Raw genomic sequence first — 144179 nt, forward strand, 5'->3', positions numbered from 1 at the left:
TCTCTGTCAAGTGAGGAATTTAGCGACGGTCCCTAAATCAGCCGACGTGTCAATCATCCCCTCTGGAGGACCGCCCTCTTACCAGTTCGCCTCCGGCGCCAGCGGGGAGGAGGAGCCCCGACGTCAATCATCTTCACTCCGCCCACCGCCTGATCCTTATTTGGAGAGGGGGCGTGTTCCAAACTGGCCGTGTTACGTCACGCAGTAATCACTCACTGTCCCCGCCCTCCTCAGCTCCTTATTAGGCGACGAAGTGGGCGTACCTTTCCGTTATTTGTTGAGTGACGCTTTCAATCACCGGGGGCCGCCCCCATTCCATATAAGGTAGCCTGAGGGGCGTGGTCTCGGCTGAAAGATGTGCGTGCGCGGTGATGCTGGGCCTGGCACTGACTTGCGGCCTATTAGGGCTGGCAATAGGGCTGTTGCTGTTTGTTGCGCTGGGCTGCCCGGGCGCTGCCTTACGCCGCTGGCTGGGCTTTAGAAGCGGGCTGATGGCTCGCACCGAGAAACCGCTCTTCAGGATCGCGTGAGTGTAACGTCGGGCCGACCGGCCGGCGGGGGGCGGTTGGTGATGGCGGGCGTCCTGAGGAGGAGGGCAGCGGGCGGATGGTGCGCGCAGGCGCGAGCCTGGGTCAGCGAGCTGTCAATCAAGCGGGATCTGTCAATCAAGCGGGAGCTGTCAGTCAAACTCCTAGGGACCGCGCCAGCCAGGGCTGCAAACACAACGATTTGCAATCAGTGCAAATATTCCACCCATTCCCGAGATTATGGAAGGTGCTATGGAAATAGCACCTTTTATTTTCCTTTGGGGAGAACTTTGAAGTTACTACTTTCGTGCAGGGAGCATTCTAGACATAACATTTTGCAGCTCAAGTCCAGAGATGTTATTTTGTTTTATTAGTGTCACAAATAGGCTTACGTTAACACTGCAGTCAAGTTATTGTGAAAATCCTGTAGTCGCCACACTCCAGCACCTGTTCGGATACACCGAGGGAGAATTTAGCACAGCAAATGGACCCTCACCAGCACATCTTTCAGACTGTGGGAGGAAACCAGAGCACCCAGAGGAAACCCATGCAGACATGGGGAGAATGTGCAAGCTCAATGTAGTCATCCAAGGCTGAAATTGAACCTAGGTTCAGGCACTAACCACTGTGCCACCATACCTCGGTCAATGAATACCTGGTTTCAGCCTTCTTCCAGGACAATTATCCTTCTCCAGTCTTATCTCCGTAACTGAAATTCCTTATTCCTGGAAGCATTCTTGTGCAGGTTTCCTGCACTTACTCCAGTGTCTTCACATCCTCCTTAAAGTGCAGCATGCAGAACTGGACGCAGTACTCGAGCTGAGGCTGAATAAATGTCTTACACAAGTTCAATGCAACCTCCTTCCTCGTGTATTCTTGTGAAAGAAAGGGAACGCTTGTCTCCCTAGCCTTGAGTTTAAATTTATACATGACTGTGGCCCTCCCTCCTTATCTGTTTCAGATTTATAACCCTTCTCTCTCCTGAACTTGCCATTCTTCTGACTCTGACATCTTGTTCATTCCCTGTTCTTGCGTTTCTTCCCTTCTGCGGGTTCTCTGCCTGAAGGTCCGACCCAAAGCACCACAGCTGTTACTACAGATAGAGCAAGGAGGCAGGTCCCAAACCCAGCAAAGCTGGAACAAACATTGAACCCCATGCTTTTGACACCAGTCTGATTCATGCTGCCAGTCTGGCCAACTGCAGTGGTGTGCAAGTTATGGTAGTAATTGTTACTGTAATAGTAAACTGAAGCAACACTAGATTTCAGTTAACTCGCAATAAATGTCACAATTAGAACTTAGAACCCTGCAGTGCAGAAAGAGGCCCTTCAGCCCATCGAGTCTGCACTGAACACAATCCCACCCAGGCCCTACCCCCATTCTCCTAGTTAGAGTTTTACAGCACGGGAAGAGACCCTTTGGCCCATCATGTTCTCACTGGGCCCCAAGCACCGATCTATTTCAGTTAATTTTAATGTTAATTTTCTGGCCCCACCTAGCTCGGACTTTCTTCACTGTGGCTGTGTCAAAGCCCTGAAACCGCTCCTCTCTCCTCCCTAACAGCACTGTGGGTGTATCTACACCTCAGACACTGCAGCAGTTCAACAAGACAGCTCACCGTCACCTTCTCGAGGGCAACTGAGGATGGGCAATAAGTGCTGACCTAGCCAGCGGTGCACACGCCCGGTGAATGAATTGATTTTTTTTTTAAAAAAAGAACCTTTTCAGCTTAGAAGTTAGCACTGATCAGAAGAATCCTCAAAGTTGTCAGATTGACTAATACCCAAAAGCTGAACAGCCCACAACATCCTTCAGATATAACAGCAGGAAGGTGGGATTAGAAAGGGCATCTTGCTGTCCTCGGGCTGACAAGGACAAGACGGGCGCATGGCCTCCTCCTGTGCTGTAACTTTTCCGCAGTTCTAACTCTGCTTTGGGACAGTTCCAGAGGCCGCTGTACTGACGTTCGAGCAGTCGTGCGATGAGCCCCGATTGTTTTCTGTCAGCTGGGTGGATTTGGCAGAAACCTGTGCTGGCCAACAATTCAGAGTATTGTCTGTGTGTCCACGCAGTGCAGTGACACAGACAGAATGGTGCGTGTTCACTGTTCTTGCACACAGTCAGAGCCAGCTGTGGTGGTGGGAAGCAAAACTGAGAGGAGAAGAGAGGAGATTGAGGTTTCAATTGGGACTGGAGGAGCTGAAGTAGGAGATAATTTGATTTGATTTATTATTGTCACAAGTATTAATATCCAGTGAAAAGTATTATAACTTGCATGCTGTACGGGCGAAGCATACTGTTCATAGAGAAGGAAAGGAGAGTGCGCAGAATGTAGTGTTACAGTCACAGCTAGGGCATAGAAAAGGATCAACTTAAAGCGAGGTAGTGATGGCAGCAGAGACAAAGCTGTTCTCAAGTCGGCTAGTACGTGACCTCAGATCTTTGTATTTTTTTCCCGACAGAAGAAAGTGAAAGAATGAATGTCCTGGGTGTGTGGGGTCCTTGATTAGGCTGGCTGTTTTTCCAAGACAGCGAGAAGTGTAAACAGAGTCAGTGGATGGGAGGCTGGTTTGTGTGATGGACTGGGCTTTGTTCATGACCCTTTGTGGTTTATTGCAGACTTGGGCAGGGCAGGAGCAATACCAGAAAGAATACTTTCTATGGTACATCTGTAAAAGTTGGTGAGAGTCGTAGCAGGCATACCAACTTTCCTTAATCTCTACTTTCTCAGAAGACTTTCTTAACTTTGGTGTTAGCATGGGGGGACCAGGAGAGGTTGTTGGTGATCTGGACACCTAAAAACTTGATGCATTTTGTCTCCATTGATGTAGGCAGGGGCATGTCTTTCACTATACCTCCTGAAGTCGATGACTATCTCCTTCATTTTGTTGACATTGTGGAGAGATTATTGTTGCCGCAGCAGTTCACCAGATTCTCTTTCATTTCTGTACTCTGTCTGAGATCTGACCTCCTACGGTGCTGTCATCAGCAAATTTGAAAATCGAGTTGGTTGGTGAGGTTTAACTGAGGAAGAGTAAGGACTGGTTGTTTTATAACTGAAACTTGGGAGTGATGGAGAAAAGTACAGAAGAGCACTGTTGAATAATTAAAATGAGATGGGCAGATTTTGGGATAGAGTAGAGGTTTGAGATGAGTGTGTGATCATTTTCATTGCAAGATTTGTCCTGTTCCATTATATTCAATGTCTCTTGCATGCACTGTCTCACTCCACTTAGAGAGAGGGAGCTCACCGGGAGCGCTCTTGTTAATGAGTTAGAAAGCTATGGGTTCGGGTTCGGGTTCCACTTGAGCACCAAAATCAAAACTAACATCCTGTGCTGAACAGAGGGAATGCCGCACTGTCAGAGGTGCTGGCTTTTGGATGAAAGTTTGGCATTGATTTGATTTTGATTTAATTTATTATTGTCAAATGTATTAGTATACAGTGAAAAGTATTGTTTCTTGTGCACGATACAGACAAAGCATACCGTTCATAGAGAAGGGAAGGAGAGAGTGCAGAATGTAATGTTACAGTCATAGCTAGGGTGTAGAGGAAAAATCATCTTAATGCAAGGTAAGTCCATTCAAAAGTCTGACGGCAGCAAGGAAGAAGCTGTTTTTGAGTCGGTTGGTATGTGACTCAGACTTTTGTATCTTTTTCCCGGTGGAAGAGAGAATATCTGGGGTGCATGGGGTCCTTCATTATGCTGACTACTTTGCCAAGGCAGCGGGAAGTGTAGACAAAGTCAGTGGATGGGAGGCTGGCTTGCGTGATGAATTGGGCTACATTCATGACCTTTTGTAGTTCCTTGCTATTGTGAACAGCAGTTTGCTGTCTCAGAATTGTGGAAAATAATCAAGGCAGAAACCTCATTCAGTAGGAATGTGAATTAGAGCCTGGCTGTTTTAAACTTGTGCGTTAGGTTGGATCCTTCGGCTAGACGCAGTGCACACTAACACCCTCTGGCCATAACGACAGACTTTTACTTTAAAGGAAGACAGATGTTGGAAACTGAAATTAAAAACTGGAAATACTCAGCTGTTTAGCCAGGTTAGGATTTCAACTCTGCGTCTGGTTTGGTGCTGGTGTGTTGAGCTGTAATCTAGTGCAGTGAATTTTGGTGTGTGTTGCATGCTGACCCTGATCTGGAACACTTGGTTCTTTTTGTTATCCGGTCACAGAATGTTCAGAAGGCTGGCATTTGTTGCCCTGCCGCATTGCCCTTGAGAATGTGCTGAAGAGATGCATTCTTAGATGTTGCAGAATGGTTTGCAGGAGTGGGCACGCAGCCAACACTGCTGTGGGCCTGGAGTAACATAGACCGGACTGGATAAGGGCAACAGATTTCCTTCCCTTGAAAGGACACGGTTAGAACCAGATGGGGTTTTTAAGTCACGCTGCAGCAGTCTCAAGACTGTCGGCCATTTGCAGACTTTAATTATTTAAATTTCCCAGGTGTCATGGTGGATTTAAACTCTCTGGGTCTCAGCGTTACTGGTCCAAAAACATTGCCGCAATGTTCCTGTCCCTGCGTGCTGGCAAATAGCTATTTGTAGGATGGTTACAGCAAGAAGTAGGCCATTTGGTCCATTGTATTTGTGGTAGTTTTCTGAAGCAATTCACCCAGTGCCGCCGCCGCCACCACCTCCTACCCTGCCTTTTTCCCGCAGCCCTGCAAACTGGTTCTCATCAGATGATGATCCACTTCCCTTTTGAAAGTCCCAGTTGACCTTCCCTCCACCACACTCGGGCAGTGTATTCCAACCCCTTGCTGTGTGAAAATAATTCACCTTGTGTCACCATTGCTTCTTTGGCCAGTTGCTTAAGTCTCTGTGTCCTCTGATTCAGGATCCTACGACTGATGAGAAGGCTTTCCTTCACTGGATGTGGGCATCCCTGGCTAGGTCAATGTTTATTGCCCATTCCCAATTGCCTTGAAAAGAGAGCGGTGAGCAGCCTTCTTGAACCGCTGCAGTCCATGTGGTGTAGATGCACCCAAAATGCATTGTGCATTTTGGTGATAGTGACCACAATTCGGTTACGTTCACCTTAGTGATGGAAAGGGATAGGCATGAACCTCGGGTCAGTAGTTTTAGCTGGGGGAAGGGTAATTATGAGGCTATTAGGAGAGAATTAGGAAGCATAGGTTGGACTAGGAGATTACAGGGACTGGGGACGTCCGAAATGTGGAGTTTTTTCAAGGAGCAGCTACTGCGAGTCCGTGATAGGTATGTCCCTGTCAGGCAAGGAGGATTTGGTAGGGCTAGGGAACCGTGGTGCACTAAAAAAAGTTGATTCGTTGGTTAAAAAGAAAAAGGAGGCTTATGTTCGGATGAGGCTTGAGGGCTCAGGTAGTGCATTAGAAAGCTTTAGATTGGCTAGGAAGGAGTTGAAGAGTGAGTTAAGAAGGGCTAAAAGAGGACATGAGAAGACTTTGGCTGATAGGATTAAGGAGAATCCTAAGGCGTTCTATAGGTATGTCAAGAACAGAAGGTTGGTTAGGGCAAGATTAGGGCCAGTTACAGACAGTAGAGGGAAGTTGTGTGTGGAACCGGAAGAGATTGGAGAGGCATTGAACCAATATTTCTCTTCGGTGTTCACGCAGGGGGACATGAATATAGCTGAGGAGGACACTGGGTTGCAGGGGTGTAAAATAGACAGTATTGCAGTTGATAAGGGGGATGTGCTGGATATTCTAGAGGGTTTGAAAATAGATAAGTCCCCTGGTCCGGATGGGATTTACCCTAGGATTCTCTGGGAGGCAAGAGAGGTGATTGCAGAGCCTCTGGCTCTGATCTTCAGGTCGTTGTTGGTCTCTGGTATAGTAGCGGAAGATTGGAGGATGGTGAATGTTGTCCCATTGTTTAAGAAGGGGAACAGAGACTTCCCCGGGAATTATAGACCGGTGAGTCTGTCTTCTGTTGTGGGCAAGGTTTTAGAAAAAATTATTAGGGATAGGATTTATAGTTATTTGGAGAGTAATGAATTGATTGGAGATAGTCAGCATGGTTTTGTAGCGGGTGGGTCGTGCCTTACTAACCTTATTGAGTTTTTTGAGAAAGTGACCAAAGAGGTGGATGGGGGTAAGGCAGTTGACGTGGTATATATGGATTTTAGTAAGGCGTTTGATAAGGTTCACCATGGTAGGCTTCTGCAGAAAATGCAGATGTATGGGATTGAGGGTAGTCTAGGAAATTGGATCAGGAATTGGCTAGCAGATAGGAGACAGAGGGTGGTGGTTGATGGTAAATATTCGTCATGGAGTTCAGTTACGAGTGGTGTGCCTCAGGGATCTGTTTTGGGGCCACTGCTGTTTGTAATTTTTATTAATGATCTGGATGAGGGTATAGTTGGGTGGATTAGTAAATTTGCTGATGACACCAAAGTCGAAGGTGTGGTAGATTGTGAGGAAGGGTGTCATAGTTTGCAGGGAGACTTAGACAGGTTGCAGAGCTGGGCCGAGAGGTGGCGGATGGAGTTTAATGCGGAGAAGTGTGAGGTAATTCACTTTGGTAGGAATAACAGATGTGTTGAGCATAGGGCTAACGGGAGAACTTTGAATAGTGTGGATGAACAGAGGGATCTAGGTGTATGTGTACATAGATCCCTGAAAGTTGGGAATCAAGTAGATAAGGTTGTTAAGAAGGCATACGGTGTCTTGGCGTTTATTGGTAGGGGGATTGAATTTAGGAGTCGCAGCGTCATGTTGCAACTGTACACAACGCTGGTGCGGCCGCACTTAGAGTACTGTGTGCAGTTCTGGTCCCCACATTACAGGAAGGATGTAGAGGCTTTGGAGAGGGTGCAGAGGAGGTTTACCAGGATGTTGCCTGGTATGGAGGGGAGGTCCTATGAGGAGAGGCTGAGGGATTTGGGGTTGTTTTCGCTAGAAAGAAGGTGGCTAAGAGGGGATCTTATTGAAACATATAAGATGACTAGAGGTTTAGATAGGGTGGATAGTGATAGCCTTTTTCCTCTGATGGAGAAATCTAGCACGAGGGGGCATGGCTTTAAATTAAGGGGGGTTAGTTATAGGACGGATGTCAGGGGTAGGTTCTTTACCCAGAGGGTGGTGAGGGATTGGAATGCCCTGCCTGCTGCAGTTGTAAATGTGCCTAGTTTGGGGGTGTTTAAGAGATCCGTGGATAGGTTTATGGACGAAAAGGGATTGGTTTAGGTTAGAGGGTCATTGTTTTTTAACTGGTCGGCGCAACATCGTGGGCCGAAGGGCCTGTTCTGCGCTGTAATGTTCTATGTTCTATGTTCATTGTTTTAGGGAGAATCTTCAGGATTTTAATCCAGCATTGTTGAAGGAACGGGGATAGATTTCCAAGTCAGGTTGGTGAGTGACTTGGAGGAAAACTTTCAGGTGGTGGTGTTCCTATGTGTCTGCTGTCCTTGTCCTTCTAAATGGTAGCAGTCATGTGTTTGGAAGGTGCTGCCTGAAGAACCTTGGTGAGTTGCTGCAAGTGCATCTTGTAGATGGTACACACTGCTGATTCTGTAGGTCAGTGGTGGTGGGGGTAAATGCTTAAGGTGATGAAAGGGATGATAATCAATCATGGGCTTCTTTGTCCTGAATGGTGTCAAATTTCTTGTGTTGTTGGAGTTGCAGGCAAGTGGAGAGTATTCCATCTAACTCCTGAGTTGTTGATGGACAGGCTTTGGGGAGTCAGGTGAGTTACTGTGCCCAGAATTCTGACCTACTCTCGTAGCCCCAGTATTTATATGGTTGGTCTGGTTCTGGTCAGTGGTAACCCCAAGATGTTGATTATGGTAATACCATTTAATAGCAAGGAATGGTGGTTAGATTGCCTCTTGTTGGAGGTGGTACTTAAGTGGCAAATAACATTCATTCCACACATCAGCCCAAGCTTGAATGTTATCCAGGTCTTTTTGCATTTGAACACAGGCTGCTTCAGTATCTGAGAAGTTGTGAATGGTGCTGAACACTGACACTGAACATCAGTGAACATCTCCATCTTATGATAGAGCAAAGGTCCTTGATGAAGCAGCTGAAGATAGTGGGACCTGTCTTCTCTATCCAACCGCCTTGTGATTTAGTTCACTTCTACCAAACTTTCTCTCAATCTTGTCAACTCCAAAGAGAATAGTCCCAACCTCTCCAGTCTTTCTCAATGACTGAAGTTAGAGTCATAGAGTTTTACAGCACAAAGAGGGCCTTCGGTCAGCAATTAGGAAAGCAAATGCAATGTTAGCGTTCATGTCAAGTGCGGTAGAATACAAGAGCAGGGATGTACTTTTGAGGCTGTATAAGGCTCTGATCAGACCCCATTTGAAGTATTATGAGCAGTTTTAGACGCCATATGAAAGGAGGGACGTGCTGGCTTTGGAAAGGATCCAGAGGAGGCTCACAAGAATGATCTTTGGAATGAAGAGCTTGTCGTATGAGGAATGGCTGAGGACTCTGGATCTGTACTCGGAGTTTAGAAGGATGAGGCGGGGGTGGATCCTATCCATCTGTACTGCTGTCCAAGATTTATGGATATATGCACATCAAAATTCCCTTGATCCTCTGTACTTCTAGAGTCCGTCCGTTCGTTGTATATTCCTTTGCCTTGTTAGTCCTCTCAAAATGCATTATCTCCCACTTTTCAGGATCAAATTCTATTTGCTGCTGTCCGTGGAACCATTCTTGTGAATCTTTTCTGTACCCTCTCTAAAACCCTCACATTCACCCTAAAGTGTGGTGCCCAGAAGTGACACACTACTGCAGTTGAGGCCAATCCAGTGTTTTATACAAGTTTAACATAACTTTCTTGTTTTCGCACTGTGTGCCACTGTGAACGAACCCTAGGTGTTGGACATTTTGTTACGCACTTTCTCAACTTGCCCCTGCCTCCTTAAATCATTCATGACATATATAACCACATTCCTGTGCTCCTGCGTTGCATTGTCTCTGTTCAGTCTTCATACTAAAATAGATCACCTCATGTTTGGTTGGGTTAAATTGCATCAGCCACGTGTCTGACCATTCCACCACCCTGTCTTTTTGGAGTTCTACACGGTCCTCTTGATTCTTAACATTTCCCAAGTTTTATATCATCCACAAGTTTTGAAATTATACCCTTTACGCCAAAATCTGGATTGTTTATATCAGGAAGAGAATTGATCTCTGAGAAACTTTACTGCAAACCCTTTCTCTGGTCTAAAACGATCCATGCAATTGAGCAGTAATGACTTGTGTACATAATTAGTGCAAAGATAATCCATTAATGTGACTCAAGTGTGACACGTTGTCTTTTTTCCCCACCCCACTTGCTAATATCCAGTGCTCTCTTTTCAGGTACACCCTATATACAAGGACCAGACTAGGGTACATCTTTCATAAGAAGCAATTGAAGAAAACTCGAGATTATTATCCCAGCGGCCATTCCGTTGTCTATTCCAAGATTATTAACGGTAAGTTCTCTGATCAGTCAAAGGAAGAGGTTGGTTCCACCCCACCCTTCATTCCAACGACCCCCTCCTCCCCACCTCTACCCTCCTCCAAAGCTTTCTTTTAAAACCTTGCCGGTTGGGTTCAGGGAAGTTTACGCACTGGAGGTTGGGGGAATCAATGGATCTAGTTTTATTACCATTGAACCAATTTCCCATCTGGGACAGAAGACCATGGATTCAGGTGCCATCCAAAGATCTGAGTGCATAATTGGTATGGGCAAGAGCTCCTAGAATAAATCTGTTGTTGTTGATTGGAATCAGCACGTGCAAACCACATCTCTTCCTTTTGCTTAAAGCCCACAATATTTAGGACTTTGCAGTCACTATCCTCCGCTTACTCCATGACGGTATGCAAGCCGTGATTCTCACCAACAGAACCATCACGGAGTTGAGAGGAGTGCAAACTGGTCAAGCAGGGGTGCGTCATTACACCACTGCTCTTCAACATCCTCCTCGCTGCAGCACTACATCCCGTCACCTTAAAGTTCCCCTTCGGAGCTACAGGACTAGTGGGAAGTTGTTCAATCTCCCAGCACTTCCGGGCCAGAAGCAAGCCCACTCGAACCTCTGTCATCAAGCTGCAGATGATGTCTGGGCGTTTTGGTTGCTGCACTTGCGCAAGGATATTTTGGCCTTGGAGGGAGTGCAGAGGAGGTTCACTAGGCTGATACCGGAGATGAGGAGGTTGGACTATGAAGAGAGACTAAATAGACTGGGTCTGTACTCGTTGGAGTTTAGAAGGATGAGAGGGGATCTTATAGAGATATATAAGATAATGAAAGGGATGGATAGGGTAGAGGTAGAGAGATTCTTCCCGCTTAGGAAGGATAGCAGGAGTACAGGGCACAGCCTCAAGGTAAGGGGGGGGGGGGGGCAGTTTAGATCGGAGTTGAGGAGGAACTTCTTCACTCAAAGGGTGGTGAATCTCTGGAATTCTCTGCCCGTTGAAGTGGTGGAGGCTGCCTCATTAAATATATTTAAGTCACGGGTAGATAGGTTTTTGACAGACAAGGGAATTAAGGGTTATGGGGAGAAAGCGGGAAAGTGGAACTGATCCACTTCAGATCAGCCATGATCTTATTGAATGGCGGAGCAGACTCGAAGGGCTGGATGGCCTACTCCTGCTCCTATTTCTTATGTTTGCACACTCAGAGGTGGAGTCATAAATCATCGTCAACACATTTGCTGATACACATGAGAGAATAGTCCTCAGATTAAGCATCTAGAAAACATCCAAAAAAAACAAAGGTACCCGACCAGCACTCTCCTGACACTACAGTGTATGCTTGCCCAAGAACACACAAACTGAAGGAGCGTTACCAAAGGCACCAATCACCTCAAATGTCACCGGGCCAAGTGGAAAGAGCTGGCAGAACCCAGAGCGTCCTACCCACCCGCCTCATCAAGCACTGCCCGCCGTTTTGTGGCACAGTCTCTGGCTTCAGGATTGGATTATTCAGTACCTTAGAACCACCAAACTAACCAACCCCACCCTCCCAGAGCAGAAGCAAATCATCCTCAACCTTGAGGGACTACCAAAGGAGAGAAGATACCCCAGTGTAATACAGTGACAGACCTGTGCCCACCAGCACTGTACCCCAGTGTAATACAGTGACAGACCCGTCCCCACCAGCACTGTACCCCAGTGACAGACCTGTCTGCACCAATATTCATTCCCAGTGTTGGAGTTGATGAAACAGATAAAGTTTTTAGTTTACTTATTAGTGTCACAAGTAGGCTTACGTTAACACTGCAATGAAGTTGCTATGAAAACCCCCCAGTCGCCACACTCCGGTACACTGAGGGAGAATTTAGCACAGCCAGTGCATCTAACCAGCACATCTTCTGGACAGTGGGAGGAAACGTGAGCCCTGGAGGAAACCCATGCAGACATGGGGAGAACGTGCAGACTCCACACAGTCAGTGACCCGAAGCCGGGAATCGAACCTGAGTCCCTGGTACTGTGAGGCAGCAGTGTTAACGTGCTGTCCCAAACACCACTTGGCCATCTCTGGCAATGTCTGCAGCTCCAGGATTGGACTATTCAGCCATCGCAGGAGGGTCTGGGGGGGATGCTAGTGACTGGTGAGGGTTGTTGTAGTGTGTGTCATTTGGGAAGTGTCCACAAAAGCTTCACGATTTCTGTCCATGTGGTGATCTGTCTACTTTGCCTTTAGGTGTGAAAATTCTTCCAGTCCCCATACTGACAGACAATTACGGCTACTTGATTATTGACTTGGACACAAATGTAGCTGTCGCTGTTGATCCTTCTGATCCAGTGATTGTCCAGGTAAGCTGCTTGTCTTTCCTGGATAAATGTCCGTTTTCTCCTGCCTGCCTTCCTTCGTGCCACCTGCTCTCCATGGCACAGCACACAGGGTCCTAACCTGCCAGCGGTCTCAAGTCCATGGTGCCCTGCTGCAAGGTGTGTGTCATAGGGATTATGTGAGCTTTTGCTGGACAAGTGGCTGGCTGACGGCTCCCTGTACATGCAATAGTTAGAACGTGGCTGTGGACATTGGGTTGCATTAAGTCAGACAATGCAGGTCAATGCAGTGAAATGGTTCCCCAGTATCTGCTGACCAAATCTCCTGTACACAGTGTTTTGGGGAGGTTTGCTGAAACTTGTCTTTATTCTGTATCTGACCCTGTGGTGCACTTGTCCTGGGAGTGTTTGAAAGGGACAGTGTAGAGGGAGCTTTACTCTGTATTTAACCCCGTGCTGTACCTGTCCTGGGAGTGTTTGATGGGGACAGTGTAGAGGGAGCTTTACTCTGTATTTAACCCTGTGCTGTACCTGTCCTGGGAGCGTTTGATGGGGACAGTGTAGAGGGAGCTTTACTCTGTATTTAACCCTGTGCTGTACCTGTCCTGTGAATTTTGATGGTGACAGTGTAGAGGGAGCTTGATTCTGTATCTAACCCCGTGCTGTCCCTGTCCTGGGAGTGTTTGATGGGGACAGTGTAGAGTGCACAGGAAATACTTACTTAACTTGCTGTTACTGGCTGGGGAAAATGGAGAGATTGCTTACACACATTTCATTGAGTCTACAAATATGCCCTCAAAAAAATCTTGTTTTACTTTGATTCTTCAGACATGTCTTGAACAGGAAGGTGCGACTCTGGAAGCTATCCTCACGACACATAAGCACTGGTGAGTTCTGAGTTTCTCTTTAGTTTTTATTGATGTGGAGATGCCAGTGTTGGACTGGGGTAGGCACAGTAGGAAGTCTCCCCACACCAGGTTAAAGTCCAGTAGGTTTATTTGGAATCACGAGTTTTCGAAGCACTGCCCCTTCCTCAGGTGAGGGATTGGTTTTTATTGTCAGTGTATTTTCTCTGATTGAAGCAACTGAGCTGCAGTTTGGTTATTCTTTGTCCGCAAACCTGGGCAGGTTGTGCTGGTGGGATATTGGACTGTTGAGGCATCACAACGGAGTTCGATCTGTCACCCACACAGATTTATTTTCTAGTGAAGGGTTGCTGTATGGATATCAGTTACATTCCCACCTAGCCCCCTCACTGCTGGTGCTGATCCTGATTTGATTTGATTTGATTTATTATCACATGTATTAGTGTACAGTGAAAAGTATTGTTTCTTGCGTGCTATACAGACAAAGCATACCATTCATAGAGGAAGAAATGAGAGGGAGCAGAATGTAGTGTTACAGTCATAGCTACAGTGTAGAGAAAGATCAACTTACTGCGAGGTAGGTCCATTGAAAAGTCTGATGGCAGCAGGGAAGAAGCTGTTCTCGAGTCAGTTGGTACGTGACCTCAGACTTCTGTATCCTTTTTTCCCTGAAGGAACAAGGAGGAAGAGAGAATGTCCAGGGTGTGTAGGGCCCTTAATTATGCTGGCTGGTCTGATCCGGTTGCAGTCTGGTGATCCAGGATAAACACAGGATCATATGACTGGTTGGGTTTGCATGACAGTGTGTATTGCCTGTTCTTTTTGGAGTAGTGAGACACTCTTACCGATAAACCTTGGAATATGATGGTGTTCTTGATAACTAGCGCATTGGAGCAGTGGGTAGTGATTCCTGCTGGGGTCACAGACTGAGCAATAGGGGTGCGAGCTCCGAGACAGCAATGGAGTGGAGACTGTGATGAGACAGTCTTGGCATGCATTCAGTGGCCCTGTGATACGCGTGCACAGGTTTTTATTTCATCTCTGTGAATTGACTGTTTCCAAAAACATCATTGCCTGGGAGAAAATCGTTTTAAAAAAACCTTGCTGTCCAGCTCTTCCAGCCCACTCGCCATGCAGGTACAGCTCTCAACACAGCACCCCTCTGGTTCAATTTGCTGTGATGGCTCCCAAAGCCCTGCTACCCCCACTGTGCCCAGCCCCCAACGACCCTACAGAGCCCAATGTTTTTAGGTTATTTCTTCCCTTCTTCTCTTCCCTTCTCTGCCACTCTACTTGTCATTCTGTATTGTTGTACAGTCCCTCGATAGGTCACAGTTGATCTACAATCTAACTCCGTACAAAGAACAGTACAGCACAGGAAAAAGGCCCTTTGGCCCTCCAAGCCTGTGCCGCGCATTGGTCCAACTAGACCATTCGTTTGTATCCCGCCATTCCCAGGCTGCTTATGTGTCTATCCAGGTAATTCTTAAACAATGCCAGTGTGTCTGCCTCCATCTACTTGGCAGCACATTCCAGGCCCCCACCACCGTCTGTAAAAAAAAAGTCCCCCGATATCGGAGTTATACCTCACCCCTCTCACCTTGAGCCTGCGACCCCTCGTGATCGTAAACCCATCATTGTCCCAGTTCCCTGAAAGGCTTTGGATAACCAACGTCATACTGAGTTTTAACTTTAATATTTGATCTAGCTCACTCCCTCTCTCTTTTTTTGCTTTTGTAGGGATCACAGTGGCGGGAATAAGGTATTGAAGAAAATCCACAAATCGTGTAGGGTTTATGGTACTTCCAGAGATAATATTCCTGGACTCACAAAGTAAGTGGAGGGTGTGTGTTCCGGGTGTGTGTGTGTGTGCATGTGGATGCATGTGTGTGCATCTCACTGAGACATATAAGATGATGAATGGGATGGATAGGATAGAGGTGGAGAGACTCTTCCCGCTCAAAGAACAGCAGGACTAGGAGGCACAGCCTCAAGATAAAGGGCGGGGGGGCGGTTTAGAACGGAGTTGAGGAGGAACTTCTTCACTCAAAGGGTGGTGAATCTCTGGAATTCTCTGCCCGTTGAAGTGGTGGAGGCTGCCTCGCTAAATATTTTTAAGACGCGGGTTGATGGGTTTTTGATAAGCGAGGGGATTAAGGGTTATGGGGAGAGGGCGGGAATGTGGAACTGAGCCACGACAGATCAGCCATGATCTTATTGAATGGTGGGGTAGGCTCGAAGGGCTAGATGGCCTACTCCTGCTCCTATTTCTTATGTTCTTATGGAGGGGGAGGGGGATGTGTGTGGGGTTATTGGGAGATCTGTGATCAGGAACACAAGTACAAAAGGAAGCTTATTTTCTGTACAGAGGCAAAGTATGCTGAAAATCTGGGGTGGCACAGTGGTTAGCACTGTTGCCTCACAGCAACAGGGGTGCAGGTTCAATTCCTGCTTTGGGTCACTGTGCGGAGTTTGCACGTTCTCCCTGTGTCTGCGTGGGTTTTCTCCAGTTTCCTCCCGCAGCCGGAAAGATGGGCTGGTTAGGTGCATTGGCCCTGCTAAATTCTCCCTCAATGTACCCAAACAGGCACTGGAGTGTGGCAACTAGGGGATTTTCACAGTAACTTCATTGGAGTGTTAATATGGGCCGCCTTGTGACAATAATAAATTGTTAAAAACTTTAAATCTAAAATAAAAAAAAAGCTGGAAAAGCTTACCATGCAGCATCTGTGGAGAGAGAAACAATTATGTTTGTGGCCTTTGTCCTTTTCTTCAACAGGTCATCTTGACCTGAAACATTGACTCTGCTTCTGTCCTCAGATTCTGCCTCAGAGTGATCATGTTCAACTTCTGTGCTGATATCAAAATCCTGCGCGTCCTGCTCATTTGCCAAGATCAGCTATTTTGTCCTACACATCTTTGGGCACAGCCTAAAGAATAACTTGCAGGATTACAAGGAAAGGGCAGGATTGTGGGATCATTAAAGGAATCCAGGGTTATAGGGATAAGGCAGGAAAGTGAAGTTGAGGATTATCACATCAGATCTCATTGAATGGCGGAGCTGGATTGATGGGCCGAATGGCCTATTTATGCTCCTACGTCTTGTGGTCTATTTAGCTGAGCTGCTTTTGCAGGAGACTGGTACAGACCCCACAGGCTGAATGGTCTTCCTCTGTTCTTTAACCAATTGCCAACCCATCTCCAACTGATCTAAAACTGTCAAGTCACTGTTGCACATTATGTCCATCTTGCCAAGCTTTTGCTGATCTTTCCTTTTCCTCCCCAAACATTGAAATGAAAGTCCTTTTCGACAGATTGCTCTGTGACTTCAAACTTCCTTCAGCCATTGGACTGTGATTCTTGGTGAAGCTTCCTCTCCTCTATCAGTCTCAATCTGACTTTTCCCCACTGTGGAATGCCTTCTGATGTTTGTTATGATCAGTGTGGTGATTGTCCCTTTTAAGGGCAGCACAGCGGAAGAGAGTCACCTGGCTTGAGGGATCAGTTGGGACTGAAGAGTGGGATAATCACCTCGGGCGGCGGAGGGAGGGGTGGAGTTGTCACTTGGGCAGAAGACATGTAGGGGCTGGGGGGGCTGCCAGTCTCTAAAGTTTTGCCTGATTAATAAATACTCTGTGTTCCTGATGAAATCTGCACATGGGCATCATTACATTGGCGACGAGGATGAAATTGATTACGAGGACACTGCCTGTGAGGAGTGAGATGTTGGGATGTGACCAGACCCTGAGGGGCAGTCAGAGCAAACCCAAATTGGTCACAAGTGTAGAGAAATATAGAACGAAATAATGAAGAGAAAATAACCCTCAGACGCAAGAGCTGGGATTTTTGTCTTTCAAGAGAAGTGGAATTCAGTTTTAAGAAGAGGTCAGAGAGTTGCTACGAGGTTCTTTTTCTTAAACAGAAAGCAAAGAGTGAAAAATGAACAAAACTCCCCAAGGAATTGTAGCTTAGTCTCTAGAGTGTGGGGAAGTGAAGAGTCTTGAGTTTGCTCTACTCCCTCCAAGCAGAGCCTACTGGGAGGGGGTGAGGGTGCTGGGTTACCTCAGCAGTCCAGTCCCAGAACACCTGGTGTGCAGATCTTTGAGTCATTAAGTTGAGTGGCCCCACCTAAGGAGATTCTTTGTCACCAACACAGTTTTGAAACTCCCTTTTGATGAGAAGTTAGAAAAGAAAACCTGAATTTCTGCAGTGCCACTTACTGCCTCCAAACATCTCAAAAACGCTTCACAGGCAGTGGTGTACTTTTGAAGTATAGTCACAGTTATAATGTAGGGAACCCTAACCTGCATTCTGTAAGCTCCCACAAACCATAATGAAATAAATGACTAAACAACCCTTTGTAAATGTTAGCTGAGGGATAAATGTTATCCCAGGACATGAGGGAAACTCACCTTACTCTTGTTGTTGTGCCCACCCTAGAGGGTGAAGAGTGCCTTGGTTTAATGATTTGTACCAGCCTGTGACACTACAGCACTCCCTCAGTAATGGCCCTGGCCCTATGTCAGTCTAAATTCCGAGTGTTCACATCCCGAGTGTGGATCTTCAATCCATGATCTTTCGATTCACTGAGCCCTGGTTGATTCCCCTACCTCCAATCTAGCTGTTACCTTTTGGGCTCTGACAGGATTTTGTGTGTTTCTGATATTTGCCCGTTCAGATAACGTACCCAATATCCTAACTGTGATTGGTGTTCTGGCTCAGGTGTTTCAGTTCCTCAATAAAGTTGGTCTTTTGTCCAGGCTGACTGCCCTGGGGCTGGAGTGGGATACATGAAGCGCTCTGTGACGCGAGGAGACTTGAACCTCTCCCGCCTACCCCAAAGGGCGGTACGGTGGCTGGCACTGCTGCCTTACAGCGCCAGGGACCCAGATTCGATTCCCGGCGTGGGTCACTGTGCGGACTCTGCATATTCTCCCCTGTCTGCGTGGGTTTCTTCCAGTTGTTCCTCCCATGATCCAAAAGACTTACTGGTTAGGTGCATTGGCCATGCTAAATTCTCCCTCGGTGTACCCGAACAGGTGCCGGAGTGTGGCGACCAAAGGATTCTCACAGTAACTTCATTACAGTGTTAAAGAGAGTTTACTTGTGACACTAAGTAAACTTTAAGATGTGCGGGTTAAGTTGATTGGCCATGCTAAATTGACCCTATTGCCAGGGGAATTAGCAGGGTAAATGTGTGGGATTATGGGAATAGGGCCTGGGTGGGATTGTGGATGGTGGGCCGAATGGCCTCTATAGAGATTTAATGTTTCTACTCCCAAGCCTGTGCATTCTTAACCTGGTGTTTGGGAGGGAGTTGTAATATGTCCAAAAATGTGTTTTATCATCAACTCTTATTTTGTTTGTTGCCAAAGTTTCAATCTGTGTATTGTCCTCCCAGCATTGTTGTAAATTGGGTGTTTGATTCTTCTGTGATTCATCATTTTAAAAACTGACTCCCACATGCCTTATTGAACCTGCCTATCTGGTTTCCCCACAAATAATTTATTGAGTTAATCCTATTACTGAGAAATCAAGGCAAACACTGCGCTCAGGAAGAAGACAACCAAACTTACTTCAGAGGTTAGGAGATGTCAAACTTAGGCTTTGTTATGAGACTGGGGAAAGTTGGAGGTTTTGGTGTGCGGGGAGGGGTAGATGTCGTTTTGGATGCCATAAAACCCATCTGATTCACCAGTGCCCGTTAGGGATGGAAATCTGCCGCTCTCACCCTGTCTGGCCTACATGTGACTCCCAGAGTGATAGCAACTGCCCTCTGAAAAGGCTGAGCAAGCCATTTAGTTGCAGTCAGGAAGGGTAGTTCTCCACTACCTTGATTGAATTGAGGGCAGTTGGGGATGAGTAATGAATGTTGTACTCGCCGTGAATAGATATTAAGCTCTCCAGAATCCCCACCCTGATTGTGCCAGCCAGACATGTCAAATGCACCTTCCCACAGCCCTTGTTCCCGTCTTTGCTGTAGGTGTGAACACACCCAGGCAACTTCCCTTGGGCTGTGCAGAGTCAAAAGTTAATTCCTGGACACTCGCTCCCAGGGTTGGAGGGAGAAATCCAGCAAAAGCTGGCGGGTGGTTCAATATTGCATTTGCTGTAGTTTCCCTCTTGAATTGGTGATCCACACACTCAGTTCTGGGCATTCCCTTGTGGCTGTGACCTATTTCAGATCTGTATCAATTATCAAAGCATTCGGTGAAGAATTTGGTCAGCCACCAGCCTCACCCCCCCCCCCCCTCCTCCTCCTCCTCCTCCTCCTCTGCCAGCAGAAGGGAAGGAGATGGTCTGGTGGTATTATCGTGAGACTATTAATCCAGAAACTCAACTCATGTTCTGGGGACCTGGATTCGAATCCTGCCATGGCAGCTGGTGGTACTTGAATCGAATTAAAAATATCTGGAATTAAGAATCTCACGATGACCATGAAACCATTGTCGATTGTCAGGAAGCCCCATTTGGTTCACTGATGTCCTCCTTCCAGCAGGTGAAAGATACAAAAGTCTGAGGTCTCGTACCAACCGACTCAAGAACAGCCTCTTCCCTGCTGCTGTCAGGCTTTTGAATGGACCTACCTTGCAATAAGTTGATCTTTCTCTGCAGCCTAACTTTGACTGTAGCACTACATTCTGCAATCTCTCCTTTCCTTCTCTGTGAGCGGTATGCTTTCTCTGTATAGCGCACAAGAAACAATATGTTTCATTGTATGTTATTACATGTGACAATAATAAATCAAATCAAAATAGGGAAGGAAATCTGCCATCCTTACCCGGTCTGGCCTACGTGTGACTCCAGAGCCACAGCAATGTGGTTTACTCTCAACTGCCTTCTGAACAAGGGCAACTAGGGATGGGCAATAAATAACTGGCCAGCCAGCGATGCTCAGGTCCTACAAATGAATTAAAAAGAAAAGTATTGTGACCATTTCTACGCACCACACTTGAGGAGGGGCTTGAAGAGGGCACAGGCAAAATGTAATGGATGGAACCAGTGACGTGAGATGACAGTTACCTGGGAGTCAAGAGAAGCTGGATCATTTTTGTTACAGTGTGGGGATGCTGGAGTTGGACTGGGGTAAATGCAGTAAGAAGTCTCACAACACCAGACTCACCTGACGAAGGGGCAGAGGCCTGAAAGCTAGCGGTGTTTACTACCAAATAAACCAGTTAGACTTTAACCTGGTCTTGTGAGACTTCTTACTGTCATTTTTGTTACGGCAGAGCAGGTTAAGGGAAGATTTAATCGAGGCGTTCAAAATCATGAGGGAGGAACGCAGATTCAGATTATTGGTGAAAGAGCCAGAGGGGAGATGCAGAACCATTTCTTTGAGTCAGACTGTTGTGAACTGAGATGCGGTGCCCGACAGGACAGTGGCAGCAGACAGTAAATACCCCTTTGATTGCAATGCAGGGGTGCAAATTGCAGGACAGTGTAGGGAAGTGGGATTACATAAGAAATAGGAGCAGGAGTAGGCCATCTAGCCCTTCGAGCCTGCCCCGCCATTCAATAAGATCATGGCTGATCTGTTGTGGCTCAGTTCCACTTTCCGGCCCTCTCCTCATAACCCTTAATCCCCTCTCTTATCAAGAACCCATCAACCCGCTTCTTAAAAATATTTAGCGAGGCAGCCTCCACCACTTCAACGGGCAGAGAATTCCAGAGATTCACCACCCTTTGAGTGAAGAAGTTCCTCCTCAACTCCGTTCTAAACCGCCTCCCCTTTATCTTGAGGCTGTGCCCCCTAGTCCTACTGTCTTTTTTGAGTGGGAAGAGTCTCTCCACCTCTATCCTATCCATCCCATTCATCATCTTATACGTCTCAATGAGATCTCCCCTCATTCTTCTAAACTCTAACGAGTACAAGCCTAGTTTATTCAGCCTCTCCTCATAGCTCAATCCCCTCAACTCCGGTATCAGCCTAGTAAACCTCCTCTGCACTCCCTCCAGGGCCAAAATATCCTTGCGCAGGTGCGGCGCCCAAAACTGCACACAGTACTCCAGCTGCGGCCTCACCAATGCCCTATACAGCTGCAGCAAGACCTCCCTACTTTTATATTCAATCCCCCTCGCTATGAAGGCCAGCATCCCATTCGCCTTCCTGACCACCTGCTGCACCTGCAAGCTGGGTTTTTGCGACTCATGCACAAGGACCAGCATTTGACAGCATTCTCAAAGAGCCAGCATGATGGGCCCAATGGCCTCCACCATTTCCCTCTTCTCCTTTGATTCTTGACAGCTCTCTGGGATGAGGCTGCAACATCCTCCAGCTTGTGAGCCACTGGCAAAACGTAGACCACCCCCATTGTTCTGCAGGTGGGACTGCGTCTTCCTCTGACCGTAGACTCTGATTCAGAGGTCTTCTCGTTCTGTGAAACTGGAATCAGTTCATAGGATCAGGAAGAGGCCACTCAGCCCCCTCCTGCCTTCTGTGCTGTCCCCTTTAGTTCAAGACTGATCTGTATCCTGACTCCATTTACCTACCTTTGCTTAATATCTTTGATATTCGTGCTAAAATAAAATCAATGATCTCAACCTTGAAAATTTCAACTAATCACCTGCATCTGCAGTCTTTTCATAGAATCCCTACAGTGCAAGAGGAGGCCATTCAGTCCATTGAGTCTGCACTCGCCACAATCCATCCAGGCTCCATTCCCATAGCCCCACACGTTTACCTTGCTAATCCGCCTGACGCTAGAATCAATTTAGCATGGTCAATCCACCTAACCTGCACATCTTTGGACTGTGGGAGGAAACCCACACAGACACAAGGAGAACAGTGACCCAAGGCTGGAATTGAACTTAAGTCCCTGGTGCTGTGAGGTAGCAGTGCTAATCACTGTGCCACCATGCCACTGTGTTGATCTTCCAGCTGAACTTCACCTTGTACCTAAATCCTCATTGTTCCAGATTTCCACTACTTTTCAGGTCAGGAATACTTCTGAACCACCCAGTAATAATATTCAAATCTCACTGTCCTCTCATTCCCCTTTCGTTTCGCTTCTGTCTCACCTCTTCCTCCCTCATATCTCCTCTCTCTCCTTTCCCCCTCTCTCCCCCTCTCCGCGATCCCTCCTTTCTTCCCAGTCTCTGTAAAAAGGTCTATAAAATAATGAGGGGCACAGATCAGCTAGATAGTCAATATGTTTTCCCAAAGGTAGGGGAGTCTAAAACTAGAGGGCACATGTTTAAGGTGAGAGGGGAGAGATACAGAAGGATCCAGAGGGGCAATTTTTTTCACACAGGGTGGTGAGTGTCTGGAACAAGTTGCCAGAGATGATAGTAGAGGTGGGTACAGTTTTGTCTTTTAAAAAGCATTTAGATAGTTACATGGGTAAAATGGGTATAGAGGGATATGGGCCAAATGTGGGCAATTGGGATTGGGTATAGAGCAGTTTTAAACAAAGAGCAGCATGGACAAGTTGGGCCAAAAGGCCTGTTGCCATGCTGTAAACCTCTGACTCTGAAGCTCTTATCCTTCCTTTCTCCGATCCCTCCTTTCTTCCCCCTTTCTCTGATTTCTCCTTTCTCCCCCCAGCTCTTCTTTTTCCCTCCTCTTCCAATCCCTCTTTATTTTCTCTCTCTCCCTCTTTCTCCCTTTCTCTTTGTGTGTCTCTCTTCGATCCCCCTTTCCCCAATCCCTCACATTGTACATCAGTTTTGGCTAAAACAGGGCATTTTTGAGATCTGTGAGGAATTATTGGGATGGAAACAAACATTTCCTGTGCCCCTACATTAAATGCCTTGTAAATTTCAGGGTCCCATAAAACTATCATTCACACTGCAACTGTGATGTTGTTGGCTCAGGGAGCCCTTTGTGACCCCACTGTGTGTGAGCGATTTCTGAGGACGACAACCAACAGCCAAGCAGAAATGTCCACATTGTTCATAACCAGACTTACCTGTGCCAACAGCTTTCCTTCTCTCCATCTAGAATATACCAATAGTTTTGAATCTGGAAATGTAAATCTCTGCGATTCCTTTCAAGTTAATTTTTAGTCTAAAATATTTGCTGAGTGCAGGGAATAAGGTGGAACAATCTCCTAAACACTCCCAGGACAAGTACAGCGTGGGGTTAGGTACAGAATAGCCCATAAGAGAAGTTGGTCATAAGTATAGGGACAGCAGGAGAGCAGTCCAGGTCCAAGTGAAACAAGACCTGGACAATATCCAGGCTTGGGCTGACAAGTGGCAAGTAACTTTTAAATGTCAGACAGTGAGTATCTCCAACAAGAGAGAATGTAACCATCGCCCTTGACCTTCAATGGATTTACCATCACTGAATCTCTCATGATATACTGGAGTTACCATTAATCAGAAACTGAACTGGCCTACTCTGATAAATACCGCGGCAAGTGACTCCCCTCCTGACTCCCCAGTGTCTGTCCACCATCTACAAAGTGCAAGTCAGAAGTGTGATGGAATATTCTCCACTTGCCTAGACAAGGCAGCTCCAACACCATCCAGGACAAAGCAGCCCACTTGACTGGCACTACATTCACAAACATTACCCTCTCGGTAAGAAGTCTGTACACCAGGTTGAAGTCCAACAGGTTTATTTGGAATCACAAGCTTTCGGAGTGCTGCTCCTTCCTCAGGTGAGTGCTTACCTAACTCACCCGATGAAGGAGCAGCGCTCCGAAAACTCGTGATTTCGAATGAACCTGTTGGACTTTAACCTGGTGTTGTGAGACTTCTTACTGTGCCCGCCCCAGTCCAACACCAGCATCTCCACATCATGGCTATTAACCCTCTCCACAACCGATGTACAGTGGCAGCCATGTATACCATCTACAAGATGCACTGCAGTAACTCAAAGGCTCCTTCAGCCGCATCTTCCAAACCCGTGACTGCTCCCGCCTAGAGAGATTTGGGGCAGGAGATTTCTGGGAACACCACCGCCTGGAGGTTCCCCTTCAAGCCGCACACCATCCTGACTTAGAAATGTCTTGCTGTGCCTTCACTGTCGCTGAAACTCCCTCCCGAATAGCACTATGGGTGTCTCTACACTGTGGACTGCAGCTGTTCAAGAAGACAGCTCACCCCCACCTTTTCGACGGCCATTCCGAATGAGCAAATCATTTGATTGGACCAACAAAGCCCACATTCTGTAAATTACTTTTTTGAAAAATTAACTCTTTGAACTTGTGTGCCCACAGAATGAAACCATGCTGACCGAGAATCATAGAATCCTTAGTACAGAAGGAGGCCCATTGAGTCTGTGCCAACTACAATCGCACCCAGGCTTTATTCCCATAACCCCACATATTTACCCTGCTGTTTCCCCCTAACACTAGGGGCAGTTTCGCTTGGCCAGTCAAACTAACCCACAGATCTTTGGACTGGGGGAGGAAATCCACCCAGACACTGAGAGAATGTGCAAACTTCACATAGTGACCCAAGGCCAGAATTGAACCCAGGTCCCTGGCGCTGTGAGGCAGCAGTGCTAACCACTGTGCCGTCCTGCATTGCTGAAGAGAAAATCAATCAGTCGTGGTTTTGAAGCTTTCAGCCTCAGCAGCTGTTTGAGGTGGGGGGAGAAAGTTCCCAATTTCCTCTGCCCTTTGTGTGCAGCCCTGACATCATTCCTGAATGGCCTGGCTGTGAATTTAAGATTATACGCCTCTGGTTTTTCACTGTCTCCCCCCCCCCGGCTACTCGAGGCAATAGGAACATGAGACCAGTTTAAAGGGTGTGGGTGATGGTGTTGCACTGCAGTTTGGGATTAACCCCTGATGCTTTTCCTCCTGATGTTCAGCCCCATTGTGGATAAAGAGATAATCAAAGTGGGAAACCTGCGGTTTCAGGCCTTCTTGACCCCAGGCCACACCGTGGGTCATGTGATCTATGTCCTGGCGGGGAACCCTCCTGACAGTCCCGCCTGCCTCTTCTCCGGAGACCTGATCTTCCTCTCCGGCTGCGGTGAGTACAAGTTCCATGAGATGCGTTCGAGCACGCAGTGTCAGCACGGGAGTTCTTTTTGTTTAAAAATAAAATTGAATTAATTACATGAAAGGGGATTTTCCAGCTCCCCAGTGGCGTGCTTTCCAGGAGGTCCACCATTAGCCACCGGTGGAATCTTCCAGTCCCGCTGATGTCTATGGCATTTTGCGTGGCTTGCCCCACTCAGCTGCTGGGGAACACATCACAGGGGGCCTTCTTCAGCAGGACTGGTTGGCCCTGCCATTGGAAAAGGCTGAAGAAGCACGCCAATAGAATTTCACAGCACAAAAACAGTTTATCTCACCAGGTTCATACCAGTGTTTATGCTTCATCCAACCCTCTTCCTCTCTCTTCCTTTTTCCCTTGTGTGTTTATCCAATGTTCCCTCAAATCTATCTTTACTATTCACTCCCTGTGATCGTGAGTTCCACAATCTCTGGCTAAAGAAATTTCTCATGAATTCCCTATTGAATTAATTAGTGATTATCTTCTGTTTATGGCCTTTAGTTTTGGACAATTCCACAAGTGGAAACATTCTTATGTAACATACACTGAAAAGTATTGTTTTTTTGTGCGCTATACAGACAAAGCACACTGTTCATAGAGAAGGAGAGGAGAAAGTGCAGAATGTAGTGATACAGTCATAGCTAGGGTGTAGAAAAAGATCAGCTCAATGCAAGGTAAGTCCGTTCAAAAGTCTGATGGCAGCAGGGAAGAAGCTGTTCTTGAGTCAGTTGGTACGTGACCTCAGACTTTTGTATCTTTGTCCTGATGGAAGAAGGTGGAAGAGAGAATGTCCGGGGTGTGTGGGATCCTTATTTATACTGGCTGCTTTGCCAAGGCAGCAGGAAGTGTAGACAGAGTCAATGGATGGAAGGCTGTTAGCGTGATGGATTGGGCTACGTTCACGACCTCTTTTAGCTCCTTGTCCACTGTGTAAAACCACTTCAAGATCTATCACGTTATCCCTAGCCCTGTCAGGTTATAAAATCATGCTGCTAGTTTCATCCTTTGTAACTCTTTCAGTAATCAGAGGCACTACCTGATATAGCGTTGCTGCAGGGAGCCCCAGATTTCATCTGCGGACTTTGCCGAGTTGGCTGATGCTTTGACAGACTGCTAGTTAGAAGGTTAGGTGAGGTGGGAGCTCTGGGGAGGTGGTGAGGGAGTATGATTTGGGGACTTGACCAGAATTCCTGCTGCAAATTATTGTAATGAAAGCACAAATGCAGCAGCTCCTGGGAAGGTTGAGGACAGGCTGCCATTGTTGCCAAGCTAACAGCAAAGTGACGCAAATCACCCATTGTTGTCAGCTTGCAACTGGAGGGGTGTGTTCTCCTCGCCGAAAGACTGGTGGGGTTGAGGAGGGGGCTAGTGTAATGGTGACTGACTGGTAATGTCACTGGACTAGTCATCAAGAAGCCTAGGCTAATTATCTAGGGTCCTGGGTTCAAATCCCACCATAGGCATATGGGTAATATTGGAATAGTTTAGGTTAGAGGGTCACTAGATTGGTTCCACTGGTCAGCGCAACATCGAGGGCCGAAGGGCCTGTACTGCGCTGTAATGTTCTGCAGCAGCTGGTGGAATTTAAGTTCATTTTCTAAATTTGGAATACAAATGAATGTGACTATAGCAACTATTGTTGATGTTGTAAAAACCCATCTGGTTCATTAATTCCTTTAGGGGAGGAAATCTGCCATCCTCACCCAGTCTGGCCTACATGTGACTCCAGAGCCACAGCAATGAGACTAACTTCTAACTGCCCTCAATGTCCAGTTCAATGGCAATATGAGATGGTGCAACAAATGCTGGCTTTGTCAGCAACACTCGCATCCTGAGAATAAATAATGGGGGGAAAAAAAGTGTGTGCTGGACAATTTACAGATTAGTAGCAGTCAGCACCATTAGGCGCATTGTTTTGGCAGCCAAACTCGGGCTACCAAGCACCAACAATACTAACAGAAAAAGATTCAGTACTCCACACAGCCTGTCCCACACAATCAGGACATCCTTGTGCACTCTCCACCCCACCTAATACCAAGTGATCTCCTGGATGTTCCATTCCATGTGGACACGGAAATGAAGGATAGAACTGGATCCAGAGATTGTGGAACTCCCTATCACAGGGAGTGATTGAGAGGAATAGTGTAGATAAAGATGGAGCCAGTCGTTAGATATTTTTATAAGCTTTTATTTACGACGACACACAATATAAGCATGCACTCCAAACCCAATGGTCAGCATTTCAGACCTATATATTAGAGCACAAGTGAAGCCCCAGTTAATACTCACTACCTGAATCCCATTTCCAATTCCATTAATAAGCAAATACTGGAAGAGGCAAAAACCTAGATGAAAATCCAGAGGAGTGGAGAGATGGAAATCTGGAAAATTCTTCTTTAATCCCACTGGGCAATACAAAATAATCCAGCATTGTGTAAATTAAATATGTGCCCTCCCTGACTAATTGGAACCAACTACTATCTCAAACATGATCTATTCTGGTTGTTTGTAATCGTGTAAACCTTCATCAAATCACTCTTAAGTGCATGCTTCTCTAAAGTGTATCTTGATAATCATAGTTTATGCTGGGAAATAATTCAGTGCTACACATCAGCACTGCTCCCATGGCCTCCGTATGACCCACGATGTGAAGAGACTGACAGCCGGATACTGTTGCTCAACAGGGGCTAAGCAAGGTCATATATATACGTGTGCCGTCTTCATCTCTGCTGCTGTCTTCTTGTGAAGCCCACTTGCTGTTATTTGCTTTCTGTAAATATAGGTCGGATTTTTGAGGGGAGCTCCTCGTTGATGTTGTCCTCGTTAGACACTGTGGCCTCACTCAGTGACGAGACGCTGCTGTGGCCAGGTAATTAGTATTAGAAGCACTGGATGCAATGGGACTGCTCTGGGTTCGCTGGTTTTAATTGAGGACTGTGTTAACGGTAAGGGTAAGGTCAGCCTGCAGTGACCACAGCTTGGATTTATGTAGTGCCTATAATGCAGCAAGGTTTCAGAGGAGTGTTGTCAGCCAAAACTAAACACTTGGGGAACATTGCCTAACCAAAACAACAGATGTATACTTAGTAGAGCTTTTGGTTTTTAAGTGTCTGAGCTGTGCACTTAATTGTCAGTTTCATTTAGCATAAGTGTTTGTTTTTCTATCCTTGTAACACTGCACAGTGACACTTTGGTTAGCATTGCTGCCTCACAGCATCAGGGACCCGAGTTTGATTCCTGGCTTGGGTGGCTATCTGTGCAGAGTCTGTATGTTCTCCCCGTGTCTGCATGGGTTTCCTCTGGGTGCTCCGGTTTCTTCCGCAGCCCAAAAGACTGGTTAGGTGCAGTGGCCGTGTTAAATTCTCCCTCAGTGTACCTGAACAGGTGCCAGACTGGGGGATTTTTACAGTAACTTCATTTTAGTTTTAACATAAGCCTACTTGTGACACTAATAAATAAACACTCCTGGGACAGGTACATACAGCACTGGGTTAGTTACAGAGTAAAGCGCCCTCTGAACCCCATCAAACACTCTGTGCTGAAAATCAATACATAAATTATTTTTGATTATAGCAGAGGAAAAATATTTGTGCAGTCATGTCTCATTTTGTTTCCACAACTCAATTTTGGAGCCCTTGATGTCTTGTGTTATTAATTAGCCTAAGTCTCACAGATAGTAATCATTCTCCACATTCAAAATCAGGATTTTTCCACCGGTGAGATAAAAGCTGTCTGCCCTTTGCAATGAAATCAGAGCAAGTTGGGGTGAATCTGTAATCTGAAATAGAGATGGTTTTGCCACTGCATTGAAAGGAAGGGTGCTAGATATCCCCCATGTGATTGAGAATTGTTTGTCCACACATCTGCAGGTCATGAATATGCACAAGATAACCTGATGTTTGCTGCTTCGGTTGAACCAAACAATCCTGCTATCTTCAACAAACTCGATTGGGTTCTGCATCAGAGGCACAATAAGCATTGCACTGTGAGTAAAGTGACATCTTTATATTAGCCTGTTTGCCCAGCCAGTCTGTCAGTGTTTATGTTGTGTTTGAGCCTCCCTCCCGACTGATCCTTCTATTCCTTTCTTCCTCATGTGTTATCCAGCTTCCCTGTATCTACGCAAACCAGTTCGGAGCTGGGGTGGAGGGATGGTGGGTACGGGGGTAGAGGGGGGAGCAGGGGTGTCTGCTGGGATGGTGACTGCCACCCATAGCTACATAGTTCATGTATTCCACTGGAATGTGAAATCAGAACTTGGAGACTGATCCCTGTTCCCAGGATTGAGCTCTGCAGCTTCTGGTTTGAGGCAAGAAGCTAATAACTGAGCTGGAAGTTGACTCCTGCCTTGTGCAGGTGTATGCCAGAAACATCAAAGTTGTCTTTCCTCTTCCAGCTGCTGACTGACTTCCCTATCTCTGTAACTTCCTCCACACTTCCACCCATCCCAGATCTCTGTGTTCCTCTAGTTCTGGCCTCTTGCACATACTGATTTTTAGTTGCTCCACCACTGGCGACCATGGCTTCAGCTGTCCAACCCCAAATTCTGGAATTCCCTCTACAAACCTTTCCAACATTCTACCTCTCTCTCCTTTTTAAGATGCTCCTTAAACCCCTCCTCTTTGAACAAGTTTTTAGTCACCTGTCCTGACATCTCTTTCCGTTCCTGTCTTTCCTGCGTTGCAACCAGCCATGTGCTGTACCCAGCTATGCCCTGCCTTCTTGCCTGAAATGCTGCCTCTGTTTCATGGTCACTCTCCAATATGATGCCATGTCACTAAATGCATGAGACTAAAAATTGTGGAGACGCTCGACCACAGGAGTCATTGCACTTTAGTCCAGTTCTGTCCTTGGTGTTCATGTGTGTTCTTTTTCTCAGCTGGAATACGAAAAGGAATGTGAAACTGTTTCATTCTTTGTCTTGTGTAGTGCCCATCGACAATCGGGGAAGAGAAAGAGTACAATCCATTTTTGCGAACTCACTGCAGCGATTTACACGATGCCCTCGAGATCGAGCGAGATCTTGGCGAAGACTTGACTTCCTTCAGATCCAGGGTCCTGGAGGAGGTCCGCAAGCGTAAAGATATTTTCAATTATAGATAGCATTTGGAAGAGACTCCTATTTTCTCCCTCTCTCTCTCCTCCTCTCGTCTCTTCTTCCTCCCCCTCCCCCGCTCCCCAACTCCTTCCTTTTTCTTGCTGTCTCTGGTCTTCCATGCCCCTCTATTCTTTGTACAGGAAACTTGATCAACATGCAACCAAGAATCAAATGGAAACTTGAGCAAAGACAAATCCATGAGGTTGCATGTAATTGGGAACCACTCACTCTATCAGCACTGTTCTAATACTTCTGTGATCAATTAACCTTGTTGATTGATCAAATCAGGGAACTTTTGCTGGCATATCATTCCTTCTATAGTGTAAATATCAATTCTATCTATTTTTATGTGACGTACTGTAAGATCAAATGTGTAAAAGCTGTATCTTTATCATGGTAGCTATTCAGAACTTTATTCACCAAAAATAATGAGTCACGCTAATGTAAAAGATGTTCTCCCTTTATTTATAGATCACCAAAACCAAACAAATTTCCGTGAAGGTACGAGGAATGTCCAAAGTATATTTTACATGAAGTCTTTACCACTAGAAACTTAAATACATAATGTGTTTACCACTGTTTCTGTGTTTTTTTTTAGTTAAGTTGGGATGGATATAGAGGCAACATCAAGTAAAACTAATTTGTAAAAAATCTCATCTGTTTGCTGTTAGGTTCAAACTGACATGAATTTCTCAGTTTTAGCAGGTCATAGCACTAAATTGCTGCTTGTTTGGCATGGAATTGATGTTTGAAGCAGAATAGAGGAAGCTTTATTCTGTACCTAACCTATGCTGTATGTACTCCCCCATGCTGTAGTGTGGGACAATGTGGAAGGGAGCTTGACTCCATATTCAACATGTGCTGTACCTGCCCTGGGAGTGTTCGAGATATTGTGCCTGAAAATGGAAATCATTCCCTGCCCAGCATGACACCCCTTGCTCGCCTGCACAGACATGTAAAGCGAAATGTAGCATGCATTGGATTACATTTTATGTGTGAAGATGGGACTTCTCCCAGCATAGGGTCCTTGGTTTCATACTTCACTTGCACTCAGAGGCAGGAAGGCAGTGCTGTGTGCCATGTAATGCCCTGTCAGGATGGTTCTCTCGATAGTTACCCTGAAACAGCAAGATATTAACAGGGCCCATTCTCCCACACAGCAGCAAGTTATTCTTGGAATCACAATGGAGACCTCTAGGTATGAAATCTGAATTTTATTTAATTCACTGGAACTGAACACAACGTTTAATGCTGCAAATTCAGATGTAGAGATTTTGAATTTTACTTTGTTTGAATGTCATATCTTTTAATGTGTTCCAGTGATACTGTACTGTCAAATTTCTATTAAAAAATCTTGTATATAGCCTTGCTCAGTACTATTTCATGATATCAAGTATGTTAAGAGAAAGAAAGTCGATTGTTTTACAGTGACAGCAATAGAAATTGATCTTGAATTCACCACGTGACTTGAGACAAACCACAACTGCACCTTGGCAAAGAAAGAAGTAATTGGGTTTATACAGTACCATGAATAACCCAAGGATATCCTGAAACACTGCAATCAATGAAGCACTTTTGGTGGTGTGGTCACAGCTGTGATTAGGGAAACAACAGCCAATTTGCACACTGCAAGCTCCCACACACAACAGATAATCATCATTTCTGTTACATTGACTCCAGTTGAGGAATAAATATTGACTAGGGAAAATTCCCCTCTTCTTGGGAAGAGTGCTGTGGAATCACTTGTGTCTGCAGTAAGGTTGACTGAGAAGGGTTCAGTTCTATGCCATTCATTTGAAAGATGTGTTTTTTTTAGTGTAGCAGTTTTCAGGTTTTTGTGGTAATTTTCTGGTACCAAATTCTTACCAGAATATTTAAATATTGTTTTATAACTGGTATTTTAATTCTTCAGTGCTAGGGTTCCAGCCACTACCCTACTGCAGTTTGGAGTACAGTGTGTCAGGAGTGCTAGCATTCTGGTGAGACATTAGGCTTGCTCTGTTTGTGAATGTAAAAGATTCCAGAGCATCTAGATAGAAACAACATGTTCTTATGTGGAGATGTCGGCTTTGGACTGGAGTGGGCAAGGTAAGAAGTGTCACAGAAGTCCATCAGGTTTATTTGGAATCACGAGTTTTCAGAGCACTGCTTCTTCCTCACTCACCTGAGGAAGGAGTCATGCTCTGAAAGCTTGTGATTCCTAATAAACCTGTTGGACTTTAACTTGGTGTTGTCAGACTTCTTACTGTTTCCATATGAAGAAAAGCAGGGAATCCTTGCTGTGTGATTGCCAGTATTCATCCCCTAACTGATACCACCTGAAAAAATTAATTATTTTAAGAAGAAAATAGTCTTGGTTTATGGGTATCACTAGCAAGGTTGTGGAAACACCAATGTTGGACTCATAAGAACATAAGAAACAGGAGCAGGAGTAGGCCATCTCGCCCTTCGAGCCTGCCCTGCCATTCAATAAGATCATGGCTGATCTGAAGTGGCTCAGTTCCACTTTCCCGCTTTCTCCCCATAACCCTTAATTCCCTTGCCTACCAAAAACCTATCTACCCGTGACTTAAATATATTTAGTGAGGTAGCCTCCACCACTTCAACGAGCAGAGAATTCCAGAGAGTCACCACCCTTTGAGTGAAGAAGTTCCTCCTCAACTCCGTTCTAAACTGCTCCCCCCTTGTCTTGAGGCTGTGCCTTCTAGTCCTGCTGTCCTTTCTGGGTGGGGAGAATCTCTCTACCTCTACCCTATCCATCCCCTTCATTATCTTATACGTCTCTATAAGATCCCCCCTCATCCTTCTAAACTCCAACGAGTACAGAGCCAGTCTATTTAGTTTCTCCTCATAGTCCAACCCCCTCATCTCCGGTATCAGCCTAGTGAACCTCCTCTGCACTCCCTCCAAGGCCAAAATATCCTTGCGCAAGTGTGGCGACCAAAACTGCACACAGTACTCCAGCTGCGGCCTCACCAGTGCCTTGTACAGTTGCAGCAAGACCTCCCTGCTTTGATATTCTATCTCCCTTGCTATAAAGGCCAGCATCCCATTCGCCTTCTTGATCACCTGCAGACTGGGTTTTTGCGACTCATGCACAAGGACCCCCAGGTCCCTCTGCACTGTAGCATGCTGCAGCTTTTTGCCCTTTAAATAGTAATCCCTCCGACTACTATTCCTGCCAAAGTGGATAACCTCACACTTGCTAACATTGTACTCCATCTGTCAGGTCCTCGCCCACACGCTCAGCCTATCTAGATCCCTCTGTAGACATTCCATACCCTCCGCACAATTTGCTTTTCCACAGTAAACACAGTCAGAAGTCTCTCAACCCAGGTTAACCTGGTGTTGTGAGGCTTCTTACTGTGTCATTAGCAAGGCCAGCATTTCTCGCCTATTGTTCTGTATTTTGCCCTTGTGCTGCTCTGACTTGCATGTGACTCCAGATCCACAACAATGTGGATGACTCTTAAATGCCCTCTGCAGTGGCCAGCTTGGGGGTAATTAGGGATAGGCAACAAATGCTGGCCTGACCAGCGAGGTGCATATCCCATGAATAAATTTTTAAAATTAATTACAGCTTGCCATCACAAAAATGACCCATTTATCCCTACTTGCTGTTTCTTGTTACTATAGTTTCTTATTACCCATACTAATACGTAAAGCTCTACACCAGGTTTATCCAACCTTTCACCAGGCTGAGGGGTGGGGTGTTAGTCTCGAGTGTGAAACCTATGTTTAACATTTGTTCATCAAACTTATTTACAGAAAAATCAATGTTAAGCAATAAATTGATTTCTAAGTAATTATTAAAAAGTATCAAGTGGCAGAGTTAACCAATTAAACCATGTGTTTTGCCATTTTGCTTAAATCCCAATTCCTGATTGCAAGAGAAGAGGTGGGTACCACACTAAGCTAGGGAGGTGGTTTAATTGACATTGACATTGACCTTGCCTTCACCTCTGGTGGCACATACTCCATGCTAGCCTCGGTGGAATTCATGGGGGTCAAAAGTGGATTGCCTTCCAGCCTGGGGTTTCCTCTTCAAGGGACCAAGTGTGACACATTGGCATATACATGTTAATATACAGTGCCCTATTCTTTGCAAAAATAACACGTACACACATTACATTTGTTACAGCTAAACAAAATACGCACCAGCCATTTGTTGGTTCGTTCCTCAGGGAGATGCCTTGACCAATTAGAGTCAAGCTGCCTTGTTTTGAATTTCAAACATTGCTTGGCAGTTAATTATCATTATCAATTAGTGCATTCTCCATGGCAATGTTTTACCAATCAGCACTCTTCTCATGAAGTATAAGTTGATCTTCCCTTTACATTTGGTATTCTTGTGGATTGTCAAGGTGAGTGCAAGATGAAAAGCTTTGACAAAAAAAGGCTTTTGTTTCAGCAATAATTAAAAAGAGGCAGACATCCAGAGATAAATTTAATGGCACAGAAGATCATTTTGCCTGTGGTGGATCTGCTGATTGAAAAAGACAGTATGAAGTCTCACAACACCTGATTAAAGTCCAACAGGTTTATTCAGTGCCACACGCTTTCAAAGCACTACCCCTTCATCAGGTTAGTGGGAGTTCTGTTCACAAACAGGACATATAAAGACACAAACTCAATTTACAAAATAATGGCTGGAATTTGTGTTTTTATATGCCCTGTTTGTGAACAGAACTCCCACTCACCTGATGAAGGGGCAGCACTCCAAAAGCTTGTGGCTTGTATTATCAAATACTTTACCAAGGACTTTAACCTGATGTTGTGAGACTTCATACGGTGCTTACCCCAGTCCAATGCCGGCCTCTCCACAGCATGACTGAAAAAAAAACATTTTCCAGCTTTGTGCCCCTCTAGGTTATGATACTTCAAATGCTGAAGGATTCTACCTAGACCACTCTTTCGACAGTGAGGTCTCAATCCCCACCATCTTCTGAGAGGGGTGGGCATACTCCTCAACTTCCCTTTTAGCCTTCTGCCAATTATTTTAAATCCATACCCTCTAGAAATGCAGCAAGATTTGGACACTAGTGGGGAGGCGATGGCCTAGTTCATATTGTCACTAGAAATTCAGCTATGTTATGGGGGACCTGGGTTCGAATCCCACCATGGCAGTCCCTCCACCACTGCTGAATAGTGGCAACGGCGTGTACCATATGCCAGATGCACTGAACAAAGAACAAATAACAAAATCAGCCCAGGAAACAGGCCCTTCGGCCCAACGAGCCCGCGCCGCCATCTCAACACCACCAGTCCCCCTCTCCACCCTCAACCCTTGTCTAATGTTTTATGGCCATCCAGATTGAGGGAAACTGATTTCGGGACAATTTATTACTGCCAATCAGCCTAACAGCACATCTTTGGGGTGTGGGAGGAAACCGGAGCACCTGGAGAAAACCCATGCAAGCACGGGGAGAAAGTGCAAACTCCCACAGACACCGGCCCAAATCCATGTGTCTGCACAGCAATCAGCGATAGTCACTGAGCTGTCGTCTTGCCCAGTATCTGGTCCAGTTTAGGCACACACTAACGACATGAAGCACTAGGCCAATCTCGAACAACCAAGAGCAGCCCCATTACGACCCATTGCGTGTATGCCCCTCGTTGGACACAAGGCAGACCGACTTAAAACCTGCGAATGAAAAGGGAAAAAAAACATTATTATTGTACCATATCCATTTACCTTACCAGGGATGCCCCAATGCTAATGACCCTTAAAACAATCTCCTATATCCACCCATCTCCAACCCACTCATGTGCCTGTCTAAGTTACTCTTAAATGACTCTAGCATGTTTGCCTCCACCACCTTACTTGGCAGAGCATTCCATACCCCCACTACCCTCTGTGTGAGAAACCTCCCTCTAATATCTGTGTTGTACCTCTCCCCCCTCACCTTAAGTCCATGGCCCCTTGTCCTGTGTGTCTCTATCATAGGAAATAGCTTACCTCTGTTTACTCTATCTATACCCTTCATAATCTTATATACCTCTATTAGATCCCCCCTTAGTTGGCGTCTTTCAAGGGAAAAGAGCCCCAATTTCTTCAATCTTTCCTCATACCCCAGTCCTTCCATACCAGGCAACATCCTGGTAAACCTCCTCTGCACTCTCTCCAGAGTCTCCACGTCCTTCCGGTAGTAAGGCAACCAGAACTGGATGCAGTACTCTAAATGCAGCCGAACCAACGTTCTGTACAACTGCAACATTAGACTCCAGCTTCTATATTCTATACCCCTTCCTATAAAGGCTAACATACCATAGGCTTTCTTCACCACACTCTCCACTTGCACTGCCACCTTCAAAGGCTTGTGCACTTGCACCCCCAGGTCTTGCTGCAATTCTATACTCTTTACAGGCTTACCCTTTATCATATGACTCCCCCCTACATTATTCCGGCCAAAATGCATCACCTCACATTTATCCGGATTAAACTCCATTTGCCATGTATCTGCCCAATCAACCAGCCTATCAATATCCCGCTGTATTGCCAGACACTGCTCCTCACTGCCCGCCAATCCAGCCATCTTGGTGTCATCAGCAAATTTGCTGATCACACCACCTACTCCCTCTTCCAAATCATTTATATACACTACAAAAAGAGGTCCCAGTACTGAGCCCTGCGGCACACCACTAGTGACAGACCTGCAGCTAGAAAAGGACCCCTCCACTACTACTCACTGACTCCTCTTTGCAAGCCAGTTCTCTACCCATCTAGATACCTGACCACATATCCCATGAGCTTTAGTCTTCTGTACCAACCTACCATGAGGGACTTTGTCAAACGCCCTACTGAAATCCATATAGACGACATCAACGGCTTGTCCTTCGTCGACTGTTTTTGTCACCTCCTCAAAGAATTCTACCAGATTCGTAAGGCAAGACCTCCCCTTTACAAAGCCATGCTGCGTATCCTTAATCAGATCGCAACGCTCTAAGTGCGCATACATCCTATCCCTAAGAATCCTCTCCATCAACTTGCCTACCACTGACGTTAAACTCACCGGCCTATAGTTACCCAGGCTATCCCTCCTACCCTTTTTAAACAACGGTACCACATTCGCTATCCTCCAGTCCTCTGGGACCTCATCTGTGTCCAAAGAAAAGACAAAGATTTGCGTCAGAGGCCCAGCAATCTCATCCCTCGCCTCCCTAAGCAGCCTAGGATAAATGCAATCGGGCCCTGGGGATTTATCGGTTTTAATGCCAGCTAAAAGCCCTAACCCTTCTTCCCTCGTAATTGATAGATCTTTCAATTGGTCTACCGCTCCCTCGATGACCGTACCAGACATCAAGCCCCTCTCCTTTGTGAATACCGATGCAAAGTATTCATTCAGAATCTCCCCCATTCCCTCTGCCTCTAAGCACAATTCCCCACGTCTGTCCCTGAGAGGACCGATTTTACCCCTGCAGGAACTCACCAAGATTCCTTAGACAGCAATTTCCAAACCCTTAACCTCTAACATCTAGAAGGACAAGTGCAACAGATACATGGGAATGCCAGCAGCTTGAGGTTGTCCTCCAAATCACTCACCATCCTAACTTGGAAATCCCTGTTTCTTCACTGTCGCTGGGTCAAACTCCTGTAAAACACTCCCTAACAGCGTGGGTGTATGGACTGCAGCACTTCAAAAAGGCAGCTCACCACCACCTTCACAAAGGCAATTAGGGATGGGCAATATTTGCTGGCCTAGCCAGTGATGTCCACATCCCGTAAATGAATGAATTTTAAAAAAGACCCTAGGTGGGATTTTAAGGCCTTGCTCATCTCAAAACTGTAAAATCCTGCCCCAAGTCAAGGGACCTTCCCATGCTCTGCTCCTCATCCACTCCGATTCCCATGGTGGGTAGGATGGTAAAATCCCAATCCCTTTATTTCTAAATTTCCTACATTACAAGGGTGACCATATGTCAGAAGTGCTTTATTGGCCACAGAGTCATAGAGATTTACAGCATGGAAACAGGCCCTTCGGTCCAACTTGTCCATGCCGCTTTTTTTTAAACCCCTAAGCTAATCCCAATTGCCCACATTCGGCCCAAACCCCTATACCCATCGTACCCATGTAACGGTCTAAATGCTTTTTAAAAGACAAAATTATACCCACTTCTATCTCTGGCAGCTTGTTCCAGACACTCACCACACACTGTGAAAAAAAATTGTCCCTCTGGACACTTTTAATCTCTCACCTTTCACTTTGAACCTATGTCCTCTAGTTTTACACTCCCCTATCTTTGGGAAAAGATATTGACTATCTAGCTGATCTGTGTCCCCCATTATTTTATAGACTTCTGTAAGATCACCCCTCAGCCTTCTACACTCCAGAGAAAAAAAAAGAGGCCATCAAGTGTTTTAGCACATCATGAAAGAGCAAGTCTTATTTCTCTATTTAGGCCACTCATGATGTTCTATCCCCTAATTAAAACTCCTTTCAGCCTCTTCTGTTCCTGTTATAGTTATAATCTTCGTAAATGGGTAAGAACTAATTGTTATATGGATGTATATCGCGGAATGCCACATTCACTTAACATTTAATTCAACAACTTCAAACCATGAACTTAATCCTCCATTTTGATATGTTTTCCCAACCTTCTCCCTCCAACAGCAACTTGCTGATGAAGAAGCTAAGAGCCCATGGGATCTGGGGCAATTTAGCAAACTGGACCCAAAATTGGCTTTGTGGCAGGAGGCAGAGAGAGTGATGGTTGAAGGTTACATAAGAACATAAGAACATAAGAAATAGGAGCAGAAGTAGGCCATCTGGCCCTTCGAGCCTGCCCCGCCATTCAATAAGATCATGGCTGATCTGTCGTGGCTCAGTTCCACTTTCCCGCCCTCTCCCCATAACCCTTAATCCCTTCTCTTATCAAAAACCCATCAACCCGCTTCTTAAAAATATTTAGCGAGGCAGCCTCCACCACTTCAACGGGCAGAGAATTCCAGAGATTCACCACCCTTTGAGTGAAGAAGTTCCTCCTCAACTCCGTTCTGAACCGCCCCCCCTTTATCTTGAGGCTGTGCCCCCTAGTCCTACTGTCTTTTTTGAGCGGGAAGAGTCTTTCCACCTCTATCCTATCCATCCCATTCATCATCTTATACGTCTCAATGAGATCTCCCCTCATTCTTCTAAACTCTAACGAGTACAAGCCTAGTTTATTCAGCCTCTCCTCATAGCTCAACCCCCTCAACTCCGGTATCAGCCTAGTAAACCTCCTCTGCACTCCCTCCAAGGCCAAAATATCCTTGCGCAGGTGCGGCGCCCAAAACTGCACACAGTACTTGTTTTTGTGACTGGAAGCCTGTGTCCAGTGATGTTCTACAGGGATCGGTGCTGGGTGCCTTGTTTGTGGTGTACATTCATGATCTGGATGTGAATGTAGGAAGTATAATAAGTAAGTTCGCAGATGACACAAAAAATGCTGGTTTGGTGAACAGTGAGAAGCAAAACCTTAGATTACAGGATGATATAGACGGGCAGAACAGCGCCAAATGGAATTTAACTCTGAAAAGTGTGCGGTGATGCACTTTGGGAGGACTAACAAGGAAAGGAAACATACAATGAATGATTGGACCATATGAAGTGCAAAGGATCAGAGGGACCTTAGGGTGCATGTACATAGATCCCTGAAAACAGAAGGACAGGTGGATAAGGTAGTTCAGAAGCAAATGGGATACTTGCCTTTACTAACTGAAACATTGAATATAAGAGCAAGGAGGTTATGATGGGGCTGTATAAAATGCTCACTAGGCCACAGCTGGAGTAGCGTGTGTAGTTCTGGTCACACACAATGGGAAGGAAATGATTGAGAGGATGCATAGGAGATTCACCAGGACGTTGCCTGGCCTGCAGCATGTCAGCTATGAAGACAGGCTGGCTGGGTGGGGATTGTTTTCCTTAGAGCAGAGAAGGCTGAGTGGCAACCTGATTGAGGTATACAAAATTGTGAGGGGCATTGATAAGGTAGATGGGAAGGAAGGTTCCCCCTCAGCACAGGGGCAATAATCAAGCGGTTATATTTAAATTCAGGAGCAGGAGATTTATAGAAGATTCTAAGCCCCATTATTACAATAAGCTAGTTACCCACAAATACAAACAATCACATATTCTAAACACCATTTAGGAAATTGTAAAGTCATTGACACTCTCCAGAGCCCTTAACTTTCCAGAAAAAATAACTCCCAACTTATTCGCATTTACATATATTGAACTAAAAAAATTTACATGTGAAAATGAGGATTACCACAGTTAACATTTACTCAGTATAGGAAAGTCACAAAACAAAGATACTACTTTGTAAAATTATCTCACATTCAAATGGTTACATCATAAACTGAGAATATGTTTCAATGCATCCCTCTTTGAAACACAAAACCCATACAGATTATCTTTCCATTACTCTTTATTTGATGTTAAGAAAAACCTTTTCACCCAAGAGGGCGATGGGAATCTGGAACTCACTGCCTGAAAGGGTGGTAGAGGTGGGAATCCTCACAATATTTACGAAGCATTTAGATGTGCACTTGAAATGCTATAGCATACAAGGCTACGGATTGAGTGCTGGAAATGGGGAGGCGATGGCATAATGGTATTATCATAGACTATTAATCCAGAAACTCAGGTAATGTTCTGGGAACTGGGGTTCAAATCTGGCCATGGCAGATGATGGAATTTAAATTCAATAAAACATATCTGGATTTAATAATCTACCATGAAACCATTATTGGAAAAACCCATCTGGTTCACTAATGTTGCTTAGGGAAGGAAAACTGCTGTCCTTACCTGCTCTGATGAAGGATCATCTGGACACAAAATGTTGGCTCTATTCTCTTTCCACAGATGCTGTCAGACCTGCTAAGATTTTCCGTTTTTGTTTCAAATTCCAGCATCCGCTGTAATTTGCTTTTGATCTTCCCCGGTCTGACCTACATGTGACTGCAGATCCACAGAAATGTGGTTGATTTTCAACTGCCCTCAGGCAAATAAAGTTTTTTTTTAAAGTTTATTTATTAGTCACAAGCAGTCTTACATTAATACCGCAATGAAGTTACAGTGAAAATCCCCTAGTCGCCACACTCTGGCGCCTGTTCGGGTACACTGAGGGAGAATTTAGCATGGACAATGCACCCTGACCAGTAGATCTTTCAGATTGTGGGAGGAAACTGGAGCGCCGGAGGAAACCCACGCAGACACAGGGAGAATGTGCAGACTCCACGCAGAGGCTGGAATCAAACCTGGCTCCCTGGCACTGTGAGGCAGCAGCGCTAACCACTGTGCCACCATGCTGCCCCTAGGGATGGGCAATAAATGCCGGCCAGCCGGCGACGTCCATGTCCCATGAATTAATTAAAGAGTGGGATTAGAATTGATAGGTGCTTGATGGCCAGCACGGACCAGATGGACCGAAGGGCCTATTTCCTGCCTACCTGTGATACCTTTTCACCGCAAATAAAGTGCAAAATGCTGCAAAAACTCAGCAGCTGCGACAGCAACTGTGGAGAGAGAAACTTTGAGAGTCCACATCATTCCTGTTCAGGGTTTTCTCGCTCCACAGATGCAAACAGGCCTGCGGAGTTTACCATTCACTTTCTGTTTCTACTTCAGACCTCCAGCATCCGCAGAATTTTGCTTTCGTGGTGTCGCAGCTGGCAGGCCTGAGGCTAGACGGGCTGAATGGTCCGCCTAGCCGAGGAGCCCTTGTTGCTATGGTGACAACAGGCAGTGGGGTAGACAGCTGTGTGAAAGCCGGGGTCCTGCGGTGGGCGGGCAGGGACGTTGCCGTCTCCGCGGTGACCGTCTCCATGGTGACCGCAGCCGGCAGCGCGTGGAGCGGCTCGAGCGCCTCGGAGCGGATCGCCCGCAGTGGGAGCGCAGCCCCTCAGCGAAGCGGCGGTGAGGAACTTTACAGTTAAATAACCGGAATACCGGATCCGATTCCCACCCCCTCACACCCACCGTCCGTCCTAACATTTAATCTCAACCCTAAATTAAAACTCATCCACTCCTCTGTCACCCTCCCTTGTTTACCGGCCTGACATCTCAGTGTCGATTGGTCACTCTGGTTGTCCCGGCGACCGGACCCGCCTGCTGATTGGCTGCCGAAGCTGCCCGTTAAACCGCTGCAGCACGCGGATTGGCTGAATATGAAGAGTGGGTGGGGCGGTGATCTACATTTGTCATCTGATTGGCTGGATTGGGTTTGACCAAGCCCATTGATGTTTTGCTTGTCCATGAAGCACCTTGACCAAGCCTATTGGTTGGACCTTCTGTCCATCAAGCGGCTTGGCCAAGCCCATTGGTTGAATGTACTGTCCATTAAACGTCTTGACCCAGCCCATTGGTTGACTTGCTGTCCACCACACGCCTTGACCCAGTCCATTGGCTGTCCATCAAAGGGGTCAACAGTTGGTCTTTGGCAATGCAAATTCATAGTGAGATGGTGATGTTCCCTTGCCCATCAGCTGAAGACGCCAGTCAACCCATTACCCAACCCTTCCTCTAGCTATCCGAGTGACAGTCACCCCTGGGGTCTGGTACCATCTGTGCTGTCTTCCTGCCTTCACCTTACCTGAAATGGCCAGTCCTCTTCTGTTTTATTGTTTCATGGGATATATTTATTACCCACCCCTAATTCCCATGAGGATGGTGTAAGACAGACATACCATAACAGCAGTTGGTGGCATAGTGGTTAGCACTGCTGCTTCACAGCTCCAGGGACCCAGGTTCGATTCCCAGCTTGGGACTCTACACTGTCTGTGTAGAGTTTGCACATTCTTGCCATGTCTGCATGGGTTTCATAAGAACATAAGAAATAGGAGCAGGAGTAGGCCATCTAGCCCTTCAAGCCTGCCCCGCCATTCAATAAGATCATGGCTGATCTGTCGTGGCTCAGTTCCACATTCCCGCCCTCTCCCCATAACCCTTAATCCCCTCGCTTATCAAAAACCCATCAACCCGCGTCTTAAAAATATTTAGTGAGGTAGCCTCCACCACTTCAACGGGCAGAGAATTCCAGAGATTCACCACCCTTTGAGTGAAGAAGTTCTTCCTCAACTCCGTTCTAAACCGCACCCCCCCCTTTATCTTGAGGCTGTGCCCCCTAGTCCTACTGTCTTTTTTGAGCGGGAAGAGTCTCTCCACCTCTATCCTATCCATCCCATTCATCATCTTATACGTCTCAATGAGATCTCCCCTCATTCTTCTAAACTCCAACGAGTACAAGCCTAGTTTATTCAGCCTCTCCTCATAGCTCAACCCCCTCAACTCCGGTATCAGCCTAGTAAACCTCCTCTGCACTCCCTCCAAGGCCAAAATATCCTTGCGTAAGTACGGCGCCCAAAACTGCACACAGTACTCCAGCTGCGGCCTCACCAATGCCCTCTACAGCTGCAGCAAGACCTCCCTACTTTTATATTCAATCCCCCTCGCTATGAAGGCCAGCATCCCATTAGCCTTCCTGACCACCTGCTGCACCTGCAGGCTGGGTTTTTGCGACTCATGCACAAGGACCCCGAGGTCCCTCTGCACCGTCGCCTGCTGCAGTTTTTCACCACGTAAGTAATAATCCTTCCTACCATTATTCCTACCAAAGTGGACCAGCTCGCACTTGCCAACATTAAATTCCATTTGCCATTTCCTGGCCCATACGTCCAGCCTATCTAGATCCTTCTGTAGACTCTCCACACCCTCCGCACAATTTGCCTTTCCACCAATCTTGGTGTCATCAGCAAATTTCGACACCCTACACTCGGTTCCCTCCTCCAGATCATCTATATAAATGGTAAATAGCTGAGGCCCCAGCACCGACCCCTGGGGCTCTCCACTAGTCACAAACCGCCAATCCGAATAGCACCCATTGACCCCCACTCTCTGCCTATTTGACAACCAATCCTCTATCCACGCTAACACCCTACCCCCAACTCCATGTCCCCTGACCTTCTGCAATAACCTCTTGTGAGGTACCTTGTCAAACGCCTTCTGAAAATCAAGAAAGACCACATCCACCGGCTCTCCTCTATCCACCGCCCTAGACACATCCTCATAAACTCCAGTAAATTTGTCAGACACGACTTCCCCTTAACGAAACCGTGCTGCGTCTGCTCTATCAAGCAATTCCCCTCAAGATGCCTCGCTATTTCCTCCTTGATGACGGATTCTAACATTTTACCTACAACAAACGTTAAAGTAACCGGCCTATAATTCCCTGCCTTTTGCCTGGCACCCTTCTTTTTCCTCTGGGTGTTCTGGTTTCCTCCCACAAGTCTGAAAGATATGCTGGTTAGGTTCATTGACCTGGACTGTGGTGACTAGGGGAACATTTGATTTATTCTTGTCACATGTGTTAACACACTGAAAAGTATTGTTTCCTGCGCGCTATACAGACAAAACATACTATTCATAGAAAAGGAAACGAGAGAGTGCAGAATGTAGTGTTATTGTTAGGCTGTAGAGAAAGATCAACTTAATGCAAGGAAAGTCCATTCAAAAGTCTGACAGCAGCAGGGAAGAAGCTGTTCTTGAGTCGGTTGGTACGTGATCTCAGACTTTTGTATCTTTTTCTTGACAGAAGAAGGTGGTTTTGAGAATGTCTGAGGCGCATGCCGTCCTTAATTATGCTGGCTGCTTTGGCGAGGCAGCAGCAAGTGTAGACAAAGTCATTGAAATTTCACAGTAACTTCATTGCAGTGTTAATATAAGCCTTACTTGCGACAAATAAACAAACTTTACAAATCTCCTGATAGGAAACAGAGGAACCATTGTCCTTCAGACATAGGTGTCAGCCATCTTCTTGAACTGCTGCAGTCCATGAGAAGTAATACACCCACAGTTCTTTTAGGAAGGGGCTTCCAGGATTTTGATCCAGTAACAGTGAATAAAACTGTTGTAATATGAACATAAGAACATAAGAAATAGGAGCAGGAGTAGGCCATCTAGCCCTTCGAGCCTGCCCCGCCATTCAATATAATCATGGCTGATCTGTCGTGGCTCAGTTCCACATTCCCGCCCTCTCCCCATAACCCTTAATCCCCTCTCTTATCAAAAACCCATCAACCCGCGTCTTAAAAATATTTAGCGAGGTAGCCTCCACCACTTCAACGGGCAGAGAATTCCAGAGATTCACCACCCTTTGAGTGAAGAAGTTCCTCCTCAACTCCGTTCTAAACCGCCCCCCCCCCTTTATCTTGAGGCTGTGCCCCCTTGTCCTACTATCCTTTCTGAGCGGGAAGAGTCTCTCCACCTCTATCCTATCCATCCCATTCATCATCTTATACGTCTCAATGAGATCTCCCCTCATTCTTCTAAACTCTAACGAGTACAAGCCTAGTTTATTCAGCCTCTCCTCATAGCTCAACCCCCTCAACTCCGGCATCATCCTAGTAAACCTCCTCTGCACTCCCTCCAAGGCCAAAATATCCTTGCGTAAGTACGGCGCCCAAAACCGCACACAGTACTCCAGCTGTGACCTCACCAATGCCCTATACAGCCGCAGCAAGACCTCCCTACTTTTATATTCAATCCCCCTCGCGATGAAGGCCAGCATCCCATTCGCCTTCCTGACCACCTGCAGCACCTGCAAGCTGGGTTTTTGCGACTCATGCACAAGGACCCCGAGGTCCCTCTGCACCATCGCCTGCTGCAGTTTTTCTCCACGCAAGTAATAATCCTTCCTACCATTATTCCTACCAAAGTGGACCACCTCGCACTTGCCAACATTAAATTCCATTTGCCATTTCCTGGCCCATTCGTCCAGCCTATCTAGATCCTTCTGTAGACTCTCCACACCCTCCGCACAATTTGCCTTTCCACCAATCTTGGTGTCATCAGCAAATTTCGACACCCTACACTCGGTTCCCTCCTCCAGATCATCTATATAAATGGTAAATAGCTGAGGCCCCAGCACAGATCCCCGGGGCACTCCACTAGTCACCATATGCCTTCAAGGGTGTGATGTGTGGCTTCTTTAAGAGGTCGTCTACTGAAAGGGTCACATGATCTTTATTTATTAATCACAAGTAGGCTTACATGTACAGTGCAATTAAGTTACTGTGAAAATGCCCTAGTTGCCACACTTTGGTACCTGTTCGGGTATACTGAGGGATAATTTGGTACCGAGCTGGTGCTTCACTCCAACTTGTCTGGGCTTGTCCCAGCAGTTAGATCCTGGGGTCATGTCTGGAAGCATTGAATCTGCATCACTCTGTAAATAGGTTTTGTCATGAATAAGCATTTATAGTTTGTTCTGAACTGATGGAGCCAAGTTGTTACATTTGACAACAAGGTACAAATTAGCACGTGCAATTACAAGATCATCAGCACAGAACCTGATCCAGTTGAAATCAAGCTTGCAAAGTAGAACTGAGCTGCAAGGATGCCTATATTTGGTAGATTGAATCACTTCAACATGTCCGTAGAACATTACAGCGCAGTACAGGCCCTTCGGCCCTCGATGTTGCGCCGATCAGTGGAACCAATCTAATGACCCTCTAACCTAAACTATTCCAATATTATCCATATGTCTATCCAATGACCATTTGAATGCCCTTAAAGTTGGCGAGTCCACTACTGCTGCAGGCAGGGCATTCCACGCCCTTACTACCCTCTGAGTAAGAGTGGGTACAGTGTGTTGAGTGATTAAAATATTTCTTCAAAGCAAACAGAATAGAAGATGAGGGAAAGAAGAAGGTGATGTTATTAAGTGTGCATGGGACCCAAACCTATAAGTTGATCTGTAGTCTAATATCCCCAAATGTGCCCAATGCAGAAATTGTGGATTTGGTAAAGGGGCACTACCATCCAAAGCTCTTTGTGATCTTGCAACTAATTTAAATTCAATTCCACAGGGAGAGCCCCAGGGAAGACCATCACAACATACATAGCAAGGCTCAGATTGCAGGGCATTGTGATTTTGGAACAACACTAAATGACATGCTGAGAGATCAGTTGGTCTGTGGAGTAAATGTTGAAGCTATACAGAAGAAGTTGCTGGCAGAAGCTGAGATTATGTTTTAAAAGGTGCTGGATATAGCGTTCGTGATGGAGAGCACTGAGAAGGCTGCCCAGGAACTTCAAAGTGCACAGAATAGTGTCGTCCACCAGTTAGGGTGGGAAGCTGCAGGCAGCAGTGACACCAAAAGAGATGTCAGTTTAAACCGAGAAAAAATACAGAAACTGGTAATGTTAGAAGATTCATGAGAATGAATCAACAGTCTAGGTTTCGACAGTGTGGGGGAAATCATGTGGAAATCCACATTGTGCAAATTCGCGAGTGCTTCATGTGCCACAAGAGGCACAGATGCAAGAGTAAGCAGAGCCTGCCTAATCGCAGCAGAGTGAACAGCTTGGCACCAGTACATATTGTGGAAAATTTTCTTGCAAGTGACAGGAATGTCCTATCATTACTGTAAAAGCAGGCAATATGACAGTAGTGTAGAAGGTAGCCCCCATCAGCGTGGTACTATTAGCCAATCGTAGACCACTGAGAATGAAAGTCAACCCGGGAACCTCTGCCACCATGTAGTAGGGGATCAGACCTACGGATATCAGCGAGAAGGGGTCCAGCCTCTGAAATTAAAGAACACTGCAACAAGACTGGCAACATACATGGGGAGGGGTGGTGGGGGGAGCAGGGAGGAGGGGGTGGGGCTGGAGGGGGCCTGCTATTAAGATTACATTTCCAACCGAAACCCCTGTGAGTTATTGGCAGCAATCTGCCCAACCTCCATTGATAGTGGTGTCTGCACAAGGACTATAACAAATGGGCCACAAATGGTTCCAAGAAATTAAACTCAATTGGTTGGATATTTTCCGAATAAAGGAAGGAGAGCTGCATGAAGTAATCCAAAAGTACCAGGATGTTTTTCAAGATGAACCTGTAAAGATTAAAGGCTGGAAGGCAGAAATTCACATAGACCCGGAAAACACTCCAAACTTTTTCAGGTCTTGGCCTGTGCCTGACATTCTGCTGGAGAAATCTGAAACCAAACTAAAAAGACTGGAAGAACTGATTTTATACTGCTGGTCCAGTCTGCAGAATGGGCAGCACCGATAGTGCCCATGGTAAAAATCAGATAAAACAGTCCCCATCTGTGGAGACCAAAAATTGTCATTAAACCAGGCGGCAAAGCTGAATAAATACTCTCAAAAATAGAGGATTTGTGTGCAAAACTGCTGGAGAACAGTCATATATGAAATTAGCTATGAGCCATGCCTGTCAACAATTGGAGTTGGATGATGTTTTCAAAGGCTGTGTGACTATTAACAGCCATAACAGATTATACACGCTTGTCTTTCAGTGTCTTTATCAGCTTGTGCCTTTTGAAAGAATCATGGCGAGTTTACGACAGGGCTTTCCACTTGTCATTGTATATTTGATGATGTATTGATTCCTGATGCAACCGAAGAGGAACATTTGACTAATCTAGAAGAAGAATTGAGAAAATTTCAGGAGGTGGGATTTCGCCTAAGAAGGGAAAAATGTACTTTCCAGGCCAGCAAAGTTGTTTTCCTCGGCTACCGCGTGGACACCCAGGGATTGCATCTTATGGAGGACAAAAAATGAGGGCAATAACAGAGGAATCAGCCTCTAGAAACACCCAGATCAGCCATGGGTGTGAGTCCACATAGGTTATATAGGACTTTATTTGGACACAAACATTCATTCCCTCGACCCCTGGCGCAGCAGTGTATACCATCTACAAGGTGCACTGCAAGAACTCACCAAGGCTTCTTCAGCAGCACATTTCACACTCATGATCTCCAGCACTTAGACAGACAAGACTGTAGACCTAGGGGAACACCACAATCTGCAAGGTCCCCTTCGAGTCACTCACCATCCTGACTCAGAAATGCATTGCCATTCCTTCACAGCCACTGGGCCAAAGTCTGAGAACTCTCCCTAACAGTGCTGTGGGTGTACCTAGTCCACATGGACTGCAGCAGTTCAAGAAGTCAACTCACTATCACCTTCTCAAGGGCAATGAAGAATGGGCAACAAATGCAGGCTTAATCAGTAATGTCCACATCTAGGAATGAATTTTTAAAAAACCACAAACTTACTGAATGGTGGACTAGGCTTGAGGAGTGATGACCTCATACTGAATCCAATATGACTTCTTCAGAACTGGAGAGAGGTAGAAATGTGATGGGTTTTATGTTGTTGAGAAATATTGGGGGGGGGGGGGGGGGGTGATGCTGGAGATCAAGGCACTCCGGGATGGCGAGGGGGGGAGTTAGGCCTGGCCTGGGAATTGTCGTGGGATCTGGGATCAGAGGTGGTTGGAGGGACAGCACTGAGAGCGTCCCGGATTGGCCAGTGATCGAGCTGTCCAGCAAACGGGAGGTTGACAGATCAGAGTCACTGTGCAGAGTTCTGGAGCTATCAAACTCTGGCGTGATCAGAATCCGCCCCCCACCCCCCCGAACTTTTAATGATATTCACAACTGTGACCACTGCATTGTAGAGCGTGTGGGAGATTCGAGCCTGAACTCCCACTGAAAAAACAGCCGTGAATTACACCAGTGGGGTGCCCCAGGGGTCGGTGCTGGGGCCTCAGCTATTTACCATTTATATAGATGATCTGGAGGAGGGAACCAAGTGTAGGGTGTCGAAATTTGCTGATGACACCAAGATTGGGGGAAAGGCAAATTGTGCGGAGGGTGTGGAGAGTCTGCAGAAGGATCTAGATAGGCTGGGCGAATGGGCCAGGAAATGGCAAATGGTATTTAATGTTGCCAAGTGTGAGGTGGTCCACTTTGGTAGGAAGAATGGTAGGAAGGACTATTACTTAAGGGGCGAAAAACTGCAGCAGGCGACGGTGCAGAGGGACCTCGGGGTCCTTGTGCATGAGTCGCAAAAACCCAGCTTGCAGGTGGTCAGGAAGGCGAATGGGATGCTGGCCTTCATAGCGAGGGGGATTGAATATAAAAGTAGGGAGGTCTTGCTGCAGCTGTATAGGGCATTGGTGAGGCCGCAGCTGGAGTACTGTGTGCAGTTTTGGGCGCCGCACCTGCGCAAGGATATTTTGGCCTTGGAGGGAGTGCAGAGGAGGTTTACTAGGCTGATACCGGAGTTGAGGGGGTTGAGCTATGAGGAGAGGCTGAATAAACTAGGCTTGTACTCGTTAGAGTTTAGAAGAATGAGGGGAGATCTCATTGAGACGTATAAGATGATGAATGGGATGGATAGGATAGAGGTGGAGAGACTCTTCCCGCTCAAAAAAGACAGTAGGACTAGGGGGCACAGCCTCAAGATAAGGGGGAGGCGGTTTAGAACGGAGTTGAGGAGGAACTTCTTCACTCAAAGGGTGGTGAATCTCTGGAATTCTCTGCCCGTTGAAGTGGTGGAGGCTGCCTCGCTAAATATTTTTAAGAAGCGGGTTGATGGGTTCTTGATAAGAGAGGGGATTAAGGGTTATGGGGAGAGGGCGGGAAAGTGGAACTGAGCCACGACAGATCAGCCATGATCTTATTGAATGGCGGGGCAGGCTCGAAGGGCTAGATGGCCTACTCCTGCTCCTATTTCTTATGTTCTTATGTTCTTTCCCACAAATTCAGCACTTAGAATTATTTTAGGAGAATTGGGCCCATGATGGAATAAGTAGAAATGATAACTCTGAAGTTGAAAGTTTTCATCCAGAGCAGGTGTTAGTAGCAGAATAAAGGTTAAAATGACATTGCAGCTTAATTTATATTCAGAGGAACACACCAGGAGAACAGCCACTGATTCTGAGGCATGTCTCTATCTGAAACAATTATTTCTGCTGTAGTAATTACTGTACTTGTGTAGCCTAGGTGTCTCACCCACTCACTGAGAGTGCAGAAACAATTGTAATTACAGCTCGAGGCCACATCTGCTGTTTACAACTGTTGCAGTACACTTGCTCTCTCACCCTTAATTCTTCAGTTTTACGGGTTGTTGTGTGGCAGGGAGCATATTGAAGGCATAAATTTTATTGTTGGATTGCCAGCAGTGCATAACATGCAGAAGGTATTGCACTTCTCACTCTCTTGAAAAAAAGGCATTAATTTAGATTGTATTGTACCTTTATGATAGTTAGCAAGGTAGTTATGTTACTGGGCTAGTAATATAATGACCTGGACTAATAATTGCAGAATCTTCACAATGCAGAAGGAGACTCTTCGGCCCATCGAGTCTACGCTGGCTCGCTGAATGTACATTCTATCTAGTCCCACTTCTCTGCCCCAGCCCCATTACCTTGTACATTTTTTTTCTAATAGCAATCCAATTCTCTCTTGAATACCTTGATTGATCCTGCTCCATCACCCTCTCAGGAAACTCATTCTAGACTCCACCTCCCAGGAAGTTTATTCCGGATTCCAACCACCCTCTGGGTGAAAAAACATTTTCTCATATCACTTCTACTCCTTTTGTTCATTATTCTGAATCCATCCAGTTCCTGATATACTCTTAAAAGGAATCAGTTTTGCACAATTTACCCTGTCCATACCCCTCAGAATCTTGAATACCTTGATCAAATCTTCTCCCAGCCTACTTTTCTTCAAGGAAAACAGCCCCAATCTCTCCAAACTATCCTCATAGCTACAGTGCTTTATCCCAGAATAATTCTTGTGAATCTCCTCTATACTCTCTCCAATGCTTTCACACTCTTCCTCATGTATGACACCAATAACTGGATGCCGTATTCCAGATGAGGTATAACCATTATCTTACACAAGTTCAATGTGACCTCCTTACTCTTATTCTCAATGGGTCATTAATACAGTTGATTAATACTAATACTATACACTTTATTAACTGCTCTCTCAACATTATCTGCCACCTTCAATGAATTATGTATATATGCACCAAGGTCCCTTTGTTTCTGCACCTCTTCTAGAGTTTCTCCCTTTATTCTATAGAGTTTCTCCATTTTCGTCATGCCAAAATGAATCACCATGCACTTCTCTGCATTGAGCCTCATCTGCTACTTGCCTGCCCAATCCACCAACATATCTACGTTTTTTTGAACTTGAAGACAATCCCCACCATAGTTGACAATGCTTCCAATTTTTGTATTATCCACAAATTTTGAAATCATGTCCTGTACTCCACAGTTAAGGTCATTAATATTTCTCAGGAAGAACAAGGGTCCCAACACCATCCCAGAAATCTTAGTTAGGCTGCACTTGGAATATAGTGTTCAATTCTGGTCACCACACTACCAGAAGGATGTGGAGGCTTTGGAGACAGTTCAGAAAAGATTTACCAGGATGTTGACTAGTATGGAGGGCATTTGCTATTAGGAGAGGTTAGAGAAGCTTGGTTTGTTCTCACTGAAACAACAAAGGTTGAGGAGAGACCTGATAGAAGTCTACAAGATTATGAGGGACATGGACAGAGTAGGTAGTCAGAAGCTTTTTCCCAGGTGGAAAAGTCAACTACTAGGGGACATAGATGCGAGAGGCAAGGTTTAGAGGAGATGTACGAGACAAGTTTTTTGCACAGAGGGTGGTGGGTGCCTGGAACTCGCTGGGGAAGTTAGTGGAGCAGATACGATAGTGACTTTTAATGGGTGTCTTGACAAATGCATGAACAGAATGGGAATAGAGGGCAACAGTCCTGGAAGGGTAGGGGGTTTTAGTTCAGTTGGACAGCATAGTTGGTGCAGGCTTGGAAGGCTGAAGGGCCTGTTCCTGTGCTGTAATTTTCCTTGTTCTTTGCAGAAGGAGGCCATTGGCCCATCGAGTCTGCATAACAACAATTCCACTTAAGCCTTATCACCGTAACTCCACATATTTACCCTGCTAATCCTTCTAACCTACACATCCTTGGACACTAGGGGCAATTTAGCATGGCCAATTCATCTAACCCGCACATCTTTGGAGTGTAGGTGGAAACTGGAGCACCCGGAGGAAACCCAAGCAGACACAGGGAGAATGTGCAAACTCCACACAGACAGTGACCCAAGCTGGGAACCGAACCCAGGTCCTTGGAGTTGTGAGGCAGCAGTGTTAACCCACTGTGCCATCGTGCTGCCCTTATGAGCACTGTGATGATCTGGGAATGCCCTATCTGAAAAGGCAGCGGAAACAGATTCAATAATAACTTTTGTATGGGAAATTAATATCTTTTTGAGTTTTATGGTGCTTGTTTTGTAATTTTCCATGTATGGGGAATGACTCATGGTTGGCTGGAGACTGTAACGGTTAGGGTATGGAATGTACCAAGGCTTGATACATTTTACAGAGGAAGCCAGAAAAACTCAGTATATTTTGCCAGCATCTATCAGGAGGGAAACACAGTTAACGTTTCAAATCTGGACCCTTCATTGGAAATGAAAGGTGGGACAATGTTAGTGCAAAAGGAACTGCAACAACAAGGAGAAACTTTTTGTTACTGTTTCTTTTGCTCTAACATTCAGATCTGATAAAGAGTCAAATGATTCAAAACAGTAACTGTTTTTCTCCTGATAGATGCTTCTGGATAATTATTATAAACACCCAGCCTGACCCCAGAGGACATGCCCAAACCCTCCCACTGAATTCCCTACTGCCCCAGTTACTACATCTGCCATGGTATTCCCCAACACTCTGGACCCTCTCTCCAAGCATTTCTGCCCTGTGTAAACCATCCCCCCCACAATCTCAGATCATTCTTCAGGCCTGACCTGACTCAGCTGATCCCCCACCCTAATCCACATCTTTGAACAAGAAATAAAAGTTACAATCTATCGAGCCAAGGTTCCACTCTGGGATCTGATTGCCCAGTGGTAACATCAGCTGGGATCATAACAAAACTTATGGCCTAGACACTTCAAAGAATTTTTGTGACTCACAGTGAAAACTGATGTCTGGGCGGGTTACTGAAAGTATTTGGGGATGTGCCTTGTTGGTGTCTGCCATTTAACGTGCGGCCTGTGGTGTATTCAATCACTGTTTGCCTTTCAATTCCGGTTTACCTCATTTTAATTCTGTATGTTAGAGTATAAAATAAATAATGTTGGCTGTTTGCTTTGGTGACTCTTCCACAGTAAAATTTCTTCTGTTTGTTTAAAACCATGGAATATTGTGGCTTTATTCTCTACCTAACTAACATTGATTTCAAATTTTGTCTATTTTAACAACAAAATTTATTGGTCCCTAACTGGATTGGAACAGAGTTTTGGGAGCCTCATCCAGGACTGTAACAGATTTTATGGGACTGAGATCATAACAAGATTGGGGTCTCCTCTGGAATCGTAACAAAAATTGGTGAGTCTGGTCTGGGATCAAAACACTTTCAGAGGGGGATTTGGATTAATATTTAAATGGGGAAAGTTTGCAAGGCTGAGGGGAAAGAGGAGAGTGGGACTACTTGGATAGCTCCTTCAAAGAACTGGCACATGCATGATGGTCTCATTTTATATTGTACGTTCCAATGATTCTATGAGCATAAGTCTTTTATTTGCTGCTGGAAGCTACATGCACAGACTATGGATAAAGATAGTCTTTTATCATCTGTGATGAATTTGTGGAATTCACTGCCATAGAAAGTAGTTGAGGCCAAAACATTGTCTGATTTCAAGAAGAAATTATATTAACTCTTGGGGCTAAAGGGATTAAGGGATTTGGGGTGGGGGAAGGAGGAGATCAGGATATTGAATTTGATAATCAGCCATGGTCTGATTATCAAATGGTCCGCCCCTGCCTCTAGTTTCTGTGTTTCTATCATGGTTCCACACGCATTGTTTGTTTAATGAACAGGAAGTAGGACAAAGTGACTGAGATTGCCGGTACCCGTACAGCACTACCCCAGCAACCATCCTCAGAATGAGGAAAAATGCTTATGTATATAGGAACAGGAGGTTGTCATTCAGCCCCTCCATGGCTGGTCTGTATTTTTACTCCATCTACTCACCTTGGTTCCAAATCTCTTTATACCCTTACCTAATACAAATCTGTCAGTTTTGAAATCTTCAATTGATCCCAGCCTGAACAGTTTTTTGTGAGGAGAGAGTTCCAGATTTCCGCCACACTTTGTATGAAGACATGCTTCCTGACATCACTCCTAACTGGTCTGGCTCTAACTATCAGGCTATGTCTCTGTTTTCTGACTGTAAACTTAAACTACGTTCCAGGTATTTAGTTTAGTATAACAAACCAAAGGAGTCGACACAAATTCACTTAAATAAACTTTTGCTTAGGTACCAAACTCTTAAACTTACAACAGTTGCAACATTTTAACTCTTACACTTCAACTCTTAACATTAACTGTAAGTGAAAACTTCTAACTGAAAACAAATACTACCCCAGTTTTGAGCAAAGTGGCCAGGTCCATTCCCTAGGTGGATTCCTCCTTGTGGGTTGTCTCCTCTGAAGATGTTCTTCAGGGCACACATCGCTGGAGACAAAGCCACTGCCACCGCCACATCCCTAAACTTTCCCAATCTTCCAGAAAGCTGTCTGGCAGTCAGCCAATGATATCATCGGAAACCAATAACTATGTTCAGTCACAGCCAATGAAGTTACTCGTAAGCAATTCCATAATACTCATCCCAAATTGCACGTAGGTCACACAGATATAATTCAAGTGACCTATTAAGGAGCTTTTATCAAACAGATTTTATTTAAGAACACAACTTAAATATAATAAAAATAATTAGCATAATTTTTATTAATTATAGGATTCAAACACAACACAGTATACCAACTCCTCTAACAGCTACCTATCTATGTTGTTCCAAATCAAACACCATCACATAGACATACACCCTTTTTTAGTCTTGGCACAAAAAGCAAGAATGTTCAAGTGATGCAGAGCCTTCAGCTTTTTAACACTTGCTGTGTTTCGGTCCTTTGAATGTTGGATTAAATCTCTGAGGCTTCCCAGTCCTGGAACTTTCCGAAAAGTCTCTGGAGAGAGAGAGAGAGAGTGATAGAAAGAGAGAGAGAGAGAGACAGAGACACTGCCTGCTTCTACCAGCTCCTAACGGCAAATGAGAAAATGAAACTAAAACGAGATTTTGCAGAAGCATAGCTGTCTTTAACCACATGACATAAACCGTCAATCAATCTAAAATCAAGCACCACTCAACAATCCCTAAAGGACCATAAAACCCCAGGATACTGCATTCGCTCAGATTAAAGTCAGCATGATGTCCACTATATTGCTTCAGCAACAATTAGAGGACACTGGTTATTGACATTTCAGTGCCGACAACTTCCAAGGCCTGCTAGAAACATCCTGCAAAGGACCATGATTAAAATACATTTCTTAAAGGCACAGCATCTTCACACTAAGAATAAATTAAAAATCGAGTGCAAAGTTCTGGCCATTCTTGAGATCAGTCCTTTTTCTTTTGAGATCTCGCCTGCTGAATTGAAAATATCAGTTTTTGTGAAACATCTTTCTTTGGATATCTGCTTCATGATTGTGCGACCGTGAGTTCCTGTAGATACAGAGCCCAGTTTGCAGAGGGAGAGGGAGTGGGAAGAGTGAGGGAAACCATTTGGGAGAAGTGGGTGAAAGATGTTTCTCTCGTGAATAGAGCATGATTTAATTATTTATTTTAAGCTATATGAACCAAATGGGTCCCTTAATTCTCCTGAACATTTCCTTTTGTCTTGTAGGGAGGCAGCTTGCAGAATGTCGATGGACATTTCAGATTTGATAGCATACTCAGGGACGTCACTATCACCTGAAGATTCGACATCTGTGGAGAAGCTTGAATCCCCAAATCCGAATCTCTCTGAGAGAGAGCTGTCTCGGCAGGAATCTTTGAATCAGCTTGAAGATCAGGCACCATCTGCAGAACAGCCAACAGTAGAACCTTTGCCTACAGCCAGTCTTGAGGCCAAACAATTCCTGAATTCAATCCGTAAGTGTCCAGCTTCTGGAACTGAAGCTAGCACTGTTTCAACCAGGATTGTTCTCATGGCATTATCTAGTGTGTCCCTTCCTCTGTGCGACAACAAACAGCTATAAGTATACCAACGGTTACTTGGTAGTACAGAACATGAATACTGCTGAAAAGAGAGACATTTCACCAAAGCTTTTACTCCAGCATTCATCAGGACAAATGCAAGAATACCAAGTTTCTAACACTCACAATTTATACCACAGGAGAAAAGGGTGCTGTTTGGTTGGCAAGTCAACTCTGATTGGCTGAGGTGTTGCCATGGAGAAAGCAACAAGGAACTATGGGCTACCCAAATTCCTGGGTAATTGTAAAAAGGTGCAAGGCTTGAACATATCCGTCTTTAAAGATGAGTCCATTATTAAAGATGAGATTGTGGAATCCTTGGAAGTGATGATAAGTAAGAACTGAGTCAGCATGGTTTCATCAAGGGAGGTCATGTCTGACAAATCTGTTAGAGTTCTTTGAGGAGGTAATAAGGAAGTTAGATAAAGGAGAACCAGTGGATGTGATTTATTGAGATTTCCAGACGGCCTTTGAGAAGGTGCAGCATAGAAGACTGTTAAATAAGTTAAGAGCCATGGTGTTATGGGTGAGATCCTGGCATGGATAGAGGATTGGCTGACTGGCAGAAGACAGAGAGTGGGGATAAAGGGGTCTTTTTCAGGATGGCAGCCAGTGACTAGTGGTGTGCCTCAGGGGTCAGTGCTGGAACCATATTTTTTCACAGTATACCTTAATGATTTGGAAGAAGGGACTGAATGCACTGTTGCTAAGTTTGCAGGTGATACAAAGATATATAGAGGGACAGGTAGTATTGAGGAAGCAGGAGAGCTGCAGAAGGACTTGGATAGGTTAGGAGAGTGGGCAAAGAAATGGCAGATGGAATACAATGTGGAAAAGTGTGAGGTTATGCACTTTGAAAGGTGGAACAGAGGCGTAGACTATTTTCTAAATGGGGAAATAGTTAGGAAATTAGAAACGCAAAGAGACTTGGGAGTCTTTGTTCAAGATTCTCTTAAGGTTAACGTGCAGGTTCAGTTGGCAATTAGGAAGGCAAATGCAATGTTCGCATTCATGTTGTGAAAGCTGAAATACGAGAGCAGGGATGTACTTCTGAGGTTGTATAAGGCTCTGGTCAGATCCCATTTGGGGCCCGATATCTAATTGAAAAGATCCAGAGAAGGTTCACAAGAATGATCCCTGGGATGAAGAGCTTGTCATATGAGGAACGGTTGAGGACTCTGGGTCTTACTCGTTGGAGTTTAGAAGAATGAGAGGGGATCTTATTGAAACTTATACTGCAAGACCTGGATAGAGTGGACATGGAGAGGATGTTTCCGCTAGTAGGACAAACTAGAACCAGAGAGTGGTGAATCTGTGGAACTCTTTGCTGCAGAAGGCTGTGGAGGCCAGGTCACTGAGTGCCTTTAAGATGGAGATAGATAGGTTTTTGATTAATTAAGGGATCAGGGAAAAGGCAGGAGAATAGGGATGAGAAAAAGATTAGCCATGATTGAATGGCGGAGCAGATTTGATGGGCTGAGTGGCCTAATTCTGCTCCAATGTCTTATGGTCTTATGGTCTTCTGTTTGCAGATGTGGGTCTCTGTGCATGAATGTGTGTTGCTTCAATTACACCTAAATGAGCCACAATAAGATCTCCATCGTCAAATCAAACAGCATGTTATTTCAGTTGTCATTCTTCTCCTTTTAAGACATTTTTTTAAATTTGGCACCTCTGACAGCATTTGTGGAGAGAAAAACAGAGTCATATGACGTATGAGTCATATTGAAGTTGGAAAGTTAACTTGGTCTGTGGAATTGTACTGCCACGCCTGTTCTGGAATCGGGGCAGGTGAGGCTCGCAGAATGGAGTTCTCCGTTGGCTTTGGGCAGGATTTTATGAGCCTTGTCCGAGCAAGGTCATAAAATCCCAGCCCGTTTTTCTCTCCACAGATGCTGCCAATTCTGCTGTGTATTTGCAGCACTCTATGTTCTTAATTCAGATTTCCAGCATCTGTAGATTTTGTTGCTTTTGCTCCTTGAAACCTACCTGCTTGACAAAGCTCTTGGTTCCAAACCATTGGATCTCCTTAAGTGGCCCTGTGCCAAAAGTCCCAAGCTTGGGACTTTTAAAAAAGTAATGTTAAAGGCCCTACATAAAGGCGAGTTGTAGTAGCGTCAATCGGGGCTACAATTGAATTCAGGTCCGGGGTGAAAGAGCACTGCAGTATCCAATTTTAATAAGTGCTGATGTTAGATATGAATTGTGTGTTTCAGTGCCAGAGGACTTAGCGAAGCTTCAGTTCACGGACTCCCTGATGACAATTTCCGATACAGGAAGGGAGCTTGGTGAATTTACCATCGTAGTTCAGCCCATCATATATCAAGCTTCACCGTGTTTAAGCATTCACGCCAACAGCCATGGCTCCATTGACTCTATCCCATGTGGAACATCCATCTCAGGTAGGTCATGGCCACTTCCCCAAGCATTTAAAGCATTGTCACTGGGTCCAAATCCTGGAACTATCCTCCCAACAGCACTGTGAGTGTACTTTATACCACATGGACTGCAGTGGGTTCAAGAAGGCAGCTCACCACCAACTTCTCACAGCAATTTAGGCAGTAAATGCTGGCCTACCGAGTGACATCCAAATTCGGTGAAAGTTTTTTTTCTATCTTCTTATTACCTCCCTCCCCACCTTCAGTTGGGCTTTGTTGGCATTGAAAAACCATTGTCCTTTCAGCAGTGTGGGTCATTAGGTGACTTAATTGTATAGTGCATTACAGCTGAGCCAACAAGGCTCGCTGGATAACATTAAGGAGTAAAAATCCTGGTTCATAATTTTCCGTGACTTAGCGTTGCCAAGTATTAACTATTGTCATTTTGCCTGAGATCAGCTCAGACCAAAAATTATGGCACTAAAGACTAATCCAGAGCCTTCTATTTTCAAAGCCATATCTTACAAGTCCAAGGTTTTAATAAGTCTGACTCATCCCATAACAAAAGGGAAAAAGACTTGCTGAAAGACAGTAGGACTAGGGGGCACAGCCTCAAGATAAAGGGGAGGCGGTTTAGAACGGAGTTGAGGAGGAACTTCTTCACTCAAAGGGTGGTGAATCTCTGGAATTCTCTGCCCGTTGAAGTGGTGGAGGCTGCCTCGCTAAATATTTTTAAGAAGCGGGTTGATGGGTTCTTGATAAGAGAGGGGATTAAGGGTTATGGGGAGAGGGCGGGAAAGTGGAACTGAGCCACAACAGATCAGCCATGATCTTATTGAACGGCGGGGCAGGCTCGAAGGGCTAGATGGCCTACTCCTGCTCCTATTTCTTATGTTCTTATGTTCTTATGACTTGGGCACTACAGTGGCAGTGGTTAGCACTGCTACCTCACAGCACCAGGGATCCGAGTTCAATTCTGGCCTTGGGTCACTCTCTGTGTGGAATTTGCACATTCTCCCCATGTCTGCGTGGGTTTTATCCAGATGCTCCAGTTTCCTCCCACAGTTCAAAGATGTGTAGGTTAGGTTGATTAGCCATGGTAAGCGTGCAGGGTTACAGGGATAGGGTGGGGGGATGGCCTAGGTGGGACATTCTTTTGGAGAGTCAGGATGCAGACTCGATGGGCTGAATAACCTCTTTCTAAACTAGGGATTCTATAATTCTATGATATGTAGCAACAATCAGAAACTCAGGATGCCAAAAGTGCTTTGCACCAAGTGAATTATATTCAAAGTGCAGTCACTGTTGTAATTTATGCACAGCAAACTGACACAATTAACTTTGCACCCATGCTGAAAAGCTAACAAGTTTTGTTGATTTAGTTGGGAAGGTGCGTTTGGTAATGTTAGTAATCAGTTGCAAAGTTGTGCCTTTAAGTCCAACTGCAGAAACTTGAATGCAAAATTGGCACCCCTGTGCAGTACTGAGGGAGTACGTCACTACCGGAGGTGACATTTTTCGGATGAGACATTAAGCCAGGGCAAAGAACTAAAGGTACTGTTTAGAAAAAGAGCAGGGGAGCTCTCCGTGGTACACTGTCAACATTTGTACCTCCACTAAGTCACTAAAAGAGATTATCTGACCACAGTGGCAGCTTGCTGTGCACAAATTGGTTGCTGTGTTTCTGACATTACAACTGTGACGACAGATTAAAAGCACTTTATTGGATGTGAAGCATCTTTGGATTTTCTGAGACTGTGAAAGGCAGTACAGAAATGTGAATTTATTCTATCTTTATGCGGCAACGGTGAAGAATTCGCTACCCCAACACCTTCTGTCAGGACCGGGTACACAAGACAATCATTTGATTCATCCAGTTTTTAAAAATTAATTCTCAGGCCAGCATTTATTGCCCATCCCTTGGTTGTCCCGGGCTGGTAGTGGTAAGATGTGGAGATGCCAGCGTTGGACTGGGGTAAGCACAGTAAGAAGTCTCACAGCACCAGATTAAAGTCCAACAGGTTTATTTGGTAGCACAAGCCACAAGCTTTGTGTTGGTAGACAGGGACCTGCTGAATTACAGTACCAGAGACTGGGCCATGTCACAGGCCATTCAGGCGTCAGCCATATGGGTGTGGGACTGAAGTCACATAAAGGGCCAGACTGGATAAGGAGGGAGGTTTCCTGCCTGAAAGTGGTAGCTATTGTCAGTGCAGACTCAATGGGCCGAAGAGCCTTTGCTGCGTTGCATGACTCTATGAAAGGAACATCAGTGAGCCTGTTGGGCTTTTAACAACAATCCAACAGCTTCCTGGGCATTTGACACTGCAACTTTTATTTCACAAATGTATTTTTGTAACTGAATTTAGAATTTCTGGTTGGTGATGTAGAGTTGGAATCATGGCTGATTTATTTGGTCTCTTCCAACTCAGTGAACAGAGCTGTTGAGCTTCTGGTCTCAGTGTGAAGCCACGCTAAACATTAACCTTTCTCAGGAGTCTTCTAAAACCTGGTTTTATTCCACAGCTTACCTCACACAAAATCTCGAAACCTTGGAGCAAAATCACTACGAGTATATAAAGGTAATTCTCTGTTTTGCTTCTTTTTGCTTTGACACTTGCGCGGGAGACTAAAAATTTGGGGCGGGGGCTGTGCGGGGAGGGGCGAGGGTGTTCACAATAAGTCCGATAGGGGATTCAGGAGAAATTTCTTCACCTAGAGAGTGGTGAAAATGTGGAGATGTTTCACAAGGAGTAACTGAGGCAAATGGCAGAGATGCATTTAAGGGGAACTAGGTATGCAAAAAAGGGAGAAAGGAACAACAACAACAACTTGAATTGATAAGCACCTCTAAAGTAACAAAACCTCCTTCACTCGTGAGGAGATATTAGTACAGGTTACCAAAATCTGGTCAAAGAGGCAGATTTTAATGAAAGTGTGAAAGAAGGAAGGATAAAAACCACTACCTCCTCACTCAGCATTGTTCCACTATGATGCCATTAAGAGAGTACTGTCAATATATCCGTTTAATTGCCCAGTTTCAGTTTAACACTGTTTGTTACAGACTCCCTGCTCTATAGGAGTAAACTGTCTGCCTGCTCACATGACCTTTCCTGCAGAACTTCTTCTCTTGCTAGCTTAGAATCATAGAATCCCTACAGTGCAGAAGGAGGCCATTTAGCCCATCAAGCCTGCACTGAATCTCCAACAGAGCATCTTACTCTGACCCTATCTCCATAATCCCACATATTTACCCTGCTAATCTCCCTAACCCACAGATCCTTGGACACTAAGAAGCAATTTAGCACAGCCAGTCTGCCTAACCTACTTTTAGACACTAAGGAGCAATTTGATATGGCCAATCCAACTAACCTACACATTTTTGGACACCAAAGAGCAATTTAGCATGACCAGTCTGCTTAACTTGTACATCTTTGCAGTGTGGGAGGAAACTGGAGCACCCAGAGGAAACCCACACAGACACGGGGAGAATGTGCAGACTCCACACAGACAGTGACCCAGGCTGGAATAGAACCTGGGTCCCTGGCACTGTGAAGCAGCAGTGCCACTGAGCCACCCCTCAGCCCCTCTTCCTCCAGCTGTCGGCCTTGCCTCTGCCCACCCTCACCTTCCTCTATTCCTACCTGAGCCTTTAGGGTCCCTCATTGCTGGTCTGGGTTCCACCCCTTCTCAGGCTCACTGCTGACTTCACACTGATGTCCTAGACTCCATCTAGTGGAAGATGTTGATCAGTGCAGGTTAGTCAGGATTCCAGCTGCTATCTGCACTGACCAACCTTTGCCACGATATAGAGTCTGGTCAATCTAAAGGTACTGTTATGTAGGTGAGTGCACTGTAATCTTTTAAACGTTTTACATTAACAGTATTGTATATTGCATTTCTTTTACATTTAGTGATTTTGTTTACACGTTATTTCAGCTGGGAATGCACAGCTGCACATGCACGGTACAGTATTTCACCTTTGCATTGGTGTTTCTGGGCGAGAAGTGTCCAAAGAATCAGAGAATCCAGACAAGTGCAGAAGCCATTCAGCCCATCAAGTCTGTGCTGACTCCATGTATTAACCCCATTAATCCCCCTAACCTACGCATCTTAGGACACTGAAGGGGCAATTTAGCACGGCTAGTCCACCTAACCTGCACATTGTTGGACTGTGAGAGGAAACCGGAGCATAGAATCGTAGAACTCCTACAGTGCAGAAGAGGCTATTTGGCCCATTAACCCTGAACCAACTCTCTGACAGAGTATCTTATTCAGGCAGATTTCCTTCCCTAAGGGACATTAGTGAACCAGATGGGTTTTTCCGACAATCGATTCAAGGTCATCAGTAGATTCTTAATTCCAGATTTTTTTCATTGAGCCTGGGTCCCGAAAACATTAGCTGAGTTTCTGGGTAATACCGCTAGGCCATTGCCTCCCCTTGAGGGGAAATAACTCAAGGGGTTAATTGTACAGTGAGAAAAATGTGCAGCTTGGATGTAGTTTTCTGCATCTTTTCTCTGATTTTCATACCTCTGAGGTTTTGGCCTCTGAAGTATTATGTGTGCTTCAGAAGGTTTGCATATGATTGGCAGATGTTGACACCAATAGCTCACCTATGTTTTTGGTGTTTCGATACAGCTGAAAGAACAACCCCTGATAAAGAAGACATACATGAAAAGAGAAGGTGATGAATATGTTGTGAAGAAGGAAGTCACAACTGGACAGGTAGGTCCATGCAAGGATCAGCGGCAATAACATGCAATAGTATCCCAGCACCAAACACCAAATAATTCACTGTTCCAATAGGCCAGGAGCATTAATCGCATCAAAATTAATTGTATTCTTCCAATGCTGAGGTTTTCTTATTCATTCACGGGATGTGAGCCACATTGGCAAAGCCAGCATTTATTGTCCATCCCTAATTGCCCTCAAGGCAGATACTATCGGGAAAGCTTCTTGAAAACAATTGAGTGGGTTGTTAGGCCATTTCTGAGGGCAGATAAGAGTCAGCCACAGTGCTGGAGGGATGAAGTCACATGTAGGTCAGACTGGATTAAGATGGAAGGTTTCCTTCCCTAAGAGACGTGAGTGAACCGGCTAGGTTTTTACAATAATCCAGTAGTTACACACTCACCATTATTAATTCAAACTTTTCAGTCTAGATTTTATTAAAATTAGTTCAATTTAAATTCTCCACTGCCTTGGTGGATTTGGACTCATGTCTCTGGATCATTAGTCTCAGCACCTGGACCACTAGATGGAGTTCAAGATTAATATTCAAGATTATGAGGGGCATGGACAGGGTGGATAGGGAACAGCTGTTCCCATTAGTGGAAGGATCAGTTATGAGGGGACATAAGTTAGAAGTGAGGTATGGGCGATTTAGTGGGGATTTGAGGAAAAACCTTCTTACTCGGAGGGTGGTGATGGTCTGGAATGCGCTGCCTGGGAGGGTAGTGGAAGCAAGATGTCCCCCATCCTTTAAAAAGTACCTGGATGAGCATTTGGCATGCCATAACATTCAAGGCTATGGGCTAAGTGCTAGCAAGTGGGATTAGGTGGTAGGTCAGGGCCTTTATGCGTCTGTGCAGATTTGACGGGCCGAAGGGCCTCTTCTACACTGTAGGATTCTGTGATTCTGAATCTACACACCCTATTAAATTCACAAAATCTAATTATAAGTAGGAAACAGCCAGAGATGAATTAGACTATTTTTGGTTAGGTTGAGGGCAATTGGAGGAGAATTATGTCTTTGCAGGTTGGCCACACTGGGTCAGGTTGCAGTACAGATGTCCTCATAGCCCTAAAGACAGAGGAGAGCATTCCTTCCGTGACACAGGGTTAATGTGCGCGGAGCCTTCTATTGCCAAAGAGAGCTGGGACAGTGGGGAAGAATGGTATTCATAGGATATCTGGCCAATTGATCACAAGCAGGAAAATGGAAGTAGGATGAGGTCATTCAGCCCTTTCATCCTGTCCCAGCCATTCAGTTAGACAATTTTGTGGCTTGGTTGTGTCTTAACCCTATGTACTTTTAACTATGCAACTTTAATACCCTCATCAAATGAACATCTAAGTCCATTAGCAGGTCTTGGCCCAAGTTTATGCTCTGGACACATGTCTGCTGAATTGTCCAATTTCAGTTGTGAGCCCACACTTATAAGCGGATAAACTCGATTTACACAGCTGGAGAAAACTCTTCACTGCTTGATTGAAATCTCTACAAGGTTACAATATGTTAATTTTCTGGGATCTTTCTTGTCAATCTCTCAATGTTTATTTGCACAACATTAAGAGGTATCAATTACTTAAAGTTTCTGTTATTGATATTTTAATGATCTGCTTGATTGTCATTTTATAGAGTTATAGGAACAATAATTTTTCTCAAGAGATGATAAATGTATATTTTTAAGCAGTATCACACATGCCATTGTTACTTTAGGGTTCATTGGTTCTGTATATTGTGTATACTGGATGAATGGACATAGAGGTGCATTGAGTTGGCCTGGAGGGTATGAGGAACAGTTGGCATGGATGGTGGCATATATTGGTATTGTTGGCATGGGCAATAAAAGACTATGGGTTATGTAGGGCATGATTTACTGTGGGGCTATAAGGAGCCATGAGAGTGAATGGGAAGCATGATTTGGCATTGATTTGGAATAGAGGAGGCATGGGGGAATGGGTAAGGTCATTTGAAGTTACCTTTCAAAAGATTCCAAATCCAGAGTAGAGTTCGGGACTTTTCCATGGGGCCACGTACCATGGCTCACGAAGAAGAAGGACCAATTGCATGACATTTTGGGGGCGGGGGTGTGGGGTGGGGTGCTGGTAAAGCAGGGACCAGTTAAGTTGAATATCTGTGGACTGAAAGTAACTCAATGTAATACACCTCCATGTTAATCACTGTTCTGTTGTTTGATCAGAATATGAGGTCTGAGATTTTGACCTTCAAGCTGGAAGACATGGATGGGTTTGTGTCAGAGGCCAGTAACCTGGTCCTTTTACGGATTCTGGCCCAACGAAACAAGGTCCCCGACAATTTCGCCTTCCTCTCTTTTGACACCGAAATGAAACTTTTCTGTTCTACATATGTAAGTACCGATTCTGGGGTCTGTTAACCAGCAGAGTGGGGGTAGAGGAAAGCCTTGGCTAACAGTAATTAGAAAATATCACCACCAAATTGACTCTGTGTTTCAGTGAAGTCAGTGACCCCGCCCCCCCCCATCCCCTGTCCCACCACCCCAAAGCCACACTTGGAGTGAAATTGGGGGAATGGGACAGAGAGCAGAATTCATAACAAAATATTTTTTTTCCGATTTAAAAAAATTCACCAATAAAGAATCATCTGTGGTTGTGCTCTGAGTAGAGACTGGGGCAGTGAGACTAATTGGGTAGGATTTCAATCAAAGGACAGGGCGGCCTGATAGGCTCAGTGGACGTCACGTTGCCAAGCTTTACAACAGCTTCTGCAAAACTTGAAGCTAGGGGTGCAAAGATCAGTATAGCCCTCAGGGGAGAGGGACACACCAGCACAGTGCTCTGACACTTCACTCTGGCAGTGCCAGGATGTCAGCACCATGGGCGAGCCCTGGGGTCATGCAAAGTCTTGGGGTCATTTCCTGTTATATATTAAACCGTCCGATTGCCTGGTATCTCCGAGTGATCCCATGAATCTTGGCAACAGCAACTGCTGGACCCTTGTTGAGTTCCTCGTCCTGTGATATTCTATCTTTTCGACAGATGGATCTAGGCCACAGGACGATGAAGATCGGGAATGAAACAAGGGATGTTTTTGGCATCGAAAGAACAATTCATTCAGTGGAAAACGGTCCCATGAGCTGGCAGTGCAACTTCCTGCCGGATGGGTGAGTGCTGGAAAAGCGCACTGTGTTTTATTATTTGATTTGTTTTGCCAATTTCTGTGTTTGAGGCCCATTGTAGCACCAGTAGAGAACCTCAGCACAATATTCAATGTTCAATATTAAGTTGATTGCTTCCTCATGTATGAGTACTCATCTGGAGGACCCCTAACAATCCATATGAAAAGTAGCTGGGCCCAACTGGTGGCACTCTACCCTGGCTCAGTGGGTTGTGTGCCTTGGATGTGGGCTGGGCAAGAAGTGCTGGCCTTACCAGTGATGCCCCTCACCCCATGAAATTAACTTTCTAAAAGGTAGCTGGTGATGACCCATTTCCTACTGCCAGTGAGTCAACAATAACTTGCACTTATCCACAGAGGGAATCGTGCCAAAAATTGTCAGTGTCAGTTTCAGACTAAAAACTAACGTATAATTTGCCATCTTTAAAGTGCATCTCAATCTGCATTAAAAATTAATTACCTCCATCTCCTTAGAAGCACCACCTTCACAGGCATCGCCCCCACCACACACACACACACACACATTGGGCACACCATCTCCATCACACATGAGGGAAACTGAGGCACTGCCAGTTTGGCATGGCCAGGGTGCCAGGGGACAGTGTGGGGCCTGGGCATGTCCCTCACCAGCTGGTGATACTTCATTGAATGCCCCCAGTGTGGTCATCACGACTGTTTTTCATTTTTAAAGCATATAGTGATTCGCACCAGCGTGACATCATTCCAGTTGGGTGGGAAGATATATTGAACGTGGATGGAGTGGCATTAAGCCCACTAATTATTATTTTAATCCGTGCTAATATGTGCTAATCAGGCTCACGCCTTTCCGGAACATGAACCTGTTTGCATCATCGGACGGGGGCAGGGAAGATCCCAAAACTGAAATTTCATTTGCACAAATCACCTTTTTGGCTCTCCTGAGATTTTACAGCAATTACGGGATCTGCGCCCATGGCTATCGAGGCCACGATTTCTTGAACAAAGTGAAACTTCCTAAGACAGCTGGTGAAATTTAAATCCAAATCTGGAAATAAGAATAGTCTCAGTGACGATTACCATGAAATGATGACCATGAAACCCTTGCTGATTGTTGTAAAAACCCATCTGGTTCACTAATGTCCTTTAGAGAAGGAAATCTTCATCCTTACCCGATCTGGCCTACATGTGACTCCAGAACCACAACAATGTGATTGAATCTTAACTGCCCTCTGAATTGGCCGAATGAGACACTCAGTTCAGGGGCAATTAGGGATGGGCAATAAATGCTGGACCAGCCAGTGATGCCCACATCCCATGAAGAATAAAGAAAAGGGAAGTATGAAGTGTGGCCTAAGATAAATCTTGATCTGGAGTGGTGCAACTGAGCCCCTCCTGAAGTCCCCACCCAGAGTACATCCTGTGCCTTTGGCACTCTTAGTGCTTCTTCTAATCAGTGTTTAATGTGGCGGAGTATTGATCCATCAGCTGAGGGCAGTAGTTGGTAATCAGCAAGAGGTTTTCTTGCCCATGTTTGACCTGATGCCATGAGACTTCCTGGTGTCCAGATCTGTCAAAAGACTCTAGGCCCTCCCAACTGTCTACCACTGTGCTGCCACCTCCTGTGTGTAAGGTCATATCCAGGTGGTATTTGATACATTGCCTGTAAGATAGGATTCGGAGAGTATGACAATAGTTGCCTGACTAGCCTGTGGGACAGCTCCCCCAGTTTTTACCCAGGCTTACTGGGCACTTACAGGAGTGGGTTTGTCATTGTTATTTCCGGTGCCTAGGCCAATGCTGGGTAGTCCCTCCAGTTTCAATTCTTACAGACTTTGCAACAGTTTTAGGAGAAAAGTGACTGAAGATAGTTTCATGGTCACCATTCCTGAAATTAGCTTTTAATTCCTGATTTATGAATTGGATTTTATATTCCACCAGTGGGTTATGAACCAGTGTCCCACAGGCATTAGCCTGAGCCTCTGGATAATCAATCCTTAAATGTCTGCAATATGGAAAAGTATAGGGAAGTAAGCTTAATTGGAAAACTCTCATCAATAAGACGGTATAGATGGGCTAAAGATCTTTGTCCATGCAGCATAATTCTAGGATAAAGAAATCAAGTTATATGTGTAATTCTGGCCTCCTGCATATCTCCAATTTCTATTGTGCCAGCATTCCCAGCTGTGCTTTCATCTGCCCAAGCCTTAAGTTTTAAGCTTCTTTCCCTAAACCTCTTCTCTTCTTTATCTGTGTAAAGTCGTTATTTAATCCCCTCCTCTTCAGCTCGTTATAATATCTCCTTATGTGGCTTAGTGTCAAAAAAGCTCATAAGAAGCACCTTGGGACTTTATTTTTAACCATGTTGCTGTTTCTGTTAGTTTGTCATTGTCTCTGTTCATTCATCACTGATGTCACTGTGCAATTCTATTCCTTTTGTAGGCATTTAGCAAGCAGAGTGCAAGTGGGTTCCCCAGTTACAATGGTGCTGACCCAATTACCTCACGTGAAACAAATAGGTACGGTAATTTTGTATAGCTATACTTGTTAGAAAAACAAAAGTAGTTTTAGGGAATTTGTATTTGTAAACATTAGAAATAAGGTGTAATAACCCTTACAAGTCCATGATCGCCTTATGGGACTTGGTCGTATGAGTTTCTTTGGTAACAGGCAGTGGCCCTTTTGTATGGCACGCCCAGGACTGGGTCTGCTAAACTGTAGTCCCAGGAAGGGTCTAGTGTGTGTACACCATAGTAGTGGTCTTACATTGCATTCTGTAATAAACTGTTTCTTTCCAGTTGGACTTCCTGAGTCGTCACATAAGGTATTGTTTTAAGTGAGTTTAATTTAACATTTCTCTGGAAGGAGGGAGTAAAATCTGTAGTTAGATTTATGCTGGACAAAGATGTTTATATGTGTGGGTGTTGGTTTCAATTCCAACATGATTCTATTGTGCTTAGAGATGGTTATGGCATAAAGACAAAATATAAGGCGGAAACATGTGAGCGTTGCTTAGCAACTTGGGACCCTTTCACGTAGGAAGTCTTTTTGTTTTTAGTTCGTTGAATTTGTTTACAGTTGAAGATCGGATACCAGGTAGTGAGCATCTCTCAACTCTTCCAGTAGAAAGGCTGGACAGAACCAGGGAACAGCGAAGAGGCACGCTACCAAAGAATCAGATGCAGCCCAGATAACCAGGGAATTGGTACATAAAGAATCTCTTAAGAAGACTGAAGTTAAGGGAGCATATACCAAGGTATTGTTCAGGAGAATTCAAGGGGAGAAGCAGACAAAGTGTTGTGACATGAAGAGATGATGCAATAACTAGAATTAAAATAGGAAATCAGACTTCACAGGTATGTCAAAGGTTGGATGCCATTTTAATAGAGTCTGAGAATTGAGAGGTAAATAAATTTCAGTTGGTAGAGCAGTCAAGATAAAGGAATTGTGAAGGGCAAATAGTGAAACTTGGATATTGGATTCTTTGTTCACAGTGAAGCTTTGTTTAAATACTATGGAAAGCAGTATTTTTAAAGAAGATTTTAAAGTGTGATTTTGGGAGTGGAGTTTGAATACACTCATGACAATCATCTTGGTGGCGGGGGGATGCGGATTCTGAGGAGAAATCCACAGCTGTTCAGTTGGATTCAAAATGGAATGCGTGTATTTGACCACAGCGAATCTGTGTGCTTAAAGGGACTTTATGTTGCTGAGATCACTAGCTAAAATTAATTTGCAGCCCTGTGACTCTGTTCCTTCACATTTTCTGAAAAAAACTAAGAGTTACAGTCTTCTGAGCCAGGGATGAAGGACTATAATACCAAGGGTAGGACTGTTAGCAGTGTTGAGGAGCAGAAGGACCTTGGGGCCCGGGTCCATAGGACATTTAAATCGGCCTCGCAGGTGGAGGATGTGGTCAAGAAGGCGTATGGTGTGCTAGCCTTCATTAATCGAGGGATTGAGTTTAGGAGTCGGGAGGTAATGCTGCAACTTTATAAGACCCTTGTCAGACCCCACTTGGAGTACTGTGTGCAGTTCTGGTCGCCTCACTGCAAGAAGGATGTGGAAGCTATTGAGAGGGTGCAAAGGAGATTTACGAGGATGTTGCCTGGATTGGGTGGCATGCCTTATGAAGATAGGTTGAGGGAGCTAGGTCTCTTCTCCCTGGAGAGACGAAGATTGAGAGGTGACCTGATAGAGGTTTATAAAGTGTTGAGAGGTATAGATAGGGTGGATTCTTGGAGGCTATTTCCCAGGGCTGAAATGGTTGCTGTGAGAGGACACAGGTTTAGGTGCTGGGGAGCAGGTACAGAGGAGATGTCAGGGGTAAGTTTTTCACTTAGAGGGTGGTGAGTGAGTGGAATCAGCTGCCGTTGGTGGTGGCAGAGGCGAACTCGCTGGGGTCTTTTAAGAGACTTCTGGATGAGTACATGGGATTTAATGGGATTGAGAGTTATAGATAGGCCTAGTAGGTATGGATATGATCGGCACAACTTGTGGGCCGAAGGGCCTGTTTGTGCTGTAGTGTTCTACGTTCTATGATTCCATTCTGGGATTTTCTTGTCCAGTTATAACATTACCTGGGATCATAACACGTTGTTGGAGGGAATAGTGTGATTTCTTCACACAGAGGGATACTGAAATCAGTTGAAAGGATAGTGAAAGTGGATTCCGAACGAACTTTCAGAAAACAATTGCATTTGCTGAAGACTAACTTGCAGGGCTATGGGGAAACAGCTGAGAAGTGGGACAAATTAAATAGCATCTTCAAAAAGCCAGCATGTATATGAAGGATCGAATGGCTGTATCCTGTGCTGTAAGATTCCATTCTATAATCTACTGTTTCACCTTGAAAACTTTACATTCTATACTGCGTACACCAACTACATTCATATGGGCCTTCATTATCCACCTTTCCTGCTGTTCCTCGGCAGTGGACCAGGCCAGTGGCCTGCTCAGTGCTCTGCTGCCGGTCTCTCCAGCAGAAATAGGGCCCACCCCCTGATTTTCATTATGATTCACGCTAGGGCACTCTGCGATGCAGAGTGTGGGAGATTCAGTTTGAAAATCCCACTGAAAACAGCTGCGGCATTTACTTGCCTTTTTATGCAAATTTGGCACTTAGAATATTTTTGGGAAAATTCTGCCCAGAAAGCTCCAATAAACAGCATACTGCTAATAACTAGATAATCTGCTTTTAGTAACTTTGGTTGAGGAGTAATTATTGACTCGGAACCCCCCCTCCCCCATCCCATCCCTTGGGACATCTCCCTTGTTCTTTGGAATAGTGCCGTGGAATCTGCTACATCCACCTGAGAAGGCAGATTAGAAAGGAACAAGAGAAGAAGCCTTGGCATGATGCTGTATTGCATTGTTTCGGTGGTACACAGTGCAGCCACATCAGTGGAGGGATTGAATGTTTCCATCTTAGACTCATACAGCACAGAAAGAGGCCCTTTGTTTCATTTTAAGGGGCTGGTTTCCAAAATGGTGGAAGATTTGGTGGGTGGAGTGCAACTGTATCTGGAGTAACTGCGCTCAGTTCTGGCAGCTGCAACTCGGGAAGGATATACTGGTCTTGGACAGTGTACAACACAAATCCACAAAGATAATACCATCGGGCTAATAGGATTAAATTTGGCACAGTGAGGCACTGCTGTCTCACAATGCTAGGGACCCGGGTTCGATTCCCGGCTTGGGTCAGTGGCTGTGTGGAGTCTGCACATTTTCCCTGTGTCTCCGTGGGTTTCCTCCCACATTCTGAAATACGTGCTGGTTAGGTGCAGTGACCTGAACAGGCATCGGACTGTGGCGACTAGGGGATTTTCACAGTAAGTTCATTAAGTGTTAATGTAAGGCTTACTTGTGACACTAACAAATAAATTTTAAAATTATGAGGGAAGTTTGCATGCTCATACGGTGTCGAGTGTCGATGACTAAGGGGGTAACATACTCATGGGGTGGAATTTTCTGGTCCTGCCTGCCAGGGAAATCTTAGTATGTGGCACAGAAAATTCGGCAGACCATGGAAAGGTCCGTTGACCTCAGGCAGGAATTTCCATTCTTGGGGCGAGCGTGGTGGAACATTCCACCTGAAGTGTTTCAGATGATTCTTATGACGGCTGCTTGGTAGAGATAGAAATGATTTCTCTTCCCTCTGATGCAGGAATCCACAACAACATTAAAATCAGAGCTGTGCCATTCAAGGGTGATATCAGGAAGCAATTCTTCACACAAAGAAACTCTCTCTCTCCCACAATGATCTGTCGATGATAGGGCTCAGATTAAAATTTCAAAACTTCAGATGGGTAGGTTTCTGTTAGGTACAAATATTATGGGATGCAGAAGTAAGGTATACTCTATCGTTCAGACATGGCCCATCTCCCACTGCAGACAACATTCCCCAGCCTTACTCTTTCCCATTTCCATACCCACCTTATTAACCTCCAAGATAGTTTATCCTACTCCTTCTGATTGGCACAAGTATTCACTTCTTTCACTGGGACCCATCGCTCATTGTGCCTTTAATTGAATTTACAGCAGAACTATAGATTATTATTGTTTTAAGGAATTTTCCTTTGTTTCTGAACTTTTTCAGATGAAGAAGATCCCAAGCCAGTATTTGAGAAGAAGCCTCTGATCTGGGAAGATGACATGCAGTTGTACTTTAAATTTATCGACAGAACGGTACCATCTAATAACTACTTGGACCCGGGCCTGAATTCGAACTGGATATAAGATGCTGAAAATTTGTTCTTTGTATTTAAACCCCTATCTATCCAGAAAAGTGAAACTAAAAAAAAGAGCCACAGGTGTGCAGTGTTGCAATACATTGAATTACAGCATTCTGCATTACTGCTCTGTGCATTGACTTGTTGGCATGTTACATTATTGCTCAGTGCATTCTGCATTGGTGCTCAGTGCATTGAGTTGCAGAATATTGTATTCCTACTCATTGCATTTGGTTACATAGTGCTGCATTGCTTCTCAATGCATTCAGTTACAGCATGCTGCGACCCAAAGCATACTGCTCGCTATGACAGTCTTCAGAGCCTCTGTTGGGAGTTAGTCGCTTCCTTTGCAAAAGGCTGGTGATCACTCTACCCGTCTCCCCCGGCAATGCCGCACCCCCACTCGCCATATTTACACTTCCTTGTGGCCACTTAGCAAGACCCAATCTTACTTCCCCATTAAGGCTGATGGTTGCTATGTCAAGTCATAGGAGGGACAACAGAGAATCCTATTTGTAAAACTGCCTACAGTGCGAATTAGCACATCTTTCACCTCTCCAATCTTGTTTTAAATTTAACAATAACTTGCATTGCCACAGAAATTTCCATGTAGTCAGAATTCCCAAGGTGCTTTACGGCACTTACCAGATTTCACAACCAAGCCACGTAAGGAGATATTGGGACAGGGTAAGGTAATTTTTAAGGAATGTCTTAAAAGTAGAGTCGAGAGAGTTAGAGAGGGAATTCCAGGGCTGCTGGCATGGCTCCCAATGGAGGAGTCATGAAAATTGGGGATGGGCAAAAGGCCAGAATTGGAGAGACCCAGAGATCTTGGAGGTAGTTACAGACACAGGAGAGGGTGAGTCCCTGGTGTCATCTGAAGACAGGAGATGTCTTCAGAATGGAGATGTTGGGAGCAGGGAGGTGATCAGTTGCAAGAGGTGATGGGTGAGTATGACTGTACAAGTTCAATTGAGATTAATGGAATGAAAGACTGTGCCTGCAAGAGTCAGATGTGAAATGAGTTGTGATGGTATCATGTCAGCACCAGGGATGAATGGGCCCTAACTACAAAGTTACCCCCTAACTGCCAATCTCATTCGGTGAAAAATGTAGCATATCACAGCCACAGGAGGGAATTGGGTGGGACTGAGACACATCGCAGGGATACAGCAGGATCTTTAGCCCATTAAACCTGACATTCCAATTCATACTATTTCTATAACATAAGTTCATAAGATATAGGAGCAGAATTAGACCATTCGGCCCATTGAGTCTGCTCTGCCATTCGATCATGGCTGATATGCTTGTCATCCCCATTTTTCTGCCTTCTCCCCATAACCTTTCAACCCATTACCAATTAAAAATGTCAAACTCCTCCTTAAATTCACTTTCCCAGCATGCACTGCACTCTGGGGTGGCAAATTCCACAGATTCACAACCTTTTGGGAGTAGTTTCTCCTCAACTCTATTTTAAATTTGCTACCCCTTATCCTAAGACTATGATCTCTTGCCCTAGAATGCCCCATAAGAGGAAGCATCCGCTCCACGTCTACTTTATCCAACACTTTTATCATCTTGTATACCTCAATTTGATCTCCCCACATGCTTCTAAATTCCAGACAGTATCAGCCTAAACTGTTCAATCTCACTTCATACAACAAACCCCTCATCTCTGGAATCAATCTAGTGAACCTCCTCTGAACTGCTCCAATGGCACAACATCTTTCCTCAAATAAGGGGACCAAAACTGTGCGCAATACTCCACGTGCAGCCTCACCGATGCCTTGTATAGTTGCAGCATCACTTCCTTACCTTTATATTCTATTCCTTTAGCTATAAATGCCAACATTCCATTCACTTTCTTTATTATCTACTGTACCTGCATGCTAGTTTTCTGTGACTCATAAAAGAGAACACCCAGATCCGTCTGCACTGGAACAACCCAAAGTCTCTCCCCATTTAGATAAGTAAGCAAGCTTCCCATTTGCGACCAAAATGCATGACTTCACACTTATCCACATTAAACTCCATCTGCCACATTTTGGCCCACTCTGCTAACTTCTCTATATCCATAACACGCTGGTCAAACCCCATCTGGGCTTCAGCTGCCATCTGGAGTAATTATATTTTGTTCACTGCACTGCAAGAAGAGTTTTGGAGAGGGTGCAGCACACATTCACTAGAGTGATCCCGTAAAGTGATCAAAGCAGTTAAATCAGAAGGACAGGCTGCATAGACCAAACTCATATTCTATTCACTGTGGAAGATCAAGCAATGGTCTAATCAAGATATTTATGATTAAAGGAGTTATTAGAGTCAACAGTCTGTGGTGGGGGAGAACAAGGGGGCATAACATTAAAATGAGAGCCAGGCATTCAGGGTGAAGTTTAGAAGCACTTCTTCACACAGACAGGAGTGGAAATCCGGAATTCTGTCTCCATAAGAAAGCTATTGAGTCTTGGGGTCATTCGAAAATTTTAAAAACTGAATTTGATAGATTTTTGTTTAGTAAGAGTTTTAAAGGATATGGAACCTAGATGGTTAACGGAGTAAGGTTACAGATCAACCGTGATTTAATTAAATCTCTGAACAGGTTTGGGGACTGATTGACCTCCTTCTGTTGCTATGTTTCATCTCATATCTGACCTGAGAGTGTTCAGTGTCAGCACTGAATCCCTGAAGTTGTTCTATATCTTTCACCATCGCAAAATTAAACATTGTCTGGCAGTGCTGGCACAGAAACGTGGATACGGACTGGAATGACACTCACATCTGGCCCGTCAGCCGAGAGGGCAGTACAGATGATTTTGAGCAGAGCCCAGTTCTCAGTAGTCAAGGCAGCTGAAGCTCAACACCAAATTGATAACTTATAACCTCTGCTAGACTAACCAGAGGGATGGAAATTAGTGATCAGAGCGATACTGCTTTGAGATTAGCATGCTCGCCTGTGCTGTCCCTTTAACTACTTCCATGACTGAGGGAATGCTGCACTTCCAGAGATGCTATATCTTTTGAATGAGATTTCAGCCCCTGTTCATCTAGATTTGAAACATTGGCTCTATTCTCTCTCCACAGACGCTGTCAGACCTGCCGAGATTTTCCAGCATTTTCTGTTCTTGTTTCAGATTCCGGCATCTGCAGTATTTTGCTTTTATTTCTGCCCCTCTCAGGTGGTTGCAAAAGATGCCATTGGCATTATTCAAAGAAGAGCAAGCGAGATCTCCTGGTGTTGATGTCAACCCAATACCACCTGAAAGGGATTGTCTGGTCATTATCTATTTGCTGTTGTGGAATTTTGCTGTGCAGAAATTGGCTGCAAAGCTTCTTATATTAGAACATTGACTATAGTTCAATGGCTGTAAAATACTTTGTGACATCCCAAGAGAAATGTGTTCCTTTCTACCACGTAGCGGGACACAGCACAAAGAGCCAATGTGCTACTTGCCACGTCGCATAGTGATGTTGGTTGAATGATGAATAGTGGCTCCCTAGGACACCAGTGAGAACTCTCCTGCTCTTCTCGAAACAGTGCCACAGAATATTTAATATCTCAAAAGAAAGATGCCACCTCTGCCAGTATAGCACTCCCTCAGTAGTGCGCCAAAGTGTCAGCCTGAATTTTATGCTCAGGTCTCTGTGGCGCAGACCTCAAACCCATGACCTTCTGACACAAGAGGGGAAAGTGTTAACTCGGAATTGAGGGTCCCTCAGAGCTTGTTGAGCAATTCCCAGAGTGGAATTGGGACTACCGAGGTGTTCCATAGTGCATCATCCAGGGCACGTCCACTGAGGCTAATATTTAAACTTCAACCTGTTGAAGAAGGCATTCAGCCTGCTTGGTTTCATCGGTCAGAACTTGAATACAGGAGTTGGGACCTCTTGTTGAAGTTATACAAGACATTGGATTGACTGGAGACAGAGTTAAGCAGATAGGCTCAGTATCTTATCCGGTTCTTGCCTTTGTCATGTCATCACATTTTTGATAACTTGTAATGGCAATGGACTGAAAAGGCTGCTTAACAAAGTCTCTTGTCTTTCAGGAGGCGCTTAAGGCAGACCACAACAGCTACCTCCGACACCACCCAGAGCTAAGGTCCTTAATGGCCGACTTCCTGGAATTCCTCCTGCTTCGCAAACCAAATGATGTTGTCACCTTTGCTGCAGAATATTTTGCCCCTTTCTCCAAGTTCTACACAGAACAATCCCCCTTCCTGACCTCAAACAGGTCCAGTCCCTTCAAAGAACAAGAAGATTTCAATTAAAGGTTTTGTGAATATTCTATAAGTGTTGTGTCAACTTTCATTTTTACAGCATCTTCAACACAATCAGACGTCCCGAAGTGCTTTATAGAAATGTCATCAAGGACAGATGATTGAAGGTTTTTAAGGTGGGAATCAGGTTTAGGCAGTTGTGGACCTGGAGTCACATGTGGACCAAAATGGCAGATTTCTTTCCCTAAATGATATTCGTGAACCAGATAGGTTTGCCATTCTTTTTGGTAACTAAAATTAGATGAAATTAAACAAACAGAGGAACAAAGCAAGAAGATAAATGAAACTTGCCACTCAAGTCACTTATATTAATGATTTGAATTTAGTAGACATGGTTAGTAAGCTTGCAGATGACACCAAGATTGGTGACGTAGTGGACAGTGCAGAAGGTTATCTAGGATTGCAATGGGATCTTGATCAGTTGGACCAGTGGGCTGACAAAAGGCAGATGGAGTTTAATTTAGATAAATGCGAGGTGATGTGTTTTAGTAGATTGAACCAGGGCAGGCCTTACTCATTTACTAGTAGGGCTTTGGAGAGAATTATAAAACAAAGAGACCGAGGGGTACATGTTCATAGCTCCTTGAAAGAGGAGTCACAAGTGGACAGAGTGGTGAAGAAGGCATTCAGCATGCTTGGTTTCATTGGTCAGAACTTGAATACAGGAGTTAGGACATCTTGTTGACGTTGTACAAGACATTGGTAAGGCCACACTGGAAACAGGCCCTTCAACCCAACTTGTCCATGCCACTCCTTTTTTTAACCCACAAGCTAGTCCCAATTGCCTGTACTTGGCCCATGTCCCTCTATACCCATCTTACCCATGTAACTGTCTAAATGCTTTCTAAAAGACAACTGCACTCACCTCTGCTACTACCTGTACAGTTCTGGTCACCCTATTATAGAAAGGATATTATTAAACTAGAAAGAGTGCAGAAAAGATTTACTAGGATGCTCCAGGAACTTGATGGTTTGAGTTATGAGAAACTGGATAGACTGGGACTTTTTTTCTCTGGAGTGCAGGAGGTTGAAGGGTGATCTTATAGAGGTCTGTAAAATAATGAGGGGCATAGATCAGCTAGATAGCCAATATCTTTTCCCAAAGGTAGGGGAGTCTAAAACTAGAGGGCATAGACTTAAGGTGAGAGGGGAGAGACACAAAAGGGTCTAGAGGGACAATTCTTTCCTCACAGAAGTTGGTGAGTTTCTGGAACGAGCTACCAGAGGTAGTAGCGGGGTGGGTACAATTGTCTTTTAGAAAGCATTTAGACAGTTACTTGGGTAAGATGGGTATAGAGGGTTATGGGCCAAGCGCAGTCAATTGGGACTGGCTTGGGGGGTTAAAAAAGGGGTGGCATGGACAGGTTGGGCCGAAGGGCCTGTTTGCGGGCTGTAAACCTCTATAACTAAGTCCCTGCAGTGCCCAATGAACACGGAAGACCCTTGGACACCACATGCTCCCTTTCTGGTAACACCCAGCTACAAATATAACTATGGGTAGAGGAGCAGATAGTCAGGTCAATGACCTCTTGGTCACTCGCTGCCTGGAACTTTATGGCATGTTTAGCCAGGCCCACAAGGAAGTCCTCCTACTTCTGTGCCCTGCACACAACACCCCCTCCCCCCCCAGAGTGTGGGGGCTGAAGTGCAAACAAAACATTTATGAAAAAGGAGGAAGAATTGGGGTTCTTGAGAAACATTAAGGTAGACAAGTCCCCAGGGACTGAATGTATGCTAGAATACTGCGAGAGACAAGGGAGGAAATTGCTGGGGCCTTGAGAGAAATCTTTGTATCCTCACTGGCTACAGGGGAGCTCCCAGACAATTGGAGAATAGCCAATGTTGTTCCTCTGTTTAAGAAGGGTAGCAAGAATAATCCAGGTAATTACAGGCTGTTGAGCCTAACAGCAGTGGTAGGGAAATTATTGGAGAGGATTCTTCGAGTCCAAAGATATACGGGTTAGGTTAATTGGCTATGCTAAGAAATTGCCCCTTAATGTCCAGGGTAGTGGAGGTTAGAGGGATTCGTGGGTATAATATGTAGGGATATGGGGGTAGGGCCTAGGTGGGATGATGTTTGGTGCAGACTCAATGGGCCGAAGGGCCTCTTTCTGTATGTAGGGTTCTATGATCTATGAGACAGGCTTTATTCCCACTTGGAAATAAGTGGACGTGTTAGAGGCAACATGGTTTTGTGAAGAGGAGGTGGTGTCTCATGAACTTGATCAAGTTTTTTGAGGATGTGACAAAGATGATTGATGAGGGTAGGGCAGTGGATGTTGGCATGGACTTCAGTAAGACCTTTGACAAGGTCCCTCATGGCAGACTGGTGCAGAAGGGGAAGTTGCATGGGATCAGAGGTGAGCTGGCAAGGTGGACACAAAACTGGCTCAAAGAAGACAGAGGGTAGAGTGGAAGGGTGCATTTCTGAAGATTGTGATGAGTGGTGTTCATCAGGGATCAGTGCTGGGACCTTTCTGTTTGTAATATATAAATGATTTGGAGGAAAATGTAATTGGATTGATTAGTAAGTTTCCAGATGACACAAAGGTTGGTGGATTTGTGGATAGCGATGAGGAACATCAGAGGATACAGCAGGATATAGATCAGTTGGAGGCTTGGGCAGAGAGATGACAGATGGAGTTTAATCCGGATAAATGTGAGGTAATGCATTTTGGAAGGTCTAATAAAAATAGGAAATATACAGTAAATGGCAGAACCTTTAAGAGTATTGATAGGCAAAGCAATCTGGGTATACACGTGCACAGGTCACTGAAAGTGGCAATGTAGGTGGAGTGGATAGTCAAGAAGGCATATGGCATGCTTGCCTTCATTGGCTGGGGTATTGAGTTTAAAAATTGGCAAGTCATGTTGGCACTTTATAGAAACTTAGTTAAGCTGCACTTGGAATATAGTGTTCAATTGTGGTCCCACACTACCAGAAGGATGTGGAGGCTTTGGAGAGGGTACAGAAAAGATTTACCAGGATGTTGCCTGGTACGGAGGACATTAGCTATGAGGAGAGATTGGAGAAACTTGGTTTGTTCTCACTGGAGTGACAGAGGTTGAGGAGAGACCTGATAGAAGTCTACAAGATTATGAGAGGCATAGGACAAAGAACAAAGTAAATTACAGCACAGGAACAGGCCCTTTGGCCCTCCAAGCCTGCGCCAACTATGCTACCTGAGAAAACAAAGACCCCCCACGCTTCCAGGGATCATATCCCTCTATTCTCATTTCATTCATGTACTTGTCAAGACACCCCTTAAAAGTCACTACTGTATCCACTTCCTCCCCTGAGTTCCAGACACCCACCACTCTGTAAAAAATCTGCCTTGTACATCTCTTTTAAAAGTTGCCCCTTGCACCTTAAATCTATACCTCTATCACCTTTGGTGAGAACATAAGACATGGACAGAGTGGATAGTCAGAAGCTTTTTCCCAGTGTGGAAGACTCAGTTACTAGGGGGCACAGGTTTAAAATGTGAGAGGCAAGTTTTAAATGAGATGTACGAGGCTGATTTTTTACATAGAGAATAATGGGTGCTTAGAACTCGTTGCTGGGGGAGGCAGTGGAAGCGGATATGGTAGTGACTTTTAAGGGCTGTATTGACAAATGCAAGAATAGGATGGGAATAGATATGCTCCTGGAAGAGTAGGGGGTTTTAGTTCAGACTAGCAGCATGGTCGGTGCAGGCTTGGAGGGCCGAAGGGCCTGTTCCTGTGCTGTAATTTTCTTTGTTCTTTGAAAAAAAATGCAGCCAAAGGCACTCCAACATGTTTCTTGAGAGCTTGTGAACCAGTGTAACCTATGGTTATATGGGAACTACTACATGCAATACCCTCCACTGCAGGTCCTGGATGTTAAAGGCAGGGGAATCCATCCTTAGAAGGACCTCTGCTGTTGGAAGCAACAAAGATGTATCCAGACTATGGATGAGGGTAAGGAAATAGAGGGTGAGAACATAAGAACTAGAAGCAGGAATAGGCCATTTGGCCCCTTGAGCCTGCTCCGCCATTCAATAAGATCATGGCTGATCTTTTTGTGGACTCAGGCCCACTTACCCGCCCGCTCACCGTAACCCTTAATTCCTTTACTGTTCAAAAATTTATCTATCCTTCAACATTCAGTGAGGGAGCCTCAACTGCTTCACTAGGCAGGGAATTCCACAGATTCACAACCCTTTGTGTGAAGAAGTTCCTCCTCAACTTAGTCCTAAATCTGCTTCCCTTATTTTGAGGTTATGCCCCCTAGTTCTAGTTTCACCCGCCAGTGGAAACAACTTCCCTGCTTCTATCTTATCTATTCCCTTCATAATCTTATATGTTTCTATAAGATCCCCCCTCATTCTTCTGAATTCCAATGAGTATAGCCCCAGTCTACTCAGTCTCTCCTCATTAGCCAACCCTCTCAACTCCAGAATCAACTTAGTGAATCTCCTCTGCACCCCCTCCAGTGCCAGTATATCCTTTCTCAAGTAAGGAGACCAAAACTGTACACAGTACTCCAGGTGTGGCCTCACCAGCACCTTAGACAGCTACAACATAACCTCACTGTTTTTAAACTCCATCCCTCTGGCAATGAGGGACAAAATTCCATTTGCCTTCTTAATTACCTGCTGCACCTGCAAACCAACTCCTTGAGATTCCTGCACAAGGACACCCAGGTCCCTCTGCACAGCAACATGCTGCAATTTTTTACCATTTAAATAACAATCCATTTTGCTGTCACTTTTACCAAAATGGATGACCTCACATTTATCAACATTGTACTCCATCTGCCAGACCCTCGCCCACTCACTTAGACCATCTATATCCCTTTGCACACTTTGCTCTTCCACTCATCTTAGTGTCATCTGCAAATTTTGACACACTACACTTGGTCCCCAACTCCAAATCATCTATGTAAATCATAAACAATGGTGGTACCAACACTGATCCCTGAGGCACACCACTAGTCACTGATTGCCAACCAGAAAAACACCCATTTACCCCCACTCTTTGCTTTGTTAGTTAACCAATCGTCTATCCATGCTAATACAACACTGTGCACCTTTATCTTATATAGCAGTCTTTGGTGTATCTGGATTTCCAGATACACCACATCCACAGGGTCCCCATTATCCACTGCACATGTAGTATTCTCAAAGAATTCCACCAAATTAGTCAAAAAAGACCTGCCCTTCATGAACCCATGCTGCGTCTTACTAATGGGACAATTTATATTCAGATATCCCACTATTTCTTCCTTGTTGATAGATTCAAGCATTTCCCCTACCACAGAAGTTAAGCTAACCGGCCTATAGTTACCCGCCTTTTGTCTACCTCCCTTTTTAAACAGTAGCATCACATTTGCTATTTTCCAATCTGCGGGATCCACCCCAGAGTCCAGAGAATTTTGGTAAATTGCCACTAGTGCATTTGCCATTTCTCCCATCATCTCTTTTAGTACCCTGGGCTGCATTCCATCAGGGCCAGGAGACTTGTCTACTTTTAGCCCTAGTAATTTGCCCAACATTACCTCTTTCATGATAAGAGCTAAGAGCAGGAGTGGGCCATCTAGTCCCTCGAGCCTGCTCCGCCATTCAATAAGATCACGGCTAATCTTTTTATGGACTCAGCTACACTCGGGCTCCCGCTCACTATAACCCTTAAATCCTTTACTGTTCAAAAATGTATCTACCCTTGCCTTAAAGATGGTAATGATAGTTTCTAGGTTCTCACCTGCCATAGCCTTTATCATCAATTTTTGGCATGTTATTTGTATCTTCCACTGAAGACCAGCACGAAATACCTGTTCAATACCTCAACCATTTCCTCAATTCCTATTATTAAATCCTCCTTCTCATCCACTTTAGCCTTTTTTTCCATTTTAGATTTGTACAAATGTTTGTTATCTGTTTTTATATTCTGAGCTAGTTTACTCTCAATCCATTTTTTTTTTTTTAAATAGATTTTTGTGGCTTTCTGCTGACCTTTAAAGATTTCCCAATCATCTTTGCCACTTTGTTTGCATTTTCCCCCCCCAATTTGATACCCTCCTTTATTTCCTTAGATATCCATGGCTGATCTCTTTTTCTACAGTCCTTCCTTATCACTGATGTAGACTTTTGCTGACCACAGATCACTTTGAAAGTCCTCCATTGTTCAATTGTCCCACCATAAAGGTTTTGCCCCCAGTCTACCTTAGCCAACTTCTCCCTCATCCCTTTAAGCACAAGGGACTGGTGTTAGACTTTACTTTCTCACACTCCATTTGTATTTTAAATTCAATCACCACTTCTTCCAGGAGGATCCCCAACTGCATTATTAGTTATTCCTGTCTCATTACAGAGGACCAGATCTGGATAGCTTGCTCCCTTGTAGGTTCCATGACATACTGTTCAAGGAAGCTATCACAAATACACTATGAACTTGCCATGGTCACCATTAGATATTAGCTTCAGATTTAGTAAACAAATTTGAAGCCAGGTGGGATTTGACTGGGCCTCTGCATTATTACCTTTATATAAAAAGCTTAAACATCACATTAGTACTAAATGCATAATCAATATATGATTAAACTAGTGTTAAGACAGCTTTAGAAAATTGAGTTATCAAAATGAAAGGAAACCCCATAGTTCAGGTGGTACAACTGCTACGATTGAGATTTGAAATTGGGATCAGTAACACTTTAATGGTGATGCTTCCATTTTAAATAGGAGATTCTTACCTAGGTGAGGGAGCAGGGCAAGTACTTCAGCTGAATCAGGTCATGGGACATGAAACTGGTCATAAGGGGTAAGGCAGGGGCATTATGGTCCAAAGGGGATTAGCTTGATGGGTTTTTTGGTTGGTGTAGGGCAGTTTGGGTTAAAGGGCCTGTCTCCATGCTATACATTTTATGAACTCAGAATTGAGGGTCTGTGGAGCTGGTGTTGAGGGAAAGGTTTACAGTATGGAAATAGGCTTTTCAGCCCAACTTGTTCATGCCACCCTCTTTAAAGCCCCCCCCCCAAACTAATCTCAATTGCCTGTATTTGGCCCCTATCCCTTTAAACCCCTTGTATGTATGTAACTAAATTAAAACATTGTACCTGCCCCTCTTACCTCTGGCAGCTTTTTCCTAGTAAAAAGTCTGACAACACCAGGTTTTAGTCCAACCTATTTGTTTGATAATATACTCACGAGTATATTATCAAATAAATAGGTTGGACTAAAACCTGGTGTTGTCAGACTTTTTACTGTGTTTATGCCAGTCCAATGCCAGCATACCCACATTGAGCTTTTTCCTAGACACCCTCTGCTCTCACCTTAAACCTATGCCCTCTAGTTTGACTCCCTTACCTTTGGAGAAGGTATAGACTACCTTGTCTATGCCCCTCATTTTAGACCCGAGATCACCCCTCATCCTCTGGGAGCAATAAAGTCCCAGTCTATTCAACCTCTCTTCACAACTCAATCCATCAAATCCAAGTAAATCTTTTCTGCACTAGTTTAATATATTTATAATAGTGACCAGAATTCTACACTATTCCAAGTGTGACCTTACCAATGTCTTGTACAACTTCAACAAGACATCCAACTCCCATATTCAATGTTCTGGCTAATGAAACCAAGCATGCCAAATGCCCTCTTCACCACTGTCCACCTGTGACTCCACTTAAGGAGCTATGAACATATACCCCTAAATCTTTGTAACACTCCCCACCATTAAATCCTACCCTAGTTCAATCAGTTAAAGTTATCACTTTGGTGTCTAAATTAAAGACATCTGCCACTCAGCAGACTGCCCAATTGATCAAGGTCCTGCTGCAACTGGAGATAACATTCTTCATTGTCCACTATGCCACAAATCTTTGTCATTTGCAAACTTAATTGTGCCTCATTTTCATCCAAATTAAATACAAGTGACAAAACAGTGGGCCCAGCACCAATTTGAGGCACACTGCTAGTCACAGGCTTCCAGTTCAAAAACTCCTCTACAATCACCAAGTAGTGGTCAGTGTGGCGTTGGGACTACCAGACTGTCCATGGTGCATTGTCTAGAGCATATCCAGTTTGACTTGGAGTTCAGGAAATCTGGACCATTGTAGGATGTGCAGAGACCAGATGGAGATCAAGTAACTCAATATCAACTCCCCAGCAGTATTGATGTATCAAACTTTATTTATTAAAAATAAAAATTTCTTTTGAGTTGTATTAATATAGCAGAACTTGGAAATTATTCAATTGCAGCTTCAGAGAGTGCTCTAGGGAGCACATTACTCAGAGCACTCTGAATTTCTCGGCTGGTGATGGTGATGGTCTTTTGTTGTAGAGAGCCAACCTGGCAGCCTCAGCAGCTATCTGGTCAAACAGAGGGGAGGAATTCACTTGCACAAATTCCAGGGGGCTCCCAGATTCCTGATGTACCTGGAAATCAGGAAACATTGATTCCATTAAACACAGCAGCATCAGGTAAGATATCAAACACCTATCCACCATGTGGAAAGGATTCAATAAAAATCTAGCCACCAGCAACAAGGTTGGATGTCAGTAGTGTAACATTGTACACTCAGATCAGTAGATCTTCAAGTACCAAGAATTTACACCACACAGATCCAAGCTGCCTGTTGGCTCAACACTCCATCCAGCATGGCTGCCAGTGTAGCAACTAACCAGGCCTTTAATTACACAAGCAGGGATAAGAACACCATTTAGGGGGGGGTTATGGTGTCACTCAACTAGTAATTGTGGCCCTGGGGCTCAATTTACACTATAGTAGCTGGAGGAATTTAAAGACAACAGCACAGGAACAGGCCCTTTGGCCCTCCAAGTTGCCCAACCCTTCCATGAGTAGAGAATATGGTCCCAGAAAAGTATTTGTCAAGACACTTTAAAAGTCACCATATCTGCTTCCACTACCCTCCCCCAGGAGAGTTCCAGATACACCACCTGCCCCCCCAACTCAACTTGCCTCAGATCTCATTGAAACCTCACACCTTAAACCTATTCTGAGTAATGACTTCCACCCTGGGAAAAGCTTCTGACCATCCTAAATTCAATAACTTAAATCAGTGATGGTGTCCATGACAAACAATAGTTAAAAACCCATCTGGTTCCTCAATGGGTATCTACACCCCTTATTTGGCCAATTCATTCCCCATTTCACTCCTCCCAAAATCAAGTCAAAACCTTGAGCCCCCAACACAAGTGGTCCAGGAAACAGTTAAGGGTAATGTTGTTTGATATTTTCAGCTCCCATTCATGTCACTTGTTTAGTGGTGAGCACAATACTCAAAAGGCCTAAGATCACATTTCACAATGCAAAAAAAAAACAGGAAGGGGTGCACCTGGGTGAAGAATCATAGGCTTTGTTTATTCTCCAATGCCCACACCCAAATTCACCAATTGTCAGGTACCACAATTCCCAAGAGAAAGTGATGGTGAAAATATTTCATGTGAGCCAGGGCCAAATAACAGGATTTTAAAACACAAGAGTAAAGCCAATTACAAAATTTAGGACAAAGGCCAAGTGGCTTATAGGATAGAGGTTCCTAACCATTCACCAACACTAATCCACCTTGAATGCAAATTTCATTCTGAAGACCTAGTACAAAATTCATTCCTTGTCCATTAGTGGCCCCCTAGCTCTGGTCAGTTGCTAGTGAAAAACTGTCATGTAAAATATTATACTGGGCTGTGTAGAGAACTTACAGCACAAATATATTGTCATCAGTAGCAACAAATTGCAGATAGAATATGCAAGATCATGAGGAGATCAAATGGGGGCTAATGATAGACTGTTCACAATTACACCCAGCATTAACTCATGTCTCCTATTAACAAATTACTCTTGCTCCAATTGGAAAGGGACACAAGTTGGCAAGCTGCCAAGAATCTGTCACATGATCAAAGGCCATTGTTTCAAAGTTTAATATCTAATACTGTGGAGAGAGGGTTCAAGGATTTGCCTTTTATATCCCATAGAGGGAAGAGGATTTCCCCTCTTCCCACACCACTAATGTTACCCAGATCAGCAACAGGCACCTCCAAGAGTAGTTACACCCTGACTTATGGTGTTAAAATGCTGGAAATAAGTGCTCTAGAGTAAAGAAACAGCTGATGAATCAGGAGAGAAACCCAGGTTAGGAGAGAATCACTTTAAGAGGAGAGGACTTTGCAGAGTGTCTATAGTTACAGGAATAAAAAGTTAAATTATGGCAGACAAAATGGATTTTAAATATATAAAACCACTACAGTGAATAGGGGAAAAAATCAGGAGAAACATCTTTACTCTAGATTAGAATGCTTAAGGAACAAAGCAAGACAGTGCAGAGCCTCCTGCCCCCACACCCCCAAAACAACAAATACTTGATGTTTGTTTACTTGAGTGATCACTGTCAGCAAGTTTCCTAACCCAATTACACTAACTAGTTTTTAGCTCAGATGGGATTTTTGGTGTATTGGTTAAAAAAGGGCCCTCCACTTGTAACTGGAGTCGAACCAACAGATCCCAGAAGCTCACACAGCAGAGGGAAGATTATAATTAACTACCACACCATTTTAATGGAATGGTTTCTTCCCAACTCAAAGATCACATCCTTACCTGTTTCAGCATCTTATAGATGTGAGTTGCATATCCATTCTTCCGCTTGAAAGAAGTCCCTTTCTTTGCTTTGCCCAGCACTGTAGCTTGCTTGTGTTTAACAACAGGAGCAACTGACTTCATGGCAACTTGGGTTCTATCAGCAACTGAAACAAAGACTTTCCACTCCAGGGCTCTAATGATTTCCTCTAAGGCTCACAAATTGCTTTTAAATACTCTCCAAACCACCTGGTACCAATTAGAACCATTTGTCTTTGAATGATCCCGACATTTGTATTAAAGTTTAATTAGACTCTCCCCTGATTGAATAGGGATTTGATTATGGAATCATGTCATGGGCTATTTGAAAAGGTCAGCAGGGATTTCTCTGGTGATCCTCATCCAAGGAAAAGTTTTCTTTTTAAATGGTGAGAAACTTTCCGAGATATTGATATCCTTGAACAAGAAACACAGTGAGTTACTGTGTAGATAAATCAAAGGAATTAGGACGGCTTGTTGGCTTTATTGTAAAGGAGTATAAGCGTAAAGAGAGGGAGGTCTTGTGGTCACGTCCCACAGCTCTGTGTTCAAGTCTTGCTCCAGGATTTGATGGTCTTGGAAGGTATGGTCATAATGTGCCAAAAAGGGTCATTATCACACTGTAAATCCTTCCAATATGCCGAGGGCTGGGAAGAGAAACCATGAGCCCTGGTGCTTCCTCTGTTTCCAGGTTACTTATTCCCCCACCACACATTTAACCCTCACCTTTAATCATGCATGACATCTTTCCCTTTCAAGATTTACCAAATGATAAACCATCATTGCCATCTGGTTACAAATATTGTTTAATATATGCAGCATGGGAGATTAGTATTAACAGCAGAAATGATCATAGAATCCCTACAGTGCAGAAGGAGGCCATTCAGCCCATCGAGTCTGTATCGACCACAATCCCAACGAGGCCCTACTCCCGTGACCCCTCATATTTACTCTGCTAATCTCCCTGACACTAAGGGGCAATTTAGCATGGCCAATCCACCTAACCCGCACATCTTTGGACTGTGGTTGGAAACTGGAGCACCCAGAGGAAACACAGACACGGGGAGAATGTGCAAACTCCACACAGACAGTGACCCGAAGCCAGGATTGAACCTGAGTCCCTGGCACTGTGAGACAGCAACGCGAACCACTGTGCCATCAATGATGTATGAAGATGTATGATGTAGCCATAGAATCCCGAAGTGCAGAAACAGGTCATTTGGCCCATTAATTGTGCACTGACTCTCTAAGGAGCATCCAACCTGAGCCCTCCCAACCACGCTATTCCTGTAACCCTGTGCATCCACCTAAACATCTGGGGACACTAAAGGACAATTTAGCACATCCAATCCACCTAACCTGCAGGTTTTTGGAGGAAACCAGAGCACTTGGATGAAACCCACGCAGACATGGGGAGAATGTGCAGACTCCACACAGACACCTAAGGCTGGAATTCAACCTGGGTCCATGACACTGTGAGGCAACATTATGATGCAGTGCTAATTACTGTGTGTTCTATTAGATGATTCTGGTGTGACTAGCAAACAGACTAGATTTATTTTATTTGGACAGGTATGGTGGCACAGAGGTTAGCACTGCTGCCTCACAATGCCAGGGACCCAGGTTCAATTCCCGGCTCGGGTCACTGTCTGTGTGAAGGCTGCACGTTCTCCCCTTGTCTGCGTGGGTTTCCTCCAGGTGCTCCGATTTCCTCCTGCAGTCCAAAGATGTGCAGGTTAGGTTGATTGACCATGCTAAAATTGACCCTTAGTGTCAGGGAGATTAGCAGGGTAAATACGTGGTGTTACAGGAATAGGGCCTGGATAGGATTGAGGTCGATGCAGACTCGATGGGCCAAATGGCCTCCTTCTGCACAGTAGGGATTCTATGAAAGCATCGCACAATATTGTTAATGTGAGAGGAAAATATCCCGTTAATGATTTCTAACACTGTGCAGGTGGTTACACTGATTTTGGTGACTGCCTCAGCCCACATGAACACAGTGGCAATAAATTCAAATATGGGAGCAAGATTTAATAATTATAGCCCAGATAAACTCTACAAGGTCTTTTCCATTCTGTAGAAGAATTCAAAGACTTTTTCCTTCTGCGTGCGATGATATTATTCAATCTAATAGAAGGGGTGTAGTCGCACTGTATTTTAGCAGGAAGCTCACAGGGTAGAAAGATCAAAGGATTCTTGAAAAACAACGTGGAAAAACTGAATAGAAGTGATGGAGCCCTCAGGTGTCTCCGTGCAACACAACTTTTAAGAGACCCAATGCTGATTCTCTCAGGATAATTAAACCAGACTAATTAACAGACATTATGAAAGTGTCTACCTAGAAATAATTGCATTTATAAAACAATTCAGTTCTGTAACTATTACAACCATTCTGACCTCTCTGCCACGTACCCACAAGGTACATGTTATAAGCCCATGAAGGCATCTGCCCCTTTTACTCTAATGACACTATCCCCAGGATTTACTAACCAAACTTCGACAGGAAGCTTGGGAAAGAGGCAGATTGAAATGTTGGTCTGAGTTTTTCAGAGAAGAACGACACAGGGTAGAAACTCAAGAGCAGGATTAGATCGTCAATATCTTGTCCCAAAGCGAGGGGGGAGTCGAAAACTAGAGGGCATCGGTTTAAGGTGAGAGGGGAGAGATACAAAAGGGTCCAGAGGAAAATTTTTTCACACAGAGGCTGGTGAGTGTCTGGGAGTAGTAGTAGAGGTGGGTACAATTTTGTCTTTTAAACAGCATTTAGATGGGGATAGAGGGATATGGGCCAAATGTGGGCAATTGGGATTAGTTTAGGGGTTAAAAAAAGGACAACATGGACAAGTTGGGCTGAAGGGCCTGTTTCCATGCTGTAAATCTCTGTGACTCTATTAATCTTCTTTCCCCTTTGAAGCTTCAAAAGCGATTGTATTTTTCACTGCAAATTTACAGCCTGGAACGGGAAAATATAATTCATAAATAAGAAGTTCCAACAGCAAAAACAATGGCATCATCACCCCACGTAGCACCCCCACCCCACCCCACGTAGCACCCCCACCCCACCCCACGTAGCACCCCCCACCCCACCCCACGTAGCACCCCCCACCCCACCCCACGTAGCACCCCCCACCCCACCCCACGTAGCACCCCCCACCCCACCCCACGTAGCACCCCCACTCCACCCCACGTAGCACCCCCACCTCACCCCACGTAGCACCCCCACTCCACCCCACGTAGCACCCCTACCCCACCCCACGTAGCACCCCCACCTCACCCCACGTAGCACCCCCACCTCACCCCACGTAGCACCCCCACCCCACCCCACGTAGCACCCCCACTCCACCCCACGTAGCACCCCCACCTCACCCCACGTAGCACCCCCACTCCACCCCACGTAGCACCCCTACCCCACCCCACGTAGCACCCCCCACCCCACCCCACGTAGCACCCCCACCTCACCCCACGTAGCACCCCCACTCCACCCCACGTAGCACCCCTACCTCACCCTATGTAGCACCACCACCCCACCCCATGTAGCACCACCACCCCACCCCACGTAGCACCCCCACCCCACCCCACGTAGCACCCCCACCCCACCCCACGTAGCACCCCCACCTCACCCCACGTAGCACCCCCACCTCACCCCACGTAGCATCCCCACCCCACCCCACGTAGCACCCCCACCCCACCCCACGTAGCACCCCCACCCCACCCCACGTAGCACCCCCACCCCACCCCACGTAGCACCCCCACCCCACCCCACGTAGCACCCCCACCCCACCCCACGTAGCACCCCCACCTCACCCCACGTAGCACCCCCACCCCACCCCACGTAGCACCCCCACCCCACCCCACGTAGCACCCCCACCCCACCCCACGTAGCACCCCCCACCCCACCCCACGTAGCACCCCCACCCCACCCCACGTAGCACCCCCACCCCACCCCACGTAGCACCCCCACCCCACCCCACGTAGCACCCCCACCCCACCCCACGTAGCACCCCCACCTCACCCCACGTAGCACCCCCACCCCACCCCATGTAGCACCCCCACCCCACCCCATGTAGCACCCCTACCTCACCCTATGTAGCACCCCCACCCCACCCCATGTAGCACCCCCACCCCACCCCATGTAGCACCCCTACCTCACCCTATGTAGCACCCCCACCCCATCCCATGTAGCACCCCTACCTCACCCTATGTAGCACCCCCACCCCACCCCACGTAGCACCCCCACCCCACCCCACGTAGCACCCCCACCCCACCCCACGTAGCACCCCTACCTCACCCTATGTAGCACCCCCACCCCACCCAATGTAGCACCCCCACCCCACCCCACGTAGCACCCTCACCTCACCCCACGTAGCACCCTCACCTCACCCCACGTAGCACCCCCACCCCACCCCACGTAGCACCCCCACCCCACCCCACGTAGCACCCCTACCTCACCCTATGTAGCACCCCCACCCCACCCCATGTAGCACCCCCACCCCACCCCACGTAGCACCCCCACCCCACCCCACGTAGCACCCCCACCCCACCCCACTTAGCACCCCCACCCCACCCCACGTAGCACCCTCACCTCACCCCACGTAGCACCCCCACCCCACCCCACTTAGCACCCCCACCCCACCCCACGTAGCACCCTCACCCCACCCCACGTAGCACCCTCACCTCACCCCACGTAGCACCCCCACCCCACCCCACTTAGCACCCCCACCCCACCCCACTTAGCACCCCCACCTCACCCCACGTAGCACCCTCACCTCACCCCACGTAGCACCCCCACCCCACCCCACTTAGCACCCCCACCCCACCCCACGTAGCACCCTCACCTCACCCCACGTAGCACCCTCACCTCACCCCACGTAGCACCCTCACCTCACCCCACGTAGCACCCCCACCCCACCCCACGTAGCACCCCCACCCCACCCTACGTAGCACCCCCACCCCACCCCACGTAGCACCCCCACCCCACCCCACGTAGCACCCTCACCTCACCCCACGTAGCACCCTCGCCTCACCCCACGTAGCACCCTCGCCTCACCCCACGTAGCACCCTCACCTCACCCCACGTAGCACCCCCACCCCACCCCACTTAGCACCCCCACCCCACCCCACGTAGCACCCCACCCCACGTAGCACCCCCACCCCACCCCACGTAGCACCCCCACCCCACCCCACGTAGCACCCCCACCCCACCCCACGTAGCACCCCCACCCCACCCCACGTAGCACCCTCACCTCACCCCACGTAGCACCCTCACCTCACCCCACGTAGCACCCCCACCCCACCCCACGTAGCACCCCCACCCCACCCCACGTAGCACCCCCACCCCACCCCACGTAGCACCCCCACCCCACCCCACGTAGCACCCTCACCTCACCCCACGTAGCACCCCCACCCCACCCCATGTAGCACCCCCACCCCACCCCATGTAGCACCCCCACCCCACCCCACCCCATGTAGCACCCTCACCCCACCCCACGTAGCACCCCCACCCCACCCCATGTAGCACCCCCACCCCACCCCACCCCATGTAGCACCCTCACCTCACCCCACGTAGCACCCTCACCTCACCCCACGTAGCACCCCCACCCCACCCTACGTAGCACCCCCACCCCACCCCATGTAGCACCCCCACCCCACGTAGCACCCCCACCTCACCCCACGTAGCACCCCCACCCCACCCCACCTCATGTAGCACCCCCACCCCACCCCATGTAGCACCCTCACCTCACCCCACGTAGCACCCCCACCCCACCCCACGTAGCACCCTCACCTCACCCCACGTAGCACCCCCACCCCACCCCATGTAGCACCCCCACCCCACCCCATGTAGCACCCCCACCCCACCCCACCCCATGTAGCACCCTCACCTCACCCCACGTAGCACCCTCACCTCACCCCACGTAGCACCCCCACCCCACCCCACCCCATGTAGCACCCTCACCCCACCCCACGTAGCACCCCCACCCCACCCCATGTAGCACCCCCACCCCACCCCATGTAGCACCCCCACCCCACCCCACCCCATGTAGCACCCTCACCTCACCCCACGTAGCACCCTCACCTCACCCCACGTAGCACCCCCACCCCACCCTACGTAGCACCCCCACCCCACCCCATGTAGCAACCCCACCCCACGTAGCACCCCCACCTCACCCCACGTAGCACCCCCACCCCACCCCACCTCATGTAGCACCCCCACCCCACCCCATGTAGCACCCTCACCTCACCCCATGTAGCACCCTCACCCCACCCCATGCACAAACTCTTCCCATCCCATCTCTGAGCAACCTCCCCCACCACAACTCGCAACTTTCCCCCACCCCTTCACCCACACCTTTCCAACCCCCCCCCCCCAGTCCTCCTACACCTCCTCCCCCCCACCGCACCAATCCCCCACCCCAGCATCCAAATGGCTCAAATGGAGAGATTTCCTTTTATAAATTTTAGTTATTATGTTAGAGATTTCACTGCGATGCTGTTTATATCTGGATAGCTTTGTGGTTTTCTCGTGAGCTTTTCAAACACAGTTGGACTCAGTAAGCTCACAGGGTAGAAAGATCAAAGGATCCTTGAGAAACAAAGTGGGATGATTGAATAGGAGTGGTTGTAGTTTATCTGGGTTACGGTTATTGAATCTTTCTCCCTGATATGGATTTTTGTCTCCGTGTTCATGTGGGCTGTGAGGCAGTCACCAAAATTAACCTAACCATCTGCACCGTGTTAGAAATCACTAATAGGATATTTTCCTCTCAAATTAACAATATGGTGCAATGCTTCCCCTGAATCCCTACAGAGCAGAAGGAGGCCATTTGGCCCATCAAGTCTGCACCAACCACAATCCCACCCAGTCCATAAGTCAGAAGCAGCAGCATCAGCAGCGCAGCAACTGAGTGAAATGGACCTGACAGACTGGCTTTAAAACTCTCAGAGTGACCATTCCAGTGTTGCCTTTCAGCTGTGCAGCATTGCCTCTGGCTGCTCATTGCGAGGAACAACAAGACCCTCAATTTAGAGAAAGAAGCACGGGGTTCCCATAGCCCCTCAGGGTGTTGGCAAGATGCACACACAGATATAGCGACCCGATTTGGAACTCTGCCACTGTTTGTTCATGAATGATGGGTCAAAATCCTTCATATTCCCCTGCAAGGTTTATCTTTGCATGTCGGGACGGTGTCAGCGGATTTTGCAGACAAGTTCAGGGCCTGATAGGGGTTTAAGTGATCCAGCCAGATAGAATAGAATCCCTACAGTGCAGAAGGAGGCCATTCAGTCCATTGAGTCTGCATTGACAACAACCCCACCCAGGACCTATCCCCCAAAACCGCACACATTTACTCTACTAATCCCCCTATCACACACATCCCGGGACACTACGGGGCAATTTAGCATGGCCAATCGCCTAACCTTTGGGCTGATCTTCCTTCTTATGTTGCCTTCTCTAAATAAATTTACAAAGATTCATTGGGTTTCCCAACATCATTCAATAATCAAAAATGCCCCTTTTTGTGGACTCAGAATGAAATTACTTAAACAATAAAGAGAGCCTCATGATCTCAACGTGTTCCAAAGCACTTTACAGCCAATGAAGGTCTTTTGATGTCACTAATTGTAATGGAAGAAGTGAGGTGGCTAATTTACACAAAGCAAGTTCCCGCTAACAGCAATGTGATCTCTCTCTCTCCCTCTGGGTATCATTGTCGACCAAGGCTCTCCATGTTTATCTAACTCTGGATCATTGTCCTTGCTGCGACATTCATCCAGACTGCAAGATTCTTTAGAAAGATAGTTCTTTATCGACCTTGATCTCTTTCAGCATCAGATTTTCTGGATCGCGATGCATTCATTATTTGCCCAATAAAAATTCCAACTGTTTCTTCCAGATCTTGGTCTGCAGAGTTGTTTCAGTCTTAGATTTTACTAGCACCTCTTCATTGGTCATGTAACTTGTCCAAGATGTCTTTATTATTCACCTCAAAAACCATATCTCTGTCACCTCAATTCTTTTTTGCATTGCTTCACTGATCATCCAGCATTTGCTTCCATATTCCTTGTACATTTATTCATGTGTTGTGAGTGGCGCTGGTTAGACCAACGTTTATTGCCTATCCCTAATTGTCCTTGAGAAGGTGGTGGTCTTGAACCCGCTGCAGTTCCAGAGGAATAGGTACATTCACAGTGTTGTTAGGAAGGGAGTTCCAGGATTTTGACACAATGATAGTAGAGGAACAAGTTAGGTTGGTGAGTGACTTGGAGGGGAATCTCCAGGTGGTGGTGTTCCAATGTATCTGCTGCCCTTGTCCTTCCAGATGGAAGTGATTGTGAGTTCGGAAGGTGCTGTCTAAGGACTCTTGGTAAGTTTCAGCAGTGCATCTTGTAGATAGTACACACTCTTATTACTTAGTGTCAGTGGTGAAAGGAGTGAATGTTTGTAGATGTGGTTGTCAATCAAGTGAGCTGCTTTATCCTGGATGGTGTCAAACTTCTTGAGTGTTGTTGGAACCGCACCCATCCAGGCCAGTGGAGAGTATTCCATTATATTCCCGACTTGTGCCTTGTAGATGTTAGACAGGCTTTGGGGGGTCAGAAGGTGAGTTACTCTCAGCATGATTCCCAGTCTTTGATCTACTCTTGCAGTCACTGTATTTATATGGTTGGTCCAATTCAGTTTCTGGTCAATGGTAACTGCTCAGGATGTTGATTGTGGAGGATTCAGTGATGGTAATGTCATTGAATGTCAAGAGGTGAGGGTTAGATCCTCCCTTGTTGGAGATGGTTACTGCCTGGCACATGTGTAACATGAATGTTACTTACCACATATGAACCCAAGCCTGAGTATTGTCCAGATCTTGCTGCATTTGGACATGGGCTGCTTCAGTATCTGAGGACTTGTGAATGATGCTGAACATTGTGCAGTCATCAGCCAACATCCCCACTTCAGACTTTATGATGGAAAGGTTATTGATGAAGCAGCTGAAGATTGTTGGGCTTAGGGCACAACCCTGAGGAGCTCCTGCAGAGATGTTTTGGGACTGAGATGATGGACCTCCAACAACCACAACCATCTTCTTTGTGCCAGGTATGACTCCAGCCAGCAGAGGGTTTCCCCCAATTCCCGTTGAATCCAGTTTTGTTTGGGCTCCTGATTGCCATACTCAGTCAGATGCTGCCTTGATTTCACTCTCACCTCACTTGGTGAGTTCAGCTCTTTTGTCCATGTTTGAACATAGGTTCTAACAACGTCAGGATCTGAGTGACTCTGGTGAAACCCGGACTGAGTCTTTGTGAGCAGGTTATTGCTAAGCAAGTGCTGCTTGCTAGCACTGTACTGATGACCGAGAGTAGATTGATAGGGTGGTAATTCATTGGATTGAATTTGTACTGCTTTTGTGTACAGGGCATACCTGGGCACTTTTCCACATTGCCAGGTAGATGCCAGTGCTGTAGCTGTACTGGGAGAGTTTGGCTAAGGGCACAGCAAATCCTGGAGAACAAGTCTTCAGTAATATCCTGAGATATTGTCAGGGACCATAGCCTCTGCAGCATCCAGCGCTTTCAGCCATTTTTTGATACTACATGGGGTAAAGAATAGACTAAGGACGAGCACCTGTGATGCTGGAAACCTCTAGAGAAGGTTAAGATGGGTCATCCATTTGGAACTACTGGCTAAAGATTGTGGCAAATGCTTCAGATTTATCAAAACTGGTGTGAAATCTCCGTTGGGAAAATGTTAGAGTTCAATATAAAGGATGAAATAACAAAGCAATTAGAGAAATGTAATCAAACAGAACCATCATGAAGGGGAAATCATGCCTGACAAATGTATTAGAATTCTTTGAGGTGATAATGAGCAGGATTGATGAAGGGGAGCCAGTCAATGTAATGTACTTGGATTTCCAAGAAGTGTACCGCACAAAAGGTTACTGAATAAGGAATTTCCCTCAAGTGCCCTCCAATGTCCTTTCGCCACCTTCCACCACCCTCACAGGCAGCGTGTTAGATATGAGAGCACCTTACAGTTTGCGAATGATAGATTTTTATTGGGTAAGGGTATCGCGGGACATGGTACAAAGCAGGGATAATGAGAGCTGAGGTGAAGGTCTGGTATTGGGTCACCAACTGTGATCAAATGTATTCCTGGAAGTTTCATCACCTGACTTGTCCCCCCCACTCTCCAGCCAATCAACACATCCAACCTTCTGATTCACGGTCTTCCTGCACCAATTGGAAAGCAGAAAGACTCATTATCCAATTGGCTGATGCTGACTGTCAGCCAATCAGCCTTTTTCCTCCCCCATTTTCATTATTTTATATCCGGTAAAGAGAAGTGTTCGAAGAAAGTGACTAAAAAACATTTCTTTTTAACGTCCCAATGATTTTCCTCTGGGGTCACAGAAACAAGAAGCAGGAGTAGACCATTCGGTCTTTAGGGTCCATTTCATCATGGCTGATCATAGAATTCAATATCCTGACTCCCCCGCTTCCCTTCATAACCCTTGAGCTCTTTAGCCCAAGAGCCATATCTAATTTCTTCTTGAAATCAGACGTTTTGGTCTCATCAGAGCAGTGTCCTGAAGCTTGATCTTCAATTTCTGGAGACTCCAGACCAATACTGGAGGATTGGTCAAATCCTCGTCAGATATAATCTATCTGAATGGTGGAGCAGGTTTGAGAGGGGTCTCCACCTGCTTTTGTTAGGATATATAGGATTTTGCAGGGGTCTGACAGGGTAACTGCTGAGAGGATGTTTCCTCTCCATGGGAGAGTCCAGGACCAAAGGGAACAGCTCAGAATAAAGAGGTGCCAATTCTTTTTATATTCATTCGTGGGATGTGGGCATTGGTGGTTGTCCATCCCTAGTTGTCCTTGAACTGAGAGTCTCGCTCGGCCATTTCAGAGGGGCAGTTAAGAGTCAACCACATTGCTGTGGCTCTGGAGTCACACGTAGGCCAGACTGGGTAAGGACGGCAGATTTCCTTTTACCTAAAGGACATTAATGAACAAGATGGGTTTTCCTGACAATGGTTTCGTGGTCACCAGAAGATCCTTAATTCCAGATTTTTTAAATTGAATTCAAATTCTACCATCTGCTGTGGTGGGATTCGAATCCGGGTCCCCAGGACATTAGCTGAGTTTCTGGATTAATAGTCTAGCGATAATACCACCAAGCCATCGCCTCCCCATAAGACAGGAACCCGGGTTCGACTCCCGGCTTGGGTCAGTCTGTGTGGAGCTTGCATGTTCTCCCCGCATCTGCATGGGTTTCCTCTGATTTTCTCCCACAGTCCAAAAATGTGCAGGCTAGGTAGATTTGACGTGTTAAATTGCCCCTTAGTGTCTCGGAATTGTAGGTTAGCGGGATTAGCGGGGTAAATATGCAGGGTTACAGGGTTAGGGCCTGAGTGGGATTGTGCTCGGTGCAGACTCGATGGGCCAAATGGCCTCCTTCTGCACTGTAAGGTTTCTATGACTGAATGAAAGGCTGAGGAGGGGGAATTTCTTTCTCTGAGGGTTGCGAATCTTTGGAACTCCTTTCCGCAGGGAGCTGTGGGGGACAGAATCCCTGTGCTTTTTTTAAGGCTGAGATAGATTTTTGAGCAGTAAGGGAACCAAAGGCGATGGGAAAAGGGCCGGAAAGTGGGCGTGAGGAATGTTGGATCAGGCAGGATCCTGTTGAATGGGAGAGCAGGCTCGAGGGGCTGAATGGCCTACTCCTGTTCCTACGTCTCACGGTTCCACTTGTGACGCTGTCCATCCACACTGAACCACTTCAAGCCACCTGATCAAAGTGAGACGCGAAAGAGTCAAAAGTTGTAACACACTAATTTTTATTAAACAGTTCACTGTGTCAGATTGGTGTGGAAAAAAGGAACACTTCTTGTGGTTAGAATATAAAGCAGACAGTTTGTTCTGAAGGGCAGCTTTAAACATACAGAAGGTTAGGAAAACTGTCAATTCTTGGCACGAGAGGTGAACTTTCGGACATCTCATTTCTCACTACAAAAGCCAGGGGAACTTCTTATCAATAATTTAATTTTTTTTTGCTTTTTTTTTTTCCCTTTTAAATTATTACATCAATTCTCAATAAAATAATTTATAAATGTACGCTCATATACACAAATACCCAACACCCATCGAATGAGCAGCAGAGGAGCACGGGATATTTAAAAAAATTCTCTTACTGTACACAGCGGAAAGTGCAGGGTTAGAAACATTAAGTTGGGCCATTTATTATTCTCTTTTTTTTTACAAAGATCCGGTCATGAGGACAAGGCTGCCGGTTTTAACAGGTTACAAAAGGTAAACCAACCAAACGGCTCTGGTTTAAAAACATCCCGGCGTTCCCGGGTCAAAAAATCAGAATGGGACTTGTTCAGTCGTTTCCCCACCACCCCCGGTGTATTGATGGCAGCGAGTCAGCGGGAATAGTAACTCCCCGCTACACGGTGATGCGACACTGTGCGATGTGCCACAGGTGGGGAGCACAGGCGGCCAACGCAGCCTCAAAAGACGCGCGGCTGACTCTAAGGGGACTGCGCCACGCAACAAACAACGCGCGCCGTCCAGAGAAATGAGAGGCAATTTGCTGCTCCCCCCCCCACCCCCCCCCCACCCCCGCTGCACGGAAATGCCAGGGCGCGAGCGAACCGTGATTATTTAAAAACAGAATCGAACCACAAAAGTAAAACCACGATGGACGGAATGGCCAACATGAGAATTCTCCTCCCAGCTAAAATTTCATCTGGAGGGGACTTGGATTATTCCAGTCTGAATGGCTGGGGGTGGGAGTGGGGGAGTGGGGAGGGGGGGGGGGTGGTGTTGTAATTTGTTAACTCTTGTTTTCGTTCACTGCGTCTCACCAACCCCCCCCCACCCCACCCCCACCCCCACCCCGCCCCCAAACCCCCGCAACACACTCACTCAGCAAACTACTGCGGATGCTGGAATCTGAAACAGAAAATGCTGGAAAATCTCGGCAGGTCTGACAGCCTCCGTGGAGAGAGAATGGAGTCAACGTTTCGGTTCAGGATGACCCCCTTCATCAGAGCTGGAGACAATGTGTTATTTTATCCTCTTTTCTATTGACGAAGGATCATCCAGTCTGACAGCATGCATGGAGCTTCTCTCTCTCTGTGTGGATGCTGTCAGACCCGCCGAGATTTTCCAGCATTTTCTGTTTTTGTCCCACCTGGGTACCATTTATCTCAGGCATTAACGCTTGGGCACTGAAATATGCCAGGTGTGCCCCAATTACTTGGCCAGTTCTACATCCCTGATTGGTGCCACGCTTGTCCGAGGGGCACTGACTGCCCCACTCCACTTACGATAGACTGATTGTCCAGACTCTCATTGTCTGACAAGGCTGAGGTGGGGTATTGTGTAAGCACCTCTGTCAGTTTAAGGCAGTAATCCAGGGAAGGGTTTGGGACAGGGGATGGAGTTTGGTCCTTGGCGAGTCTATATTTTCACTAATGTAGAATGAGATGTATTTTACAGCACAGAAACAGGCCATTCGGCCCAAATGTTCTGTGTTGGTGTCTCCTAGGTGACCTCAATGAGTTTAAAGCAGGTCACCTTCATAGAAGCAGAAAGTTCAGGGCAGGCCCTTCGATCCACCAAACACCAACAAACACCTGACCTCCTTCACACTGAGTGCTGGCACAGAGTTGGCGATTCACTATTGAAAGTCCAGTGCAAGGGTCCATTACATTTCACAGAGTCCCTATAGTGCAGAAGGAGGCCATTCGGCCCATTGAGTCTGCACCATTCACAATACCACTATCCCTATGACCTCATGCATTTACCCTAGCTAGTACCCCTCAACACTCAGGGGCAATTGAGCATGGCCAATCCACCTAACCCACACATCTGTGGACTGTGGGAAGAAACCGGAGCACCCGGAGGAAACCCATGCAGACACGGGGAGAATGTGCAAACTCCACACAGTGACTCAAATCAGGAATCAAACCCAGGTCCCTGGAGCTGTGAGACAGCAGTTCTAGCCATTGTGCTACCATGCCGCCCGGTTTATATAAACATTTCTCTGGTTCGGGCAGACAGTCATTGTCTGGGGGGGGTGGAAGGGGGGCGTTGCAAGCTACTGTCAGTCTTTAACAAGTTCCAAAGCTTGTTCGTTACAAAGGGGAGTCCAATTGGGTTATAAGCACTCAGCACCACATCACTTCTCTGCAATGCAATCACCAAATGGGGCATCAGTTGGTTCTGCAACATTTTGCATTACCCACACCATTGGGTCAAAACAACACTATCCCCTGGTGTCCAAACCATTCACCTCTACAAATCTAAACCTCGCAACACGTACTGAGGAGACACTGCAGCCTTCGTACAAATATAGCTCTAAATTGTGGCCGGTATACTCCTATTAAAATTACCTTTCTTTAGCATTCACTCCCATTGTACAGAATCCCAATGGATCAAACCTATTCCCACTCACTCACTGTACAAAGTCCTAATGGACTAGACTGTAACACCAGAAGACATAGGAGCAGAAAGAATTAGGCCACTCGGCCCATCGAGTCTGCTCCGCCATTCAATCATGGCTTATATTTTTCTCATCCCCATTCTCCTGCCTTTTCCCCATAACCCCTGATCCCCTTATTAATCAAGAACCTATCTATCTCTGTCTTTAAAGACACTCAATGACCTGGCCTCCACAGCCTTCTGTGGCAAAAAGTTCCACACATTCACTACTCTCTGGCTGAAGAAATTCCTCCTCATCTTCATACAGTACAAAATCCCAATGGATCAAACCTATTCCTGCTCACTCACTGTACAGAATCCCAATGAACCGAACCTATTCCCATTATATGGAGCGTTCTACAGAAGGAGGTTATAACCAGATCCTCGCTGAGGAATCAAACTTAACTTATTCTAAGTTGCTGATGACCCATGGACATCAAGGGCAATGTGAATGGATTTAAAATCTGACCAGACACCTATCACAAATAAACCTTACTGATGGTTGGGTTATCAGCCATTATCGACATGAGACCAGAGGCATTGCTCTCTATCACACAGAGAGATCATTAGTTACGTAGCTTGAGGGTCATCACTCACCATGGAGTGTGAGGTAGATGAGGAGGCGGGACGCAGCATTGCCTCAGTTGGAACAGGAACTGAACCAACAGTTTGTGTTAGTCTGAACCACACACTGGCCCCAGTCACTGACGGTTAGCAAACTTGAAACATCAGGTCTTCACGAAGACTCACGCAGCGTTCTGCACTGCTCCAAGCACACACTGCAATTAATGGACACTTAATCCCTCATGGATGAGTGAAATAAATGCAAAAAGGGGTTATATTCGAGGTCCTGTCTGCTTCTTGGGTGGTCAAAATGAGTCCCAGGCTGTTATTATGAAGAAGAGCGGGAGGGAATTTTCCCAGACGTCCTGGGTCATTATGTATCTCTCCGACCAACATCACTAAAATAGACAGTCAGGTCATTATCACATAGCTGTTTGTGGGACCTTACTGTGCACAATTTGACTGCTGTGTTTCCCACATTAGAAAGTGCCTAGACCTGGAACTGAACCTCACGGGTCGTAAAGCACTTTGGGACGTCCTGAGGTCGTAAAGGGTGCCAGAGAAACTCAAGTCTCACTTCACAAGAGGTTCAGAAAGTGGAGACAAGGGTTGGCTACATTTCTGCTGAGATACCAAGTGGATATTATTTTAACACCCTGAATTTTCCCATTCCGAACATGGAAAGGTCCTTTGACCTTGGGGCTGGAATTTTCCGGTTTCAGGGCGAGCAGGGCTGGAAATTCCCGCCTTGTGTGGTTTCTGAATGAGTTAAAATCAGGTCCAGTGTGTTCGGTTGTGGGCAGCCCAGCTGGGAAAAAATATACTGGCCTTAGATAGAATCCGGCGCGGATCCACTACGGGGGTGACTGGGTGTAGGGGCTGAGCTAGGGTCAGAGATGGACACTAGCTGGTCATTTCATTCATTGCTGTCTGTTGGGCCTTGCCATGGGCATAACAGCTGCTACGTTCGCTACACAACGGTGATTATTACAGTCACTCGATGGCACAGCGTTTGAGCATTGCCGAAAAGAGACAGGTTGCTGAATCTTCCCCTCTTGCACTCATCAGGACAAATGCAAGAATACCAAATTTCAAATGATCATTGCTTTCTTCGTGGCAAAGCTTCGGCCAATCAGCACCCTTTTCTCCTGCAGGATAAATTGTGGTGATAGTTTGAAATTTTGCATTCTTGCATCTATCCTAATTGGTGCAAAACAAAAAGATCCATCAACTTGTCTCTCTTTCCAACAACAGTGATTATTTTTCAAAAGAACATAGACTGGTTATGAAGTGCTTTGGAATATCTTGAGGAATATAGGGATGTAAGTCTTTTCTTTCTCTCTCTCACACCTGTTTATCACTGTTGCCCCTGGTGTCATATCAATGCATCTCCACCAATAGGATCCAACAGAATTTGACAAATTGGATCCAGAATGGGGTGAGTGGCAGGAAGCAGAGGGTGATGGTCAACGTGATGGCCGAGGGGTGTTTTTCTGACTGGACGGCAGTGTCCAGTGGAGTCCACAGGGATCAGTGACGGGCTCCTTGCTGTTTGTGGTTTATATAAATGATTTGAAATAGAATGCAGGAGCGTTGATCAGTAAGTCTGTGGAGGATACAAAAAAATTGTGGGGTGGAAAATAGTGAGGAGAAAAGCCTTAGATTACAGGAGGATAAGAAGATAAGAATATAAGAACTAGGAGCAGGAATAGGCCATCTGGCCCCTCGAGCCTGCTCTGCCATTCAATAAGATCATGGCTGATCTTTTTGTGGACTCAGCTCCACTTACCCGCCCGCTCACCATAACCCTTAATTCCTTTACTGTTCAAAAATTTATCTATCCTTCACATTCAGTGAGGTAGCCTCAACTGCTTCACTGAGGAGAGAATTCCACAGATTCACAACCCTTTGTGTGAAGAAGTTCCTTCTCAACTCAGTCCTAAATCTGCTCCCCCTTATTTTGAGGTTATGCCCCCAGGTCTAGTTTCATCCACAAGTGGAAACAACTTCCCTGTTTCTATCTTATCTATTCCCTTCATAATTTTATATGTTTCCATAAGATCTCCCCCCATTCTTCTAAATGCCAGTGAGTATAGCCCCAGTCTACTCAGTCTCTGCTCATAAGCCAACCCTCTCAACTCTGGAATCAACCCAGTGAATCTCCTCTGCACCCCCTCCAGTGCCAGTATATCCTTTCTCAAGTAAGGAGGCCAAAACTGTACACAGTACTCCAGGTGTGGCCTCACCAGCACCTTATACAGCTGCAACATAATCTCATTGTTTTTAAACTCCATCCCTCTGGCAATGAAGGACAAAATTCCATTTGCCTTCTTAATTACCTGCAAACTAACTCATGGAGATTCCTGCAGTAGGACACCCAGGTTTCTCTGCACAGCAACATGCTACAATTTTTTACCATTTAAATAATAGTCCATTTTGCTGTTACTTCTACCAAAATGGATGACCTCACATTTACCAACATTGTACTCCATCTGCCAGACCCTTGCCCACTCACTTAGACTTTCGTTGCAGACTTTCAGCGTCCTCTGCACACTTTGCTCTTCCACTCATCTTAGTGTCATCTGCAAAATTTGACACACTACACTTGGTCCCCAACTCCAAATCATCAATGTAAATTGTGAACAATTGCGGTCCCAACACTGATCGCTGAGGCACACCACGAGTCACTGAACACCAACCAGAAAAACACCCATTTACCCCAACTCTTTGCTTTCTGTTAGTTAATTAGGAAATAAAGGAGAGTATTAAATTAAAAGCTGATGCGTTCAGAGTGGCTAAAAGTAGTGGGCAATTGGAAGATTGGGAAAGATTTAAAAATCAACAAAGAATGACCAAGAAGTTGATAAAGAAAGGCAAGATAGACTATAAAGCTAAACTAGCACTAAATATAAAAAAGGACAGTAAGAATTTTTACAAATATATAAAGAAGTGGAGGCTGGCTAGAGTGAATGTTGGACCCTTAGAAGATGAGAGGGGGGATTTAGTGGTGGGAGATGAGGAAATGGCTGAGGCCTTAAATAAGTTTTTTGCCTCAGTCTTCACGGAGGAGGACGCAAATAGTTTGCCGGATATTAAAGATAGAAGGATGGTAGGAGTTGAGGGCCTGAATGCGATTACTGTCACTAGAGAGGTAGTGCTTGATAGACTAATGGGACTGAAGGTGGACAAGTCCCCAGGACTGGATGGAATGCATCCCAGGGTTCTGAAGGAAATGGCAGAGGTGATAGTGGATGCCTTAGTAATTATTTACCAAAATTCGCTGGATTCCGGGGAAGTGCCGGAAGATTGGAAAACGGCTAATGTTACGCCACTGTTTAAAAAAGGCAGGGAATTATAGGCCGGTTAGTTTAACGTCTGTAGTTGGAAAAATGCTTGAATCCATCATCAAAGAAGAAATAGCAAGGCACCTAGAAAAGAATGGTTTGATAGAGCAGACGCAGTATGGATTCGTTAAGGGGAAGTCGTGTTTGACGAGTTTATTGGATTTCTATGAGGATGTGACAGAGGGGTAGACAGAGGGGAACCGGTGGATGTGGTGTTTTTAGATTTTCAAAAGGCGTTTGATAAGGTGCCTCATAAAAGGTTGCTACAGAAGGTTAGGGGGCATGGAGTTGGGGGTAAGGTGTTAGCGTGGATAGAGGATTGGTTGTCTAATTGGAAGCAGGGAGTTGGTATCAATGGGTGCTATTCTGATTGGCGGTTGGTGACTAGTGGAAAGCCGCAGGGATCGGTGCTGGGGCCTCAGCTATTTACCATTTATATAGATGATCTGGAGGAGGGGGCTGAGTGTAGGGTGACGAAATTTGCTGATGACACGAAGATGAGTGGTAAAGCAAACTGCGTGGAGGGTGTGGAAAGTCTGTAGAGGGATCAGGATAGGCTAAGCGAGTGGGCGAGGACCTGGCAGATGGAGTATAATGTTAGCAAGTGTGAGGTTATCCAATTTGGCAGAAATAATAGTAGGAGGGATTACTATTTAAAGGGTGAAAAGCTGCAGCATGCTACGGTGCAGAGGGACCTGGGGGTCCTTGTGCACGAGTTGCAAAAACCCAGTCTGCAGGTGCAGCAGGTGATCAAGAAGGCGAATGGGATGCTGGCCTTTATAGCGAGGGGGATTGAATATAAAAGCAGGGAGGTCTTGCTGCAACTGTACAGGGCACTGGTGAGGCCGCAGCTGGAGTACTGTGCGCAGTTTTGGTCGCCACACTTGCGCAAGGTTATTTTGGCCTTGGAGGGAGTGCAGATGAGGTTCACTAGGCTGATACCGGAGATGAGGGGTTTGGACTATGAAGAGAGACTAAATAGACTGGGTCTGTACTTGTTGGAGTTTAGAAGGATGAGGGGGGATCTTATAGAGACGTATAAGATAATGAAAGGGATGGATAGGGTAGAGGTAGAAAGATTCTTCCCGCTTAGAAAGGATAGCAGGACTAGAGGGCACAGCCTCAAGATAAGGGGGGGGACAGTTTAGATTGGAGTTGAGGAGGAACTTCACTCAAAGGGTGGTGAATCTCTGGAATTCTCTGCCCGTTGAAGTGGTGGAGGCTACCTTGCTAAATATATTTAAGTCACGGGTAGATAGGTTTCTGATAGACAAGGGGATTAAGGGTTATGGGGAGAAAGCGGGAAAGTGGAACTGATCCACTTCAGATCAGCCATGATCTTACTGAATGGTGGGGCAGGCTCGAAGGGCTAGATGGCCCACTCCTGCTCCTATTTCTTACGTTCTAACCAATCCTCTATCCATGCTAATACATTACCCGTAACACTGTGCATCTTATGTAGCAGTCTTTGGTGCGGCACCTTGTCAAATGTCTTCTGGAAATCCAGATACACCACATCCACAGGTTCCCCATATAGACGGGCTGGTGAGTGGCAAAGGGAATTCAATCCGGATCAGTGCGAGGTGATGCACTTGGGCAGGACAAACAAGGCTGGGGAATACATGATGAATGGCAGGGACCCGGGAGGAACCAAGGATCAGAGAGATCTTTGGTCCCGTAAGGAAGGTGGATAAAGTGGTTAAGAAAACATACAGCATATTTGCCCTTTATTAGCCAAGTTTAAGAGCAGGAAGATTATGCTGGAACTATTGAGAATGGTTGGTTAGACTAGAGTATTGTGCGCGGTTCTGGGATCCACATTATAGGAGTGATGTGATAGCACTGGGAAGGGTGCAGAAGAGATTTTCCAGGATGTTGCCTGGGTTGCAGAGTTTTAGTCATGAAGAGAGATTGAATAGACCGGGGATTGTTCTCCTTGGAGCGGAGGAGGCTGAGGGTGGGAGGGGTGGGGGGGGGGGGGGGGGGGGTGGTGGTGGTGGTGGAGAGAGTGGTACGACTGAGATGTATAAAATTATGATAGACAGGAAGAAACTTCTCCCCTTGGTGGAGGGTTCAATAACCAGGAGGCAGAGAGTTAAGGTCAGGGGCAGGAGGTTCGGAGGGGATTTGAGGAGAAACTTTTTTGCCCAGGGAGTCTGAGAGGATGGGGGGAGGCAGAGACCCTCATAACATTGAGGAAGTACTTAGATGTGCTCTCGCGCTGCCTTCAGGTCTGTGGGCTAAGTGCTGGAATATGGGATCAGTATAGTTGGCTGGTTTGTCATTGGCTGGCGCAGACTCGATGGGTCAAAGGGTATTTTTCTGCGCTGTGGGGCTCTCTGACTCTATCGCCGATCCCACTGAGGTGACAGCACTGAGACATATCAGAACCGTACGCTCCCCATCGATCTAACACTTGTTTCTCTGACACGGCAGAGTCACCAGCAATTTCCCACCCTCCCCCCCCCAACATCACCTGGGGGTGACCCTGGGGTGGGGCTGCACATCAGCGATTCCCCCAAGCCCCCACCCCCCCGACATTTCCAAACCTGAGACCCAGTGGTCTGAATGGATAAAGTTGGCCTGCCATTTTTATAAGACACTCAGTTATATTTTAAATTAAGTAAAGTTTGTGTTTGTGGAGACTTCTGCTACTTAAGAGGCTGCACTTAATATAAGATAAACCAACAGTTGTATCAGGGCAATATAACTATCCCATCTGTCATGACTTTTGTTTTGGGATTTTCTTCGACCTTCCTCACGCGAGGACTGAGATCTCCTGGATCTCCGATCCCTGCAGGTGGCCATCGGTCAGCACTGGTGGACACTTGCTCTCTCTCTCTCTCTCTCTTCCTCTCTCTCAGTCTCTCCTGCTCCCCTGTTGCAGAGGGGAATGTGGAGCCAGCTGGAGAATGCTCAGCTTCTGCCCGAAGACCCAGAGCTTGGGCAGGGGGAAGGGGAAAGCAATGGGAAGGAAATGGAGCAAAGGTTAGGGAAGGGGAGTGGGCGGAGAGGGAGGAGAGTGAGATAAGGAGGGGGGGGGTGGTGGAGGAATGGAATAAGGGTTGGGGCAGGGAGTGTGGGAGGAGGGAGTAGGGAGCAGGAAGGTGGGATAGACGTGGAAGAGGGGGTGGCGGAGTGGGGGCATTGGGGGAATGAAGACCAGAGGAGGCGAGGTGGAGGTGGAGGAATAAATGGGTGGATGGGAGGGCTTGCATCCCGGAGGGGAGGATGGAGTAAGGGAGGAGTGGGAGGGAACATGTGGAGAAGGAGGGGGGAAGGGAAGGGGCAGAGGAAGAGACGTAGCCCTTGCTCCATGTCACAGGGGCATGTGCAACTCGCTGAGATGCTCTTCTCCGTCCTCATCCAGGTTTGGATGTGTTTCTTCTGAATCCAGCTGGGGTTCGAGGTGGTGGGGGGGGTGGGGGTGGGGGGGTGGGAGAGGGAAAAACAAAGACCAATTGTTTAAATGACACAGAAATACTCACATATCTACAGTTATGTTTGCTGATGGTTAGCGGGTGTCTGTGCTGTCTCAGTGGGTAACACGCTGTCTGACTCAGGAGGCTGTGGATACAAACCCAGCCCAGATACGTGGGCACTCACGCTGTGTCCTGATGGAGTTTGTTCTGTCCTCTAACCTCTCGCTCAGAGAGATAATTGGCCAGATCCTCCGATCTTGCTGGCGCCTGGGATTCTCCAGTCCCGCTGCAGGGGACAGAGATTCAGCTAAACGGCAAATTCTCTGTTCTTGTTGGAAGCGGCAGTGGGGAGTAAACGGCTGGAAAATTCCGGCCAATATTTCCACGGGTTAATGTTGAGTTTTCCCTCCTTGGAGTATTCCCTGGTTTTGCTGTTCTGGACGAGGGAGAAGAGCCTGTCCACAGGCATCCTTCTCCTCTCCAGCCCCTTTCCCATCCAAAACTCAGCACTCATATCAGCGCACGGTGGTTAGCCCTGCTGCCTCACAGCACCAAGGATCCGGGTTCGATTCCCGGCTTGGGTCACTGCCTCTGTGGAGTCTGCATGCTCTCCCCGTGTCTGCGTGGGTTTCCTCCGGGTGTTCTGGTTTCCTCCCACAAAACGTATGAGGTGCTGGTTGGGTAGACTGGCCTTGCTAATTTGCCTCTTTGTGTCCAAAGCTGTGTAGGTAGGGGGATTAGTGGGAAAAGTACATGGGGGCTAAAGGAAAGGGCCAGGATGGGGTGCCCTTCAGGGAGTTGGTGCAGACATGATGAGCTGAATGGCCTCCTTCTGCACTGTAGGATTCTATGAAATTGTGTGAAAACTGCTGTGATTGTAGAAATCCCTGCAATGCAGAAGGAGGCCATTTGACCCATTAAGTCTGCATTGATCACAATCCGACCCATGCCCTATCCCCACAATTCCAAGCATTTACGCTAGCTAGCCCCCCTGATACTAAGGGGCAGTTTATCACGGCCAATCCATCTAACCCGCACATCTTTGGACTGTGGGAGGAAACCAGAGCACCCGGAGGAAACCCATGCAGACATGGGGAGAACGTGCAGACTCCACACAGACAGTGACCCGAGCCGGGACAGTGCAAACCTTCTCACTTTTTGGGAGAACATGTCCAATTTACACACAACACCTGCTCATTAAGATACTCACTGCCAACAGCTCCAACTCATTAAAAATCTTCGGAAGCAGATAGAGCCTTGTGGGTACCGTCAGGATCAGGAAAAACGGGAATGCCAGGGCGATGATGGTGGATTTGACCACCCAAAGAATGATGATACAGACCAGCTGGATGATGGTGAACAAGTTCATCCTCCAAGTCCTCACCTGAAGCCAAGAAGAAGGAAACAAATCGGCTGATCTGCTTCTGAAACCTTCATCAATGCCTCTGCTCCCCCCAGACCATTCCAACGCAATCCCGAGCAGCTTCTCACATTCTAACCCCTCCCACCGCCAACGTAAACCTGAGAGTGTCCAAAACTTTGCTGCCCGTGTCTAAATTCACATCGTGAAGGGGAGGTGACGGTACAGTGGTATTGTCACTGGACTAGTAATCCAGAGGCTCTGGGGACCCAGGATCGAATCTCACCATGGTAAAAAACTGAAATTAAAAATGACCATGAAACCATTGTCGATTGTCGTAAAAACCCATCTGGTTCACCAATATCCTTTAGGGAAGGAAATCTGTTTTCCTTACCTGGTCTGGCCTACAACAATGTGGCTGATTGCTGGTCTCCATGAAGGATCGCCACCTTGATACCGCCACTCCCCGGCTGATCACTGTCCTGATAACCACCCCCTTCACTGGCAGACTACCCCCTGCCCCAGCCCTCCCATTAGACCTGGTCCCTTGGCATTGCCAGGGTGTCATGCTGGCAGTGCCAGGGTGCCCGATGAGCAGTGCCAGGGTGCCAGGCTAGCACTGCCGAGGTCCTATGTTCCCCCTGCCCCTAATATTATGGGAGGCCTCAATGGCATCTGGTTATGCTGGCAAGGTTTAGTCCCCATTGTTGGGGATCATATGTGATCCTTGCCAGCGAGGTCAGAAAGGCAAGTGAGCCCGGACGATGCCATCCCAGGTTCATATTTAAATTATAATTTAAATATTAAAATCACTCTTGCTGGCAGATCGGGGTCAGTATCATTGTTGTTTCTCGTCTCTCTGGTGATCTTACCGGCTTGCCACGCTGACTGACCAGTGTAACGAGCCAGTAAGGGTGCCCCCTGGACTCTCACGTTGCAAAGCATTGTGGTTGGGAAGTGGATGTGTATTCTAGCCTTTCAGAAGAACAATCCTCAGATTGTGAGGCAGTTAAAACTGTGGCACTTAATAATTACAAGCTTGTCCTTGAAGGATATGAATGGAAATTTCAGACTTTAAAGAAAAGATCAAATTAAAAATTTGTAGAATTTGTTAGGAAGAAAGAAATATGGTTTGACAAGTGGTTTCAATCAATTAGGTTTGAACAAACTCTTGAGAATGTGAGATTGATATTGGAAGAATTTTGAAACAATGTCCCAATAGCTGTTTGATCATATTGGGAATATTGTAAGGTTTCTAAGGTATAGGAAGCAACAGTTCTGGAAGGTGGATCTAATATATCGCATAGGCAGCTAGGGGTCAGTAGATCTCCTTTTGTAAACCCCGAGGAATAGAAAAGCGGCTTTGGGAGCAATCAGAAGCTGTTTCAGTTAATGGAAGTGATAGTATAAAAGATAAAAGTGACATAAAGAAACCAATATACTTTTATTGTCACAAGACAGGGCCAACTGTTGGAAGCTGAATGGTAAATTGCTGGCAGTTCCGGATTGTTCAGAAAATATAGCAGCAATGAAGAAAACGGGTGCTAAAGCTGGCGCAAGTGATAGGAACTTCCACAAGGAAAGCAGCACCGGCAACTGAAGCTTGGGGGGAATCTTTGCTTCTAATGTTTTTACAATGGGAATAGATCAAATTGATGAGGATTGGCATGGGAAGTTGCTGCCTATTAGTCCAAGAAAAAGACCAGAAAAATTGTTATCCAAAGAGATATTGATTCAATAGAGAGCTTATTGTTAGCAAAGGATTTAGACCTTTGTTCAAAAGCTTCACTGAATTGGAATGTATTAATCCAGGTTTTAATATTTCATTGTATCTGCTTCCCCATGTCTGTTTCCCCGTGTCTGATTCCCCATGTCTGTTTCATTGTCACCGTTTCCCTGCGTCCGTCTCTCTGCGCCCGTCTCTCTGTGCCTGCTTCCCTGCGACTGTCTCCCTGCATCTGCCTCCCTGCGGGAAATGTATGCCTTGCCCACTGCATAAAACAAAATTAAGTTGTGATCTGGTAAGAGGGTCTTATGTGGTTGAAATTGTTTCTGATTTGAATTTTGACTTTATATTGGGAAATGATACAGGGGACAAAGTTGTTTTTCCACAATCAGGGACATGGTGTCACAATTGCAAAGTTCCCTCTGAGTTAAAATAAGGACACTATTTACGATCTAGTTGAGCCAAAGATTGAATCAAGAGAAAATACTGATGTGTGAATACTCTCAGTTGAGCTAAGGACTTGGCTAAGTTAATGAATGGTACGTTGGAAGAAAAACACAGGCTCTGGATGGTAAAGAGGCCATACATGCATCTGCAGAGCTGCCAAGTGAAGTTTTACAATAGGATTGAGGTTTCAAAAAGTGACTCCAAAGGGTTAATGATACCTGACACCAAACCACAAGTGCTGCCCAGTGTTCAGACAGCGAACAAAAGGCCTTTTAGAACCCCAAACTGATCAGAATGAAGTGTTTTGTGACTCGTTTGAAAGACTCGAATATTGGAAAGAAAAATAAAAGACCAGAACGGGGAAGTGGTTGACCCCACTCAACCAAAATTAAATACAGAACAGGATCCGGGGAAACGGAATGACCTTAAAATGCTCAAAGGTCACATCAAGCAGGAATGTCAAAGCCTTTTGTGTGAACTTAAAAAAAAGTTTCTCAGTTATATGCTTGAAACAGTTGAAAGAACTGTCAATCGGAGACACTCAGAGGAACCATTTTCACCTTCTTGTCTCAAAATGAGAATTTATCACAGATTTCTGAAAATTAGCTTAAAGATGGAATTACGGTTACCACAAACATAATAGTGACAACTGGGCTAAGGACTTTGCTGAGTTAAGGAATGGTACGTTGGAAGATAAACACAAACTCCAAGTTATGAAATTTAACTGCTGCTTTAGGTAGTATGGTGGCACAGTGGTTAGCACTGCCACCTCACAGCTCCAGGAACCTGGGTTCGAGTCCTGACTTGCGTTATTGTCTGTGTGGAGCCGGCACGTTATCCCCGTGTCAGCGTGGGTTTCCTTCGGGTGCTCCAGTTTCCGCCTACATGTGTGGGTTAGGCGTATTGGCCATGCTAAATTGCCCTTAGTATCCTGGGATGAGTAGCTTAGAGGGATTAGTGGGGCAAATATGTGGGGTTGTGGGGATAGAGCCTAGGTGGGATTATTATTGGTGCAGACTTGATGGGCTGAATGGCCTCCTTCTGCACTGTAGGGCTTCTACGATAATCCCTACTCATTATGTGTGCTTCTTTTTGTTTTGGTTAAGCCTTTCTAACTTTATAATGCAATATGTGTTATTGTGGAATAACATGGAAAGTTTATTTGTATAATATGTGTTCAGCTATTTGTTAGAATATTACAATTCTAAGTACTTAGGGTAAGGAAATTGAGTAAGGAAATAATAATAATAGCATAAGGAAATCACTACGGTGAAGCTCTCTTTTTCCCAGGTGTCAATTACGATGAGATCTGACTTACCTTATTGCCTTACAAAACTCTGGTGCGGCTACACTTGGAGTATCGCGTACAGTTCTGGTCGCCGCATTATAGGAAGGGTGTGGAAGCATTGGAAAGAGTGCGGAGGAGGTTTACCAGGATGTTGCCTGATATGGTGGGGAGGTCTTATCAGGAAAGGCTGAGGGACTTGAGGCTGTTTTTGTTAGAGAGAAGAAGGTTAAGAGGTGACTTAATAGAGGCATATAAGATGATCAGGTGATTAGATAGGGTAGACAGTGTGAACCTTTTTCCTCGGATAGAGATGGCTAGCATGAGGGGATGTAGCTTTAAATTGAGGGGTGATAGATAGAGGACAGATGTCAGAGGTAGCTTCTTCACTCAGAGACTAGTAAGGGTGTGGAATGCCCTGCCTGCAACAGTAGTGGACTCGCCAACATTAAGGGCATTTAAATGGTCATTGGATAAATATATGGATGATATTGGAATAGTGCAGGTTAGATGGGCTTTAGATTGGTTTCACAGGTCAGTGTAACATCAACGGCCGAAGGACCTGTACTGAGCTGTAATGGTTTATATTCTATGTTATCCCCACTCACCTGAGGAAGGAGCAGAGCTCCGAAAGCTCATGATTCCAAACAAACCTGTTGGATTTTATCTTGGTGTTGTGAGACTTCTTACTGTGCTCACCCCAGTCCAATGCGTCTCTACATCATACTTTATTGCCGAGTAGGAGGTCAGGAACTCCAGGTTCCTTGCGGATCCTGGATTTTCCATGCATGCACAGACATGGAACCCCATGCACCCCGGACATTCTCTCTTCCACCTTCTTCCATTGGGAAAAAGTACAAAAGCCTGAGGTCACAGACCAACCGGCTCAAGAACAGCTTCTTCCCTGCTGCCGTCAGACTTTTGAATGGACCCACCTCATATCAGGTTGATCTTTCTCTACACCCTAGCTATGACGGTAGCACTACATTCTGCACTCTCTCCTTTCCTTTGCTATGTACGGTATGCTTTCTCTGCATAGTGCGCAAGAAACAATACTTTTCACTGTATGTTAATTCATGTGACAATAATAAATTAAATCAAATCAAATCAAAAGGTGCATATGTCATCTGATGTTTTAGACCATAACGTACAGGAGCAGAATTAGGCCATCCAGCCCATCAAGTCTACTCCACCATTCAATCATGGCTGATATGATTCTCATCCCCATTCTCCTGTCTTCTCCCCATAACCCTTAATAAAATAATAAATAAATAATAAACCCTTGATCCCTTTATTGACGAAGAACCTATCTATCTCTGGCTTAAAGACATTCAATGACCTGGCCTCCATAGCCTCCTGTGGCAAAGAGTTCCACAGATTCACCACGCTCTGGCTGAAGAAATTCCCCCTCATCTCTGTTTTAAAGGAGTGCCCCTTCACTCTGAGATTGTGTCCTTGAGTTCTGGTCTCTCCCACCAGTGGAAACATCCTCTCTGCGTCCACTCTATCTGGGCCTCTCCAGCAGATGAATACCACCAGCCGCGTCCGTGAACCTGTAGCCCGGTGTTGGAGTTGGTGCTGCCAAGGGGAGGGGAGTAAACTTGCATCAACAAACATCAAGTGTTCCACTCACCTTTGTCACGTAGATGTGATCTGGGTGGTGTTTGGAGGGGATGAACATTAGCTGCAGGCGTTCAAATAGCTGGATTCCTGTTAGCGATGTCACGCCCATGTACAGGAAAATTCCAAACAAAACCGCCATTGGAATCAACTGGAGCATCTTACTCATGACCACAGAGAGGCCTGGAGAAAAGGGGCCAGAGAAACACAGTATCAGTTAGGGCTCAGATTGCCAACCAGTCCCCTCCTTTTGTGTCTATTCCTCTCTCTCATTTATTCGTTCATGGAACGTGGCTGGACCAGTGTATATTGCCCAAACATAATTCCCCCCAAGGTTTTTTTAAAATTCATTTGTGGGACATGGGTATCACTGGCTGGCCAGCATTTATTGCCCGTCCCTAGTTGTCCTTGAACTGAAGATGGTGGTGAGCCGCCTTCTTGAAACCGCTGAGGTCCTTGTGGTGTAGGTACACCCACGGTGCTGTTAGGAGGGGATTTCCTGGATTTTTGACCCAGTGACAGTGAAGGGGTGACGTAGTTCCAGGTCAGGATGGTGAGTGGCTTGGAGGAGAACATTCAGTGTCTCTGCTGTTCTTGCATTTCTGGGCAGTAGCAGTCGTGGGTTTGGAAAGTTACAAGATCCAAACTCACCTCACCATTCTGAGAGTTTGGAGTCTGGTGTTTGGTGTTCTGTGTGTTGAGGTGTGCCTGCGTGAAGAGAGGAAGAAGAGGCACAAAAACTCCTCATCATGTGAGCAAGGGCTCCATACCAGAGAGCAGTCCCAAGCTGGGGACTTGGAGAGGTCCCAGAGAAAGAGGGAGAGTTGGTAGGAACCACAGGAAGAGGGGCTCTGAAAAGGACTCCAAATAGTAAAGATGCTATAGTTGGCAGCCTTTAAGTTGTGAGAGCAGGAGAAGCGCTGAGGTGTAAAAAGGCAGGAGAGGATTGGTGACTCAACGCTTTAGACCGGTGAGGCAAAGGTAACCTTATAGAGCTGTAATATTCTGCTCAGCGAGGCTGAAGAGCTGAAACTGATGCTGGAGTGCAGACTTAGGAAATCAGGGAAATTGAGTCTCATGAGATGACATTGAAGACCTGTGAGGTGAGCCCCCACTGATGCAGTCAAAATCAAAGTGACTTTTGGAGAGAAATAATAAAGATGAGCTTTTCCAATGTGAAAAGTGGAATCCCTTGTAAGAGACACAGTGATTGGTTGACTCACAGTATTTACTGAGAGTCAATCAATCTCATTGAAACTCTGGGTCGATTGCTGAGAAATCCATGGGACCTATCTTGGTTTCATTTGTCATTCAGTGTGTGTTATGGTGATACACTGTAATTTACCTGTTAATCCACATTTACCTCATTTCTACTCTGAATCATAAAGGACACCTATTATAAATTGTTTTATTTTCTGACTTTGTATAATATTATATTTTGTTTGTTCAGAAACCTTGGGATCTTGTGGTTTTATTCTCTTGACAAGTGCCTTGGATCTAAAACTTTGTCCACTTTCAAACATTATTGGTCCTTAACTGGATCATAATAAAAACTTAGAGGTTTGGCCCAGGATTATAACAAGTTGCTTCAGTGCATCTTGTAGATGGTACACGCGGCTGCCATTGTGTGTCGGTGGTGGAGGGAGTGGATGATGAGATGCCAATCGAGTGGGGCTGCTTTGTCCTGGATGGTGTTGAGCTTCTTGAGTGTTGTTGGAACTGCACCCATCCAGGCAAGTGAAGAGCTTTCCATCACACTCCTGACCTGTGCCTTGCAGATGGTGGAGAGGTTTTCAGGAGTCAGAAGGTGAGTTTCTTGCACAGAATTCCCAGCCTCTGACCTGCTCTTGTAGCAAGAAGTCTCACGACTTCTTACTGTGTTTACCCCAGTCCAACACCGGCATCTCCACATCTGCTCTTGTAGCCACAGTATTTTTCTTGTTGGTCCAGTTACCTTCTGGTCAGGATGTTAATAGTGGAGATTCAGTGACGATAATATCAATGAATGTCTCTTGTTGGAGGTGATTATAGCCTGACATTTGTGAGCTGTGAATGTTACTTGCTACGTAACAGCTCAAGCTGGAAGGTCGTTCAGTTCTTGCTGCATTTGACACAGACTATTTGAGTGCCTGAGGAGGTTGGAATGGTGCTGAACATTGAGTAACATCGGTGTATAGTGTATAGCCTCCCATCCATTGACTCCGTCTATACTTCTTGCTGCCTTGGCAAAGCAGCCAGCATAGTTAAGGACTCCACACACCCCGGACATTCTCTCTTCCACCTTCTTCCATCGGGAAAAAGGTACAAAGTCTGAGGTCATGTACCAACCGACTCAAGAACAGCTTCTTCCCTGCTACTGTCAGGCTTTTGAATGGGCTTACCTTGCATTAAGCTGATCTTTCTCTACACCCTAGCTATGACTGTAACACTATATTCCGCACTCTCTCATTTCCTTCTGTATGAACGGTGTGCTTTGTCGTATAGCACGCAAGAAACAATACTTTTCACTGTATATTAATACATTTGACAGTAATAAATTAAATCAAATCAAAAATCCCCACTTCTGATCCCATGATGGAGGGAAGGTTATTGATGAAACAGTGAACAGTGGTGACCGTGTGTACCAGCTGCAAGATGCATTGCAGGAATTCACCAAGGTTCCTCAGGCAACACCTTCCAAACCCACAATCAATACCATCAAATACAATAAGGGCAGCAGACAAATGGAGTTTCCCTCTGAGCCACACACCATCCTGACTTGGAAATATATCGCCGTTCCTTTACTGTTCCTGGGTCAAAATCCTGGAATCCCCTCCCTAACAGCACTGTGTACCTACAGCACATAGACTATGGTGGTTCAAGAAGGCGGCTCACCACCATCTTCTCAAGGGGGATAAGGGATGGGCAATGAATGCTGGTCTAGCCAATGACACTCACATCCCATGAATGAATAAGCAACAGTTTAAAAATTGCAAAATGTTAAAAAGCTGAAGGTGGATGGGGCGAGGAAATGTTCCTCAGGTGATGTCCTAGGACTAAGATGATTGGCCTCCAATAATGATAACTATCTTCTCTTGTGCAGGATACCACTCCAACCAGTGGAGAGCTTTCCCCCAATCTCCACTGACTCCAGTTTTGTTAGTTTCTTTGACACCATACTCAGCCAAATGCTGCCTTGATGTCAAGGGATGTCTCACTCATTTCACCTCTGGACTGCAATTCTTTTCTTCATGTTTGAGCCAAGGCCGTAATAAGGTCAGGAGCTGAGTGACCCTGGCAGAACATAAGTGGGCATCACTGAGCAGGTTATTGCTGAGTGACATCGACCCCTTCCATCACTTTATTGATGATCGAGAGTAGGCAGATGGGGCAGTCATTGGCCGAGTTGGATTTGTCCTGCTTTTTGCGTATAGGACACACCTGGACAATTTCCTACATTGCCGGGTAGATACCAGTGTTGCATCTGTACTGGAAAGGTTTGGTGAGGCGTGCGGCGAGCTCTGGACCACAAGTGTTCAGTACTATTGCTGGATTTCAGGACCCATAACTTCTGCAGTATCCAATGTCTTCAGCTACTTCTTGACATCACATGGAATGAATTGAATTGACCAAGGACTAGCATCTGTGATAGGGCCTGCAAGGGGAGACTGAGATGGACCATCCACTCCATACCTCTGGCTGAAGGTGTGAACCACTTCTGGTTTTGTCTGATCATAGGTAGCATCATAGATGTTTACAGCATGTAAACAGGCCCTTCGGCCCAACTTGTCATTGCTGCTCTACATGATTAAGGATGTAGGATTAGGATCAGGATTTCACGGTGAGGTTCGGGTTTTGGGTTAAGGTTTAGAGTTTGCGGATAGGGCTTAGGACTAGCATCAGGTTTTGAGGTGAGATGGGTCAGAGATTAGGGTTAGTGTTTAGGTTAAGGTTTAGATTTGGGATTTGTGGTTAGGGTTTAGGATTAGATTCAAGTATTTTGCTGGGGTTGGGGGAATGGTTCGGATTTTGGATTAGCGATTAGGATTTAGGGCTAGTTGGGTAACTGGTTAATGGGGCAGGTCAGAGGCTGTGGTTAAGATGGAGCAGACCAGTACATGACTCACCCACGAGTAATGCCACTGTGATTCCGGTGATTCGTTGCTCCTTCACCTCCTCAATCTTCGGTGTCTCTCCCGGTGCAGTGTTCTTACTCATCACTGTCAGGGCATTGACGTGGGCCATGGTTCGCACGGTGGCTGCTGTCTGCCACGGGAGCCCAAAGATGCCACAGAAGCCAGCCCCCACTCCAATGAGCAGCAGGTCAAGGTGGAATCCCGAACCCTTCACCAGGTGCCGTTCCCTCTGACTGACAATGAGGCTGGGGGGATGGAGAGTGAGGAAACAGATTAATGAAGAATGGATTGATGATTTCGAGAGACGATCTCCTCACATTCCTCCCCACAGCCTCTTACACACTCACCCCTCCCCACAGCCTCTTACACACTCACCCCTCCCCACAACCTCTTACTCACTCACCCCTCCCCACAACCTCTTACACACTCACCCCTCCCCGCAACCTCTTACACACTCACCCCTCCCCACAACCTCTTACTCACTCACCCCTCCCCACAACCTCTTACACACTCACCTCTCCCCACAGCCTCTTACACACTAACCCCTCCCCACAACCTCTTACACACTCACCCCTCCCCACAGCCGCTTACTCACTCACCCCACCCCACAACCTTACACACTCACCCCTCCCCACAACCTCTTACACACTCACCCCTCCCCACAACCTCTTACACACTCACCCCTCCCCACAACCTCTTACTCACTCACCCCACCCCACAACCTCTTACACACTCACCCCTCCCCACAACCTCTTACACACTCACCCCTCCCCACAACCTCTTACACACTCACCCCTCCCCACAACCTCTTACTCACTCACCCCACCCCACAACCTCTTACACACTCACCTCTCCCCACAGCCTCTTACACACTCACCCCACCCCACAACCTTACACACTCACCCCTCCCCACAACCTCTTACACACTCACCCCTCCCCACAACCTCTTACACACTCACCCCTCCCCACAACCTCTTACTCACTCACCCCACCCCACAACCTCTTACACACTCACCCCTCCCCACAACCTCTTACACACTCACCCCTCCCCACAACCTCTTACACACTCACCCCTCCCCACAACCTCTTACTCACTCACCCCACCCCACAACCTCTTACACACTCACCTCTCCCCACAGCCTCTTACACACTCACCCCACCCCACAACCTTACACACTCACCCCTCCCCACAACCTCTTACACACTCACCTCTCCCCACAGCCTCTTACACACTCACCTCTCCCCACAACGTCTTACACACTCACCTCTCCCCACAACCTCTTACACACTCACCCCTCCCCACAGCCTCTTACACACTTACCCCTCCCCACAGCCTCTTACACACTCACCTCTCCCCACAACCTCTTACACACTCACCCCTCCCCACAACCTCTTACACACTCACCTCTCCCCACAACCTCTTACACACTCACCCCTCCCCACAACCTCTTACACACTCACCCCTCCCCACAGCCTCTTACACATTCACCTCTCCCCACAGCCTCTTACTCACTCACCCCTCCCCACAGCCTCTTACACACTCACCTCTCCCCACAGCCTCTTACACACTCACCTCTCCCCACAGCCTCTTACTCACTCACCCCTCCCCACAGTCTCTTACACACTCACCCCTCTCTACAGCCTCTTACACACTCACCTCTCCCCACAACCTCTTACACACTCACCTCTCCCCACAACCTCTTACACACTCACCTCTCCCCACAACCTCTTACTCACTCACCCCTCCCCACAACCTCTTACACACTCACCCCTCCCCACAACCTCTTACACACTCACCCCTCCCCACAACCTCTTACACACTCACCCCTCCCTACAGCCTCTTACACACTCACCCCTCCCCACAACCTCTTACACACTCACCCCTCCCCACAGCCTCTTACACACTCACCCCTCCCCACAACCTCTTACACACTCACCCCTCTCTACAGCCTCTTACACACTCACCTCTCCCCACAACCTCTTACACACTCACCCCTCCCCACAACCTCTTACACACTCACCCCTCCCTACAACCTCTTACACACTCACCCCTCCCTACAGCCTCTTACACACTCACCCCTCCCCCAAAACTTCTTACACACTCACCTCTCCCCACAACCTCTTACACACTCACCCCTCCCCACAACCTCTTACACACTCACCCCTCCCCACAACCTCTTACACACTCACCCCTCCCCACAACCTCTTACACACTCACCCCTCCCCACAACCTCTTACACACTCACCCCTCCCCACAACCTCTTACACACTCACCCCTCCCCACAACCTCTTACACACTCACCCCTCCCCACAACCTCTTACACACTCACTCCTCCCCACAGCCTCTTACACACTCACCCCTCCCCAAAACCTCTTACACACTCACCCCTCCCCACAACCTCTTACACACTCACCCCTCCCCAAAACTTCTTACACACTCACCTCTCCCCACAACCTCTTACACACTCACCCCTCCCCACAACCTCTTACACACTCACCCCTCCCCACAACCTCTTACACACTCACCCCTCCCTACAGCCTCTTACACACTCACCCCTCCCCACAACCTCTTACACACTCACCCCTCTCTACAACCTCTTACACACTCACCCCTCCCCACAGCCTCTGACACACTCACCCCTCCCCACAACCTCTTACACACTCACCCCTCCCCAGAACCTCTTACACACTCACCCCTCCCCACAACCTCTTACACACTCACCCCTCCCTCCCCACTGTGTCTGGAGACTGTTCCTCAGGTGCTAATGTGCTAAGTGCTCACTTCCCACTGGCACACCTGAATGCCTGTTTGACTGTGGTAGGCATTGCCTGGTAGGTCTGATGCTCACTCTCACCCAGCCTCTACTTGTTTTAGGATTTACAGAGCTCTGAGCAGGAGTAGGGCAGGAAAGCTTGTTTGATTTTGTTGCACCTTCCTGAGAACAGATGTCCCGAGTCTGACTTCTCCTGCTACAGACCTGGGATTAAGTCTGGGGAAATGCTGGGGCCAATACTGCACGGGGTGGGAATGCTACCAGTTTTGGAATATTATTTGGATTAACAGTGCTAATCGGAAGTGTTTTTAATTAACTTCCTTTATCAATCACCAGAGAAATTAGAATCATAGAATCCCTACAGTGCAGAAGGAGACCATTTGGCCCATCAAGTCCGCACCGACCACAATCCCACCCAGATCCTACCCCAATAACCCCATGCATTTACCCTAGCTAGTCCCCCTGACGCTAAGGCCAATCCACCTAACCCGCACATCTTTGGACCGTGGGAGGAAACCGGAGTACCCAGGGGAAACCCGTGCAGACATGGGGAGAACATGCAAACTCCACACAGACAGTGACCCAAGCCGGGAATTGAACCCAGGTCCCTGGCGCTGTGAGGCAGCAGTGCTAACCACTGTGTCACCATGCCGCCCCCAGTTGGTACCACTTTCAGATTTGAGGATGTCAGCATTGATTCAGAGGGGAGCGCCCTCACCCTTGTTCTCAGATCCCTCCATACCTTCATCGTCTCCCTATGTCATCTCCCCCAGCCCTACAACCTTCCACACTCCACACTTCTGCCTCTTGAGCATTGCCGGTCCACATCGCTCTGCTATTTATGGCAGTGCCTTCAGCTACCTGGGCCTGAAGCTTGTCCAGACCTCGCTGCCCTTCTCTTCTGTTTCTGAAAACCCCACACTTTGTGTCAGCTTTTGCTGACCCACTCTAATATCGCCTTATGTAGCTCAGTGCCACATGTATGTTTGACTCTAGTGCAGAAGAGGCCATTTAGCCCATCAAGTCTGCGCTGATTACAATCCCATGCAAGCCCTATTCCCGTGCCTCCACATATTTACCCTGCTAGTTCCCCTGACACTAGGGTCAATTCAGCATGGCCAACCAAGCTAACCTGCATATCTTTTGTATGCTCATCAGATATAGGAGCAGAATTAGGCCATTCGAGTCCGCTCCGCTGTTTGTTCATGGCTGATATGCTCCTCATCCCCATTTTCCTGCCTTCTCCCCATACGCTTCCAACCCATTACCAACTAAAAATCTGACTAACTCCTCCTTAAATTTACTCACTGTCCCAGCATCCTCCACACTCTGGGGTAGCAAATTCCACAGGTTCCCAACCCTTTGGGAGAAGTAGTTTCTCCTCAACTCTGTTTTAAGTTTGTTACTTCTTATCCTAACTAAGACTACGACCTCTCGTCCTACAACGCCCAACTTTGGATTTATCTTCCCATGAATTGCCTTGGGATTTTTGACTGTCTTAAAAGCACTATATAAATGCAAGTTGTTGTTGTGTCTGGGGCAGGGGTATCATGGTTAAAGGCACATCTCTCCCTCAATGTCAACAAAATGAAGGAGATTTGTCATCAACTTCAGGAAATGTAAAGGACAACATGCCCCTGCCTACATTAGTGGGGTTGAAGTAGAAAGGGTCAAGAGCTTCAAGCTATTATGTGTCCAGATCATCAACAACCTGTCCTGGTCCCCCCATGCTGACACTATAGTTAAGAAAGCTCACCAATGCATCTACTTTCTCAGAAGACTAAGGAAATTTGGCATGTCAGCGACAACCTCACCAACTTTTCCACTTTGCACCATAGAAAGCATTCTTTCTGGTTGTATCACAGCTTGGTATGGGCTCCTGCTCTGCCCAAGACCACAAGGAACTACAAAAGTTCTTGAACATAGCCCAAACCATCACACAAACCAGCCTCCCATCCATTGACTCTGTCTACACTTCCCACTGCCTCGGCAAAGCAGCCAGCATAATTAACGACCCCACGCACCCCGGACATTCTCTCTTCCACCCTCTTCCTTCGGGAAAAAGATATATAAGTCTGAGGTCATGTACCAACTGACTCAAGAACAGCTTCTTCCCTGCTGCCATCAGACTTTTGAATGGACCTACCTCGCATTAAGTTGATCCTTCTCTACACTCTAGCTATGATTGTAACACTACATTCTGCACTCTCTCCTTTCCTTCTCTATGAATGGTATGTTTTATCTGTATAGCGCGCAAGAAACAATACTTTTCACTGTATGTTAATACATGTGACAATAATAAATCAAATCAAATAAATCGAAAACATGACTGGAAGGGGGTGGGGGGATAATACGATAGGGCTGTACTCACGTAGTAATGTTTGTCTCCATGAAGATTAGGATGAAGAGGAGAAAGGCTGGGATCACTGCGGCAAATATCATCCAAATTGGGAAGTCCTGATCCTTCCCCAGCGGATGGATGAACCAGCCTCGCTTGTCAGGAGCAGTGACGGAAAATTCCAGGGGGACATTTAGCTTCTGTGGGGTTGACAGACAGGTCAGTGTTAACAGACAGGGCAGGTGACAACTCGGCAGAAAGCGCACATCCATCCTCAGCACCATTCAGTGAGGAGAGACTGCTTTATAACTTAATTCCTTCCACCCACCTTGGCACCTCACTAGCTTGATGGGCAAAACTCAATTGATTTAATTCAGAATTATCCTTAGAGCTAACATCTATTGGCAAAGAGCAGGAGAGAACTTCACAAATCTTCCATCCTGTGTGCAATGATATTTTCCGAACTCCTCTCCTGAAGAGCCTTGCTCTGATTGAAGTCCCCTTGTTTTCGAGGCCCATCACCATTTACAAACATTCAGTCCAGCTGGTCAAGGCTGTGTTTATGCTCCACCTTCTTCAGCTATGCCCATCACACTATCCTTCTATTCCTTTCTCCCTCTCTCACCCAGCGTCCCCTTAACCACATCTCACCTCAACTACTCACTGCGGTCATCGAATCACTGATTTTTGCAGCACAGTAGGAGGCCATTCAGCCCATCGTGTCAGGTCAGGCTCTCTGAATGCATCCAGTGCCAATTCCCTTGCCCTCTACCAGCATGGTGGCACAGTGGTTAGCACTGCTGCCTCATAGCTCCAGGGACTTGGGTCCGATTTCTGGCCTTGGGTCACTGTCTGTGGGGAGTTTGCACGTTCTCCTCGTGTCTGCGTGGGTTTCCTCTGGGTGCTCCGGTTTCCTCCCACGTTCCAAAGATGTGCAGGTTAGGTTGATTGGCCATGCTAAATTGCCCCTTAGTTCCTGGCATGCACAGATTAGAGGGATTAACAGGGTAAATGAGCTTGACGTCAGTGGTAGGGAAGTTGTTGGAGAGGATTCTTAGAGATAGGATGTATGCGCATTTAGAACATAACAATCTCATCAGTGACAGGCAACATGGTTTTGTAAAAGGGAGGTCGTGCCTTACAAATCTGGTGGGATTTTTTGAGGAGTTGACTAAAACGGTTGTCGAAGGAAGAGCCGTGGATGTCGTCTATATGGATTTCAGTAAGGCGTTTGACAAAGTCCCTCATGGCAGGTTAGTGAAAAAGATTAAGGCTCCTGGGATACAAGGACAGGTCCCTAGATGGGTTGAGAACTGGCTTGGCCACAGGAGACAGAGGGTAGCAGTGGAAGGCTCTTTTTCTTGCTGGAGGTCTGTGACTAGTGGTGTTCCGCAGGGCTCCGTACTGGGACCTCTGCTATTTGTGATATACATAAATGATTTGGAAGAGGGTGTAACTGGTGTGATCAGCAAGTTTGCGGATGACACGAAGATGGCTGGACTTGCTAATAGTGATGAACGGTGTCAGAGAATACAGCATGATATAGATAGCTAGTAAATTGGGCGGTGAAATGACAGATGGAATTTAATCCAGATAAATGCAAGGCGATGCATTTTGGAAGAAATAATGAAGGGGGGAGTTATACAATAAATGGTAGACCATCAAGAGTATAGAAACACAGAGGGACCTAGGTGTGCAAGTTCGCAAGTCCTTGAAGGTGGCAGCTTGGGTGGAGAAGGTGGTGAAGAAGGCATATAGTATGCTTGCCTTTATAGGAAGAGGTATAGAGTATAAAAGCTGGCATCTAATGTTGCAGTGGTATAGAACGTTGGTTAGGCCACATTTGGAGTACTGCATCCAGTTCTGGTCGCTGTACTACCAGAAGGACATGGAGGCCTTGGAGAGAGTGCAGGGGAGGTTTACCAGGATGCTGCCTGGTATGGAGGGTCTTAGCTATGAGGAGAGATTGGGTAGACTGGGGTTGTTTTCCCTGGAAAGACAGAGAATGAGGGGAGACCTAATAGAGGTGTGTACGATTATGAAGGGTATAGATAGAGTGAACAGTGGGAAGCTTTTTCCCAGGTTGGATGCGAAAATCACGAGGGGTCACGGGCTCAAGGTGAGAGGGGCGAGGTACAACTCAGATATTAGAGGGATGATTTTCACACAGAGGGTTGTGGGGGCTGGGAATGCACTGCCAAGCAGGGTGGTGGAGGCAGACATGCTAGGGTTGTTTAAGACTTATCTAGATAGGCACATGAACAGACTGGAGATGGAGGGATACAAAAGAATGTTCTAGTTGAAGATCAAGAGCCTCAGGACGTTCCTGGGAATTAATAGATTGCTATGGGCCGTCCAACAAATTTTATGGCTCACCTTGTCACTTACGTTGGAGCTATTGGGGATATTCCACTAATGTCTGTATAGGCTGTGTATGTTTATTGATGTCTCCTTTTTACATCCACAGGTGATTTGGTCTGCCTTATTGGCCAACAAGAGGTGTACATGTGGTGGGTCGTGCGAGGGCTGCTCTTGGATGTTGCTTCGAGAGTTGCCTAGTGCTTCACGCCATTAGTGTACGCTTAAACTGGACCAACTGACGGGCAACACGACAGCTCAGCGACTATCACTGTTTGCTGTGCAGACACAGGGACCCGGGTCGGATCTCCGGCTCGGGTCGGTGTCTGTGGGAGTTTGCACATTCTCCCCGTGCTTGCGTGGGTTTTCTCCGGGTGCTCCGGTTTCCTCCCACGCCCCAAAAACGTGCTTTTAGGCTGATTGGTGTCAATAAATTGTCCCTAAATTGGATCTCCCTTAATCTGGCACACATATAATTCTCTAGATTTGCACCCCTTTATTGTGGAGTCCATGAGATGTAGACAAAAGTTGTAGGTAGGAGAAGGATTGGAATGAGGATTGGAATGAGTGTTAAAATGGGCGGTGTGGGCTTGTAGGGTCGAAGGGCCTGTTTCCTGTGCTGTTCTTTGTTCTAAATATGTGGGGTTATGGGGATCGGTCCTGGGTGGGATTGTTGTCAGTGCAGGCTTGATGGGCCTGTATGGATTCTATGATCTCTGTAAGTCTGAACAGTCTCGATTGGACCTGCTCCACCTAACTCTGAAGCAGCGCGCTCCAGATCTCAGCCACTCGCTGCGTGATAAAAGTTGTGGTAATGAGTTCACCCAGCTTTCCCCTTCATATAATTAACTGAACAGGAGGGGACAGAATTCAAGCAATTAGACACATGAGGAAAAGCATTCTCACTCAGCGAGTGGTTAAGGTGTGGGATGTGCTGCCTGGGAGCGTGGTGAAGACAGGGTCGGCCGAAGTATTCAGAAGGGAATTAGGCTGTTATCTGAAAAGGCAGAATGTGCTGGGTTACAGGGAGAAGATTGGAGAATGGAATTAAGATATTTGTTCATACACAGAGCTGTGCAGGCACGATGGGCTGAATGGCCTCCTTCTATGTTTTTTTTCTCTCTGGGTGACTAGGTTTCTCTGCGTGATATCTTGGTAACTGTTTTACATTGATCTCCTTAGGTTTTACCCTTTCCGACAAGCGAAAACACTCTTTTTGTGCTCTATGCTACGGGTGCAGGGTGGGAGGTGGAAGGCTATCCCCACCCCCCTGATCCCTGCCCAGAAGTAAAATCAGCCAGAAGACGACTAGCCATGACGCACTGAGGGTGGGCTAAACTGGCTCACAATGGGACTTCGGCCCCTCGCAGGAAATCCTGTCCCTGGACACAACTGGCCAATCCGATTGGCCAGCAGCTCCAGCATCGCCAAGATCCCATTAGTTGGCATTGTCCGAACCAATCCCAAGGAGAAGGCCCAATAGATCCTGGAGTAGGATGAGTCCGGAGTATTGGCAGGGAGCTAGGGGTTGTGGGTTAGGGAGAACAGGTGGATGCCCATCTGGATGGGAAGGTGGCAGGATGGGTACCTGCCCTACTTTATATGCCTACTATATTGCAAACATGCTCGATGGGGGTGTGTAAAACCCAGCCCACTGTGTCTACTTTTTCAAAGTCCTGTAATAATTACATAGATGTTTCAGACGTGTAAAGCACGAGGGACCTCAGAGTCCATTCATAGCTGGATAGGAAAGGCTGGATAAACCATGTCCATTCTGAAGCTTTTAGCTCTCCAGGTTCTCCTCTTTAATGCTCAGCTTTTCCTTTGGACAGCTTGGTTGGAAGGAAGTCACCCAGGATTGTCTCCCAGCCAGCCCCTAACCCAAATCGCACAGCTCCTCGACTCCCTGATCCCACAGTTTCCAAGGATGGGTGAGGAAGGAGCACTCATCCTCACACAAAAACAGTCTCCCAAGTGAGCTAGCTGTGTTACATCTGACACCCTGCTGTCTCACACACACACACACACACACACACACACACACACACACACACACACACACACACACACAGATATGTTCATATTCACACACACACACACTCATACAGATATGTTCATACTCACACGCACACACACACACACAGATATGTTCATATTCACACACACACTCATACAGATATGTTCATACTCACACACACACACACACACTCATACAGATATGTTCATACTCACACGCACACACACACACAGATATGTTCATACTCACACACACACACTCATACAGATATGTTCATACTCACACGCACACACACACACACAGATATGTTCATACTCACACACACACACTCATACAGATATGTTCATACTCACACGCACACACACACACACAGATATGTTCATACTCACACACACACACACTCATACAGATATGTTCATACTCACACACACCCTCACACAGATGCACATCCTCACAAAGATGCACATACACACACTCACATGCACACACACACACTCAAGCACACAGACACACTCATACAGATATGTTCATACACGCACAGTCACACACGCACATGCACGCACACACACACATACACACACGCACACAGACACACGCACGCACACACATACGTAGTTATTTGGAGTCATATATTTACCTCAGTATAAGTGTCTGTGATTATGATGTCCACAAAGACCATTATCAGGATTGAAATGGGAATCCCAAAGTCTCCAATGATGCGTCGGACCTGGAGGAGGACAAATAAAGTAAAGCTAGATTTGGGAATGATGGAGAACTTTATTTCTGCAGAGCAAGGAATCGGGGGCAGAATCTCCACCTCTCCCAGCCTCTCCAGCTCCTCCTTACCTTACAGTCCAGGCTGGGCGAATGAACTTTGGAAACCTTACAAAACCCCAGTGACAGAGTTGGGAAATTTGAGATTGTCCTGTGTGTTTTTCCTGGAGGAGCAGCGAGTATGGGAGACAGGGTCAGTGAGGCTCTGCTCCTCCGATCACATATTCACTCTTCCCCATGTTGGTGCTCCGCCTCCTCCAGTCACAGCTCCCTTTCGTCCAGCTCTTTTTCTTTCTGACATTGTCCTTTTACCTTGCCTGGGATGTCCAGATGTTGGGCAGAACTGAGCAATGGTGAGTCGTCTCAGCAGTTTGCTGAACTCCCCATTGCTGCAGGTGACAGGGAAGTGTGTGTATGTGTGTGCGCATGTGTGCCCGTGTGTTTGTGTGTGTGTGTGTGTGTATGTGCATCTTTGTGAGGATGTGCATCTGTGTGAGGGTGTGTGTGTGTGTCTGTGTGTGAGGGTGTGTATTTGTCTGTGTGAGTGTGTGAGGGTGTGTGTTTATGTGTGTGAGGGTGTGTGTTTATGTGTGTGAGGGTGTGTGTTTATAAGAACATAAGAACATAAGAAATAGGAGCAGGAGTAGGCCATCTAGCCCTTCGAGCCTGCCCCGCCATTCAATAAGATCATGGCTGATCTGTCGTGGCTCAGTTCCACTTTCCCGCCCTCTCCCCATAACCCTTAATCCCTTCTCTTATCAAAAACCCAACAACCCGCTTCTTCTGTGTGAGAGTGTGCATGTGTCTGTGTGAGAGTGTGTCTGTGTGACAGTGTGTGCATGTGTCTGTGTGAGTGTGCGTGTGTGTGACTGTGTGAGTATGTGCGTCTGTGTGAGAGTGTGTATGTGTGTGTGAGTGAGTATGTGTGTCTGTGTGAGGATGTGCATCTGTGTGAGGGTGTGTGTGTGTGTCCGTGTGAGTGTGTGTTTGTGTGTGAGGGTGTGTGTGTGTCTGTGTGAGTGTGTGTTTGTGTGTGAGGGTGTGTGTGTGTCTGTGTGAGTGTGTGTTTGTGTGTGAGGGTGTGTGTGTGTCTGTGTGAGTGTGTGTATGTGTGTGTGAGTGAGTATGTGTGTCTGTGTGAGGATGTGCATCTGTGTGAGGGTGTGTGTGTGTGTGTCCGTGTGAGTGTGTGTTTGTGTGTGAGGGTGTGTGTGTGTCCGTGTGAGTGTGTGTTTGTGTGTGAGGGTGTGTGTGTGTCTGTGTGAGTGTGTGTTTGTGTGTGAGGGTGTGTGTGTGTCTGTGTGAGTGTGTGTTTGTGTGTGAGGGTGTGTGTATGTTTGTGAGACTGTGTGTGTGTGAGTGTGTGAGTATGTGCATCTGTGTGAAGATGTGCATCTGTGTGAGGGTGTGTGTGTGAGTGTGGCTGTGAGAGTGTGTGTGTGTGTGAGTGTGTGTGTGAGTGTGTGCGTCTGTGTGAGGATGTGCATCTGTGTGTGTGTGAGTGTGTGTGTGTGTATGTCTGTGTGAGAGTGTGTGTGTGTGTGTGTATGTCTGTGTGAGAGTGTGTGTGTGTGTGTGTGTGTGAGGGTGTGTGTGTGTCTGTGTGTGTGTGTGTGTGTCTGTGTATGTCTGTATGTCTGTGTGAGAGTGTGTGTGTGTGTGTGTGACTGTGTGTATGTGCATCTTTGTGAGGATGTGCATCTGTGTGAGGGTGTGTGTGTGTGTCTGTGTGAGTGTGTGTTTATGTGTGTGAGGGTGCGTGTTTGTGTGAGAGTGTGCGCGTGTGTGTGACTGTGTGAGTATGTGCGTCTGTGTGAGAGTGTGTATGTGTGTGTGAGTGAGTATGTGTGTCTGTGTGAGGATGTGCATTTGTGTGAGGGTGTGTGTGTGTGTGTCCGTGTTTGTGTGTGAGGGTGTGTGTGTGTCTGTGTGAGTGTGTGTTTGTGTGTGAGGGTGTGTGTATGTCTGTGAGACTGTGTGTGTGAGAGTGTGTATGTGCGTCTGTGTGAAGATGTGCATCTGTGTGAGGGTGTGTGTGTGAGTGTGGCTGTGAGAGTGTGTGTGTGTGTGAGTGTGTGTGTGAGTGTGTGCGTCTGTGTGAGGATGTGCATCTGTGTGTGTGTGAGTGTGTGTGTGTATGTCTGTGTGAGAGTGTGTGTGTGTGTGTGTGTGTGTGTGTGAGGGTGTGTGTGTGTCTGTGTGAGTGTGTGTATGTCTGTGTGAGAGTGTGTTTGTGTGTGTGTGTGAGGGTGTGTGTGTGTGTCTGTGTGAGGGTGTGTGTGTGTCTGTGTGAGGGTGTGTGTGTGTGTGAGTGTGTGTGAGGGTGTGCGTATGTCGGTGTGAGAGTGTGTGTGTGTCTGTGTGAGACTGTGTGTGTGTGTGAGTATGTGCGTCTGTGTGAGGATGTGTGTCTGTGTGTCTATCTGGTCTTCCAGTTCCCGAGACTTTATCCCCGGCAAGGTGCTGTGCTGCTTCTCCCAGCAGCTGCAGCACTGTACCTCTTTGACCAAAAATTTTGCCAGCTGTCCGAATATCCTCTCCTGTTACTGGGAGAGCCTATGTAGTGACAAAGCAGGACAGGGTACGGTAGGACATAAATTCTGTGTCAATGAGTCAACCGTGTTTCTGTGGGTCTGGAGTCATGTGTAGGCCAGACCAGGTAAGGATGGCAGATTTCCATTAGTGAAGCAGATGGGCTTTTATGACAATCTGGTCACCATTCAGCATACTTACCCTTCCGCCTAGGAACCGGCTATTCCGGAACTTCCTCATGAAAAACGCAAGAAAGAAAGTGCCGACCATCATGACAAGAGACAGCAGGGCTGTGTTGGGTTGCATTTGGTGTGGGCTGTTGATGAACCCCTCAGAAAAATTGGTCTTCTGCTGAACAGTAGCTGGGTATATCTTCAGTAGTGGGTTTTCCTCAAAGACCTGGAGGCAGGATGGAGAAAGATCAGCATGACACAACAGAGTTCATAAAATCGTCAGTTCATACAGTTGGTGGCCATTCGACCCATTGTTCCTGTGCTGGCTCTTTTGCAAGAGCTACCCAATTAGTTCCATCCCCTGCTCCCTCCCCATAGTCCTGTAAGTTTCTCCTTTTTCTATTCATTCGTGGGACATGGGTGTCACTGGCTGGCCAACATTTATTACCCAACCCCAATAGCCCGAGGGCAGTTGGGAGTCAATCACATTGCTGCGGCTCTGAAGTCACATATAGGCCAGGCCAGGTAAGGACGGCAGATTTCCTTCCCTAAAGGACATTAGTGAACCAGATGGGATTTTCTGACAATTGACAATGGTTTCATGGTAATCAGTAGATTCTTAATTCCAGATGTTTTTTATTGAATTCAGATTCCACTATCTGCTGTGATGGGATTTGAATGTGGGTCCCCAGAACATTAGTTGAGTTTCTGGATTAATAGTCTAGCAATGATGCCACTTGGGCAAAGCTTCCCCTTTTCCAACTCCCTTTAGAAAGTTACAGTTGAATCTGCTTCCATGTCCAGGCACTGCTTCCAGTTCACAACACTTTGCTGCAAGACATTATTTGTATCCTTGTGTCATTGTTAGTTCTTCTGATAATTACTTTAAATCTGTGCCCCCTAGTCACTGAACCTTCTGCCTCGGAAATAGTTTTCCCACGTGTAAGGCAGCACAGTGGTTATGTTACTGGACTGTTAGCCAAAGAGATCTGGATTAATTGACATTCAATGTTATTCCCATTGCAGAACGTCCCACTATTAACATCCATTGACCAGAAACTGAACTAGACCAGCCTCATAAATACAGGAGCAGGTCAGAGGCTAGGAACTCTGCAGTGAGTAACTCACCTCCTGACTCCCCAAAGCCTGTCCACTATCCACAAGGCACAAGTCAGGAGTGTGACAGAATACTCTCCACTGGCCTGAATGAGTGCAGCTCCAACAACACTCAAGAAGCTCAACACCACCCAGGCCAAAGCAGTCCCACTTGATTGGCACCCCATCCACCACCTGAAACAATCGATGCACAGTGGCAACAGTGTGTACTATCTACAAGATACACTACAACAACATACCAAAGTTCCTTCAATAATTCCTTCAACCTTCTAACCAACGGCCTCTACCATCTAGACGGACAAAAGCAGCAGATACCTGAGGATACTACCACCTGGAGTTTCCCCATCAAGTCACGCACCATCCTGACATGGAAATATATTGCTGTTCCTTCACTGTCGCTGGGTCAAAATCCTGAAACTCCATCTCTAACAGCAATGTGGGTGTACCTACACAACAAGGACTGCAGCGGTTCAAGAAGGCAGCTCAAGGGCAATTAGGAATGGGCAATAAACGTTGGCACAGCCAGTGATACCCACTCCTGAGAAAGAATAAATTAACCAAGAGACATGAGTTCAAATCCCACCATGACAACTGGGGAAATTTCAATTCAATTCTTTAAATATCTGCGTGTGTTTCCTCCGGGTGCTCCGGTTTCCTTTCACAGTCCAAAGATGAGAGGCCAGACTGCGTTAGGTTGATTGGCCATGCTCAATTGTCCCTTAGTGTCAGGGAGATTAGCAAGGTAAATAATGTGGGGTTATGGAGAAAGAGCCTGGGTGGGATTGTTGTCAGTGCAGGTTTGATGGGCTGAATGGCCTCTTTCTGCACTGTAGGAAATCTATGATAGTCTCAGTAATGGTACCATGAAACTACAGGATTGTCATGAAACCCCATCTGATTCACTAATATCCTTCAGGGAAGGAAATCTGCCGTCCTTACCCAGTCTGGCCTACATGTGACTCCAGACTGACCCACAGCAATGTGACTGACTCTTAACTGCCCTCTGAAATGATTCACAAAGTCACCCAGTTTTATTTTAGAAGCAGATTCAGCACCGCCATCTGAAGGACATACAGGAATGGACAATGAATGTGAGCCTTGTCAGTGTGTGCCCACATCCAGTGAACGATTAAAAGAAATCCCCTTATTTATTCTATTTAACCCTTTATAATTTTTAACGCCTCCATCAATGCTCCAGGCTCGGTGCTGGAACAGGATTATTCGGCGTATTAGGAGGATGTTCAGCCTTCCCCCTGCATGTCACAACTCTCCCACGAACAGTGCTATGTGACTCATTGGTTTATCTCTCAAGGGCACACGCACATATCTGCATACATACATGCACATGTGCACACACACACGTGCACACACACACATGTGCACACACAATGTGCACACACGCACGAGCGCACACACGTGCACACACATGCGCACACACACGTACCCACATGCTCACACGCACACATGCATATGAACAAACGCACACTCACACATGCTCACACACATACGTGCTCACGTACACACATATACGCATGCACACACACACGCACATATGTGCGTACATGTACACACATATGGCCAAGGCACAGGAAATATTGATGGAACAAGCTCCATTGGAAACTAAGTGAAACATTATTATAGGTTCAGAGTTTGAAGCCAGGTTTATATTGGGCTAGCTCTGCCAACATGCAACACGCAGATTCTCCAGGGCTGCGTAAAAACAGTCCAAACACTTAACGTGGAGAATGCCTTTTGTTTTCCCTTACTCTTTACTCAGAGGGTAGTAAGGGCGTGGAATGCCCTGCCTGCAGCAGTTGTGGACTCGCCAACTTTACGGGCATTCAAATGGTCAGTGGATAGGCATATGGATAACATTGGAATAGTTTAGGTTAGAGGGTCATTAGATTGGTTCCACTGGTCGGCACAACATCGAGGGCCGAAGGGCCTGTACAGCGCTGTAATGTTCTATGTTCTTACTGTCACCTGTGAACCACATTTCCTACCAATATTAACAGACTGAGAGGAAGCTGCAATCTAAATATTAAAAATGAGCGCAATGAAGAAAGTCAGTACAACTTAGTCAGAAACGAACAGTTCAAATGGACACACAGTGTCCTTGGAGCTTGGTGCTCTCAAGCACTCAGTCTATGTGGAGAGTTGCTTCACCATTACCAAGCGGGCCCATTCCAGGAACTAGTACCATTGGCTGTCTGCGCTGGGACAAGCACTTCACCATGGCCACTAATGGTGAGGCTGCCGCACAACAGGTGTGATGTTCCCCAGGAGCTGGGAAGAACCAAGAGTGGGATGGCGAGGGCCACTGGCAGCAGGAGAGGACAAGCTGAAAATCACCTGGGGCTGGCCAAAAGTTGTGATTGTGATTTTGTGGGTGGCAGGGTGATTAGCAGCGCCAGGGACCCAGGTTCGATTCCCAGCTTGAGTCACTGCCTGTGTGGAGTCTGCACGTTCTCCCCGTACCTGCATGGGTTTCCTCTGGGTGCTCCGGTTTCCTCCCACACTCCAAAGATGTGCTGGTTAGGTGCATTGGCCATGACAAATTGACCCTCAGTGTTGGCGGTGGGGGGGGGGTGGGGATTAGCAGGGTAAGTATATAGGGGGTTACACGGATAGGGCCTGGGTGGCATCATTGTCGGTGCAGGCTCGAGGGGCCGAATGGCCTCCTTCTGCACTGTAGGGATTCTATGATACTGAGTCTACGATTGGAGGAGCAGCGAGCATTGGGAGAGATGGGGCTGTTCTTCCAGTCTTGGTGTCCATCTCCCCAGTGCTTGTTGTTGCAGTTCCTCCAATCACGGATCCCCTCTCTGCAGCTTTCCCTGCTCTTCCAGGGACGCTGCAGGAAATGGGGCAAAAGCAGGAGAGTGGGAGCTCGTGATTAGATGGGCTGGAAGAACAGGCATGGGAGACTCATGTCTCTGCTGCGTGCGCTGCTCCTGCAATCACTGCTCTGCAGTCAGTCAGTCCCCAGCAGTTTTTGTAAAGAGAATTGAGTTACTGAGAGCGGGGAAGACTTTTTAATGAGCCAGTGGGATTTTACCCCCCACCCACCCCACCCCTCAGGTGACCATGTAGTTTGCTCTATAAATAAGAACAAAGAACAAAGAAAATTACAGCACAGACTTACAGTACAACCCTCTATCCTTCCGGGCACCATATCCCTCTATTCCCATCCTATTCATGTATTTTTCAAGATGCCCCTTAAAGGTCACTATTGTATCTGCTTCCACTACCTCTCCCGGCAGCGAGTTCCAGGCACCCACCACCCTCCGTGTAAAACACTTGCCTCGTGCACCTCCCCTTAACATTCTCTGTTTTAAGGAGAATAACTTCAGATTCTCCAAGTTCTCCGCCTAAGTCCATCAGCTCGGTCCAATTCTTGTAATTCTCCTCTGCACCCTCTCCAAATCTTTGACATTCTCCCTGAAGTGTAATACCCAGAATTCGATACAGCTGTGTGGGGGGTGGGGGGAGAAATCTATTCAGTGGTTTTTAGCCTGGCTGAGAGGGTGCTTACCTCATAAAGATTATGGAAGGTCTCGTAGATGAAGATGATGGAGATGAGAAAGGCGAAGATCTCCTGGGTGAAGGGCGAGATGTAGCGAACCAGTAAACTGCCCTCAAAGGCCACCGTGACGATCACAGTAACCATGAGCCAGAAGCCAATCCACACCCGACCTGTGAGGTAGTCCAATTTCTGAGTCTTGCTGAACTGGCGATGTGGGAGGGGTGGTGTGGGGGTAGGGCGGGGGAGGCGAAGGGGAAGAAAAGGGAGAGATGAGTTAACTCTGAAGGTGCCAAACATCATAGAAACATAGAAAAACTATGGCACAAACAGGCCCTTCAGCCCACAAGTTGTGCCAAACATGTCCCTACCTACTAGACTTATCTATAACCTCAGATGGATAGTTGGAATGGCTGCCTCCTCCAATCCAACTATCCATCTGAGTGTCTGCACAGGCTCTCTGGAGGAGGAGCAACTCTCCTGGTGCCAAATCTGTGACCTCTTTCCCGTGACTCTGCACACTTCTCCTTGCCACACAGTGGCCTAATTCCCTCCTGAATGCCTCGATTGAACCTGCCACATTCTCAGGCAGCGCATTCCAGACCCAAATCACTCGCTGCGTGAAAACTTATAACCTATAATCTTATCTTTTGGATAAGTTTCCCACGTACTTATCCAAAAGTCTCTTAGAAGACCCTATCGAATCCACCTCCGCTACCACTGACGGCAGCCGATTCCACTCACCCACCACCCTCTGAGTGAAAAACTTAACCCTGACATCTCCTCTGTACCTACTCTCCAGCACCTTAAACCTGTGTCCTCTCATAGCAACCATTTCAGCCCTGGGGAAAAGCCTCTCAGAATTCGCTCGATACTGATCAACGCTGCAATATCTATTCCAAACAATCTCTGGGGACTGTGGACCTTGCCAGGCTGATGAAGGGTTGTCCCATTGTCCACTCAGCCCTTCTGGGAGGATTCACCAGAATGGTAGTGTGACTCAAAGAGGATAACGACATGTCTAGGTATGTACTCCCTTAGGTTTAGAAGATTGAACATAAGAACATAAGAAATAGGAGCAGGAGTAGGCCATCTAGCCCTTCGAGCCTGCCCCGCCATTCAATAAGATCCTGACTGATCTGTCGTGGCTCAGTTCCACATTCCCGCCCTCTCCCCATAACTCTTAATCCCCTCTCTGATCAAAAACCCATCAACCCGCGTCTTAAATATATTTAGCGAGGCAGCCTCCACCACTTCAACGGGCAGAGAATTCCAGAGATTCACCACGCTTTGAGTGAAGAAGTTCCTCCTCAACTCCGTTCTAAACCGCGCCCCCTTCATCTTGAGGCTGTGCCCCCTAGTCCTACTGTCCTTTCTGAGCAGGAAGAGTCTCTCCACCTCTATCCTATCCATCCCATTCATCATCTTATATGTCTCAATGAGATCTCCCCTCATTCTTCTAAACTCTTCTAAATTGAGGGGCAATACAACTGATGTGTTTAAGATGGTTAAAGGATTTGCTGGGGTCAATAGGGAATAATTATTTCCTCTTGTGGGCTGTCCAGGGCAAAAGGACAGACCTTAAAATTAGACCAGGAAGATGATGTCTGGAAGCACTTTACACAAAGGGGGGTGGAATTCAGAATTCATTGGAATTCAGAAGAATGAGGGGAGATCTTATAGAAACATATAAGATTATGAAAGAAATAGATAAGAAAGAAGCAGGCATGTTGTTTCCAGTGAAACTAGAATTAGGGGGCATAACCTCAAAATAAGGGGGAGCAGATTTAGGACTGAGTTGAGGAGGAACTTCTTCACACCAAGAGTTGTGAATCTGTGGAATTCTCTGCCCAATGAAGCAGTTGAGGCCACCTCATTGAATGTTTTTAAGGCAAGGATTGATAGATTTTTGAACAGTAAAGGGATTAAGGGTTATGGTGAGCGTGCGGGTAAGTGGAGCTGAGTCCACAAAAAGAACAGCCGCAATCTTATTGAATGGTGGAGCAGGCTCGAGGGGCCAGATGGCCTACTCCTGCTCCTATTTCTTGTGTTCTTATGAAAGCTCGTGCTACCAAATAAACCTGTTTAACCTGGTGTTGTGAGACTTCTTACTGTGCCCACCCCAGTCTGAGGCTGGCATCTCCACATCTTGGCTTTTATTCCATGAACTATAACTTTGCTGACAAGTCTGTCGTGTGGCACTATGTCAAATGCCTTTCAGAAATCCATGTACACCACATCAAACAGCATTTCCTTAATTAACCCTCTCTGTTACCTCCTCAAAATGAGTCCAACTAGTTAAACACAATTCGCCTTTGAGAAATCCATGCTGGCCTTTCTTAATTCACCACTGAAGTTAAACTGACTGGCTGGAAGAGATGCTGACCCTATTTTTACTGCTTTTGTTTTGCATAAGGGGAATAATATTTGCAATTCCCCAGTCCCCTACCTCCACCCCTGAGCTGAAGGGAGGCTAAAGATTATGACCACTGCCTCGGCAATTTTCACTCTTCCTTCCAACAGTTTCACATCTGGTCCTGACGCCTTGTCAACTTTAGCCTAATGTCCCGTCCTTACCAAGTGTAAACCCTTCTAGTGTCTGAAATACCTCCTCTTTTACCACAGCCTGAGTGGCATCCTCTTCCTTGTTAAAGACGGATGCAAAATATTCAATTAATGCTACAGCTTCCCTGGGCTAACCTGCTTTTTAATCCCTAATTGCCCCTACACCTCCTTTTATCGCCCTTTTATTATTTAGATTGCTGTAGAGTACTTTGACATTCCCCACTCTGTTAGCTGCCTGTCTCCTTTCATTCATGCTCTTTGCCCTTTGCATCTGCTTTCCCAGCTCGATTGAACGTTCTATATTCAGCCCGGTTTGCACTTATATTTGCAACCTGGCTTTAGTCTTAAGCACGCCTTTTCTTCTTTATTTTAATTTGTACCTCCTTTGTTATTGAGGGAGCTCTGGATTTGTTGGCCCTGCTTTTCCTTTTCGAGGGAATATACCTTGACTGCGCTCGACCTGTCTCTTCCTTGAAGGCTGACCCCGTTGTCCATCTGCTGCTTCTCCTGCCAATCCTGGATTCCAAGTTATTCACCCAGATCGGTCCCCAGATCCCCACTGAAGTTGGCTTTTCCCCCAGTTGACTATTGTTACTCTGACTTGTTCTTTGCTCTTTCCCTTCGATAGCCCAAACACTGTGCTAGACCCCACGATCACAATCCCCCAAAGGCTTTCCTGCTGACATTTAGAGTGGGAGTGCTCACTGGCCACTCTGACAGATAACCCATGGCAGGGGCTGGGAGCAGAGGGGGCCTTCAGTGGGACTGGAAGGTCTGGCCGGTGAGAGGAGCCAGAAAATCCCTGCTTTGAATTACTCACAGTCGCTGCTGCCACCACGTTATGTCTTCTGGTTCTCACAAGCTTGAAGTAATCATATTTTTATATTCAAAATGCTGGAGTCTTGAGCAAATTTTTCAAAAGCTTTCCATGTGGCTGGTCAGCCGATGTACGTTGTCGCTTGGCACCTGACTGAACTGTCGCTGTGAATGTGGCACCTTGGATATATGATGTGGAGATGCCGGCGTTGGACTGGGGTAAACACAGTAAGAAGTCTGACAACACCAGGTTAAAGTCCAACAGGTTTATTTGATAGTAAACCCACAAGCTTTCTAGGTTCCCCTCTTTGTCAGGTGAATGGAGAGTTCTGGCCTCAGACAGCACATATAACAGCACAGACAGTTTACAGATTACTGATTAGAATGTAAATCTTTACACCTAACCTGTAAACTGTCTGTGCTGTCTGAGGCCAGAACTCTCCATTCACCTGAGGAAGAGGAGAACCTCGAAAGCTTGTGAGTTTACTATCAAATAAATCGGTCGGACTTAAACCTGGTGTTGTCAGACTTCTTACTGTGTTTACCTTGGACGTACACATACTTCACAAAATTGGAGGGATTTGAAAATAAGGATGAGAATTTGCAAGTCAAGGAATCACTGGACTGGGAGAGCTAATGCGGGCCAGTGAGAGCTGGCAGTGAGTGAATGGGACTTGCTAACACTCTTACCTTGTAAAAGGCCTCTTCAAACAACAGCAGGGGGCCTGTGAAACCAATCACTAGGAGGGGTTGAGCTCCCAACAGAGAGAAGATGATACCCATTGCTGACGTGGAGACGATTAGCTCTGACACCCCAAGCAATCCGTTTGTCTTTGCACCTGCGAAAGGTGGAATTCTGTTTGTTAGAAGTTGTAGGGCGTACAACACTGTAAAACCTGCCCGGGGAACCTCATACAGGGAGCCCTCCCATACTGCCCTCTACCACCTGAGTTTAAATTTAAGTTTATTCATTGGTCGCAAGTAGGCTTACATTAACACTGCAATGAAGTTACTGTGAAAATCCCTTAGTCGCCACACACCCCGGCACCTGTTCGGGTACACCGAGGGAGAATTTAGCACCCTTACCAGCGTGTCTGGGAGGAAACCAGAGCACCCGGAGATAACTCGTGCAGACACTGGGAAAATGTGTAGACTCAAGCCAGGAATCAAACGTGGGTCCCTGGCCCTGGGAGGCAGTATTACTAAGCACTGTGCCGCGCTAACGTCTCCCTGTTCACAGACTGTGATCAGACCCATCCTACAGGAACAAGTGGCAGAAAAACAAAAGTGCTTTTTCGGGACAGGTGAGGAATATTGCCCTTTGAATGACCTCCATCATACCTATTGCTTAACACAAACAAATTCCATTGTCACAGAATCACAGAATCCCTACAGTACAGAAGGAGGCCATCGAACCTGTACTGACCACAACCCCACCCAGGCCCTGTTCCCATAACCCCACACGTTCACCCTGCTAATCCCCCTGATACTAAGGGTCAATTTAGCACGGCCAATCAAACCAACCCGCACATTTTTGTCCGTTGTTCGTTTCTAACATCCTCCCTCCATAACTTTCCCAGGGAACTAGCTCTGCAGATCAGTTACCCCGACAACTGAGGTTCTTTGGAACTGAGTGAACAATTCTCTTCAGCACCATGCAGCAGAGAAGGAGGCTATTCAGCCCATTTTGTCCTGAGTAGGCTCTTTGCAAGTGCTGTCCCCACTGTCTTACCCCCCCACCCCCGCCACCGTCTTGCTCTTTCCTCACAGGCCTGCAAAATCTCCCATTTCCAACATAAGTCCAATTTTCAAGTAGGTAGCTGCGCTCAGGAGGAAGCCAGGTCAACACATGGGGCAGGGTTTTTCCGATGATGTCCTTTC

General features: G+C 46.3%; 3 protein-coding genes across 8 annotated transcripts in view; 2 read left to right on the plus strand and 1 right to left on the minus strand.

Moving 5' to 3' along the window:
- Window positions 1-311: 311 nt before the first annotated feature.
- Window positions 312-31546, plus strand: pnkd (PNKD metallo-beta-lactamase domain containing). Of its 2 annotated transcripts, XM_080199571.1 has the most exons (10): window positions 312-526; window positions 9836-9951; window positions 12168-12280; window positions 13085-13143; window positions 14863-14955; window positions 24890-25053; window positions 27863-27949; window positions 28950-29065; window positions 30010-30147; window positions 30650-31546. In XM_080199571.1, exons 1-10 carry the CDS (start codon window positions 372-374, stop codon window positions 30710-30712), a joined length of 1104 nt encoding a protein of 367 aa, XP_080055697.1. In that variant the 5' UTR covers window positions 312-371; the 3' UTR covers window positions 30713-31546. The 2 variants fall into 2 exon arrangements, with proteins under 2 accessions (XP_080055697.1, XP_080055698.1); XM_080199572.1 differs by having other exon boundaries at window positions 313-526; window positions 30010-31546.
- A 10447-nt stretch (window positions 31547-41993) lies between these two features.
- On the plus strand, window positions 41994-78339 carry catip (ciliogenesis associated TTC17 interacting protein). 2 transcript variants are annotated; one of them, XM_080199575.1, is made up of 11 exons: window positions 41994-42075; window positions 54301-54393; window positions 56752-56999; window positions 59321-59506; window positions 62009-62064; window positions 64124-64210; window positions 66412-66579; window positions 67229-67353; window positions 69786-69862; window positions 73942-74030; window positions 78118-78339. In XM_080199575.1, the coding sequence occupies exons 3-11, from the start codon at window positions 56768-56770 to the stop codon at window positions 78337-78339; spliced, it is 1242 nt and encodes a 413-aa protein (XP_080055701.1). In that variant the 5' UTR covers window positions 41994-42075; window positions 54301-54393; window positions 56752-56767. The 2 variants fall into 2 exon arrangements, with proteins under 2 accessions (XP_080055701.1, XP_080055700.1); XM_080199574.1 differs by lacking the exon at window positions 41994-42075 and having other exon boundaries at window positions 53605-54393.
- A 31562-nt stretch (window positions 78340-109901) lies between these two features.
- The window catches only part of LOC145350344 (anion exchange protein 3-like), a 128602-nt gene continuing 94324 nt past the window's right edge, over window positions 109902-144179 (minus strand). For all 4 annotated transcript variants that reach the window (XM_080199577.1, XM_080199578.1, XM_080199576.1 and 1 more), the window contains 9 exons: window positions 142989-143137; window positions 138930-139124; window positions 134307-134504; window positions 131437-131526; window positions 126458-126624; window positions 121304-121557; window positions 117211-117380; window positions 111970-112143; window positions 109902-110734 (listed from right to left, as the gene is read on the minus strand). In XM_080199577.1, coding sequence (XP_080055703.1) covers window positions 110657-110734; window positions 111970-112143; window positions 117211-117380; window positions 121304-121557; window positions 126458-126624; window positions 131437-131526; window positions 134307-134504; window positions 138930-139124; window positions 142989-143137 — 1475 coding nt within the window. In that variant the 3' untranslated portion in view covers window positions 109902-110656. The remainder of the gene's footprint in view (window positions 110735-111969; window positions 112144-117210; window positions 117381-121303; window positions 121558-126457; window positions 126625-131436; window positions 131527-134306; window positions 134505-138929; window positions 139125-142988; window positions 143138-144179) is intronic.

Source organism: Carcharhinus amblyrhynchos, chromosome 11, assembly GCF_965287045.1.
Source record: "Carcharhinus amblyrhynchos chromosome 11, sCarAmb.v2.hapA, whole genome shotgun sequence".
NCBI classification, from domain to species: Eukaryota; Metazoa; Chordata; class Chondrichthyes; order Carcharhiniformes; family Carcharhinidae; genus Carcharhinus; species Carcharhinus amblyrhynchos.

Excerpts from the sequence above, each read along its gene's own strand:
- pnkd (XM_080199571.1), top strand. The coding sequence starts at position 372 with ATGCTGGGCCTGGCACTGACTTGCGGCCTATTAGGGCTGGCAATAGGG. Across the intron at positions 12,281-13,084 it reads CTGATCCAGTGATTGTCCAG|ACATGTCTTGAACAGGAAGG; the intron begins GTAAGCTGCTTG and ends TTGATTCTTCAG. Across the intron at positions 27,950-28,949 it reads CGAGACGCTGCTGTGGCCAG|GTCATGAATATGCACAAGAT; the intron begins GTAATTAGTATT and ends ACACATCTGCAG.
- catip (XM_080199575.1), top strand. The coding sequence starts at position 56,768 with ATGTCGATGGACATTTCAGATTTGATAGCATACTCAGGGACGTCACTA. Across the intron at positions 64,211-66,411 it reads AGGAAGTCACAACTGGACAG|AATATGAGGTCTGAGATTTT; the intron begins GTAGGTCCATGC and ends TTGTTTGATCAG. Across the intron at positions 66,580-67,228 it reads AACTTTTCTGTTCTACATAT|ATGGATCTAGGCCACAGGAC; the intron begins GTAAGTACCGAT and ends TCTTTTCGACAG.